Source organism: Carassius auratus, chromosome 13 (assembly GCF_003368295.1).
Source record: "Carassius auratus strain Wakin chromosome 13, ASM336829v1, whole genome shotgun sequence".
Classification (NCBI taxonomy): domain Eukaryota; kingdom Metazoa; phylum Chordata; class Actinopteri; order Cypriniformes; family Cyprinidae; genus Carassius; species Carassius auratus.
The window spans coordinates 9,702,361-9,828,860 of NC_039255.1; the positions used below are offsets into that span (position 1 = coordinate 9,702,361).

Consider the following 126,500-nt stretch of genomic DNA (forward strand, 5'->3'; position numbering starts at 1 on the left):
GCGCGTAAAACTGTATTCTCAGAGTGAATTCTCTCTTCGGTCAAGTTCTGTGAGATTGTTTTTCTATTTGTTTTTCATGTCTTGCACCGTGAAGTCTCGCCAGAGCACCGGAGAGGCGCTGCTTCACCGTACCGACCCCCGTCCACCGGCTCCACTTCCTCATTCTTCCAGTGTAAACCCCACGGATCGGTTCAACCGGGGAGACAGACGGACAAGCAGCTCCCTACTGCGTTCCTTCTGTGGACTGCATATTTCATAAGAAAAAAATGTACTCTTTATGTTTTTTTTTTTTTGCTGTAATACGGAGTGCTGCCCTTCTCTCGTGTTTCCCCTCCCTCCCCCGTGCGCAACTCTCCCTCTTGCGTGACACGGCAAGAAAAACATCCACCGATGAGTTTTCGCTCCGTCTCCCGCGACACGGCGCGCATAAACTACCTGCGCTGCGGAAAACAAACTCACCTTTTCGACTCCGGGCAGCCGTGTGCAGGTTAGGAGGCGATAGCCATGGTCACGTCTTTAAATCCAGTGGATTTGTCCACGGGTAACTGTTGTCCGTGTTTCTCTCCGCTGCTTTTTTTTTTTCTCTAGTCAGTGCCCTCTCGCGTGACGTGACGGTACTGTGTCATTTCCGCACGGCTGTGTGTTTGCTGTGGGATTTTGCCAGCCCACCCCACGTGAATACATGAGCTTCTGGGCCGTGGCAGAGAAACGCGCGCTGTGGCGTGAGACTTCTCGTGACACACTAGTCATTTCAAGAGGCCCCTCGAGTCGCGCGCCTGATTTCCACGAGGGTAAAATCACCGCGTCATAGACGCTCGTGACAATGCAAACCTACATAAGTGTACAGTTATGAAAAGAGTTTTGAAAATGGGGACATGTGTTATGTCCTCATAAGTCACCCTCTCCTTGTAATAATGTGTCATACCCATGACATTATACAGAGTTGTGTCCTGATAGGTCACAAAAACATGCCCACACACACACACTCACACATATATATATACACATATATATATATATATATATACACATATATATATATATATATATATATATATATATATATATATATATATATAGGCTATATAATGCATAAATATGAGATATTCGATTTATTATTTATTTTCATTATTTTACGTTTTATAGTGCATTGTTTTTTTATTCTAAAACTATATTGATTTGAAGGTGGTACGGTTAAATAAATGACGTTCGGTAAATTCTGAGTAATGCGATTGGAAATGTAAGCAACACCAAGAAAACCAAACGATAGGCTACCACGAATTGTTTGTTTGTACTTTGTTCTCACAGAAGGTTTTGCATTTAATAATATTTGGTTAAAAAATAGTAATTAACTAAGTCTTCTTGTATTAGACTCGAATTACAAGTAGCATATTGTTGTTGTTTTGTTTTTTTGTTTTTTAACTTTATTACGCCAAATGTCCAAAAAATGATTTATCTTTAACGTTTAAGACCAAAAATATATTTCTCATCATCAAATTGTAGATTTCAAATGCTGTTTTAACATTAAATGAAGCAAAGTAGTAGTAGGCCAAGCATTTTCCATTCTAGTCATCAAAGCATTATATTTAGCCTAATGCTTGGTTCTGTATGGTTACCCACCAGCTAAAATATTAACCTGGATTATGGTTAGCGCTTTTTTTAAGGAAAACTATGCACGTTTTGGGGTAATATAGGCTACGTTTAATTTTTAATTTATGTATAGGTCTAAATTACTTTCGGTTCTCTTTCACATATGATCATGATATATATAAAAGTCATCATAAAATTTTATCAGCACATAAATAGGCTAAACTTCATTTTCTTGTGCATGATCTAACCATCAAAATATTAACCTAACTGCAGAAGTGTCAGCGCTTTTATGTTTAATGACTGCCGTCTAGTGGACATGACAAAGTACTGCAGGGCAAAGATGCGGTACTGTATTGTGAAACGGTTTGCTGTCAAATTAATAATCTGTTATTGTATTTAAATGTTATTTTATTAACACATTTTTTATAAACAGCATTTATTATTATTATTATTATTATAATTTATTGTTGAAGGTAAATCACCCCAATAAAGTAATTTGAAATTGAAAAATAAAACTCATACATATTTATATAAAATACAAGGAGGTCTAAATGGGTCTAATTCATGATCTATTTATGAGAGACGTATATTGTCTGTTACAAACCCAAACCTCTACACCAGGGGTGTCAAACTCAATTCCATGTAGGGCTGGAGACAGACTTTTGTTCAGCCCTGCTCCAGCACACGTCATGTGGTTATCAAATAAGTCTGATGTACTTGTCTAGTTGGATCAGGTGTGTTTAATTAGGGTTGAAGTTAAACACTTCAGGGCTCCAACACTCCAGGAACTGAGTTTGACACCCCTGCTTTACACAATATAGCCTTCTGCAGCATCTGGCAGTAAAGCAGTGCTTCTCAAACTGTTAAGTAACCCCAGCCCTGTACATGTCTCCATCATCTATCACACCTGATTCAAATCATCAGCTCATTAGTGGAGACTGCAAGACCTAAAGCGAGTGTATCAGATATAGGGAGACACACAGAACGTGCACTGCTGGGGGTTTTAGAACCCTGCACTAAAGCAAATAGGTGAAATAAGTCCACTGTTGCTCTCGTTCTCAATCGCAAACGCACACCTCTAAACTATGTTCTCAGACACTCATCAGCGGCACCCGATGTGGCCAATGTCCCGTAACGCGCATTAGTAATGTCTGCATTTATTCACGGAGCACCGTGGCACTTTGAGAGGTGGGTGGGTGTGATGAAGCGCTGGTCATTATTCAGGTAATCTGGGCTGTTCGATCCATCACGCGCTCATGCCATGACGCTCGGGTCGCTGTTCTATGGGACGCGCGCGCAGTGAACGTGGGAGTCTCGCGCTGCTCGTTAAAGACTCATTTCAACATGCGCTCATCTAATTTTTTATCTCATGAGAGAAAATAATTGCATCCGTCCAATATAGTGCATAATTTATTGCATGTGTGCACAGAAAATACAATAAAATCCCCACCGAAAAAAAACATTTAAAACGCCTTCAGTACTTAAAAAGACTCTTAAATCCATTTTCATGTATTCTGTCCTCCAAGCTAACAAGAGCGCTTTATATTGGCCTAATTAGATTATACAAAAACCTAAAACACCAATCTTAAAAATGAAGACCAAATAGATGACTGATTTCAGATCAGCCTCCTCTTGTCCTAAAATAACTCCCACAGACCTACATAAAGGTGCTGGAGAGTCGCCTGTCTGAATGGAATAAATGAGTGTTGTAGGCTAATATCTTTGAGATTTACTGAAGTAGAGCTGCTACACACGGTCTCGCTTGCTCTACCTGTGCGAATCCAGCAACCATGTCATCAGACGATCGGATTGCGACGAACAGCCAAACCGCAAAATCATTTTCATGCGCAAAAACAGACAGCATCAGGTTACCAGGGTGTTTATACTGACGGCCATAAACTCACACTCGTGTTTGTGTTTATGTGTGACTTCCCATAGGCCGCTGGGGAAACCTGCTTGGAAACAGTTCTAGTTTTGTTTTTATACACAGCTTTGCCGTGGAATTGGGCTACAATGTTACAGAGGGTTAAAGGTTTTAAAGAAGATCCTTTGATTTGGACAGTCTTTGGCTGTGCTTTTTTGGGGGTGGGCATATTTTCATAATACATTTGCTTATTTGGGCTTATAAGTGGTTGCCTCTCATAGAACATATGATGACTTAATCATAATTTTGTGTGCAACAGTGTTTCTGTCTGTTCCCTCAAACTGAGTACAACTTTTATTTATCAGTCTATTTTGACATCTTTATTCATTTGATTGCAGCATCTTTATGCCATTACAAGTTGTTTTTGATGCAACAGTAAGAGTTTTCTTAAATAATACAATAATTATATAATATAAATATAATATAAAACAGTTGGCTTATGTTTTGGGCTTAGTGTTCCAGACTGGATGGCTTATTTTGGGCTTGTTTTTCAGGCATGGTCACTGAAAGACTGATACAAACTTAGCCAGCAATGAAAAACGAATTAAAATGACCAGAAAATTCAATAATATATTGATTTCTTCCAGTCTGTATAGTGTTAGCTATGACTAAAATAAAGCATACTTCCACATGGTTAATTACATTTACATTACATTTAGTCATTTAGCAGACACTTTTATGGCTGATCTTCTTGATGTTGAATAAAGCAAATCTGCAGGACCAGAAAGTCTTAATTAAACTGTGATTTTAACCATCTCAATTAGCTATAGCGACCCATAAAACAACAAAAGTTCAAAATACCTCTCATGACTTAGTATGATATTTAAATCTGTGATATAGAATTCAGATCACATTGACACTAATAGTATAGTCTGAACAAACTCTGATCAGGGCAAGACAGCACAAGAGTTTGCCTCTGACAGGAGATGTTGTGTCAATCTTCATAGGTTTTCACCGGGAGTTTTCTCAGTTCTCCTTGAGGCCAAAATGAATTTTTCATGCACGTCCAGAGGGCTGTCCCGGTCTTATTGAACAAAAATAGTGTAATATCCTGCCAACATATCTGAGGCCAGAGAGAGACATGGAAGGAACTCTGAGTTACTGTTGTTCCTGCATGCATGTTCTTCCCTTTCTGTCTTTCAAGCAATTCAAGTGTGTGTCCCGATGGCTGTCGGTGGCGACCATCACTCCCCTACGCCCCACTTCACACCATGATCGTCCCCCCCGTGGTCACCCAGGAAACCGCAGGCTGCCCAGGCTGGCGCCAGTCCTCTCGCTGAGCTGATCAATACTGCAGCATTTCCTGCCCATTCACTCAGGTCACACACTCACCTCATTAATTATTACTGCCAACACTGCTGCTGGAGCACCCCGGGCACCCACAACACACACACACACACACACACACAAAGTCATCGGTTTTCAGACAAACATTTTGATTAATGCCACCTCCTATAATACCAATGAGTTTCTCTATTGTCACAATGTTTGTTTGTCTTCTTTGATATTTCTACTGACTGAAATATCACAGGGAATCACAGAAATTTTAGAATAAAGAGAGAGATGATTTTTTTTTTTTTTTTTTAAGATAAAAGCTGATTTGGTGACTAAATGCAGAGAGTGTATGAGTCCGGTAAACTCGACTGTGTGCGACACACATCAGTCCCATATAAAAATCATCATCTATAGAGCAGGTCAGATTCAGAATCACAAACACTCCAAAGTTTGTTCAACATTAATCAAATGCATCAAACGGAACTGGATTCATAAATACACATCCATATTGAATCCACCTTCAGAACTTGGTGACCGTGCAGGCCATGTTTTCCAGTGCCGACCGAGCTTCTGATGGTGGGAAACACTTCATGGCCTCCAAGGTAACTGCACAGGTCAAGCCCCTGGCTCACGCCTCTTTTCATCTTTATCAGGCCCCGGAGCTGCAGAGCATGCAAGAATGAGGAGAACGTTTAATATCACTCCATCAAACTGACGAAACTGATATAGGAAACAATATTCTCTTAACCAAATGTAGAGGCAAGGAACTATTCGAAACAAGCAATGTCACAGGATTTGCTTGCAAAACAAATGATAGTGACACCTTATAAAACGGTAGAAATCTAAACATTAGCTAATGAGTTTGGTATCACAAAATAACAAATACTTTTTACTGCATTTGTTAATCTTGGTTAAATGGTAATGATAACGTAGTATGTATGAACAAATTAACTGAGCAATACTACATTCATAGCATTAACATTAATAAGTGGTGTAAAAATGTTGTTGAGGGTTTAGTTCATGATCCATAATGCTGACTAATGTTAACAAATCTAATATTTTATTGAAAAGAATACACTAATATTAAAAAGTTTGGGGTCAAAAATATATTTTACTGTTGCTTATTTTTTTTAAAAAATTAGAATATATATTTTTTCCAAGATTCTATTATGAATAGAAAGTTTAAAATAACATGATTTGTTATGATTTTCTTTTTGAACAATGCAAGTAATGTAACATCAACGTCACATTTGATCAATTTAATGCATCCTTACTGAGAAAAAAAGTATTCATTTCTTTCATTAAAAACTTTTGGGCAGACCTTTGAGTAGTAGTGTATATTATCAATCTATTATTAGAAGATATGATCAACAGTCATAAATAACATACCAGAATAATCAATTATTAAACATATAAATTAAATAAAAACCCAGAATGCTCCACACACTCTCACTTAAATGGTCTTGTAGTCCTCCACTGTCACATACAAACATGTTTTGCTGGAAGCCATTTTGCCGAATGAATTCTGGGATGTGTTGTGCTAAGAAGCCCTTGGGGGCTTCAAGTTAAAAACAGCGGAAGAGACCTGTTTCACTAATGTGAGCGAGAGAAAGCCAAAGAGAGGGAGACAGAGAGAGACGTGGATGTGGGAAGGTAGATGATGATTTCATTAACTGGTTCCTCTGTTTTCTCACTAATGTTTGCATAGCCACAGTTTTCTGTGACTTCAATATACAAAAAAAAAAAAAAAAAAAAAACTCCCGAGACACACCAGACAGTGAATACCGGAGAGATTAATGTCATATTTATGTGCTGATAACAGAGATATGTGATGTGGGTGTGAGGTGTCTGTCTGTGTCCCGTTGAAGGAGAATCTTGTGTGATGTGGCTGTCAAACCGTCTCTCTGTCTCCTCTTCAAATAAACCTGCCACTCTATCCCCTGATATCCTGTTTCAACGGCGACCCGAGCTGCTTGTGCCTTCCTCCTCTTCCTGCCCCCTCCCCATCACCTCTATTTGTCTCCCCTTCTTTCGTTCTGTCTTTCTTCACCTTCTGACTTTGGAAATCAAATGTCTGAACTTGCTATCAGTTACAGAACAAACACCTCCTATCGGCTCACCGAGGGCTGGAACCACCAATATTCACAGCACCGGACGATCAGTGTAGGTTTTTCGGTGACCGATTCTTAAACTTTTACTTTACTTTTTGACTTTCGTCAAGATATAATTTCGTATGTTTATTAAGTTCTTTTCTTGGGGACTGTTGGTTGTCACAACAATAGGTAGTTTTAGGTTTCACCATCTTACAAAAATATATACTGAAGCATGAATATCTTCAACTTTGATTCTTTTTTTTTTTATTAATCATATGGATTAACTTCTCTTTCTGTTTGTTTGTAAACATTCACACACATGCTGGGAGCCTGGGAATGATTTCATAAGTTACTCCTGGGGAATCGATTTGTATCATAACTATGAATGTTTCATCAGAAAGATTGTGGCTGAAATCATTGATTGGTGGTTTGAGCAGGTGGATTGATTTCTCTTGAATTCAATACACAATCTCATTTATTCATTGGCTGAGGGAAAATAATCAGTCGATTTAGTTGCTTTTACAGTGAAACCCATGAACACAAATTCTCTGAATAAGACGACACTAAAATGAGGCACACATTATTTTTATTTTCCCTCTCCGTTTATCAAAAAAAAAAAAAAACAGAAGTCACTTGCCTATGTGTAATCAATCTGTCTAGCCATATTCTGGACCTGAAATGAAGAGAGAAAAATGTGAAGACCACAGGAGCCGAGTCCAAACTAAACACAGCCAGTTCTGACCCACTCTTCACGAACAGCTGTAGATCGGAGTTTAGCTACAAAGACACACACATATATCCATGAGTTTTATGTAATGAGCTTTCTTCACAAAGAGAAAACAGCTTGTGCCTGCAACGCACATGTGTGACTGTGCGTACTCACCTTGTGTCCCAGAGCGAGGTGTTTTCCGTACTGAAAAGCCAAATTCTGAGCCTCAGTACCATGTCTGGCCAGCTTCATCACTGCCTGACAACTCTTGGCAAGCAAAGCACCATGAGACAGAAATGTTTGTTCTTCCCAGGATGCAACTGTTAGACTACCCTCCTTCAGAATACAGTAAAACTCAATCAAATAAGCATTAATCTATTAGTCAGTAACATTTCTTTCTTTGAAATATATTACATGTATAATGTAAATATAAATATAACTATATATATAAATATATATATAAATATAACTACATATATAAATAAAAATATTGTAAGAAATTAATCAATAATAAGAAATGTTTCTTCAGCAATGAAAATTCAGCTTTCCCATCATAGAAATAAATTATATAGTCAAATATATAAGCATGATTAGATTATTTTTATTTTATTATTGTTACTGTATTTGTATCAAATAAATGTGGTCTCAGTGACCATAAGAGACTACTTCCGAAAACATAGATAAATAAAAAAAAAAAAAAGCTTACCTACTTACATTTTTTTGAACAGTATTGTTTAACAAGATTTGGGGAACTAGGATAGATCATAAAACAAATCTCCAAAACAATTCTATAAGAAAACATTTAGAAACACTGAGTTAATTTCCTAAACAAGCAGAATGTTGTATGAAACTTTAAGGATGCCACATTGAACAAAAAAGAGTGAACTACAAAATGTTTGTTTGGCAGCGGTGGGTAACAGGAGGAGGGAAGGTGGTGCAAACGTCTGCTTGGAAACGTCTCCTCTAAAAAGGGTTAAAAAAAAATCTCTCTCCCTCCTTGTCGCATTTCTCTCCCATAAACATGGCCTGCTCCATCACTTTTCCTCCTCCTATTCCTCGTCTCGAACAGGGAACTTTGTCATTCATTATTTACTGTGAGCAGTTTGCAGATGTTTTAGTCAGTCTGTGTTTCGCTCTGTTTGGAGATGTTTCACTTGTCCAGTCTTAGCTCTGTTTTGAAAGCTTCGAATATGAAACATTATACAGATTCCTCTGGTACTCGATTTTAATTAATTTATGAGGAAAATCAAGCTTAATCTTAGAAATGACACATATTGCACATTTCATAGATGGCTCAGTTTATCAAAGCAATAAACCAGAGGTTGTTGCCTACAGTAATTTACATATGCCTTTGAGTGGTTGCTTCTATAAAACAGGTGACACAACAGGAATATAACAATAGACAATGTTTCATAAACAGACACAATTTTGTTCAAAAGTTTACTTTTTTATGTTTTTGAAGGAAGTCTCTTGTATGTAGCCATGTTGCATTGATTTGATTAAAATACAGTAAAATATTAAATATTATAAAATATTACAAATGTATGAAATATAACTTTTGTCTGTTTGAGTACATTTTTTAATTGTATTTATTCCTGTGATGGCAAAGCTGAATTTTCGCCAGTCTTCAGTGTCACGTGATCTTTGAGAAATCATTCTGATATGCTGATTTGGTGATCGTCATACCTCTGCAGAACTGGAGCTCTCGTGATAGATTCCTTGCACCACATCTTCGACTGCACTGGAGATCAGCTCCACCACCTATAACAAACATTATAACACTCAGACTACCAACATATTTTCCACATAAATCAGGCCTCTCCGAATAAGAGTGTTAATACCGGATCAGGCCCATCTGTACTGAAGTTAGTATTTCTTAGGACATGGGCTGTTTAGAAATATGGGAAGACATTTTTCCAGTCCACTCAGTCTAAAAGAGCATCAGAGGGACGCACAGATATAGAGTAACCAGCCCTTCAGTTATTAAACAGATGGCCAGTCAAAACAGTGCAATGTCCAGAGTATACAGACCTTAATGAGGACTCTGACATCTGCACAAGCCTTATTGAGTCTAGTCCAGATTATTACTATTGACTTAAATTTAAGTTGTACAAATTCAAAAGTTATAGGAAATAGTTTGATAGTGTTTTTGCATATTTAAAAGCTTAAAATCATTCCCGAAACATTATAATTAAAAAGAGACAGTTCTATTCAGTTCATTTCTTCAAAATGACTTCTTTTGTGTTATACTGATTTTTTTCTTTAAAGCCCTCTGGATCATGTAGTAACTATAGTGCTCCTGGGGGGAGCGCTACACCGTTACATCCACTCCACAACAGTCAGCTGACTGAGTCACTGACAGCTCCTTCTTTCATTCAATCACATGCTTTCCTATCCCTTGCATCCGTCGCCTTAGCCTAAATTCTCCACCTCTTTTTCACCCTTCGTCATTCTTTTTCCTCCTTTCCCGAAAGGCCGGCCAGTTGAATCATAAGACCACAGGCAGAATCTCCAGGGAACTAGATTAGCGGAGGCCTTTCTTCTAGACACTCAGCTATTCCTCATATTCAAGATTATGTTACTCCTCTCCATTCCCCAAACTTTCTCTCTCAAACTTTGTTTTTCTCACTCTTTCCTTCTCTCATTTTCTCTCTGCCCTCTGAGTAACCAGATATTTGAGGAAACAGTGAGGAACTTGACTCCTCTACCCAGAGCCCAGAGAAGACAGAGAGCCCCTATAGTGCGGCCAGATGTGCTGCTTCACACACTCCACATGGAGAAATTAAAGTGCACGTGTGTGTGTGTGTGTGTGTGCGCGCGCGCATGTGTATTTGAACTGTGCTTGTGAACGTTTATTTCTTTTGTGTGAGTTTGCACGTGTATGTATGTGTGTGTGTGAAATGGGGGGGGGCTTTTTTTTGGAAAGTATCAGATAAACTGCCCTCCCTCTGTCTCGTCTCATTCCCAAATCCAGCTGGAGTCGTGTTTCACCGACAGGTCTGTGAGGAGAAGAAAGAGGAGACAGCCGCTCATGGATCCCTTTACCGTTTATACAAGTGTTGAGCCAGAATCCCACTCTCTCACTCACACACACACACACACACACACACACACAGTCTACTAAGTCAGGATCCCACTCAAGGCCACGATACATAATACAGATCAATCAAGGGGAAAAAGTGCTTTGCTGCGGAGAGGGAACGTCTGATTTCCACCGCTAATGCTCTCATGCTAACTGAACTGTAATGCAATGGGGCCTCGCCCTCATTTACATAGACAGCAGCTTTAAGAGGGAGATGCGTTCGGACGGCTCTGCCTGAATGAATGTCAGTTACATCAAGGGACTATTAGAAAACCGAACGCATCAAATATATTTTTTATCTCTTTTTCTAATTGTAAATTAAAGCTGCGGTAGGGAACTTTTGACGCTCTAGCGGTTAATAAACAGAACTGCTTGCGTCTTGCGGAAGAACATTGTAGCCGGAACTACTTCTCTCTGTTTATGTCTATGAAGAATCACAAAGGTACTGGGTTACTCCGCCGCGGTACCCCCGAAGCAATCTAAAATAGTCTGAATATAAACATTTATTATAGGTGCACCCTAGTGATTCAGGACAAGCTAAAAACACGGTTTGGAAAATGGATTCATGGTGTACTCACTTATTATATACATTTTTCTACATTTTGAACACAAACAATTTTACGGCCCGCAGCTCTGATTGGTTATTTTTTACCGGGAGTGATGGAGTTTCTGCAAATGGCAATAGGACCACTGGGAGGAGCACGAGGAGCTTGATTTTTTTCACCGATTATCTGTCTCATATTCTACTGTCAGGACATAATGACAGGTTTAATAAATATGTAAAAAAATATTTTTTACAAAAGTTCCTTACAGCACCTTTAATCTGTGGAAGTTTGACTTCTAGCTAAAGAGTCTGATCTCTGATTGGCTGGACATCCTGTCAGTCAGTCACTACTTCAGTGGGTCAGAACAGAGTGTGTGTGGTTTAATCATGGTTCGCTGCACAACAGGTTCAGTTTCAGACAAAACAGGATTGTGTGTGTGTGTGTGTTCACTAAAGATGAGGGCTTAAAATGACCTTCTGTCCACAGTTGCTAATGGTGATTAAACTAAGAAAATGTATCAAGCGCAAATATTTTTAACTGACAATGAAACTACATTTTGCAGTATTATATTTTTTATCATTAGTGACATTAGCATTTTTAAGGATCTTTGTTGCATAAAAAGTTTAAAAAAACAGCATTTATTTGAAACATTATAAATACCCTTACTTCTAATCAATTTAATGCAGCCTTGCAGAATAAAAGTATTTCTTAAAAAAAATACTGATTACTTTTGAACCATGTCTTCACCTGTCTGTAAAACTGTCCATCTAAAAAAAAAAAAAAATTTACATTACAAGGTTCAAACCATCATTGTGCAATGTCAATTTTAATAAACAAATATATAACAGATATTTAAATCATTGATGTAGACAGAGACGGACAAAAAGGTAACGTTTTCAAAATAATAATTTAATAAATAGAACTTTACTTAAATCTTTAACTAGAGTTAAAGTGGACACTGAGGCATCAAAAGGCACTAAACAGGTGAGAGATTTTCTCTCTTGTCCAGCAGGAGGTGCTATAGAACACGCCAATACATTCTTCTAAACCCACTGTATTACACCACACCATATTAATCACACAGATAAAATCACGTGCAAGACCTGACTGTAAGCTGTCTGGCTGTCTGAATGCTGAGCATTCTCAGCAAATACCGATTCTGTTCTTTATATTAGTGCCTCAATCTACTGATCGCCTAAATCCCCAATCAGTCATTTCCATGTCCGCTCGCGCACGCATTAAAATGAGTGTGCGTGCGTGTGTGTGAGGCTACGCAGAAGGAAAAGAGTTTGTTTTCTTCCACAGGAAGAGTTGCATTCTACAGCCTCACTTGGTGACAGATCCTGTCAGCATACTCCTGCTTAGTGCATCTGAGTTACACACACACACATAGACATGAAATTGTAGGGTTTGTAGTGCAAATCCCTTTTTACTTAGTGTGTTAATACTATAATATAACAAGCAACTTCCTCTAAAACAGTGAATCCCAACTAGTGGCACGTGTAGGTGTACTTAAGTAGATCTTGGAAAGAGTGCCATTTTTATGATGGTGAATTGATATCTCAATTCAGTAACCTATAATGGTCTTCATTTTTAGCTAGCGAGAACAGGATGAGTTAAAGGTAACACACTTCAGGATAATTAGAGCTAAATCAATAGAAATCTAGGGGTGCATATATCAGAAAAAAAGGTTGGGAAACACTGCTCTAAAATATACTGATGTATCCCACCATTACTTTATATCTGTACTGGCTATTCATAACGCTGTAAGATATTCAAAAAGATGCTCTAGTGAGATGCTGTAACCCTGAACGGAGTGAGGCAGTGGGGCTGCTGGCCACATGCAGTTAGACGGTGCTTTGACTGCGACTCTAATTAGAGCTGGAGGAGAGCACTGACACTTAATGAGGGGTGTAGGAGACATATGCTCACACACTCGCACACACACATATAGAGCGCAAGAGAATGAGGGAGAATGCAAGTGTGGAAATTAGCACGAGAGGACACACAAAGCATTCAGCGTGGAGAACAAAGTCTTTGAGAAGGAAGTCAGGAGCTGGTGAAATGATTTTCTTCAGTGTTTTGCATAAAAACACAAATGTGATGGGAGAAAAAGTGGCTCACACCTCCAGCATGAAAATGTTTTTTTTATATAGCTACATTCTTGGTACAAAAACACCAGAAGTACGCTATATGTGACAAGACCTCTATTTAGGAATTACTGGGATGTTCTCAATTAGATCAGTTATTCAGCCTGTACTCAGCCTGTGAAAATACTAATAAATAAACAAAAATAAATAAATGTAATAACCCTTTTCTTTTAAGATTTGTATATATATATATATATATATATATATATATATATATATATATATATATATATATATATATATATATATATTTAATGTCCTTATCTTCAAATGTCTGAAGCCATTACGATTAATTAAAAAAAATTTTAATAAAAAATGCTCACTGAGGTTTCACTTGATTCATATTTTTTTTATCAAATATACAATAACAACAGCAATTCACTGAAATTTTATTACAATTCAGAAGAAATGTTTTCTATTTTAAATAATTATTTTATTATATTTTAAAATGTTGTTCTTTCTTTTGATGGCAAAGCTTAAATTTCCTGTCACACAATATTTCAGAAATCATTCTAATATGATGATTTGGTGCTCAAGAAACATTTTTTATCATCATCTATGATTTTTCAGAAAGCTTGATAAAAAAATTTGATAAAAAAAAGAACACTGCATTCATTTAGAGTAGAAATAATTTGTAACAATATAAATGTCTTCAGATGTCACTTTTCCATCAATATACAGTAATGCAATCCAGTTGAATAAAAGTATTAATTTCTTGAAAAAAAATATTACTGTTCTCAAAGCTTTGAAGGGTAGTGTGTGATAGCTAGGAAAATGTGTAGTGTATGGATTATTATTTATGCACAAATTTTACAACAGGGAACTCAGAGCAGGGTTTCTTTCATTTCATGAGTCTGGAGCAAGCAGAGAACAGGCAATGGAAAAATAGGAAATTCGCTAACAGGAAATCGCCACTCAGAACAGCCATCTTGTTCCCAAACGGCATGTCTGTGAGGGGGCCGTCAGAGTTCACCCACACCTTCAGATTAACAATCCCACGATGCACCAGAAAGGCTGTGTGAATCAGCTCTGTGATCTCAGCCAAGTTCCTCTGACTGACAAAGAGACAGAAAGGGAGAAATATTGTGATTCTGAGAGGGTATTACATCTATAAACAGTCCCAGATGCTATAGCACACTTTATACGGAAAGGGAGTGAATATAGCCCAAACATTCTTCTGCAGAACAAATAAACCAGAGAGAGTGTCCTGTTGACCATAATGCACTTCACAAAATACCAACTGCCACTGATTATCAGTCAGACAAGCCCGATTCTCGCAACGGCATCACGCGGATGTTATAATCAAATGTTCATTTTCCGGGTTCACGACCACAATCAGCTTGGACCACTGAGGTCTCAGTGATAACCCCAGACCCCAGAGAGAGATGTTAGCATTGATGACCACTTACCCCTCCTTCAGAGTGAGAGACGTGGAAAATAAAAGAGGGTAAGAGAATCAAGAAGAAAGATATCTGATGAAGGGATTCTCTTCAGTTCGGCAATGTGAGAGAATCGCTGTGGCCATTTCTGCTCACATACACACACAAGTGCTAGTCAATGCTTGGGTAATTACAAAGCACTGCAATAATTCTTGTTGTCATTTAATGCTGTTCTTTAATGGACCATCTCCTGGGCTCAGTCATCCCTATTGAGCACAGCTCCCCTGTCCATGCTGCCACCGATCCCGGGCAGTTTCACTTCAGCTGACACTGGCATGTTGGCTGAGTAAATACAGATCCGAGATGTCGATGTGGCTTACAATGGATGAGGTTTACTGGGGAAACTCAAACATACTTTAAAGAAGTGTAATTGTATGTATCTATCATCTCCGGGATCTACTTGTTTCTTATCTTGATAAATATGAAATGTCAACTTTTTGCAAGCCTAACCAATCCTGAAGGATACAGTCAAGCCCCACCGTGAATGAATATCCCGTTTCACTCAAAAATGCAACTGATTATGGAAGTAAAATGTGTGAAAGGCATTTTATTTGGACCATAAATGCAGGTCAAAAGTTATCTTCTACAAAAGATTTATGATCTCAGAGCCTGAAAAAAGTCTCTAGGGCTACGTTCACATGTGACACGGGTCTGTTATTTAAAGATATCGTGAACAACCCAAATCATCTTAAATGTGACATTTTTAATTAAAATGAAAAGAGGCCTGAATTTAGAAATAAAGAATAAAAAAATACAGTGTGATCTGGCCTAAAATGCTTTAGATGTGACATTTGTAATTTCCAATTTAAAAACTAGATTTTGAAGAAAAAAAGAAAATCAAGAATTTAAAATACAACATCAATAGCACAAAATACATAAAATATGACTTTAAGTCAGTTTTGTAAAATAATGTAAAAAATTACAAATGCAAAAATGAAATGTAATTAAAAATTAAGAAGATAAAAAAAAACAGTCTGATATGTTTTATCATTCATAATCATTCACAATCATTGGCATGCTTCATTTCCATTAGTGTGGAAGACAATGAGACATAATGTCAATAATAAAACTTCGGCTCCTTTCCGCCTCCTTGCCCTTGTTCTTAACTGATGTGTAATTTCACAGCAGCCTCCACAGAACATCAGGTTCTTAATGATTGCCTCCATTTATTTAATTCAGATTAACATGCCAAGTTTGATTATCTTAATGCCCCATTTAAAAGTTCATGTCAGTCCCGTAAAAAAAACAGGCAACATTCAGCTGCAGTGTGAATGTGACTAAGGTGTATCCTTCTCAACACCTTGTGGCTGCCAGCATTGAGTTGCTGATTTAACCACTGATTAGTAATACTGATGATATTTGAAACTAGTGTTTTTGAATGTATAGTTTTCTGTACTGAAATTATTTTTATAGTCTTTGTCTCCTTCATCTTTGAACTGGCTGCAGTGTGCAGACAGACGGAGTAGAATCAAAATCAAATTTTCCCCCAAATCTACAGCTACAGTTTGCTGTCTATGTTTTTTTTTATTTATTTTTTTGGAAGTCAGTGGGAGGGGCGGCACAGAAAGTATAAATAGCCTCAGAACTCAGTTGCATAGCAACCGATGCCATGGCGGCAGAGGGGTTCCGCCCCCTGACACGCCCCCTTTCTCTGTCTGCTCCATTTTCTCTGCCAATTTAACTCTGAATTGCAGTGGAGCGTGTGCCTTCAAGCTCACAGCAGATCACCTTAGAGGTCAAGATGTCAATTGACCAAAAGCATCACTAAACCAGTCACACAGTATCTCAGCCAGTTGATGTTTTAATGAAAGATCACAGATGTTTTTGCTTCTAAACTAGTTATGATGCGAGTTCAACTATTAACACAAGAGACACACAAAACACCACCGAATCCACCTACCCGTATAACTGCCAGCACTTAATAAGAATTTCTGTTTAGTCTGCTCTATTCAGCATACGGTATATCATGTATATTAAAAGTTAATATATACCTTTGAAAATGTTAGGCTTGGTAAGATTTGTATGTGTGTGTGTGTGTGACATATCAGGACACAACTCTGTATAATGACATTGGTATGACACAGGTATTACAAGGAGAGGGTGACTTATGAGGACATAACCCATGTCTCCATTTTTCAAAACGCTTATAAATCATACAGAATGAGTTTTTTTGAGAAAGTAAAAATGCAAGTTTCATGTGTGTGTGCGTGTGTGTGTGTGTGTGTTTTGTGTGTGTGTGTTTGAAAGAAGTCTCTTACACACACCAAGGCTACATTTATTAGAAAAAAACACAGAATTAAAAAAATTGTGAAATACTATTACAATTTAAAAACCTGTTTTCTATTTAAATATATTTTCAAATGTAATTTATCTGAATTTAGTATAATTTTTACTTTATAAATGTCTTTACTGTCACTTTCAATCAATTTAATGCATCCTTGCTTAATAAAAGAACTAATATCTCACCCAAATTGTAGACTATAAGATTTCATTAAAACATTTGCATTACTTAGTGTTTATAACAAAAATAAATAAATATAAATAAATAAACATCTATGTTTATGTCTTCTTACCTAATCAAGCAATGTAACCATCTTAAGTGAGTGTATAAATTTTTCATGCACTTTTAGAAATTTCATTCACATGTTGGTCTTTCCACCCAGTGAAATCTTAACATTTCCTTTAAAAAGGTTAACCCTTTCAAATGTGACTGGCTTCCACCAGGATGCCATAATGTCTAATAATCTAAACAAATTCAAGAGGACTTTAGGAGATAATCAAGCAAACGTTTAGTGACTACAATTCCTTTTTTTTTTTTCAGCTTTCGGATACAGCCTAAATCTGCTGAATGTCACAATCGACTATCATACATCCCTTAAAAGAACTGTCGAGCAATCATTCAAACAGACATCTCTCTCAATAAGAGCCACTCGTGCATGTATGCGATCACACACACACACACACACACACACCACCAAACCATGAGCATTTCTGTCAAAGTCAACACACACATAACCATCCACCACACATGCACACATACCATACAACACAGTGTGTGTGAGAGAGAAAGTGACTTGAAGGGACATTTTACAAATGCTGCATGTCAAGGAGGAGGAGAGCAGCACAGCAATTCATCCATCACCACCATCAAACACTCCTCGAACCAGGAACGAGAGAGAAAAAGGTGGCATCGGAGGAGGGAGGGAAGGGTGAAGTTAAAAGGAAAGAGAAAAATACAGACAGAGAGGAAGAAAAAAGCTCTGTGTGCTAGAAAGAGGTAACTAGGCTACCACAGATATGTTTAGTCTTTACTTACCCTCATGTTGTTTTAAACCATATGCTTTTTTTTCTCCTAAACACAAAAGGAGACATTTTGCTAAAAAATTATTGTCTAAAGCACAATAATAGTATCATAAAAGGGGTCCAGACAATGTGTGAATCATAGAAGAATGTTAATGGGATCACCGAGTTAAACAATTCAGTCCAACTGTAATAATTCATTGTGAATCAGATCAACTGATTCACAGAAGAAGAAAAAAGATTCAGAAGAATATCTGATTTGTTAATGAATCTTCAAAACTTCTCTCTTCTCTCCTATATATTGATATTATTATCAGCAAACCAAACGGTTAAATCCAAATGTAAATGAATCACAGAATCAATGATTGTAAACAGATTAACTGATTCATGGAAAAGATCCACATTTCTTAATTCAGAAATATGTCTGACATCATTCTCTTCTATCTTAAATTAGGGTCTATTTGTCAAACAAGACAAGCATGCAACTTTAGAACATTTGGAATATAGTGCATTATATTGAAAAGATTGGACAGGATATTTTTCATTAATTCACTTTTTGTGTTCCACAGAAGAATTAAGTTTGAACAGGGTAATTTTTATAAACTCCGTTATTATTTTGTCTTGTAGGGTACATATAAACATCTGTCATTTGAAATATCTTATTCAAGACAGTACTAAATAAAAAATAACATGCAATTTTCATGATCGCTTTTATTTTGTTAAAACTATGAACATTTAGCATATTCTGCAAGGGGTATGTAAATTTATGTGCACAAATGTATATATTCAATTGAATTGCATTTTTTGGGGGGTTGTGCATTTAAATAAATTTGGGGTAAACTGTCCCTTTAAATGGGTGTAATTGTTTGTTTGTGTTTATGTGTGTTTCACCCTCACTCACCTCACCCTTTTTTTAACACACACACACACACAATGGGACAATCTTGAGTCTAACAAGGCTCAGGGCAACTACATCATCATCTTGTTTCCATGACACCCACCTTCCAGCTGTGGAACTATGAGGTCACTTCCTCTTTAGAGGGAAATGTGGGGTTGTAGAAGTAAGAAAATGAGGGGGAAAACAGAGGAGTGTAGCGATGAGTGCTGGTCCCTCCTCTCACATGCTTTGACACTCTCTTTCCCAACTCGGCAAGAGAGAAAGAGTTCATTCAGACATCACACACACACACACACACACACATACGCACACACACTCACTGCCAAGTACAACAGCCGCTTCTGGTAACTCCCTGGCACTGCAGCCAAAGGACTTCTTTCAAACACACACACACACACACACACACACAACAGCCTGTTTAGAGCAAGAGTCCTTCTGAAGCGCAGCAGTGGAAGTGGTTGCACAAGAGTGTGTGTGCTGCATGTGTCAATTTCTTGTCCTTAACTGGACATAATTTACCCTACACACTTTCATATCCTGTATCCGATGATCTGTCTAATACACACACACACACATACATGCAACACAGTTACCATAGATCTTGTTTTCCAATAAACCTTGTTCTCTCCAAATTCAATGCTACATTTTAAAAACAAATGGCATGCTCTTTTTTTCACTTTCGCTTATGGAAAGAGAAACGGCTACATTTCTAATTGGCCTCAGGTGAAATGGGAACCTCATCGTCTCCGTAATACAATCTTCAACGGCCTGTAGCTTTCATGGTGTCCAAATGAAAAAATTCTGTAAAGCTGATGCCCGGATACTGGCCAAGTATATGTTTTTTTCTTTTTAAAATGTATATTAATCTCTCTCCACCTCTAAACACACACAAGCAAGCACTTGTCATATGCTGACATTGAATACTTTTGGGAATCTGACATCTCCTGCGGTGTGATATGCTATACTCCTAAAACTGACATGCTATACTAGATCTAAAACTGCTGATGGCGGTCTGTAAAACAAAATAATTGGGATATGATATCAAACCGGCTATATGAAAATACAGCTACAACTATGAAAACCACATCTGACACATTGCGACTTGAAGTTTCTTCATCAGGGTGTGAATGTCAGCGGGTAAACTTTATTTAAAGGGTGAAAACAACTTAAACAAACAGTGTCTGCTGTAATACAATACCTCACAAGTGTATTAGATTTATTTCATAGACTACAAAGGCTTCTTCACAGAGCAGCAGAGAAGGTAACTGTATATTTTTTGATTGCTTAAATAATATTTCGCCCATTCTTTTGTAATTACCATGACTTTCCATAACCTTGAGAGTCCGCATGGAATATTTGTGCTTTTAAAAAATGCATTTGTCACCAGACCAGACCATTTAAAATGACCTACCGAGGGCAAAATGTGTCCTGTAAAGCCTGAAAGAGTTTACTGAATCTTATCTTTTTTTTAAAAAAAAGTGTGCATTTGTGTTTTATATCATACTTGAGACATCAGGATTTTATGCTCCATATATTATGATATATTGAGAATGTGGAGCTGATACTCAAAAAGGGGAAAAACTCTCAAACTAAGCCAAAAAATGCAATTGGGTTAAATGTGTTATTTATAAATCTTAAAAGTAATATGAAAGTCTTAAGATTTTACAGCAAAAAGAAACGTTTACTACATGGACATGTTTAGACTCAAAGGCCCTTTACTTACTAAACAAGTATTAATTGTTAATCAGAGGGGCTAGGATCCAAATGTGTGCAAGAGGTGTTTCAGCAAAGTTTTGATCATTTAGATCATTCAGAGATCTAAAAAAATCACGTATTAAATATGATATAGTTGGCTTTACAAGGTTGCAAATGAGATTTAGTCTATGGACATGTTATGCATATACTAGCAATGTCCATAGATTACACAGACAGTCCTCCCCCTCTCCATATTCTATTCTCTTGCTGTCCTTCAAACATCTTTCGGTCTGGTCTCCCTCCCTCCCTCTCTCACTCACTTTTACTAAGCCTTTGTGTGGCAGCAATCATTTCTCACTAATGGTCAAAGCTACAAGCTGTTAGAGCACCATGACCCTTAGAAAAAGAAAGAAAGCTATCCACACCTGGGGTAGATCCCGCTGACCATACTGTCACAAATCAGGTCACTGTTACTGGGACATGGACTGGCTGCTTTTGACATTAGCAGCGCGATGAAACCTCGCATTTGTAGATTATTCTGGCTGTTGTACACAAATCCTTTATTTTAAAAAATAAAATAATAAAAATATACTTATCACTTAACATATTTTTCTTATTAGCTGAATTAAATTTAAAATAAATTCTGAATGTTTAAAAAGAAATCAGTGTTACACGATCATTTAGAAGTATTTCTAATATGGTCATTTTGTTCTTAGAAAACATTTCTTATTATCAGTGTTGAAAACAGCTGCACTGCTCAATTCTTTTTTGGAAACCGTGATGCATTCTTTTTTTTCAGGATTCTTTGATGAATATGAATATTTATGATGAATATTTAATAAATCCTGGCTGAATAATAAGTATTAATTTATTATTATTTTTTTAATTATTGATTCAAGGCAAGAGCATCAACTGCACATACATATTTGAGATCCTTTAATGAGTCAGGCTAACTATTGGTCAGTACTCTGTGCTGACAGCCATGACTCCCCATCAAACCCTTCAGAATGAGAAATAATGGTGATATGAAGAGAAGAAATGTGATTCATCAACTAATTAAAGAACCATAATGATCAAAAGCAGCTAGAGATTGTAGAGTTTCTCCAGGATCTGCTTCAGAGCGGTGTTCAGCTCACTGCTGAATCACATTGAATTATAATTTAACACTTGCACTTAATGCACATAAGAACAGCCATAAAAAAGTAACTTTTTATTTATATGTTGTTCTATAAATCAAGGCCATATAAATATATACAACTTCAAGAAGTTCAACATGGGTCCGGATCTGAACCTCTTGAACGATAAAGATAGACATAAAAATAGACTAAAAATTAAATAGACTTGAATTGAAGGAGAGACCCAACATTTTTCTAAGGACCAGAGAATATTCACAGTGTTTGGAACAGACAAAAGCATTTACTAGCAGGTGTGGCTCTCAAAATATCCTGTTTCTACAACAGCAGCCAGGAACAGTTTGAATACTGTCTGTGTGAATGAGTCAATAAAGTGTATCCCCACTTCTATTCTCATGGTAGCCATTAATACCACCTGTATCCATAGTGACAGTGATAAAATACATTTTCATGGCCAAATTTTGACAGAATTCATCACTTCAGTTAACATATGAAAAGTGTGAACAGAATCATTACCCGGATTAACAGCTGTATTATGCCATTATCTAAATGCAGCTACAGAGGGTAACATGGACTGCTGAGCAACTACCCAGAACACCCAAGCACTTGCAAAACTTTAGCATTATAGTAGTGACTTCTGCACATGCAAGAACCACAAACCACTTGCTTATTTCATAACAAAATGTAAAAAAACTAGTTCAATAACAGGTCATTCTCGCATTTTTGCAGGTAGTGAAATTAAAAAACTCAAGGACTCTAGATGTTTTTTTTTTAAGATGAACTCTTTACTTGCATGTTGTTGTTGTTTTTAAATGCAATGTCATGCACAAGACGGGAACCCAACATTTATAGACACCCATCTAGAGCATGTTTACATAGAAAACAATGGAAAAAGCAACAAAGTGAAATGCAATGTTCTGTGTGAATGGACCCCTAAGGAATTATTTACATAAAACACCTTATGTTTAAAAACATAAGACCCTGGGTAGTGGAATGTGTTGCAGTTTTTTGTTTGCATGCGCAACAAAAAGATGCAATGTGCACAAGCGCAACGATTAAACACATTTGTATAGTGAATGGAAAAATGCTGCAGTGGAACGCCCCATATAGTTCCATGATAACCTACTGTTCAGTCAGTGAACTATTCATCTGAGTAAGTAAGTAAACTGTCTGAGTGGCAGAGTCATTAAAATGCACCAATTGAAAATTCCATCGGAAAATTGGTTCTTGTGCTGTGTGTTTGTTTTGGTGTGCTCTTAGTGAGGACGAAGTAATAGAACGTTTAAATCCAGACTGAAATCAATCTGATTTTGTGTGCAGGTCATGCATATCACAAGCGTTCCGGGGATACAATCATCTCTGGTTGCCGGGCAATGAGGCACAATGCAGTTCCCGTGACGACAGGGGCTGTAATCCCGTCTCCAGGCAGAGAGTTACTTGTCATGAATCAGAACTGTGGTATTTGAGATGAGATGACTCCCAGACACGCCCACTACCAAACAGCCCAGAGAGAGAGAGAGAGAGAGAGAGAGGGGTGGGCAAGACATATTATGATGACAGAATGAAAGAATAAAGGAGAGACAGGAAACATTTAAGGTATAAACGAGGAATATATCCAAGAGAGAGAGATGGAAACACATAAAAGTGGCTGATAACAGGACAATCAATGAGTAGGGTTACATAGATTATCTTACACAGAATTTGCTTAATAATAACCCAATACTGTGTAGGTCATATAAATGCCTTAAACTCTATTCTTATCAGGTAAAGATCCTAAATGGTTTAAGTGAAACTTGATCAGCACACCCAATTCCTTAATTTCAGTCTCCTGGTGCCCAGTATTATTTATATACTATTACAGTATTTATTAAGAAGTATGTTTTGTTTGCCTGCTTGCTTGTGTGCACTGAGTGTATATATTACAGAAATAATAAAACTCATGACGTTACAGTAACGTTTTGAATGATGAAACATGAAGACAAACACACAACTGGGACAATATATGGTTTATCTGTGTTTTTCAAGCCATCAATGGTATTTTTATAATAATTAAGTTTATTTATTATCCACTGCTAATCGACATGCACATTATAAGTGGGGGGCACTTCACAGGTGCACAAACTGCCAATTCAGAGAGAAAGAAAACATGCTAATTATTTAAATGCACAACCCCCAAAAAAATGCAATTCAATTGAATATATACATTTGTGCACATACATTTACATACCCCTTGCAGAATATGCTAAATGTTCATAGTTTTAACAAAATAAAAGCGATCATGAAAATTGCATGTTATTTTTCATTTAGTACTGTCTTGAATAAGATATTTCAAATGACAGATGTTTATATGTACCCTGCAAGACAAAATAATAACGGAGTTTATAAAAATTACCCTGTTCAAACATTTACATACTCTTAAATCGTAATATTGTGTGTCATTTCCTGGATGATTCATGACTGTTTTTATTTTTTGTGATAGTTGTTCATAAGTTCCTTGTTTGTGCCAGCAGTTCTCCAGAAAAATCCTCCAGTTCCTGGACATTCTTTGGTTGTCCAGCATCTTCTGCAAAACTGAACCCTTACCAACAGTGACTATTATTTTGAGAACCATCTTTTCAAACTGAGGACAACTGAGGGACTCATACATAACAATTATAAAAGGTCAAAACATTTACTGATGCTCAAGAAGGCAACACAATGCATTAAGAGCTGAGGGGTGTAAACTTGAAATCTTTGAACTGAATGATCAGGGTAAATTGCCCTTATTTTGTCTTCTGGGAAACATGCATGGATTTATGTAGCTTCTGAGGTGCAGTACTAAATGAAAAAAATCTTAGATTTTAATCAAAATAAGAAAAATGTACACCTCTTCATCCTGTTCAAAAGTTTGCACCCCCGGCTCTTAATTCATCGCATTGCCTTCTTGAGCATCAGTAAATGTTTTGACCTTTTTGTAATTGTTATGTACTGTATGAGTCCCTCAATTGATGGATCTCAAAATCATATAGTCACTGCTGGAAAGTGGTCAAAAATGCAGAAGATGCTGGAGAACCAAAGTATGTGCAGGAGCTGAAGGATTTTTCAGAAGAACAGCGGGCAGTTTAACTGTTCAGGATAAACAAGGGACCCATGAATCATCCAGGAAATGACACACAGTATTAATATTCAAGGGTATGTAAACTTTTGAACGATGTCATCTTTATAAATTGAGTTATTATTTTGTCTTGTGGAGTATTTGTAAACATCCGTTATATGAAATGGCTCATGACAGTACTAAATGAAACAATAACATGCGATTTTCATTTATCGAGTTGATACCTCTTATTTTGCGAAAATTATTAACACTTTGCATATATTCTTCAAGAGGTATGTAAACTTATGAGTAACAACTGTATATTTGTTGGTTTATTTGTTTCATTTTTGTTATGTGCTTTTGTCTTTTGCTAATTAAATGTATAATTTTTTATATTTCCAATTAGCTTTATTTTTATCATACATTTATTTAATTTTAATTAGTTGCTCACTCTACTGCAAAGGGAGGAGCAGGGAGTCATTAAAACAAGACAAGTGTTGATAAGAAATTATTGGAAAGAGGGAATGAAAGAGTGATGCAATGTTATAGACCAGCTGCAAAGTCTTAATGACCCTCACAAACAAAAAGTACACAGCGAAGTACACTTTATATATGTGGAACATTCAAAGGAAATGTTCACACTTCACACACAACACTGTTTTTTGATTAGCCAATGAAAACATTCACTAGATGGACTTCTGTCACCTATAGTGTGTATCTCTTTTTTTTCATATATATATTTTTTTTTCACATTGGATACAGTGGATAAATGCATGTGCATAAATGTCAATGGGCCAATCAGATAAATCTAGGGGTGGGATAGGCATCTCATATATTTATAAGCATATGTACACATTTATAGACAAGCATATTAAATACTGATATTCGCAATAGTGTGTAGGATATAATAAACATGTCTTTTTTAAAAGTACATTGAACTCCATCTGCTTTAACTGCATTAACGCATCCTGAACAGCCCCTAACAACTAAGAAAAAAATGCTGTAAACATCAATCCAAATATCACAGCGAATGATGTCAGTGGGAAAATGTGACATTACATCACTGCACTCTGTTCGACTGGAATATCATGTGTGTGTGCAGCTGGATCGCCACTTTACATGTGGACTGGGACAAAAAAAATGTATGGGTGGCCCCAATAAGTACCAAGGGACAGGGGTTTTCAAAGTGAGGGTCCAAAGACAAATTGTAAAAAAAAAAAGAAAAAAAAATGAGTAAATAAATAAATAAAATTTCAATTAAAAAATGAAAAGTGCATTAAAACTATTTAAAATAATTAAATAAAAAAATAATACTTCTAACAGTACAGTACTACGAGTAGGGGAAAATAATTGGAAACTACATCTTTTCTGAATAATGTTTTACACATATTTATAATAATATATTTTTATAATTTAGAATATATAATATATTATAATTTATAAAAATATATAATTATTATATAATAATTTGATAATATATATAATTTTGAGTCTGTATTTCAAAATTCTGACTGTTTTCCTGTAATTCTGAGATTATATTAAAATAGGTAAATGTTATAGGTTTAAATAGTATTTCATGCTGTAACTGCAGGGCTAATACAATACGTCCCCTATAAATTGCATATGTGATTACATAAACCTATTGTTTAAATAAAATATATGCTTTAAAAGTAGGGTAATCATAGCAGGTTTCATCTATAGTGTGTCCGTCTAAACGTCTCCGTTTAGCTTCAAATGGCGTCTTTGACAACAGTATCCTATAAAAATTATTTCCATGACATCCAAAAGCACAATACCTTTTTCCTCTTATTTCATGGATTTTACCCGTTTCCCTCCACTTGTTCCCAGTGTTTTTCTGGGTCTGTCTATGTCCTTTCTAGGTCTGCTTATGGTTCGTTATACAATAAACTATATAGATGTCTTTTAAATTTAGGATGGGGGTCTCTCGCATTAGAATGATCATATTTAGGGGCTGTGGTATATTAAAGATTTAAAACCCCTGCCATAAAGGACCTCAGTGAGACCATTCTGTATGAGTGTGGACCTGTGAAGGTCTTCCCCTGACGTGTCACAGACGTCGCCACAAGCTCTTACCGCAACCACAGACTGCTCTGAACATCGCTGAGGTCTGTGTTTTTTTTTTTTAAGAATGAACAGAAAGGTGAAGCGGAAGGTAAGCTGGCACTGCACGACTAGCCAGCCTGCAATTATACGTATAAATATCTTTGGCGCGTCTTAGGAGACAGCTGAATCTGCACTGACGCTGAGGGGAGAAGACAGGGTCTCCTCCCAAATGGACAGGGAGGTCATATCAGATTTAGGTGTATAGGTTATTACACCCTTGGACTACTGTTTCCAGCACTGTCGTCTGGATGGGCCGGATTGGGTTCCCGAACTCTCTCTCTCTCTCTCTAAAACCAAATGCACACACACACAAACACTCTGTTTGTCATTCAGTTGAACAGTACTCGGGTGGAAAAAAAAGTTCAAGGCTTAGTTCACCCAGAAATCAAAATTCCACCATTACACCCTCATGACGTCACGACCTGTATGACCTTGTTTTTTCTTTGGAGCATAAAACAAGATGTTGGAAGCCAGTGGTCAACAAAACTGTTTGGTTACCAACTTCAAAATGTCTTGTGTTCCACAGAAGAAATGAAGTCATACAGGTACGATAAGTGTGAGTAAATGACAGAATTTTCTTCTTTTTTGGGGGGCAAACAATAAGTTTCAGCATGCTCAGTTCTTGTTTTTATTTTGAAAAACCTATTTTGTGTTTGTAGCATAAAATTACATTTACATCCACTGATTTCGGACTGTTAAAAAATATTGTCAATAAAAAATTATCAGAATATGACTTTACTCAGCCAATTTATTACACAAAAACATCTAAAGCAACTACCACAGACATCATAGGCTAAATGTATGGAGTTTGTGTATACAAATAAAAAATAAAAAATAAAAAAATGAAGCTCACAGCAGTGTAAAAAAAGCAAAGAAACAAATTTGATCTACAGTATCACAGAGTGGGATGTCTGTCTCAAAGGTGCACAAAATCAGACTGGAACTGCAAATGGCAGCCACTGGGGGGAGACAGCTTTAATTTGGCTACTTGAAACTGACTTTGAAGTACTCTGACTCCAGGGTCAATCTCTTTGGAGTAACCCAGGGGTCAGGTGGATTCAATAACTCTCCCATATCTAAATCACCCCTAACCGGGGTTTGTACAAAATCCCATTTATTAACTCTTGCAAGATCAATGAACATGATTTTACTGGGATATCCTGAAAATTACAATTTGTACGACCTGTCATTTGAATTTAATTATTTCCCTATTCATTAACCTACTTAAAAAAAAAAAAAAAAAAGACCATGCATTGGGGGTGTCTCCAAAATGTTCTGACTTGCAGTAAAGACACTTTTGCTCCATTAAAACAGCTTTACATGTAGGACTATAATGAGAGATTACCCAACAAACATCAACCACCCTTTTGATTTATAGAAATGACTCGACTTGCATTGCTTCTCAATTAACAAACTGAACAGGTCGGTACTGCAGATTACCCAGAGGTTCCTGCAGGGTGTAAACACTAATGAAGCCAATCAAATATTTTAATTTTCCTCTGAGGTGTTTGTCAATATTAAACATGAATCGTGAATATTAATCAGTTTATAATTGGCTGAAGTGTGCTCGAGAAGTTAATGTCAGTCACAGTCAATGCCAACAATATTACTACAAAATTTGATTACACTCACAGCCTTTGATAACAAAAATAAAAATCATGGGGTTTCATCCCCCTTTTAATGGTTGATAAGACATCAAAAATGTGTGATTATATGGCTGGTTGTACGTTATTTTTTTGCATTTACCATTGTTTCTAGTCTGTCATGCATGACCCTAGAACAGACCTGCAACCCATTTTTTGGGTTGTGACCATAGACAATAGGTTGTGACCCACCGGTTGAGAAACTTTGCTCTGTATTGCATGCTGTAGTGGGATTATTCTGGATTTGTGATAATCCCCATACTGAGCTCACACCAGTCAAATTAATCCCATTGGATAACAATGTTGGCTTCAGCTGTATCAACTCTTAAAAGCCAGGAGGGAATTTTACTTAAGCACAAGAACCTTCGTGATGTCAAAAGTTACTTTTTATACTTAACTTGTATTCTGTAATTGATGGATAATGTTTTGTTTTTGTTTTTTTACTTTTATTTGGGGGGGGGGGGGGGTCAAATTTTCATTCAAACCTATCACAGATGGGAACACTCTTGTATGGCCACAATGTTACCACTCAGACAGAAGTTACTTCTCAGGGTTACTGTTTTTCTATTACACATTTACTGTAATGTCGAAAACGTTTTTACGATTTTTGACTCTATTACAGTGCATCTTTCATTACTTTTCTCGAAGCTGATCAAGATTCTGGAAACACGTATACACTGTAAAAAAATAAAAATATTAATACACTCAGGGCCATTGCTAGTGGGGTGAAAGGTGGTGACGATTATAGGGGCCCACAGCTGTGGAGGGCCCCCACGGCGATTTCAACCGACTGCTTGAGACCAGCCTAAAAAGAAGCTCTGAGCTCAAGAGATTTTAAAGCATTCAAGCACAAGACACAAGAATTCAAAGAGTACTCATGCGCTGTGTTTGGTGATCACACAAAAGGCAGATGTCGAACACCGAACTGAGTTCTCCTTCGCATCCTCCTGCGCCTGAACAAACAAATACACCTCACCAATTTAAACATGCAAATACAAAAAGAAGTGAAAGAGCTTAATTCAGGACCCGTGCCCTGTGTTCTGAGCCGCGTCTCACAGACCTTAAACACAGAATTGAGTTTTGCCTCTTCTTGCTCTTGAACCAACATTAATATTTATACACATAAGTTATATACATATATACATAAACTATGCTGAAATACCCTTCTTGGTGAGTATCCTCGAAATACTGTTGGTTAAGTGAAGGTAAACAGTTGAGAAAGAAATCTGATTTGTATCATTATATTGGATGCATTTTCTCTTAAAGTGACCACTCCTTACCAGCTGCTGTTGGGGTTCTTATTGTTAATATAAAAAATTAAAACAGAGAAAATCACTCGCTGCTCATTACTGACTTACTTTGAAATTTTAACAAGAATTAATCTATATTTCATTTATTTTTTGAAGACTATGCAATGACATTTTACATTTTATTATTCGATTTCTGTATACTCTAAAACATGGTGTGTTTTTTCAACCCAGCTTTGGGTCAAATATGGACTAACCCAACTATTGAGTTACATTTTTTACTTTAAATTTTAACCCAAAAGATGGGTTAGACAATATTTGACCCAAAGTTGGGTTGCAACAAGCCAACATTTTTTAGAGTGTACCTGGACATACAAACATGAAAAAATTAAACATTGCTTAATTTGTATCTTTGTTCTATTTATTTATTTGTGCTATCTACACAATTTCTAACAGAGCACACAGGGTACAACCTGCACTGGGGCCCCATAAACCCCAGACATGGCCGTGAATACAGTTAATAATTTTAAAGGAAAACTAAGGTAAAAACATGTTAATTGGTTCAGTTTTCTTATATACAGTGAAAAACTGTAAAAATGACCTTTCATGTAATTTTACAAATTAAAAAAAAAAAAAAAAAAAAAAATCATCTTATTTTTAACAGCGAAAAAACGTAAATTGAATTTTTTTCAAAAATCCCTCTGTGACACTTCACATTTGTTGATTTTTATGTTGAATCTTGTCAAATGAATGTTTATTGCTTTATTTTAGTGCCATGAGTGTTACCATAATATAGTTTTGTAATTGTCCAAATGAAATATATTAACGGTCTCTATTATACAGCTAATCTGACAGATGCCCTCATCATCATATATAAAGGTACTTCCAACAACTCTTCATTTCAGGATCGATGAAACTCTCCTTCTTCTGTTAGGTCTTCCAGAGAATTTCCAGATCATACCACACCCACTTCATGCTGTGTCTGGGTTTTTGATATCAGACTAGGCTGAAGCTGCTTATCCAGTGCATAAACCAGGAACCAAACCAGCCTTGGAAATTGTTTCTTGAGTAGTATTATATCTCTGATATGCCAGCCGCTCCTCTACCTTATTCTGTTCAAAACCTTCATGTGTAGCATAAAGTTCTGGTCATTTGTCAACAAACATCTCCACAGGTTAAATAAAAAAGGATTTTAACCACATCTACAAATCCTCCACTCAGTCTTTCTAATCACTCAATAAAATTATACCAATGCCTAAATAATCAACCATCTACAATATGATTCCTGCTGCTCTACTTGTTGGGTATCCACGTTCAATTCACCTATGCTTCTTTATTTGCTGCAGTACAGTGTTTGCTCACTGCTTCATTTGTCTTTTTTATCTAATCTTTGTCATTCTTAGAAATGTTGTCACTTATGATTAATTAACCAATTAAAGCTGTAATTATCACATAATTAAGAGGTCTGTTTTGCTCCATAAAATATACTTTAATCCAACCAAAACTTCACAAGCAACATGTGTCTTTCTATAGAGTATAGGATAACATAACCAAGACTAAGCTACTGTGGTATAGAAAGTTCCTGTTCAACCATTGTATCTAGTTTGTGGTATAATGGTAAACCTCAGTGCATAAAGAAACTGTAAGCTGTGGTACATATGTAAAATAAAGAGATGATGCTATGGCGGATGTACTGAGCATTTCAGAGAAAATATTGAATTTTTAAAGCACTATCTCCACCTGTGATTGTAAAACGAATGTTTATTTTTCATGAACCAGTGACGGATTCGGCATCCAGCTGTTTTACATCTACTTTTAATTCCTTTTGTAATACTTCTCTCTCATAGAAATCCCATAAGTATCTTTTTGAAATGGAGACACACTAACACACGCATTCACTCTCTCACACACACTTCAGCGGATACAATACACACACAAAATAAACAACCAGGGATTACAATGAGAACAGAAAAGGCTGATGTTGTCTCATGACCACACTTTTTCCACCAGGCATTTCCCAAGAGATGTAAATTCCATCCTCTAATCTTATTTGTCATTGCATATTAGAGCCTTACTTGTGTTTACAAACCATATTCCTCCGCACTTGATACACAAGGCTAAGAGCTATGGAATCAAATCGGAGTGAAAGCCAATCCACGCTGGAGAAAACACAGTTTGGCTTGTTAGAGAAACAGGCTGAAGCACCTCCTCTAGTATCAAGAGGGGTAACAGTATCCCTGCTAGAATGTAACTGTTTATCATGGACTAATGTTCGGCAGGGGCTGCCAGAGCTGTGTGTGCTAAACAATGCACTCATTCAGGCTGTCGTGCATCTGCTAGTGATCTGGGATGGGACGTCGATACACTCTCAAGGACGACGGCCTCTGGTCCGATCCAGAGGAGAGAGGATTTCTTGTGCCATCCTACCCTACAAGTGCCATGTTTGAGAGCCAATTCAACAGTGGGTTGGAGATGGAGAAAACAAGAAGGATGCAAACAGAGATTGATTTATTGAGGGTTAAAAATACAAATAATTCTTTCTTACAACAACAACACACACACACAAACAACTACAAAAAAACTGTCTTATGTGACTTTCATCTCCATCTTTACACTGCATTAACTCTTTCTGTGCAGACTTTTAAGCTCCATCTTCCTCACAGAACCCCAGGTGCACCTCTGTGCACTCCAAGATGTCCCCAAAGTCGTTCTGAAATACAGTATTTCATAGTTCGTTCTGAAATACAGTATATACAGGTTGGGACTCCAAAAATGGGTTGCAGGATAGTTGGTAAAAAAATTATGTTAAATGCACGTAATAAAATTAAATGAAACTCATGACAGCAAAATAAAAAGAAAATATGTTTTGTTGTTGGTGCCAAATGTCATGTGTCTTTAAAAATAATAATAATGAAATTATGAGAGTAGTAACAGTTAAAAAAAAAATACCCCATACAATCTAAATTTTGGGGACACCGTTTTAGTGGGACACCCATTAATTTTTGTATGACGGCATAAATCTCTTTCTCTTACATGTAACACATTTGTTTTGCCCCTGTAAATTCTTTGTCTGTCACTCACTCACTTACTCACTCACACACACACACACACACCTTCAGAGTGGGTTTTAATTACCTGCAGATATTTTTCTCATAAACACTAACACCTATTACGATAATCCCACCCATTCACAGATGTTTAATTAAAAAGAAATGATTAGGACCCCTTGACTGTTTTATTTTCATTAATTTTCTCGTATGACAATATCAAGCACCCCCTGCGGAGTGCTGATAACGCGCGCGGGGTAAACTATAACACAGCAGACAACGGCGTCCTATTCACTCCTGTCGCGCGACAACCTCCGCCACGCGTGGAGTGCTGAGTGAAAACCGATCTGTGGAAAATTGGGGAGGAAATAGCCTTCCCGGGATCAGCGTGGCCGTATAGAGTTACGGTGGAGGCCCCTCCCCCTGTCTGGCTCGCTCTTTTTTCTCAACCTCTCGGTTGGCTTTCGGAGAGGGCTCGATCCTGCTCACACTCAGACCGCTGAGGAATAGCAGGCAGAAGATGGCTGACTCGACCGGGCACGGTGAGCCCGCGACAGCAGCAGCATCAACTTCACTGGGGCTTCTCGCGCGCCTGCCATTCGCTGCCACTCCGCAACTCTGAAACGGCCCCGCCTCGCTCCGTGCCGTGCGCCCGCGGGGTTAGACCCCCAAATATTGACAGAGATTAAAGACAACATGGCTGAGATGGAGAAAGAGGGCAGACCTCCGGAAAACAAGAGGAGCAGAAAGCCAGCTCACCCTGTGAAGAGGGAAATTAATGCAGAGATGAAGGTAGGTTGTGCGCGCTCTCTCTCTCACTGGCGCCCATAAAGGCTTGTCATTTTTGGATGCGTTCAGCGCACCGCCGCTCCGCCCTCGGACTGAATATAGAGAACTGATTCATTCAAGCGCTGTGTGTTTAGGGTTAATCAACTAACTTAGATTTTTTTCTTTCTTTCTGGGTTGCAGAACAGGTCGGCATTATTTTCCTCCAGTTTCTTTTTTGAGCTTAATTCACACACCTTCCAAACAACTCTAGTCTTGCTTTCCAGTGCTGAGATGATATGTTTTGTTAACACTGCGCCATGGATTTTATATAAACATATTTATATGTGTTTCTATGTCATATGTACGTAAAGTATAAAATGTCCACAGTGACACCACGAGATGGTTTAGAGTGAAATCCTCTTGTTGGCTCCACTGTAGTTGATGGAAAATCCATTGCGTCAGTCTCCGCGTCAAACGGCTGCGTTACTACTACTACTACTAGCGCGTTACTATCACTCTGCTAAACAACACAGCAGCACCAGAACAGAGTAAAATTCAATAATGAAACGGAAAGCAAGTTGGAAGGGTACAGCTGTCCAGCTGTTCTCTGATGGGAAGCGCTGGTACCTCCAGATGTTCATCTGTTCAGCACTGACTGAGCGCTGTCTGCTCGTGACAAATGCACATTTAAAAAGCCTTTTCGGGGTAGCCTATTAGGTATATGCAGTCATAGTTTCGTTTATTCGAGAACTAGGAGATTATTTGACTTTTTGGTTCTGTTTGAGGAAAGCATGCGTTAGTATATTTTGAATGCGCACACAGGCGCTTTGTCTCCTGGTTTTATGAAGCTCATTGTCTGAAGCGTTTGCATCAGCTGCCATGCAGCCTAATGTTTTGGAAACGTCAGAATTGATCTGTGCTCTTTATCAGATCAAGGTACATTTATTCTGATAGCAAAATCGTGGTATACAGGGACGCATTTCATTGATCTGATAACGTGTTTAGGTCAGTTTAATCGCCTGTGTGGCTTTGGTGAATTTGCTCCGTTCGCTTTTTTTCTTGTCAGTGATTATTTTGACGGAACCTGCACGAGGCTCACCGGTCCGCCGGGGCTCTAAATTTGACAGATATTGATCGACCTGTAGCGGAGATACACGCGTGCGTCTCCCCTAACGGCACCGATCTTTCAGTTTGACGTAACTCACACACACAAGAGAGGGATGCAATGCTGCCCTTGCAGAAACTGACTTAATCTGAGGTGTGAATTATTGGGGGTTGGGGGGGGGGGCTGAACCCTCTTAATTATTCAGTCATTATTTAAAAATAGTGTGTATATTGTAGTCATGTTAAGTGTTTAATTTACAATGATCATACTTCAGGTTATTCTATTTGACTTCACATAACCTTGCATTTTCATTTTTAAACTAGACATCAGGGTCTACAGAGGTCCTCACTGTGATGTCAAAATGACAACAAAACCGTTGCAAAACTGATTTTGATGTTGGTTACGTCCCTGATTTTGATTTGGCTGACAAATGTTTTAAAAATATAACTTAATAAAACAAAACCACTTCTTTCTTTGATGGAAATGATAATAAAAAAGAACGAAAATTTAGTTTCAAGAATTTCAACTTTTTCATAACACCTTTTTTTCAGCCTCCTGACAATCACATCACGTAGATGTTTTTGAACATCAAAATAAATGTTCATTTAGAAATGGTAAAATATTCATCATCATCATCATCATCAAACAAAAGTTTATTATCTGTGTGAATATTACTTGCAATTGTAGTGAATTCAGAAAAATTGAATAGATCTGGGGGGAAAAAAATCTTTGATCCGTGAGTTTTGAGGACGATTTTTTAATCAATGAATTGACGTGAAAATACATTGCTGCCTAAGTTTACATTGTCTTTCACACTGCTGACCTTTCCTTTAATAAGGAATCAATTTTTGTATAGTCAGTTCATGACAGAAAGAGAATGGAATAAATACCTTGCTTCTCGAATGGTGTGAGACTTCCATTTACTGAAAACATTTTTAGCTTGTATTCCATTAGATCCTTTCTCTTCTCTTACTAAAATTAGAATAAAAGCCTGGATACAGTACATATACAGTATACAGTATATATATACAGTACATTATAAATTAAAAGATTTGGCATTCTGTCAGTTTGGAGAGCTTGAGAAAGAAACTCATCTCAAGTTGTTATATACCCTTTTAGGTTACTAAATAGGAGATTAAAATGTGGCAAGAATAAATGTGGATTTGGGCAGTTGAAGGATGCTGGAAGAACTGTCACCTGAGTGAAGTAGATGAGAGACGTATACAACGCATGATAAACACTGCTTATAACAGCTTGTGCACTGCTCGTCTTTAATCTGAGTTCAGTGACAAATTCAGCGATTTCTCAGAATACTTTAAGTCTGTCACACACTGTTTAGTCTTTATTTTCCTCTGTAATTTACTATGCTCATCTCCAAAGGTCTGTGGTGAGTGTTGGCCTTGTAAAGGTGTTGTGTGTATACCCTTCAGGCAAAAGTCTGTCATTTTATCCGTAGAGCAGTCATTTTTCCACAGGTCTGTGGATAAAGTTGACCTGCCCTACCACAATTTATCCCACCCAAACTCTCCAGTCAGCAGACAGCATCCAGCTTGGGATTATTTTTGTGTGTGTGTGTGTGTGTGTATATATATATATATATATATATATATATATATATATATATATATATATATATATATATATATATCTTACAGACCGCCTATAATATGCATGAAAAATAAAATTACACCTATATAACAGATTTGTTTTTTTTTTACATATATACATATTAATATTTCACATCATTGACTGTAACAAAAAAAGACAACATACAAAATACACCATAATAAAGCATTGCAGCTGATCAGGCTTAACTTCTTTGGTAACAACAGCAAATTAGCTGAGCATGTAAATGGGTGGTGCTACGGTTTATACACAGTTTTATATTGTTTTGGGATTTATATTGTACTAGCCCACTAGTCCACCCTTAATCCAGCAGTGTATTTATAGTGGACTTAGGCAGAGCACTTCACTTGGATATGCTTCATCATGGGAACTTTTCAAATAATTGACAGATGATGATTAGAATTGCCTCAGCTATCCTGAAATGCACAGGTGTTTTTCACAGACCACCCACATCAATTTTTTTCACCCTGCAATCTCTCTGATAGGATTCCACAAATTAAATTGGCTCTTTCCACAAAAATGAAGTGTATTTTAAAGCAGTTGATGTGATGAAGTGTGAGACTGTGATCTTATATGTACACTAATACTTGTCATATGTCAAGCCAACCAAATAATTTTAATGTTCTGTTTTTAAACGTTCAGAGTGTAGCTAAAACATTTACATATTTTTGCATGAAAGATAATTGAATAGATCACCCTAGAAAAATATTATTAAAAAAAAATCCCTATACAAGCAAAGCTATATATCGTCTGAGAAATTAAGTATTCCAAAAGGGCTTTTTTGCAGCATTTTCATTAAATGAGCGAACAGTTCTTAAAAGAACCATTTAGCATGCAGAACATTTTGAATAACCTGAAGAATCTTTTGTGTAATGGGTTTCCATGGATATAAAAGGTTCTTCAGGAACCACAAATACCAATAATGAACCTTTATTTTTAAGAGTGCATAATTCAAAATAGTGGTCCATTAATATTGGTCTTTCAAAGATTCTTAAATTATTCATTTTAGTTTCCCTTATCCTGGATATGCAGTTGCATCCATACAACAACATCCCATACATCTTCACCAGACACATGCAGGTGCCCTAGATACCCCATACAGTTACCACAGATAGACCACAGAGACGCTGGCACAGCTGAGGGCGGTGGTCTCATGCATATGCAAATGGCGCAGATGAACAATGTGCGTGTGTCACGGCCACATGTAACATGAACAACAGGAAACAGCAAAGCCATGGAGACAAGACAAAACTTTTCCCCCAACATTTGCGTCAACAAACACAGATCAGGTTCTGTGGAATCAAAGCTAAATTTGATATGTGGTGTAAAGTAACAAGAGGAGGGTTTTGAGCAAGGGTCTGTTTGAGGGTCTGAGATACATATGCGAACAGGTGTGGGTAAAAGGGGAGGGGGTGATTACAGCAAGGTTGAATACTTCCATCCCAGCTGTATTATCAAAAGTGTCTGCATGGCTTTCACTCATTTTTTTCATGAGTTCATGCTTTCTACTGTGAGCTCTACACTCTCAGAATATTTTTTTTATGTTTTTATTTTTTACAAAGTTGTCACTGGTACCCTTATAAAAGGTACTAATATGTACCATTAAGGAGTTAATAAAGTATCTTTTGTACCTTAGGATAACACCCCAGTGACAGCTTTTTCCTGAAAGTATATGTGTATATATATATTTATTTACTAAATTGTGTGTGTGTGTGTGTGTGTAAATAACTCCCAAAATGCACAAACATCAAAGAAAGCATACTGTAACACATAAAGAGCGTGTGTGTACAAATATAATCTGCGTTTTACTCTGCACTTCTCTCTTATTGCCTCAGTTAGAACTTGAGACCTGAGCATTATGAATTTCTCCCTCTCACGTATCAGATTTCCACCAACACACACAGACACAGACACACACACACACAAACACACACACACACACACACACACACACACACACCCTGCCTATGAGGAGTCCCTCGCTTTTGGTGCTGTTTAAAACAATTCTTTGTTTAATTTTTCTCTTACTTACAAGAAATGAGACCATTGGAAAATGGCAAAAGGAAAGAACCAGAGAGATACGGTAGATTGTGCACAGTGTGGCCTTATTATACCACTGAGAGAGATACACAGAAGAGATGTCTGACAGTGTGGCCTTCATCTCTGTCTGCTTTCATGTGTAGCATGGTAAAATAAGCCCCATGTTGGTGATTGCCCAGACGGAGAGGGGGATGAGAGAGAGGGAGAGGAGAAAGGAATGTATATAGCAATAGACAGCCTAAGCTGTAAAAACTGAAAGCTGAGAATACAGGGCGGATCGGATATCAAGGAAGGTAGATGGAAATGAAAGCAGAGCATAGTGGTGGTGGTGGGAGAAAGAAAGAGAGAGAGAAAAAGAAAGTGATATTCAGTATGAGAGAGGGAGAAGAGAAAAAAGCAAGAAGGGAATGGAAAAGTGGGTTGGGAGGAGAGGAAAGAAAAAAAGAAAGAAAGAAAGAGAGAGAGAGAGAGTATTTGGGGGGGGGGGTCAGGAGGAAAGTTGGTGAAAGGAGGAGGGAATTTTATCATGGTGTACAGTGACCTACTCTTGTTACTGCGCGCAGGGTGTCCGATTCCCCCCGCCGTCACAATCACGGCAAACAGAGAGGGAAGGCGGCAGAGAGGGAATGAGATTTGCTGCCTCGTATCTTGTAACTTTTCTCATTTATGTTTCAGTCTACCATGAAAATCATTCTCTCCAAACCTTTTCCGATTTCATTTAGCCTCTATAAGACAGGAAGCATAGTATTTTTCTCTATCAACATTTTTTTCATAGTGATTTTTTGGTTTTATCAGAGCTTGTGTAATTATGGGGCAGCCTTGAGAGGGGAGGAGTGCAGGGAATTTCAGATTGCAATTATGTGTATGGAGTAACATTTAGTGCAGAACTCAAGCTGATCGGCAGCACTTATTGAAGACTAATACACAGCAGTGATGCACATGATGTTTTAAATTGTCGGTTTTCCTCTGCGCTTTGTAACTATGTTTTCTAAACTTGTTTTGCAATGGTTACATGTGCATACATTTGTATAAAATAAGGAAAACACTAAGTTTTAATGTCTGGATTAGCTTTAGTTTATTTTGCTTTAAAAACTTGGCTCCATTTTTAATAGTGTTTAAATTAGAGATGCACAAACTAGGGCCTGCGGGCTAAAGTTGGCCCATGATGATGAGCTTTGAATTGGCCCACCATTCACACTGTAAATTTTTGGGACTGACAACCATATTTTCTTTACAGGTGTGAGTCTCGAAGTGTCCCATTCACACAGCAGCTTACAGTTGCGTTTGGAACACGGTCTGTATGAATGTGCAAAGGGAGTCAAGCCCGTATACGTTCCATAGCAACAGTGACCAAAGTAAAATCAAAGATGGCGACGTCACGTCCATAATACGGAAAGTTGTATCACTTCTGACATGACAAGATTTCAATCGAGCTGCGAGTTCTTTCGTCATATTTTCATAAACTGACAGCAGCTTTTATATTTGGATAGAGCGGAGCATTTGAATCGCGAGCAGAACACAAAATTGACGGGATCTAAATCTTACAGATGACACAGCTCATTTCTCTGTCACTGTTCGTTAGCGAAAACACACATGAAAACATGTAACACACGGTGTGAGTTTGATTACAGACTGCGGTTGTCAATATAAACAAATAAATAACCAAACTGTGTGTGAACATAATTGTATTAAGGACTCAAATACAGGACTGGCAACCTTATTCTGCTGGTGTGTGAACGTGGCATATGACTAGAGGAAGGGAAAAAATAAATATAGAATTCAAATGTATTTGAAATAGTAAACAAATTGTAAAAAAAAAAGTTTTTTTCTTCTTCTTCAATTTAATACATTTTAATATACTATAGTAAAAATATTGGAAAATTTACATTTACCTCAATCAATTGTTTAAAACTTGTTTGTATAAATCTGTCTATTTTAATAATAAAGAATCACTGTGCCCCAGCCAAATGTGACCTCACCTTTCACCCTCTGATGAACACGTGTGACCCCTTGTTAACACTGTGAGACAGGTGAGCCCTCTTGAACTTTTGGTCCCCTCTAAACTCTGCTCAGCTGGTGTCCCCAGACAATCAGAACTCTAGAAGTGCCCAAAAACACTTTAGAGCACAGCTCAGGTGATTCTAGATTGATCCATGCTGTGCTGATACAGTCTAGTAGGGTTTCCTGTGGACAGAGTGTGATTACTGCATTGTGACTGACCTTGTGAACTCAATCCTGAAACAGAATCCTCACCTTACAGACCAGAGGCTGGACAGACACCTGGTGGCAGTACAGCAGAAGTGCAGGGAAGGAGTGGAGAAAAGGGCTGGAAATGTGCATGAGTGCTTTTGAATATGCTGTACAAGGATCCAGTAGTTATGAAGCATTATAACATGCAACATTGCATTAAAGTGAATCCCTCATTTAGCCTTTTTTAATTATATGTCTGTTTATTAATGTAGTGCCATATTGTACAATGGAGAGTAAAGTTTTTAGAAAGTAAAGTTGAACGTTTACTGTGTTAAGTGTTAAGGCCTATACAAACCACATTAACCAAGCATGTATATATCCGAAAACACTAAATAATAGTATGCTGCTTGACTGTTACAGCTTTTCTCAATTGCTTTGGCACATTTTTCGAAACAGTCTTAACATTCTCTAAACTGTGAGTGCAAATGTCACAACTGTTTGCAGGAACTTCAAAACTTTATAGCATGTCTGCAAAATGTAGTTACTCACCCAAAACATTTAATTCATGCTTCAAAACCTAGTTATTGTGTCAATAATTTGGCCAAGGCCACCAAAATCAAAATTATTTTTGTCATTGTGTGACCCACACTGGTCAAAATGTTTAGTTGTTTTTTCACCACCACAGTCAACTGTGAAAATTAAGGGTTTACAGTTTTTCTCAGTCGCTTTGGTACATTTCTTGAATCAAACTCACAATTTGCAAAACATAAAGTGCATTTCTCAAAACAACCCGTACAAATAGCAAATCACCATGAATTACCTGCAAAAGCCAGTCTCCTGCTCAAAATCCTTAGTTCATCTCTCAAAAGTAAATAGCTGTGTCAATGAACATATCAGTGCCATCAGAATGGCAAGTCCTTGTGTCATAGTGTACGGATAAGACAGTCAAATTGCTTAGTCATGTTGTCAATATAACAGTTTACTCTGGAGGGATGATCTGATGTAAACCTCTGTATTGAACAATATGCCATATGCTTATGTATGCCATATCCATTTCAAACGTACACATTTACACATTACTGTATGTGGGATATTGACTGAAAGAGACCTTGATAGAATTCCCAGTTACACTTTTACAAAGTCTGACCAAAAAAAAAAAACCTTTACAATGTCATTGTGATATAGAAAAGGAAAAACAAATATGGACACAAATATGAAAATAAGTCCATTTTCAGAATGTGTAACTCTTGTGTTGTCCTCTGTCTATACAGTATAAGCTTTTCAACTGAAGATTCATGAGATGAACCTTTGAGCTATTTCAGAGAAAGGGTTTATCATTGGTTTATCATCTACATTCTCTTCATAAGTCAAGATTCACTTGGACAATTCATGCCAAATGTACAAAAAGTCTAATAATAATGTGTAAAAATAAATATAAAAAGTGTGCTGGGCAGTTTTTGACAACTAGATTAACCATTTTGCATTTAATGACTTATATGATGAACTAAAGACTAGATGTTTTGAAGGGTAAGACTGTTGCACAGAAAACTATGCAATACGTTTTGAGCAACATGACATGAGCAACTGATAGTGTAGGAAACTGCCGATAAACATGCATAATCAATTGCATGAATGTACAAAAGCAATCGCAACTTGTTCAAAAGAATGAGAAACTGGTTTTATGATGTGTATAAATGACTAGATGATGTGGAGGTTGTACAAGTAGTTTTGAGAATTTCATTTCTGTTTTGAAAAATGCACCAAAGTGACTGAGAAAAACTGTAAACAAAAATCTCATATTTTTTGAGAAAATTCAGTAGCATGTAGAAAAAAAAAAGAAGTCTATGAACATTTGTATTTTTACAGTGTTTATTTTTGTACTTCATGTGTATATACACAATACAAGTGTATTTACTGTACATGTAAAGTAACTGACAAGAGTAACAAGATTTCACTTTACATTTCATATTTGTGTATTACAACGAATAAACAAACAACAAATAACATTCATGGGAAAAAATAACTCTGACTCTTCTATTTCCACCTCTTCCTCGATTATTTCTTCCTCTACCACCACCGCGTATTCTTACACGCCTTCCAATTGCTCTTCCATGAGAATGTTGCTGCAGTTCAGGGTTGTGAATGTCCTCCATTCTCAAAAACTTCTACAGCAGTGATTGTGCTGTGGGCAACCTACATATATATATATATATATAGATATATATAGATATATATATATATATATACACTCCCAAAGTTGACTGGTTACGTAAATGGTTAAATGGTTGATTCATATTAGAGGTAATTTGCTATTAGATTGCGAATGCAATTAGAGGTCATGTGCCAATTTAGCAGACATTACAAATAATGTCAATGTCAGATATATTTTAGAATATACATTCATGTATACTAATTATGATAATTGAATAGATCGTTTTGAATGTGATGGCTTACACAATAAAAAATGTCAGAGAAGTTCTGAAGTGTTTGACAGTGTAAGTGAGAATCGAGTCATCAGTTTTGATCAACAAGCCATATGCAATTATTTGTTGTCCAAACTGCAGACAGTTGTATGTACTCTTTGCACACATGTGCCAAAGCATTTGCGGTTTGCTCAAATCAATAAGAAATTCCAATCTGATGTGAAAAAGAAGCGAATTGTTCAGAGATCTGAACTTAATGTTTTGGGAAATAAAAAAATCATTTGAGAACTGAGCCAAAGCAATTGAGAAAAACTGTAATGTGATTGACTGACAGTTTCTATGTTTGATTGACAGTGTTGACTCATGTCTCATCAGGTCCCGTCCAGTCGGCCCCTACCAGGGGTGGGACAGGCAGGCAATCTCCATGGCAACTCGCCCTACTTGATGGTGAGAGCCTCCTTCAGACTGACTAAAGCAGAAAAAGTGTCAAAAATAAATACATATATAGAAAGAAATATCAGAATGTTCAGGTGCTCCCTTATATATTAGAGATAAATACATTGAGATTTTAAAACGTGGGAAAAATAATACATTATAATTAAATGTTTGTTTTTATATATATTATATTTTTTTCCTTTAATATATCTTTTATTTGAATTTATATATCAAAAATGTACAAAGATTCACACGTATAACTGCTCTATTTAGGTAATGTTTAAAAATGTGTCCGCAGAGCAAATGGGTATTAAAATCTCATAAGATCAAAGTATGACCCACACTTTTTTTGTCTAGTAGTTTGAAGTTGCATGGATTCTGCTCTGATCCAGTCAGTTCTGATTTGTTAATAATGCTCTTCCTCTTCTGTTCTCCGGTTAAGTTTTGTTTGTGAAATGTTTGTTTGATGCCCTGGTCAGTCTATGGCCTCTCCAGATTTCATTCTTAACAGGGTATGGAGCTGAAACTTTTGAAGCTATTTTCAGTCAGATTTGGTCTATCGATGAGCTAGTGGATTTCTTGGATGAAACTACTTTTGGCCTTGGTTCACAGTAGCCATGCAAACATAAGATTCCCTGTGGAGATTTTGTTTATCCGCATTGCAAAATCTGCCAGCCAGAGGTTTTTACATTGATTGTTTCAGCACCTCTCAAACAGACTGCAATTATTCACTCTTTCAGATTCCCTCTGTGTGTGTGAAGGCATTTTCAGTGAGAATTAATTATGAAATGAGTAGTAGAATCTTTTGTAGAAGTTTTGTTTTATTGAGTTTTTAGTAGAATTAACCTATGATACGTGAGCATTGTCTGCAGTAACATAAATTAGTTGATTCTTAAAAAAAAAAAAAAAGAAATTCAACAAAATAAAATTGCATTCTAAATTGTTCTCTCTTTGTCTCTCTCTGTAGAGTTTTGCTGAAAACACCATGAATGAGTTGCTTGGATGGTACGGATATGACAAAGTGGAGTTACGAAACTCAGATGACATAGAGATCCGCAACTACCCTGATGGAGAAATGCGGCAACACATCTCTGTCCTGAAAGGTGAGATCGGACACATACACAGAGCTTTATCTTTGGAAGGAAGGTAAAATAAGATTGACGCATTGCATATAGATGGTCTCAAAACCTATCAAAGATGGATGAGAAACAAAAAAAGTACACTACCTGTAGGGGTCAATACTTTATTCACCAGGAACACATTAAATCGATTAAAAGTGACAGTAAAGACATTTATAATGCAACAGTTAAAATTTCAGATTTCAAGTAAATGCTGATTTTGTTCACTTTCTAATATCAAGAGTTTTCAACATTGATATTAATAAGAAATATTTATTGGGCACCAAAGGATCAAGTGGCACTGCCCACTGCAGTGTACCAACTTCAATAATATTTAGTAGTATTTCTATAAATTCTGTTTTTACTGAATTTACGATCAAATAAATGCAGCTTGGTTGAGCATATGAGACAATGTTCAAAAACATTTAAAAAATCTGACCAACCCCAACTTTTGAATGAGAATTTAATTTTGGTTAGTTGCCGAGACAAGATTATTTGGGCACCATAGGTGACTGAACTCTCTTTTTGGTCTGCAACCCAAGATTTAAATTCAGACAACGTTTCAGTATCTAAATTATTCCTTCTGGACCCTATGAGCACCTGACACTAATATGCAGAACTTGCATTAATTTATCATATCATCCTCCCTTAATTCCCCATAGGTTCTTTGTAGCAGGTTAATTTAACAAACCTGTTTGTCATCAGAAATAGTCTAGAGGGAATTCTAGAGCGGTAATAAGACACAAAATCCTGACATGGACAGGAAAGAAAACAAGGACTGTCAGATTTTAAATGTTGTTAAAAAAGAAAATGCACTATTAAATTCCTTAACTTCCTCTGTCGCTCCCCCAAAACACTCTGTTAAACTCACTTCTCATGTTCATGTCTCCTGGCTGGCCTCAGTGCCAGAGCATTAGAGTCTTAAACTGTCAGCCATTTTTTCTGCAGAAAAAGAGATGGCAACACAATAAGCTGTCTAATTCCTTGCTAAGTCCATACTCCAGCCTCCATTAAAGAAAATGGTGATTTAGGCATTAGATGGCTCCCAGCTAGCGCCACATTTCTCCAACCTACCACGCCTGCCATGTGACACTCTCCTTAATTACTTTCTGCCGTCAGACAAATCCATAGTCACAGATTACGATATTTCACTATTGTTAGTTGACGTTGCTGGAAGTGGAGAGATTAGGCAAAGGACAATCAGACTTAATTAACTCATTTAGCCATGATCGTCTCTAAACGAGCAGGCATTAGAGTTATAAATGGGCTTTTCTGCTATCTACCAGTAATCTGTTTGGGTGCCGTTGTTGAATCTTGTCTTATTTGCTGCAGGTGGATGTGTGTATGTTCCTTTGGCTCAGTGGTAGAGTATTGCGTTTGCAACGCAAAAGGTTGTGGGTTCAATTCCCAAATTATAGCTTGAAATGCACTGTAAGTTGCTTTGGATAAAAGCATCTGGCAAATGTAGTATGGAAATGTCTTCTCTGGACTCTAGAGCTATTTTAATCAGTTTTCTGCCATGTAACAAGTCAAAACAGTAATGAGAAGTGTGAATTTGAGAGATTTCTAGAGTCCCAGGGCCCCAGAGTTGTGAATGACTCTGTCAAATTCTGTTCAGTTGTGGTTCAACATCTCAATACGCAAACACATGCCAAGTCTTAAATCAGTGTGAAACCCTGTTCACAGCCTATTTTACTTCCGTAATATGGTATTTCCCAGTAAAACACTACATTAATCAGGAAAATGTAAATGATAATAATATCAGTACTATCATCCATCAAAAACATATTGGATGGTGTTTAGTGGATGTTGCATTATGAATAGAGCCAGACCTGAATGTGATATTGTTAAAACAATGATCAAATGACTATCCATCAGTCCCTGAGGCCTAAGTGTAAATGGGGTCAGCTATGATTTTATATTGACTACAGTAAACTGATTATGGCCATTTGTATTCCATGACAGTTAAACCCGCGATGACATTTCACACAACAAATATAGATCCTCTAACCTTATGTATTTCACTTTGTGACTGGTTTGTGAGACATAAATGACTCACCATTACTTCTCTCTCCTCTTTAGAGAACTCTTTGCCAAAAGCATCCACAGTAGAGAACAGCAGTGGTTCTCCTCCACACGCCAACAGCTCTGGCTCTACTCCGACATCACGGAATGGAGTAACAGCCGAGGCGTCTGTAAACCCCTCCTCCTCTAAGGAGCATGGAGGCATGCCTATCATAGTGCCCTTAATCCCGCCCCCTCTGATCAAAGCACCAGCAGGTAAGAAACACAAGCGGCACAGGGGGGATTTGAGTATATAACTTACTTGCGCACATTCAACTGAACAAAATGTATGTGTACCGTATTTACTCCTGTATTTAAAGGGGGGGTGAAATGCTCGTTTTCACTCAATATCCTGTTAATCTTGAGTACCTATAAAGTAGTACTGCATCCTTCATAACTCCAAAAAGTCTTTAGTTTTATTATATTCATAAGAGAAAGATAGTCTGTACCGATTTTTCCCGGAAAAACACGACCGGCTGGGGGCGTGACGTGTGGGTGGAGCTAAAGAATCACGAACGCGAATAGGCTTTTGCGTTGAGAGCTGGAAGCTGTGACATTACCGTGAGGAAAAAAACATCCAAAACAAACCATGGCTAACAGTCAGATTCAGCGTATATTTATGATCCAGAATCAGATCCAGAGGCTGAAATTTAACAAGAGCAATTAAATGGATTACAGTTACATTTATATTGTAACTGAATTAGGTAACAGTGTTACATGTAGCCAGTCACTCCTCAACACTATGTATGTATGTGTGCTTGTATTTATGTGTGTTAATGTGTGTGATGTGGTGAGAAACAGATGGTGTAGACTCGCTAACTACCACAGCAACAGAAGCCAACTCTCCCCTCCCCATCCCCGCCCCTAGCCCGTGGCCCTCTTGAATAATTCATGAGCATGCACATAGTGACAGAGGGCTTTTGAAGTGCAGGTATGTACTGCTCGACCACCGGATGTTCCGCAAACACACACACATTTTCACAATCTCTCTTAAATTCAGGATTGGGATGGAGCAGCGAGGCTGTGCTGAGGAAAAACAAACAGGATTTCCATGGCTACCATTTATATTCGAATGTTTGTATTTTGAGGGTTGTAGAGGAACACATTTGTTGCTCTGTATGATGCAGTTTGTTAGACAAGCTCTTTTTAGATCTTTATATACTTAATCCTTTTATATACATTTCCAGGCTGCTGAATCTAAAGGCATATTTTAAAGGCTGCTCTATCCCTGCTCAAAATTCAGTGTAAAGGCCCAATATTACATAAAAAAAGACAAAATTATGCCTGCCCGGATCCACCTCAGCCCCTAGTATACAGTTGTAATTTAAGTGCAAATGCAAAATGCAATTGACTTTCTTTTTGTGGAACACAAAAGGAGATATTTTGTAAAATGTCCTGGCAGCTCCTTTGCTACAAACATGTCAAAAATGCACTTAAAAAAATAGCTATTTGTGTATTTGGTGGAAGCAAATACGAGTCTGGAACGGCACATGGTAAATTGGTACAAAATGTTCATTTTTGAGTGTGTTTAAATCATAAATGACTTCTTGTACATTTCATACAGGACGTTTGCTGAAATCTCAAAAAGGTATCCTTGTCCGCAGTTCATGCCATTGGTAAAGCCAAAGTTGTATTTTTGGCCTAATTGAGAATCCTAACCAGATTGGATTTATTTTTTATTTTATTTTATTTATTGCTAGAAGTGCAAAAATTATTAAGAAAAACTATGCTTGATTTGGGGTTCTTTCCTCTGATCTCATCTCCTTGAGCTGATTCGTTTTTTTTGGCCGTTCAAAAGTGGATTTGATTAATGAAGTATGTTGTATGTTTAGCCTATGGAGACATGTTTAACATAATTCTAAATTGATTTCTATCTAATTCTATTCTTAAATTATAACTTGCTCTACACACTCATTACACAAGACAGAAGAAACAGAGAGAGGGGTGAGAAGAAAGGTTAAGTCTAATGGGCAGACATTTTCTCTCCACACACTCCAGATTTATCTGATCATTAAGCAGCTGCTAGAGGGTGAGAATGTAAAAGTTCTCTGAGGAGAAGTCGTTTGACACGGGGCAGACGCATTAAAGTGATCACATACAATATCTGAGGTCACATCTCACAAAATTCAACCTTATTAAAACACCAAAGAAGTGAACAGTTTTCTGTTGTGGGATGTCCGTTGCATTTGAATCAGTTGGCTTGGTGTGTGTCTTTGTGGCCACAGAAGCTCGCTCACCCCCATTCCCAAATGCACTCACATATGCTCACACTTCAAACATCCAAACCCGAACACTTGTGCCTGCAAGCTTTTAGTTGTAAGTGGAGCATGATGGGATGGATCTAACATCATGTGGCATGCCCTGTGATGTAGGCAGATTGACTAATGCACACACACAAGAAATATACAAACAGTCTTGATGTGTGTGGGGTGATGCATGATGACAGATTTCTCTTAACCCCTTGTGGGTTGGTGAGGGAAGATTGCCTGTGGTGTTTAAACACCCAGAGTATATGTGTTTCTGTATTATATACTGTTTGTCTATCATATGTTTAAATGGTGATGGATGAATCAATGAATTAATGTCTGCATGTGTAAGGAAAAATACTTAAAAATTTGGTATATTTAGTCTAATAGAAATAGCAATATGAAGAAAAACAACAATGGTTTATGTTGTATCCGAAATTTCACTATTTTTCAAAAGGTTGTCTGAATAGATCCTTATATATCCTTGCTCTTTTTCTCTCTTTCTCAGAGGAGGACACCGCTAATGTTCAGATAATGTGTGCGTGGTGTCAGAAGGTGGGAGTGAAGCGTTATTCTCTCAGTATGGGCTCTGAACTGAAGAGTTTCTGTAGTGAGAAATGCTTCGCTGCCTGTCGACGTGCCTACTTCAAACGCAACAAGGTAAATCCCCAGTCTCTGTCTCTTCCTGTCCCCTCAGCCAATCAGGCTCCTTCTGTCTGATGTCACTTCTTCTGTTGTCCCTTAACCTTCATTGTCCATTGTCAACCTTCAATTCACTAAATTCTCTGGCTCCAAACTTTTAATGACTCTTACTCTGTAGATAAGACTTTTTACGTTTTCTGATTTTAAACACATATTAGACAGAGAAACCGGTGTGAAAGAAGCAGGTATTTATATGGTGATTCACAGTTCAAGTAATTTCACCATAAACAGCTATCTATTTCTAGAGTCTTTATTACGTTATTATTCTGATCTGCTGAAACAATTAGAAATTTGTTATTTTCATCAATGGTTGGTCCACAGAGACAAGCTGATGGCATCAATCATTCCTACTTTTCAGTACATTTTAATGACAAACAAACATAACAGGATACAATTTAAAACTGACAATTTTTAAAGACGGAGATCATATTGGCATTAATTTTTTTTTTTTTTAAATCATGTATCACTTTTCATTTTCAGTTTAAATAATATTTACAAATTATTTTATTTTTAACTAAGAAAATGTGACTCGTTTTGGGTGGTAAAACAACACCACAAATCATTATTCAGTATTAGCAATGAACTGGATGATCTCTGTGATCTCATTGCCGTAATAACTGGTTTGTCTCTGTTTGATGAAATTGCAGAAATTATAAGCTATTTTATTACAGAGCTCAAAAGGTACAGCAATATACAGCATAACAGCAATGAGCCTCATTTAGATTTAGACCTCATGCCATCAGAGTGAGACAGATATTGATTGTGTGTTTTCTCTTCTATCTAAGCTTGGATATGTGAGGAATTGCAGTGTAAGTATTCTGTGTTTGGATTTCTCCTCTCCTCGTGTGTGTTAGAGACTCTGTTGTACACCTATTCACACACTGATGGAACTCATAGTATCATGGACGCATGCCAACACACTCTCAGGCATACATAAATTATCCACATACACATGCATACAAAAGCACAAACACTCGCATACACAAAAATACACTATCACACCTGCATACATACACACACAAGAGTCTCAAATGCATGCATACACACTCCCAGATGCATGCATGTTTGTTCACAGCCACCCCTTGCATAGTGTGTGGTGTGTTTGAGGACAGCATGAAGAGACCAACAAACATGCAAACATGAGCTTTACTGGCGCTACCACACACACACACACATATATAAACCTAAATGCGTAGTCTGTGTCGGACACACAAAAAAATGTGGATACACAAAACATACACAAACAATTGTATAAATCTCAAGAATTGTTGAGCAGGGACAGAGAGCTCATAGACCTCCATAAGATGTGTAAAACACAAAAAACAAACAAAAAATATATATTTTTTTCTCTGCTGTAGAAATCATTGACCTAATCTATGAAGTCATAGATACAGGTCATTCATATTATTCACACAGCTGAATGTAAAACATAATTTTTATAGAACTAGCATAAAATTGAGCATATAGATAGTACATGCACATTTCAAAAGAATGAATTTCAAGAAAAAGAAATCGGTCAGTGACAACGACCAATTCCATGACAGTGAATTCACAACAATTTTTAAGAACTGGCCATATTCATATTTTTGGTTTATATTTCACCCCAAATTCAATAAATAAATAAATAAAGGAAATTATTAAAAGGCAAATATATTTTGGTGAAAATGGTCCTAAAAATGGAGCCAATTTTATTTAATCATTAATTTTGTATTGAGTCATTTCATGACACTTGAACATTAATTAAGCACACCTAATTTTGATTACCATGGTGAAAAATTCTCATTACTGTTTAAAAAAAAACAAGGATGCATTATTTAAAGAATTTACACATAATTGTAATACTTATTATATATGCAGATTTATGCTGAAAAATGAATGCTGATAAAACAACAACAACAACAACATTTGCAAATAATGACAATCTAATGAAAAGTCAGAAAAACATCCCTGAATATATTATGGAAATTAGATTTTTTGGGGGGGAAATGTGCTAATATATAATACAAAAAAAAAAACTAAACAAAGCAAATATTTTATATAAATAATATATAACATATATAATAATATATAAACACATTAGTTTTCATTTCTTTTTGCATATCTTTTGATTTTGGGGTGGAATGTGGCCTGGACAGATTCACACTTTTTTACATTTTGCAAAGTCTTTCTGTGCAATGTTTGTTTGTGCAAAAACTGTTGAATTCTGTAGATTAAGTCATTGGAGGAATATGGCCTGGACATGTTTTTGTGAGATTTATATGAACATTTATTTAACCTTGTGAAGTTCACATCAGAGCATAAGGGGCTGATGCGCATCTGCAGTTTAATTTTCATTGTCCATGACTTTATTATAAAACTGTTATTAGTTTTCTGCTCAAAGTTCAGATTTTCATTATTTATTTACACACGTATAATAAAGAGAACATTGTGTGCTGAGTGACATCACCTGATATGAGGTCAGTGTAGTCTGTGATTATCATAGTGTAAACTGTGAGGTTGTTTTGGCACGTCTGTAGACGTTTGGATGCTGGATCTGGTTCTCCGAGGAGACACGTCTGTGGAATGCCAAACAAACGTCTGGCAGGGATATGTTCATTTAATCCCACCAATCTTAGAGCTGTTTACTTCACTCCTATAACGATTCTGCTGGCGTTCTGCCGCCGCTGCGACTCCGCCTCTATTTCTATAATTTATTAAGAGAGGAAAACTTAATATAAGATTATATGAACATTTTCTCTTTCTATTTTGTCATGTACACTATACGGTCAGCTGCAAAGACAAGCAGTATTGTATGTGTGTGTGTGTGTGTGAAATAAGACACTGGGAGGGGTTGTTGGGCGGTGGGTCTGGTTGCAGTCGGGTGTTAATGCAGTAAAAACCTGCAGCTGCTACATCTGCAAAACTCAAAACGGAAAAAAGAGAAAGCATAAACATGTATACTTATATCTATCATCCCACCGTCCCACCTCGGGTAGTAAAATATCCTCACTCCAGCTGTTTCAGGTGATATTTCCTCCCTATTAAAAGTGTGTGTGTGTGTGGGTGTGCTCTTGTTTTTGTGTCATATCAGGACACAACTCTGTATAATGACATGGGTATGACACAGGTAGTACAAGGAGAGGGTGACTTATGAGGACATAAGCCATGTCCCCATTTTTCAAAACGCTTATAAATCATACAGAATTAGTTTTTCTGAGAATGTAAAAATGCACAAAGCTTCCTGTGAGGGTTAGGTTTAGGTGAAGGGTTGGTGTAGGGCAATAGAATATACAGTTTGTACAGTATAAAAACCATTACGCCTATGGGATGAACCCACTTTTCACAAAAAAACTAATGTGTGTGTGTGTGTGTGTTTGTTTGTGTGAATAAGGAGTGTCCTCCTCAGAGGAAATGTGGTAAACCACTGTCAGACATGCACACACACATTATTGCTATTGTATTGTGTTTATTGTGTCAAACGATGGGCTCGTTTTACAGTGTCCAAATCCTCAGATTTGCATGTAAGTGTGTGTGTGTGTGTGTGTGTGTGTAGGTGCTGAGCTAATGAATTTAGACAAGGTATTTTTAGTCTCATGAAACCTTAGAGTAAATGAATATTTGGAATACAGAGAAGTGTGCCTATATATGGTGATTTGTTCTGGATTGAGGTGAATTGGACTGAAATTTATTTGTGATGAACAAGGCTGAATAAGTTCAATGAACTTGGGTCCCTTTAACTCAGTGACAGTGAATGGCAAATTGTAAAAAGAAAACAGTTAGCAAAGATCATATCCAAGACTATAACAATAGCAAGTTTTAATGTTAGACATCACTATCAAAAAATTTGTTACGTAAAATAAAAGTTCAATATTGTGTTCTTTTGACATACACTTTTGGGCATGGGATTTCTTATTACTATAAATGTTAGTGTGAAACAGAGAGAAAGAGACATTGAAGAAAATATGTGTAGTCTTGGACACCTGGGCAAAGCAACCCTTTTTAAACAGCCAAGCAGATGGACACACAGACAGAGCTTCAGACCAGTTTGTGCTTCTTGCCATAAAATCAGAATGAAACAGAATTAAATGCAGCTCTGCCAGTAAGTGCAAGAAAAAGATGAGTGTAGACTGAATGGGAATATGCTATTTGTGTGAATGTTTTTCAGTATTTTGGTGTGAGTCAGCATACAGAGCGATGTTCAGCTCAGATGAAGAGAGAACAAAACATTGGAAACATGAAAGACAGAAAGATAGCACAAGCTGAAGAAGCATAGTAAAGCCTGAAATCACCTACAGTTGATCTGTGTGGAAAGCAACTTACTAAACATACTAAATAATGTCTTTGTGCCAGGTACAGTCTCCCATACTCAAAATTTATGCTTTGCATTTAACCCATCCAAGTACACACACATAGCCGTGAGTAGTGAACACACACATACACAACATGAACACACACCCGGAGCAGTTGGCAGCCATTTTTGCTGTGGCCCCCAGGGAGCAGTTGGGGGTGGGTGCCCCCGTTCGAACCCGTTACCTTTGGATTACAATTCCGACACTCTAAACATTAGGCCACGACTGAGGGGACAGAAATGACCAGGTCATTGGAAATGTGTGCGTTGGATCTTAACCAGTTCATTACTTCTAAATCCACAACCTCTCTTTCTTGACACATTTTCCATTAATTTCTTCATCTGCAGATTCATTCATGTTTCATTCTGCCTGCGTTTTTCTTTTGCGCTGTGTGCCTGTGTGTGTCAGGAGAAATAGTAACTCTCTTAAATGTTAAATTTGATTACAGTGTTAAAATCTGACAGAGCTTAAATTATCAGCCGGTAAATGGTGATGTTGATTTATATACATTAATATAACAACAAATGAGAATATCAATGCATTACTGCAGGGTTACAAATGTACAACTTATTTATTCATTTCTATTTTGAACGTTGGAGTACAATTTCTCTGTCTCAGAAACAAACTCTTTAAACTGTGTGTGTGTGTGTGTGTGTGTGTGTGTGTGTGTGTGTGTGTGTGCAAGTGCTGAAGCTTTTGGGCCTCTGCTTCTTCAGGTCTTGTTGCCATGGCGTTGTGACTCATGGTGCAGGGTGATTATTTCATAGCTTCTAGCCAGGAGAACAAACATACACACTCTCAAATCACTGTCTCACACACACTCTAGCCATTCACATATTAGCGGATGCACCTTGGGCAACATGTCTGCTTATATAGAGTTAATGGTTTAATGTCAATCAACAAATGTATTGCTTTATGACATAGTAAAACAAACCTCTTCCTTTTTGTATATGCTATGGATGGATTTTTAGGCACTTTACACATTAGGGATAGATAGATAGATGTGGGTGTGTGTGTGCATCATATGTGTTCCCATCTATGTCATTGGAGAAGAACATTTCACCTGGCAATATGCACACACACACTCACACACACACACACACCTGGGTTGGGTTGGGTGATGTCCAGATGGTGGCTGGCAGAGATGTGGTTGAAATGTTGAAGCCCAGGTGGCATAACACACACACACACACACACACACACTGCAGCAATTTAGGGCATGTTTTACAATATGGAGGCACAGAGTTGTCTTCACATAAACACATACACTATCCAGCTCTGCATTTTTGGTTACTTGATAAGCCGTCAGGTTCACTAACTTTTGTGTGCCTGCATGTGGCTTCATCTATGTGACTGTGTGTATGAAAGAGGTTTCATAGTGTAAATTAATGGTGTGTGTGGTTATTTCTTAGAGCAGTCATGCCTCAAGTCATTAAGACTGTGGATATGCCATTTGTGTGTGTGTTAGAGAGTATGCAGCCTCATTAGTGCTATATGTAAATGAGTTGGCTCAAGTCCAGAGGGGTCACAGACACTAGACAAAATAAAGAGAGGAGATGGCACAAGTGTTTATGTGCGCAGACTGATGTTCTTCATTGTTTTTGTGAGTGAGGTGACTGTCATCAGTGGCACTCAGGCACACAGGAAGAGCTCAGAGACAAACACACAGTTTTCTTTTAATGGTTTTGCTGTTATTTTATGATATTTCATTAATTTTAGCTTTGCTTCTTTTTGTCTCTTGAGTGTTTCAGCACTGGTTTCTCCCCTAATTGTCTAGAATATTTCAGAATTGTTTTTTTTTTTTTTTACAGCTTTTAATTGTGATATGTCAAGTATTCATCTAATATAATTGAACACTGTTCTTCCAATACCAATATATGACCTTGGATTACAGAATTTTAATGTAGGCAGACACGCTCACTCACACAGAATGTCTCTATTCTCTCTATATGTCTATTCGGCACAGCATGTTGTTTTTTTATTCTCTCACTCCATTTCTTCATTCACATCATTCCTTCTTTCTTTTCTACATCTGTTATGTGTGTGTTTATTTTCAGTTTTTTGTTCATGCATAAAAAGGGACATTATGTTTTTCCTTTAGGCCAGAGAGGAGGAGGGCGTTCCACACCACAGCTTGTCCAAAGACACGCCCAGACTTGTCCTCAAGACAAACAGCGATGTCCTTGTAAGATATAAACCATTTTAACACCCCAAAATTAGAGATGTAGAAACAGCATATGCATATTGATTAAAATGATTTAAATTTTAGAAAGATGGTGTGATCGTGGCCATGTCTCAAAGTCTTAAGTCTTAATTCTGAAATATGGTATTGACAAAAAAATTATTATCTTTGTTCTAAAATTAGTTTTGGCATTCATTTGTATTTTTTTATTGTGACATTATTATTATCAGGGACACACTAATATTAAAATCCTGGCGAATACCAATAAACCAATAATTACTTTCATGTTATGACTGATAAATGATTAGTGGTTGATCTTTTTTTTTCTATCATAGATTTTAAAGTAAAATCATTAAAACTAAAATCTGACTAATATATTTGACGATCACAAAATAATATATATAATATACCATTACAGTGTGAAAATTTGACATTCATTTTAAGCTTTATATGTAGAAGTGTTATGTAATTAATCATGTTTTTAAAGATTAACTTCGATATATGTCTAATATTGTCCATTAGTTGATGTTCTACCTATAAATATATATATATGTGTGTGTGTGTGTGTGTGTGTGTGTGTGTGTGTGTATGCACATATATGTGTGTGTGTGTGTGTGTGTGCGCATGTGTATATATACACCGTATTTTTCGGACTATAAGTTGCACCTGAGTATAAGTCGCATCAGTCCAAAAATATGTCATGATGAGGAAAAAAACATATATAAGATGCACTGGACTATAAGTCACATTTATTTAGAACCAAAACCAAGAGAAAACATTACCGTCTACAGCCGCGAGAGGGCGCTCTATGTCTTCAGTGTAGACTACAGGAGCACTGAGCAGCATAGAGCGCCCTCCCGCGGCTGTAGACGGTAATGTTTTCTCTTGGTTCATTTCTCTCAGTTCATGTCAAATTAATTTTGATAAATAAGTCGCACCTGACTGTAAGTCGCAGGACCAGCCAAACTATGAAAAAAAGTGTGACTTATAGTCCGGACAATACGGTATATACCATTATTGGCAGTATACCCCTAATGATTATGACAGTTAATAAAAACAAATTATCAATATTTTCAATTATTTTGTTTTTATTTTTTTATTATTATTATTTATTTTAAAAAAATGCATTACAGTGATGAGTATAATGTCACAATTAGAAAATATATGACTTTAAATTAACTTCTTATTGTGTTTGTTTAATTTTGGGGAGAACTATAACCCATGACCCATAAATTCATTCCTAAATTCCTAAAGACTTAGGACTTGACACAAGACTGGTCAAATCACACACCTGCACTGTTAACTCAAGACTTGATCATGAGGTGTTCTGCTTATCTACTTTATTAGCTATAGAAAGTTTATGTCTTTCTGACAATCCACATTTCATGTTTTTGTTTAAGCATTGTCATTCTGCACTTAATGTTACTGTTTTCCACATGAATGGACAGGTGGGGTATGTGCATATGTGTGTGTGTGTGTGTGTATAAAATCAGCATATGGCTGGTCAAGAACAGACACATCCTGGGGTTAGAGGGTGTGCGTGATGGGAAAAGAAAAGCATTAGCACAGAAGCTCCCTCTCTACAGTTAATTTGGCAGCCGTATGTTAGCAGGTAATTACAGTAAAAGAGTGTACAGCTACTCGCAGCATGGTCACGGACATCGGCTTAACGGCCACAGCAGAAGTAAATGACAGTAATTACCTCTCAACCATGTTAGAGAGAGAGAGAGAGAGAGAGAGAGAGAAAAGAAGACCATTAGGGTAATGTGCAGTAAAATTTCTCTTAAAGAGCCATGACTCGTTAAGTGGTCTCCATTTGTCTCGCTTTTTAAACTCAGGAAATATGAAAATCATTTATAATGGAGAATATCCAGGCACGCCTCAAGCTGGTTTGTGCATGTTAACTGGCATGGTCACAGCTCCCACATTTAAAACAGAGCGAAGGCTTCATTAGAAAATGATGTTCTCTGAAAAAAAGTCTTTTTTTAAACATTTAAATCATTTTATCTTGTTTTAGGTATGCTTACTTTTACTGGAAAATACGTTTACAAAAACTGACTAATGAAATGTCTTGGAAGTAGACTTAAAATTAAATTAAAATTAAAAAATTTTACTTAAAAAAAAAGAAATAAAATTAAAATTAAAACATGAGTTGTGTAAATATGTATGCAAGCATATATATTTCTATGTGTTTATTTCTAGCGCTCTCTCTCTCTCTCTCTCTCTCTCTTCATCCGTGTGATGAATGTCCATCATTGACAGTAGTGGCATATGATAAATGCCTTTATTATCTTCAGTGGAACTCTGGCTTTAGCAGTCAATTCACTAGTCTTAAGAGAAATGTCTGTCTCTGCAGTCTGCTCAGGCAGGCCTGAGGCAAATCATATTTAGATTCTGATTCAAAAGCAGTATTTTAATCAAAGTTTTAAATTGCTAATGCATTAGTAAACACACTTATCACTAAAACACATATCAACAGAAGCATGCATAGGGCTTTGTGGCTATTGGTTTTCCACTGTGTTCAGCTTGTTTGTAGCATTATGATGTGTAGTTTTGTTTCTGCTTCGTTTTGTGTCAAATTCACGAGTGTTGCACATTACCATGCAGTATTTTAGCGTAAAACCTGCCTCCTTTCTGTTAATTGGGCTTATTAGAGATAATATTTATACCAGCACATTCGCAAGATGGAGAATTTCAAGTATTTTTTAAGTATTTGGGTGGGTTTGTAGTGTACCATTACTGAATTTGCATAAATGTGTTAATATTATTTAATATGATATATTAATATTAGTTAATACGAGTTAAACAACCTAAAACAACTCAAACCATTCATCGTTTATTCTTGTGCAGTACAGTTAGTTGTGTTGCCAGGTCTGTCTTTGTCTACCTGTCTGTCTTTATGATAAGCCAGCGTTTGCAAACCACTTTCTATGTACTCGCCAGGCCTGAGGCCAATTTTCTGCACTCAACTACTTTGACTGACCTCCACTCTGGAGAGCGACAGCCTTATCAACTCCAAGACAGTTTTGTTGAGTGACTGGAAAGATTAAACTATCCTGGCAGAAAGAGTGTCAGAGAAAAAGAGCGAAACAGAGGCAGCGTTCAATTATTTAGTAGTATTTCTTTCTCGTACGATGGTTATGTCGATGTTCATCTTTCTATAGTTTGGCCTGTCTATCACCCCATTAAATTATTCTTTGTGTTAGCAGTACACATCAATATCCTTTAATTACCCAGAGTTCCCTCTTCATGTCTAACCTTTATTAATCGTATATGCAAACCCAAACCACATTTTCTGTCTCACAGGTTTAAGCCCCACGTTCCTGTCTGTCTCAGTCTGTTGTCACTGTCTTTCTCAATTAGTGTCACCTGATACAACAACAGATACACACTCACATACACACACTCAAAATCCACATGCATAATTGCCCCTTGAAGGGAAAACCTTTTAGTCGTGGCTGTCAGAGTTTGACCCTGCAGCTTGCCTTGGGCAGCTGACTCCTGACATCTTGTAATGAGTGTGTCTGTGTGTGTGAGGATGTATGTGTCAAAAATACAGAAAGCCAATGTGTTAGGATGAGTTAAAGAACAAAACTTCATTATACATTTTTTATATAGATTTTTATATTATTGTATTTTTAATGATCATCTGAGAGCTTGATTTGATTTTAATATTTCATGACATAAACCTCATTTTTCTTCAGACTTGGGTTGTTATATTTAATGCCTATTCTGTAATTCCCTAAACCCTAATCTTACATAGATCTGACACTTCACAAAACACACACAAACACACACACACTTTGCTGGCATCAGGCTGTCTAAGTCCTACAAAATGACAGTCATAATCTTTTAATAATGATTAATTTGTATGCCTTGATATAGACATTAAGAAGTATTAATCTATAGTTTTTGTTGTTCACTTTGGGTTGTTCATGTTACAGGTCTGTGATTGGTGCAAACACATCCGCCACACTAAGGAATACCTGGATTTTGGAGCGGGTGAAAGACGGCTTCAGTTCTGCAGTGCAAAGTGTCTGAACCAGTATAAGATGGACATATTCTATAAAGAGACTCAGGCTGCACTGCCAGGGGGTTTATGTAACCCTCCTCTCTCAAGTGATATGAAATCAGAGAGCGCAGCGGGTGTACAGCTCCTCACACCTGAGTCCTGGAGCGCACCTATAAATGAGCTCCGCAGTCACAAGGCACCTTCACCAGGGGGTGCCACCACTGTAGCCCGACCTTCTGGATCCACCTCGGGGTCACCATCTGAAACTGGAAATGTGTGTTCCTCCTCATCTTCATCATCCTCGTCATCATCATCTACAAAAATCCCCACACCACGGCCACACGAAAGCCCTGCATTACTGCCACCTCCTCCACCACATATAGCAGGTTTACATCCAGCTCTGGGTGTGCCACCTGGCAGCCCACCGATGGTGATGACACCCCGTGGCCCAGTTCCTCTCCCTTTCTTTATGGAGCACCAGATGATGCAGCAGATTCGCCCTCCGTTCTTACGCCCCCCAGGCCCCAATAGCCCTCATTCCAATCCCATGATTCCTGGCATTGGGCCACCACCTCCTCGGACTTTGGGTCCTCCATCAAGCCCTATGCACCGCCCACTCCTTTCCCCCCACATACACCCATCCTCCACCCCAACCCTTCCTGTGAACCCTCCGGGTATGATGCCCCCTCATCCCGGTGGCCACATGCCATCCTTGCCTTTCCACCCAGTTAACATGATGCCAGGTGGACCCATCCCAGTTCCGCCCTATATGAATATTGGCATACCTTCTCTGGCCCCCTTGGTGCCACCACCAACATTATTAGTGCCCTATCCAGTGATTGTGCCATTACCAGTCCCCATACCCATTCCGGTGCCCATACCATTCAATCCCCGGGCTTCTGGTGACCGACCAGGAAATGACGGAACGCTTCTGAACGCTGTGAGTGAGCGGAGTGATTCAAAAGCATCACCACCATTTTCTCAAAGCACCTCCAGAGGGGAGGGGATGGACTTTCAACAAGCCCCTTCTACCTCAGATACACTTTCACCAGGATTTTCCAAACAGACAGAGCAGGGCAGGACAAAAGTGGCGGAGCTCATAGTTAAAATGGAAAACTCTGGTAACGGAAACTCTGGACACTCCCACAAAGACACACCAGCAGATGGGGTCATTGATTTAACAACCAGTCGTCGCTCCCGGCAACAGCTAGTTATCCAGAGGACTGTAACCTGTGTGCAGGTAAAAGCAGAGCCTGGGTTAAGCCCACCACCAGCAGTTTTGGGTGAAACCGAGGTGGATGGGTCGTGCAGTACTAGCACAGGTACAATAGAAGATAACCACAGAGAGAGTAATGCTAAAAGCCCTTTGGCTAGTGTGGCTCTGCCTTGTGTCGACCCGTCCTACTGCAGTGGCACTCCGCCACTTTCTCAGCCAGTCACATGCAGCTCCTCCACTGGTCCTACCAACACCATCACAGCTACAACTGAGCCTGCCTCTGCTACGCCCTGCAATGTGATTGTTAATGGGAGCTGTAATGTGCCTCCAACAGAGAGTTTGATCAGAACACCTCCGTTAGAGCAGCACCCTCTAGTGGACTCCTGCCGCAGGACTGCCGCTGTGTGCGATTTAGATGGAGAGGACCTCAAAGAGAACAGCTGCTTGGCAACAGAAAGAGACTTGGCAGGTAAGAAAATCTCAATTGACCAGTCTGCCATTACTGCAAAAACAGGGGAGGACAAGCCTCAGAACCCTGAAGATGCCCCATCTGGTGAGGACCATGCCTACGCTCTTCCCCTAATGCCTAAACCTGGCTGTGTCATTCAGCCTGTTCCCAAACCTGCTGACAAATCCGCTGCCGTTTTGCCCTGTGGCTTGACAGATCCATTAACAGGAACCATTCCAATGGAAATGGAGCCTCCGCTGAAGAGAAGGTGTCTGCGAATCCGCAATCAGAACAAGTGAAATAGAGGACAGGTGAGAATCAGATTTTGTCCACTTCCTTAGTAGTTTACTTAGTAGTAACTGTGTGTCTGCCTTCAAGATTGTTGTAAGCACAATAATTCTGTAAATCTCCGTGCTTGGTTGCAGATTTCTATTGAAGTAATAGTTAAAATAAAAAAATTAACAATTATTTTCATTTACACACCCCCGGGTTGCACCAAACCTGTATGAAATTCTGTCTCCTGTGAAACACAAAAATAATTTCTTGAAGTGTACTTTGTCTCTCCAATCTGTGTGGAACTACAGCTTTCTAACTTAAGATTTGATATATATATATATATATATATATATATATATATGTATAATGTATAATGTATATAATGTATTCCTGTAATGGCAATGCTGAATTTTCACTGCTACAGTCTTTTTCTCCAAAAACTCCAAAAACTTTCTATAATTAGAAATCTTAACAGATGTGCTGCTTAATATTTTTGTGGAAACCCTGAAAAAATTTAATTTCAGGATAATTTGATGAATAGAAAGTTCAGAAAAACAGCATTGAATTGAAATAAAAATATTTTGTACTATTATAAATTACATTTGGAATGACATTTTAGGGTGAACTTTCCCTTTAACACTCTTAATTTTATCCCTGAATCGATCTCATGATGAATCATTCAAACTGATAAAAAAACAACAACAAGGCTGCATGCAATGATCTACTCATTACTCCTTTTTTCTTTTATTTTCCCCACCTCTCTTAAATAGAAACAACACCTCACCAAAGGGATAGAGAGGACTGCACTGCAGCAGAGACCATCAGCTGTCCACAGACTTCATTCACAATCCAGCCAATCAAGATGTCAACCTTGCTTGCTCCACTTTTTCAATCCAGGACATACACGTTGTGACATAAAATGCATACAAATTATCCAGATTGGGCAGCAGTCTGCTCCGTCTCCACCCCTTTCGGCTAAACAAAGACTGACACAAAGTGTTAATCTGAGAAGTAGATCAGACGTGATGTTTGACCTTCAACTGCGATGTCTTCAGGCAGTCTGTTTTCAGTCTACTTGTTGATGAAAAAGATATTTCTCATCCTTGATAAGAGGACTTTCCACCTGCCGGTTGGAGGCGGCACTGCAGTGCAGGATTAAAGTGTACATAAACAGATTTCCGAGAAGGCGGATCTTAAGCCAAACACAATAGGTCTGCCAGGCTGCCAATCAGACATGCCCATGAATAACTATAATTTGGAACAGGGCCAGTCAAATCCTGCCACAGATGGATGGACCAGTTTTCTGCTTTGTGTGTGCATTCAAAGAGGCTCAGTTTAATCTGCCTGAACATTTGGAGTCTGATGCTTCTGATTCAATAGCTTCAGTAAGACAGACTAATACAGATGCAGAGCGGCTCTAAAAGATGGACAGAAAACTCTCTCTTCTCAAATCTTTATTTCGCTCTCCCCCCTCACTTCCTCTGACTATGTATCAGTATCTGCAGCACAAGCGAAACACTCTGTACTCTTTCTTAACCTCTTTCCCCACTCTTCTTTCTGAGGGAGAGTAGTTCCGGAACCAGACACCCCAAAAAATACAGGAAGAGAGAAGTACAAATCCAGAAGGATGAAGTGAACTTTCATCTCATCTCTGGGAAGAAGCTGGAAACTCATCCATCCTTGGAGAAGAAAGCTAGAAGATAAGTAGTCTGCACTACTGGAGAACAGTGTTTGTGGATTGTTTGCTGGTTTATTGTGCAATGACAATTCATTTACTCACTGATTTGATTGAGGATTACAGGGTACAGACTTCACCAAGCATTTCGGCAAACACATACACAAAATGGCTGCTAGCTTTGTGTCCATTGGCTTGGAGACTGTCCCACCCAGTCTGTTCAATCACAAGCGCTCACGGCTCAGCAAAGAGTTGGTCTAACACTGCTGGGGGGTTGTGTACACACTGTCCTGATGTATCAGTTGGCTTAGATGGAAAGCAATGTACACGGGGGCATTTGGGTTGGATTTTTCATTATTTATAACAGTTACTATCTTATTGCGGTGCTCTTATTTAAGAAAAATCCCTCCTGGGTTTTCTATCAAGAGTACAATCAAAACCAGTGGAGAGGTCAGTAAATGTCTCGGCCAGCTGTGAGTTTATGTCAATTGTGCATTCTTGAGGTTCATTTAGATTTTTTTTTTATGCTTTACTTTTTGCCAAATCCCAATCAGTGCTAAATTATGTACATCACTTCCTTTCCAGCTATGGTTACAGGAACAGTTTCTGTTAGTTCCAAGGTGCCTCAGTGTAGATGCCAAGAACATTTTTCCTAAAGGTAGACTGGGTTGGTTAGGATTAGGTTAGGTTAGAGCCAAAATGATTTACGTTGCACAGAGTAAGAGCTGAGTGCATGGTTAGCACCTGTGTGCATAGGTTATTTGTTTTGACTAAAGTGGAGGAATGAACCTTAAAGCCAAGTGTGTGTGTGGGGGGGGGAGGTGTATCAGATTTCTTGCCAAAATGGAGTTCTGTTTGACAAAACATTCATTTTGCCAATTTATTTTGGGAAAAGTTCTAATGTTCAAGTCCAAAAATTGTCAAGCAATATGTTGGAAATCACAAGGTGGAAGAAAAAAAAAGTCACCCAGATCAGAAATACACACTCTGATGATTTGACTGTATTGATGAGTGTTCTCCAAATAGCTATATTTTCAGTCAAAAATGAAAAGAGGAACTAAATATAAACATTTCCACGAATTTCATGTACAGAATTTCAGACCAGATATTTTTTTGTTTGTTTGTTTTATTGTAATTTTTTTATTATTTTGTTTGTTTTCTTTACTTAATTTACTTTGATCTACTTTTCTTACTTTTAATTTACTTTTTTTTTACTGATCAGCACTGACCCAAATCTACCCTTCAACCTTTAGCACTTCTCTCTCTCCTTCTTTTCCCCTCTGTGTTTTTTCTCTCCACTTCTGGACGGCGTACAAACAAGAGTGCAATCCTATCCTATCCCTCTGTACTTTTTGCTGCAGGATTCAGTTTCACAGTGGTATATTTTTTAAGAGTAGGCTCAGAGGTCTAATTGTGACTGGCTAGAGTAAGGACTAAATTTCTCTCTGGGGTTCGTATGTGGCGGAGCCTCATTCCAGTGTCAGATTTAAACACACACACACACACACACATTCTTGTGTCAGATTTATTTTGTCAGTACTGATACAGCTGGCTGACCCTCCGTCTGGATGGAAGTGTTACAGAAAGCAGATTGATGAAAAGGGCAAAATATCAGAGAAGCATAAACACACACACCCAATGTACTGTACACTCTGAGTCCCCACAAAGATCGTAAACTAGACATGAGTGTGTGTGTGTGGAACAAACAGTGTTGCTCTGAGAATCTTTATAATGTGTGTGCTGCACAACCAAACATACATTACATGTCTGGATTTGTCATGAGGAGCCAGCCACAGCATCATATAGCGCTCTCTTTATTGACTCAAATTTCCTCTATTTTTCCTTCTCTCCTCCTCCCCCTCTTTCATACTAAGCCCTTTTATTGCTCCTTGATATTTTTAATTCGTAAGTAATTATTTACTTAGTATTTCAAATATACCATAGTGAACTATGGAAGCCTTTTTCCACCTCAGAGTAGAAAGTAAGAAATGTAATTTTGAGATACATTTAAAATAAGAACATGAACTGTGAGATATAAAGTTACAATTACAGGAAATAAAAGTTGCAATTACGAGAAGTATTTGCAAGTGCAAGTTATAAAAAAGTCTCCATGCAAGACAAAGTTGCAATTATGAAAAATGTCTCAAATGCAAGAAATAAAGTCTTCTTTGTAAGACATACAGTAGCAATTTAGCAAAATCAAAGCTGAAATGGTGAAATATTGTCACAGTAGGAGATTTAAAATTACAACTGGGAAACATAAGAATCGTAATTACACTTTTAGTTTTTTTTACTCTGAAATCCAGATGTCTAGAAAAAAATATAACTCTGATTCTCTCTGATCTATACAAATGTATTCCCATTTTCAAACTTACTTTCTCTATAATGACGTGCTCTTAAAAGAAGCAGTTACAGCTGTTTATGTTTATTAATAGGGAGTATGGAGGACAATTTAAGGTCATGTCTTACTGAAATCACTCTTCATATAGCTGCAAAAACCACCCAAACACCCATTACTGCTTATCTCGCAGACATGAAATATGTTTTGTTTTTTGTTTTTTTACTTTCCTGTGTGTATGAGTGTATTTGCGTGTGTGACCTTGCTTTTGTAACTGGAGCAGCACAGACTGGGCTGGGACAGATATAACCCTGAAACCGAACACTGTTGTAGTGTCTGCGGTCCCACGCAGACAAGACAATGACACCAGCAAAAACGTATGCGTGTGTGTGTGTGTATGTTAATTATTAGAAATGGCCACAAGACAGTATAATTTCTCTGATAAAGTTCGCGTAAACTGTTGAAATTTGTTAAAGGGTATATTTGATTTGCTGTCCAGGGCTTTCTAAATAGCATGATTGTTATCCTGCGTTTCTAAAGTGAAAAAAAGATCTACTGTAGCGTGTCAATTAGAGGGTTGCCAGATCTTTCTAAAAAAGAAAACACCTTTCCCCAAACAAGCCCAAAATAAGTGATTTGTCTTACCAAAATACAAAACCATTCCAAAGGTTTGGGGTCAGTAAAACACAGTAAAAATAATGTTAAAAACAGTAATGTTGTGAAGTATGATTAAAATTCTTGTGAAAAGGCCATGAATTGACAAAGCTGAATTTTGAGCAACTATTACTCCAGTCTTCAGTGTGACATAATCCTTCAGAAATCGTTCTAATATTTTGATTTGGTGCTCAAGGACGATTCCTTACTGTAAATGTTGAAAACAGTTTCTGCTAATATTTTTGTAGATTTTTTTTTCAGGATCCTTTGATGAAAGGAAAATCCAAAAGAACAGATTTTATTTGAAATTCAGATCTTTTGTAATGTTTTAATTGTTGTTACTTACACTTATGACCAATTTAATGCATCCTTGTTGAATAAAATATATATTTTTTAAAAACTTACTGACCTCAAACTTTTGAAAGTATAGTGTAAGTCTAAAAATAAGCTATTTTTATATGAAAAACAAAAGCCGAGGCAAACAGAGTAAAAAAAAATTGGGGATATTTAATTTCTGAAATAATCCCAAAACAATGAGACCCGTGTTTATAAGCAACTTTATTAAAAAAGACCAAAACTGCTTATGATTAAACATGGCAACATTGATCCACTAGAGGGAAGTGAAGTGTGTTCTGTCAGCAAGCTCAAAGAAGGACAGATGAGAAACACAAGCAGTTAAAAAAAAATAACCATAGTGCTTGAGTGCAATACTGTAATCCAAGAGCATTTCAAAGGATCTACTAGAGAGGCGCCTGTTTTAGAGACCAAACTGTCTTTAAGCCCTGAAGCTGGGTACAAAAAGAGCACTTGGCTTTTCCGTTCACCACAATTAGTCAGTCTGAATGTTTGGAGGGCCTCTGTTTAATCAGATGGGGGGAACATGAGCTCTGCTGTGGCCAAAGATCAGCCACACGCACAGAAACAAGATGGAGACGCTGAAACCCATACACCCCAACTCAAATACCAGCAAAACCAATCAATCAGTGCATCCCTCATCGAGCAGTGTTATACAACTCAAACCAAACAACAATCACAGACACGTCAGCTCTACTGTAATGATGCTAAATCAAGAGAACTGGAGAAGCAAGAGGCAGCTCAGATGTGAGTTTTCAACATCTATAGTATGTGACAAAGGGCTCGGTAATATCCTGTAGCCATGTGAGAAATGTTTTTTTCCCATCATTCCCGTGGGTGGTATTAAGAGGATGGCTTTGTCAACATCCGGAATTATGCAACAATAAATTCTTATTTGCACTCTGTGTGAGAGGCACTATGTCTGTAAAATAACAAGAGCAAACTGCAGTTTTTAAGAATCTAATTTTAAAAGGTTTTTGAGGCGAACATTTGAGCTGCCTTAATTCTTTGTGCTCTGTAATTAACAATGCCTGCTTGATTAAGAAAAGCAAAACCCACTTTGTAAAAAATAAAATAAAAAAATGGATGTATAGATGCTTTGTCTGTCCTGTATGAATCTGAGATTTTGCTACATTTGCCCACTCTCACCCATCTCACCCCTTTTAACCCGAAACCTTGTACATTTACCCTTGTTGTTGTTTTTTCAATCTTTTTTGTGTACTTACAGAACATTTTATAGTATTATTTATTACTGGCAAGCCTTTGAATTCATAAAAAGCATGAGAGGTGGTTCTTTGAACAGGGTAGCAAGAGGCAGAAAAGCTTCTCAAAGAAAAGTATGTTTTTTGTTTTGTTTTGTTTTTAATTAAAGAAGGAAATGGCAAGAATAAAAGAAAAAGATAAACTTGTCTTTTTATTATGAAGTTGTTATAAAACTTGTTGCTTTGAAATGTACAATTTTTGTGTTGTAACAGTATTTGTTTAACCCAGTGAATTGCTTATTACAACTTAATAAATAGAGGCACACTCCAATTCTCAATTCTCCAAGAGTGTTTTTTTTTTTCTTTTCTTGAATGCTTATTTAATTGATTTATAGTTGGGTCATTTTCAAAAAATGTTGACTTTCTAACTTAATTAAAAAATTGCTAGACGTATTAATTGGTGCAACAATAGCATCTCAAAACATATACAGGAGATCTTAAATCAATAAATTATACCAATAATTTTGTTTTGACCCAATAATATTTTATGCAAGTATGAACTGAAACAACTAATTTTGGATTAAACCCTTTTGGATTAAAGGTCCCGTTTTTCGCGCTTTTTTGAAGCTTTGATTGTGTTTACAGTGTGCAATATAACATGTGTTCATGTTTCGCGTGTAAAAAACACAGTATTTTTCACACAATTCACCTATCTGTATACCACTGTTTTCACTGTCATAAAAACGGGCTAAATAGTATCAAGTTCTGATTGTGCCAGCGGTTTATGGAGTGAGTTTTGGTTCTTTATTACATGCGAGAAAATAAAAGATCTGAGAGAAAAAAAAAGTTTGAGAGAAAAAGTTATCACACTGATAGCAAAAAAACATTTCATGAGAGAAAAAAGAATATTTGAGAGAAAAAGTTTTCATGCCAATAGCAAAAAATAATAATATTTGAGACTAAAGAAAGTTTTGAGAGAAAGTATTTTCTCATAGAACATAAAAAAATATACATTTGAAATTTTTAAAATTATTTCTGAGAAAAAAAATCTCTCTCAAAATACTTAGAAAAAAACTCTCAAATATATATGTTTTGCTATCAGTGTGAAAATGTTTTCTCTCTAAAAAAAAAGTGTTTCTCTCGAAACGCTTTTCTTTGCTCTTGATGCAATTTCTTGCTCTCGTGTCAGGATTTTGCTTTCACTGTGAGAATTGTGTCATGGGCGGGGCCACGTTCCTATTGGCCAGTCGGGTGAGCATCGTCTTGTCTTGGGAGTCGAACTGATTCATAACACCATTGTTCGGTTCACCTGCATAGATGCCGCCTCTGCCTTATGGCTAGTTAAGTTGAGCAGTGAGCACGGACACTCCAATGTTTGGGTAAGAAGATGACACACAGCTGGCTGAGCAAGTTCAGTATCACTGAAGATTAAACATTAAAAAATATCACTCATATTCATGAATGAACGTGTATTATATTATTTGCTTGCTAATCGCTAGTAAAGCTAACCAGCCATCATGCTAGGTAAACTTGCAAACTCACCTGGTTTATACTATGTTTAAATCAAATGCCAAATTAATGTTTTGATTTAGATAGTTTCACGCCTTATTTAGTGAGTAGTGAGCTAGTTTCTACCTTTGCACTTGCTAGCCTCAAAGCACCTGAAGAGTAACTGCTTGTTCTTACAACCTCCCGCACAACTTTCAACTAACGTTAGTATGCATGGAAGGTGGCAACCCTACAACTAGCTAACGTTAGACAATGATTGACATACCGTTTGAAAGATTTAAAAGAAAAAATAATTACCATGACAGTACAGGCACAAACATATTTGTGGGTTGCTAATGTAAGAGTTAGTCCTAGACCTGCAATTTACCTTGTCAGCTCTAGACCTCGGCTAGATGGTAAAAAATATTTAGAATAAGCCCCGTGTAGCTGAGTTTGCGAGCTATACATGCAGTGTAGCTAAACATGTGCAACAACCATACAAAGACTATTTTAAACAAAACTAGGTGGGACACTTTCAAACGGTATATCAATCACTGCTCACTACTCACTAAATAAGGCGTGAAACTATCTAAATCAAAACATTAATTTGGCATTTGATTTAAACATAGTATAAACCAGGTGAGTTTGCAAGTTTACCTAGCATGATGGCTGGTTAGCTTTACTAGCAATTAGCAAGCACATAATATAATACACATTCATTCATGAAAATTAGTGCTATTTTTTAATGTTTAATCTTCAGTGATACTGAACTTGCTCAGCCAGCTGTGTGTCATCATCTTACCCAAACATTGGAGTGTCCGTGCTCACTGCTCAACTTAACTAGCCATAAGGCAGAGGCGGCATCTATGCAGGTGAACCGAACAATGGTGTTATGAATCAGTTCGACTCCCAAGACAAGACGATGCTCACCCGACTGGCCAATAGGAACGTGGCCCCGCCCATGACACAATTCTCACAGTGAAAGCAAAATCCTGACACAAGAGCAAGAAATTGCATCAAGAGCAAAGAAAAGCGTTTCGAGAGAAACACTTTTTTTTTTTGAGAAAATATTTTCACACTGATAGCAAAAAATATATATTTGAGAGTTTTTTTCAAAGTATTTTGAGAGAGATTTTTTTTCTCAGAAATAATTTTAAAAATTTCAAATGTATATTTTTTTATGTTCTATGAGAAAATACTTTCTCTCAAAACTTTCTTTAGTCTCAAATATTATTATTTTTTGCTATTGGCATGAAAACTTTTTCTCTCAAATATTCTTTTTTCTCTCATGAAATGTTTTTTTGCTATCAGTGTGATAACTTTTTCTCTCAAACTTTTTTTTTTCTCTCAGATCTTTTATTTTCTCGCATGTAATAAAGACACATTTCTAACTCCATAGCGGTTCCTGTGTTGTGTTTCGACAGCAGCTCAGCGCACGAGGCCCTCCTGCAAACGCGATTGGACTAGTTGTGGAGTAGTTTTGAGAAGCAAGTGGGCAGGAGCATGTGCTGGAGATGTACTTACAATCACAGGAGCGTTTATACTAACGAGATGCGCATGAAAATCGCATTCGTTTTTTTGCACACAGCCCTAAAATCTAATTAACAAAGCTAAAGCGTTGCCCTTTGTTAAATAAGTTACAGAAACTGTTAAACGCACCAACTTAAATAATAAAATACACTTACCGGTTGTGGGTCCGTAAACAACGCCTTCTCCAGACAAAGAGGGAACTGCTCCATCTTTCAAGAATAATCCTTTTGCGAATCCGGCATTAAATTGATTGAGGAAGTTGTCCTCAGCAAGCTGTCCTCAGCAAAATGTGCTGCACATAGTTTTACATGTGGATTATAACTTTCGAGAAACGAGTTAAACATAAATTGTAACCATTAATCTCCAAGTTCAGCGTTCCTGGGAAGCCCAAACAAAGATGACTGAAAATATCAGCGTTTCAAAGACATGGCAAACACAAACGCAGCTCTTCCTTCTTCTCCGTTGGAGCGCAACAAGACCACGCCCCCTTTTTTGTGAATTCATGTGGGCGGAGATTAGTCAAAAAAACTGTTTTAGTGACGTCATTGCTGCAGGAAAGAGGGCTGTAGTCCAAACAGGTCGTACGAAAATTTGAATAGTAAAGAACAATATATTATACAATTGTTTATTTTGTTAGGAAAATTCCATATACATAAGAAAAAGTGGGCTCAATGTAAACCAAATTTTGTACATTTTATAAATGACTTTAAATTATATCTAAATCTCTTGGAACAAACTGAAAACAAAAAAGCACTGAAAACATGTAATGCTCTGAAATCATTGAAATGTATGTAACTTTTTCTCTCTCTCTTTTTCTCTCTCGCTCTCTTTTCTCTGGCAGCTAATGTTTATTTGATTATTTGAATATGTAATACCTCATGTTCTTGTGGCATTGAATTAATAAAGCATTAAAAAAAAAAAAAAAAAAAAAAAAAAAGTCCAAACAGGTCGTTTTTTTGTTGGCGAATTCTGTTAAATAAAATATCTCACTTGGCATTGAACTTTGAGCTTTGGAATTTTACAGATTTTATTTATAATCTAACAACAGCATTACACACTAACTAACGTTTAAAACATGGAATCACGAAGAAGGGGACCTTTAAGTAAAAAAAAAACAAAAAAAACACAAGAAACACAAGAATAAACTGATTTGTGAAATGTATATTAATAACTTTCTCAATATAATGAGGTAGTGTTCAGATTTGTACCCAATAATTACAAATGATATTTTTTTTACAAATGATATTTTTAAAGACTGATAACAAATATTAATTAAAACAAATATATCTTTATATTAGCCTGTCTTTATTTATTTGAACAGGTTACATATTCCAACTAAACTTGAGGAAACAGAGTGAGGATAGATTATTTCAAATAGATTATAGATTAAAATAGACATATTTTATATTTTTCATTATTGAATATCTTTTCATTGCTGAATATCTGTCACCATATTTATCATTTAGCTGAATTGAAGGTAACAATAACATTAATGACATTCCGTTCTCTGATGATCTGTTGGCACCAATGAAAGAGGAGACGCATTGTGAGCTACGGGCGCTGGGGAGGGTCAAATCTCGCGCGCTGACGTGATGTGTGCGGAAGTACCGCTGATTCAGCTACTAACAGCTGGAGCTGCTTCGTGCCAGGATCACACTAGCGGATCGTAGAGGGCGGATTAACAGAGATGGACGGCAATTTGACGCTGCATTTAGCGAACTTCAGCACTCTGTTCGTGTGTATGGTGCTGAAGTTCCCGCAGATATTCGTGATGATGCGGGCCAGAGCGAGCACTGGAGTCAGTCTGAACAGTCTGCTGCTCGAGCTGCTCGGGTAAGAACTGAAAGCATGCATCCAGCTGTCACTGATACTAATATATGGATGTTCTAGTAATGAAAACAGTACGTGCATACAGGTGTTCTTTGATATGGTCTGATGTTGCTTTAAGTATATTTGAGAATAATTTTCACTAAATTTAAAACCAAAAACCAAAGTTTATCACATATACATAACGTGAGTGTAATATAGGCATTAGTGTCAACAATGGCTGTATTATATTAGTAGTTGAGGGTCTTCAACTTTTGCTTGCTGGGACCCCCTAATGTACAGAGGGACCCTCTGTCATATAAAGCAGGGTTTACCACACTGTGACTTTTACAGCTGTGACCACTGGATAAAAAAAAAGAACTCCAAAATCAATAAAAAAAAATAAAAAAACATTTTAGAATGGTGATAAATGTAAATGTGCTGACCACTGCACTGTGATTTTGTGTGTGAGCATTAAATTCATTAGCATATAAATATGTGTCTACACATTTCTGCATATAGTTATCCACACACAATAATTGTTAAAGCTTTAAGTATATTGGTGTTTTTGTCACTTTTATTAGTTAAAAAAAAACTTTTTTTTAATACATTTCAATAACCTTATTTGATTAACATTTGTATGCATTTCCATGATTTTATGGCTTAATTTTTAACATTTATATTCATTTTCATGACATTTCCAGACATTCAAAGCACAACGACACAACAATGAAAGAGGGTTATTATCAGAAATTTTCTTTGAAACTAACATCTGAAATAAAATATAAAAAACCTAAGCTTATTTAGCTTTAATTATATTTTGTTTATCTTTAAGTACTAAAATAGTCCAAACTAATAAATAAAAATGATTAAAGAGACATATACATATTTTAATAGACTTAAAAATTAATAAAATATTATAGTGAGAACAAAATATAAAAATAAAATCAAATAGAAAATATTAACAAAAACTATAGATGTATATATATATATATGTATATATCACTTATACTAAAATAACAATGGCCTGAAGACTGATGTATTGCCTTAGTGCCATATGAAAAGATTTATTATTAGATTTTAGAGATCAAATAATGATTGGCAGACCCGGGGATAAATGTCAAATGTATATGTGTTTATGCATGGCCAAAAGGTTTCCAGCTTAGTTCTTCTCTTCTCTCTTTCTCTATGTGTGTGTGTGTGTGTGTGTGTGTGTGTGCAGGTTCATAGTATTCATGTCCTATCAGATGTATTATGACTACCCACCGCTCACATACCTGGAGTATCCCATCCTCATTGCTCAAGGTGAGCACTGCTGACAGATCAGATTCTGATGCTTCAACACTCCAAATCCACTCTCATTTCTCATTTTAATCTTGTGTGTCCACAGATGTCATAGTGCTCCTGTTAATCCTGCACTATAACAGGAACCTGAAACACAGCCTCATATACGCAGCACTGTATCCTTCAAACCCATGTTGTGAAGTTATGCTATTCATCTGGGCACCGAGTCAGAAATAATAAACCAATAATAATTAAAACCTACCTCATTTAAGATAAAACGAGGTATTTAATGAATACAAATATTGAATTTCTTTTACTGTAAGAATCAGGTTTGTGGGTGGATGGCAGCTGCTTACAGTACAGAAGTGGGTGATTGATCTGGCCATGGTGAGAGCATGCCACTACTGATCCAAATGCATTTGCATTAATTTCATATTTACACTTAGGTCATCTTATTTTGAATTTAATAGATTCAGTTTAAAGGTATAGCATTTTTGCCGTTTCAAAAAAAAAAATCTTATTGACCTCAAACTGAATGGTAATAAGAGTTTTCTCTCATTTTTGCCGTTGTCTCTCAGAGTTTGTGCACTTTCATTAGTGCCAGCAGTAAACTGGCACAGCTTCAGTGTTTGTGGCAGTCAAAGGACTCCCGGCAGGTCAGCACTCTCACCTGGGCTCTGGCCACATATACATGCCTGGGTAAGTGACACAGAAGGAAAACTGAGCACTTCTCCAGTCTGTCATACTGATAATGAGTGTGTTCTGTTTGGCAGCGAGGATCTTCACCACCGTCATCACCACAGGAGATACACAAGGTCCGTAAGAGCTTCCTGGTGGGATGTGTCCATTGTTTGGTTGAGATGGCATCTTTATCTTTGTTTTCTTTTTTCTCCAGTTCTCATTCGGTTTGTCGTCATGACCATTCTGAACATGTGGGTCACGGTTACAGTCATCTACTACAAACCTCATGCAGTGAAGCAGGATTAAGAGGATGTCACGCAGTGGATCTCAGTGTATTCTCAATGTATTCTCTGTCTGCTGGTGGAGGTTTTTTTTTCTTCTAGATTCAGGTCAGGTGCTAATTGCGATTAATCACATCCAAAATGAAAGTGTGTAATTTCATAACACTATATTCAAAAAAAGTCACACACACACATATATATATATATCTGTAGGGGATAATGCTCAGCTAGCATTGCATTAAATTATTTTATGATTTCACAATGTGGAGGCCCATAACTACCAGAGGCGAAGGGATGGTGGTTGCCTCAGTGGAGTGCATTGAAATCATTTAATACACATCTAGCTGTGCATTATTCTGCTTATACCATGATCATTTGTCAGCATTGACAACTTAAAATGATGTTTGCAGCACAATATTTCACTGGAAGGATAAAAATGGTTATTTTAGTCAGTTACACCTGTAGACATAGCATTTTGTCTACTCTAAAATTAGACACAGCGATTAAAGTAGTTTGGTGAGATCACATTTATTTGAATTAATTATAGCACTTATTTAAATTGATTACCGAGAAAGAGATAAAAGTTGCATTTGTGAATGATCTGCATCTCAATGAAGTTGTGAGTTTAGTTACTCCAGAAAAAGCAGTTTTAACTTTTGTTACTGAGAAATATAATGTAGCAATTATTTTGTCAATATTGTATTAATAAAAGTCACAGGACAACAGTTTCTGTGCTCCCGAATGCTTTAAAAGCAGACACTGTTGAACGTAAGATTGCATTATATTTGAATGAATAATTAGCCTGCAATATATATAGCCTACCTCAGTTCTCCACAGAAATAGTGCTAACAACACATTTAATGTATTACATTGAATTAAATAAAAACTTTTGAAAATTTTTATAATTAGGAAGTTTAGGCTGCTGTTTGTTTTTGGTATTTTATTAGACTACTTAAATTAGCCTGAGGCTAATGGATGTTGATCTTCACATTTCCATTGATCGTTAAATTCATGTTTAAGCTTGGAGGAGGATGGATGTTTGAGAATAGTCTGTTTTTCTTTGCTTGTTGAGGCTCGTGCATCAGATGGACACTTTGACAGGTATTTTTTTTTTATCATCCTGCTGGAGAACTAAAGACTCTTTTGATAGGTATTGGGTATTTTTATTTTAGGTGCAATTAATCGATTTGACAGCCCTAAGTTTTATACTGAATTGCAGTAGGTCTCGTCTTCCTTGCATCTATCAGACTATTTTAGACACTTTTACACTTAATTCTTGTGTTCAGCTTAAAAGTTTTCACTCTATTTTGCTGCCTTGCAAGCACTGGTATTTTCTTCATAACATGCAAATATATTATGTATTGGGGTGTGGTACAGTGTGTACACACACACACACACACATATATATATATATATATTTTTTTTTTTTTTTTTTTTTTTCATTATAATTGTTCTAAATCTCATACTCCCATGAAGGAAAGCAGATATGAATGATGTGAACTCACAAATGATGAATTGTATTTGACATAAGAAGGACATCAGAAGTCTGACCAAATAGTGTTTTGAAACCATACAAACATTCCTATCCTTCACTGATTCTCACACTGGTCATTTCTTGCCTGCTGCATTTATACATGTTCAGATATAAATGTATATGTTTTTCAAAGTTGTTATACTGTAAGAAGTTTAGTAACTGTCTTTTTCTTCTCAGAACGGAAAATATTTTTTGACAAATTTCACCTAAAGAACTTTTAAAACTGATTAATGATCAGGTTGCTATGCAGACTGTTTACTGTATTAAGATTTAATATGAACTATTAAGTCTAAAGCACATCTATTGTCTATTCTGGAAGTACTTTACTAGATCTGTTCATTTGTATTTTATAAATCAATAAACATTCCTTTTATGTGAAAATATGTCTGGATTAGTTTTTGTGTTACATAATTAAATAGTATAAAAAAGAACTATTATGTTCTACAAATGTAGTTTTCTGAATCGTTCTTCTCTGGTAATCCCAGATAATAAAAGCTTGATGTATTTTGAACGCATTAACAATCAATACAGATATCATATGTGTATTAAAAATGTATAACTTCTGTGATAGAAGCAGACAAAGTAATGACCACATTGTTTATATTAAAACTTTACTTCCTTTTTACTACATTCACAGCTATATACCCATTTAACCAACTACTTGTGTTTACAAAAATAAGCAAAAGTTATACAGGGTTTCCAAACAACAAAGCTACATATGCTTTTCATTTTATTGTCAAACAGTACATCAATATAAAACATGCAAATCTGGAGGCAGAGCTTTAAAAATAAAATAAAAAAAGTGCCCAGACCTGTATAAATAGCAAACCAACTGGTAAGACGGCAGGTCAAATATACGCTGTATATTCATATATTTATATATATAACGTGTAAAAGAACACTGATATGCAGTCACAGCACACCCAGAGATACACACTGTTTGCTATGGTGAAGAAACAAACAAAAAACTGACTTCAAATCACAAAAAAAAAAGAAACTCCTGCTCACATCTAGATGTTGATCTGTTAATCATACCATCATTACATTCGATTCATACTGAGGAGTGAGCAGTGCAGGTGTCCAGGAGAGCATTATGGGATGCATTCATGACCAGAGAAGGTTTAATCAAGCTTTGATCACACAGTGGGGTAAACAAAAGTAAAAACACTACAAGAAGAAACACTACAGTTTCATTGCATTTATGTAAGTAATGAGAAACATATGTAGTGGTGTTTTCTAGCCGTTTACTCTATGTGGTGTGTTGCACTACTGTCTATATTCAGCCATTAAAAAAAAAAAAAAAAACACTATGGTCAGACCCAGTTGTCGTCCACATTCTCTGGCCGGTCCAGCGGGGTTCAGTCTTAGCGTTCAGGTCAACTCTGGCCTTGAATGAAGTAGTTTGGTATGACGCTGACCCTTTAGTTTTGTGTAGAACTGTTGTGCTGTTGAAGTCGAAGCAACCGTATGCCCAGAGAATAAAAGCCATATCACGACAGCAAAGCCTTCTTCAACATTTGTACATCTCTCACTTTTTTGGGATTTGCCAAAATGTGCGAAAAGTTATAAAGGTCTTTTGTTGATGTGATAGGAAGAACCCCAAATCACCATGTAGCAGCACCAGAATCCCAATACAAGGTTAACTAGAGAATGAGGGAGAAATCGAGAAAGACAAAGAGAAAGTTAGTTTCACCACATTTTAACCCAAGAGGAAAGAAAAATCCTTCGTTCATATAAAAAAAAAGAAGCACCACAGCGTGCCATCATGCTCAAGAGAAGCAGATCAACACACCTGCAAACACACACAAGTGGCAAACTTTCATAGCAAAAGGGAACAAATAAAAAAGACCTAGAAATAAAAATAGTGTCTTCTTCTTAAAGAGTTTGTAAACATGGTAATCAAACGGACTCATTTGTTCAGAAGGCTGTTGGTGGAGTCTTCTCGCCTCATCTTTGGCATGTCCAGTCGAGGGGGACTAGGGCAAGAGGGTCAAAGGTCAAATAAGAAACACAGGCAGGCCAAATGCCAATTCTCTGAACAAACCTCCTCTCCTTCAATAGTAAATGAGAAATGATTGGAGAAACTGTTCAGCTTTGCAATTGAAGAGTGCCTGCTGTGGGCTTGGAGGGCAGAGAGGGTGTTCATGAGAATTGGTAAAGAAACTTCTGCTGGGTCATGGCAAGTTCTCCATATCCCATCTTGACCAAATCTTTCAAACAAACAGTTAACACTCACACATGCTTCAATTTGTTGCAAAGGCAAACAAATCCAACTGCACACACAAAAAAGTCACTCCACGACTCTGTTCCAAAACCAAGTGAGCAGCCTAGAGCAGTGGTCTCAAACTCAATTCCTGGAGGGCCACAGCTCTGCAGAGTTTAGCTCCAACCAGCTCTAAACCTCACCTGCTTGGAAGTCTCTAGTAATCCTGAAGACCTTGATTAGCTGGACCAGGTGTGTTTGATTAGGGTTGGAGCAAAACTGTGCAGTTTTGGAACAGAGCCCCTATGTTAAGCAGTTACCCTGTTTCCACCCTACACATGCTCCTCAGAAATGAAACGTATGGTCATAATCTACATCATCCACATCATCCAGAGCCCAGTGCCAGTCCTGAAGCTCCGGATCCAGAAGCCTGCAGGTGGAGGAGAAAGCATTCAGCCAAGCTTTCACCAACCTCGTCTCAGTAAGGTCTGGAGGTAGTTTGCTAAGATGAAGCTAAGAGGTAATTACTATGACAGAGCTACACCTTAAAAATAAGATCTGCCACTGTTCACTGCTGAAGCTTTAAAGGCTGTATATCTGTATGCATCCTGATTTTAATCTTAAATGTGCAATCAATTTGAAGATACAGAGCTCTTGTGAGAAGTTTTAAGTCTTCTTCTGACACATACTTTTAGTATTTAGACTTTAAATTCAGTGTTCTTAGTCATAATTAAAAACCTGATTTGATACAAAAGAGAAAAAGTGCTTTGTTAATGTCTAAGCTGTCATCTTGCATCCCAAGTTACAAAAGGTAGCCCAGTGTAACACTGTTTAAGCTTTCTATCCGGCAAGCCACCATTAGCAAAGACCGTAAATGTTATTCTGTTAGTTTAGACACCGTGATTTAAACATTGAAAGCTCCTGAATGATGTCTCTGAAGCATCCTAACAAATAAACATTCGATACATCCTCCATCCAACTTCCAGGCCGGCAGTCTCCTCCTCTCACCCAGTGTTGAACTGGTCTGGAGTACAGGGTCCAAGACTTTCCTCTCTCTTGTCCATGTGCTCCTTGTGGCATTTGATCTGACATCTCTGGCATTCCAGAGCCAGAGGAGGTTTGAACATGTTCCACAGGGGTTTGGTACAGGCCTCGCAGTTGGCAGGAAAGTGGTAGAATAAAGGAATAAACTCATGTCCCTTGTGGTAGATGAAGCCGGATTTCTCTGCACATGCTGTTGGGTCCATTATGTTGTGCACAGACCTGTGTGTCATATAGAGTACCACTCTAGTGTGTAACCGATGCCAAACACGTGCTTAGCGCTTCTGCACAGATTTTATGAACAGCCATCTTAGAATCAGACTTCACAGAATCAGACTTTACAGAACAAGATGGTAAAAGGACAGTTCCCACAAAAATGAAAAACCCAATCAAATTGTCATCATTCACTCACTCTAATGACTTTAAACTCTACACAACATAAAATATATTTTACAACGCCTAAAAAATGAAGGAAGACGGTGACCAAGAACTGGCAAAGTAACATTTTACAAGAAAATACTATTCAAGTCTTTCTACGTTATATGAAAAAGAAAAAAGTGTTATTTGTTTCTTGGTGAAAATTTGTGATTAAAAAAAATAAATAAAAATTATACATTTTCTGAGTGGAAATAGTTTAAAGTTAAATCCTACACTGTTTTTCAGTGCACCAAAAATGTTATCTTGACACATTAACACAATACATAATTTAAGATGTGGTGGAAATAACACTGTGGTTAAAAAAATCATTGCTTTCAGGGAAAAAAAAAAAACCTAGGGACGTGCATCCCCATGCCTGAGGCCAATCTGATTTCGATTCAATTCAACACAATGTGATTCAATGCAATAGAAACAAATACGATGCTATGCAATTCAATATGATACAGATACTGTATCACTATGATACAGTTCACTGCTATTATTTGATGGAAGATGCCGCTCTACCTCTGCCATGTTAATCTATAATCTAAGTGACTCTCAGGAGACAGGCCTCAGTCTCCATAGTGTTGTGATGCGTCATATACACGTAGCAGTTGTGGTGATGAGAGAACGAGCTTGAGAAACAGTTAAGAGAGGAGAAATCCATCTACATATAAAATACTGTTCAAATTATAGGTCACTTTCTAAATGGTAAAAGTATAGCGCATCAACTGTACTGATGATTAAATATAAATTTAAACAATTTTTACCAGTGGAAATATGTTGGAAACCATGCATTGCGATACAAATGTCAACTTGTAGCCAAAACACTTAAATCAATGTAACGCTTCGTTAACTTTTATGCCAATGCATCAATGTAATTCGGTTTGCAATACACTAATGGACATGTAATGGCAAAAATACTTCAAAAGTGCTCTTTTCTGTTTTTAAACATTCTACAGAATTTATTTTGTATTGTATAAAAAAAGAGTGGTTTGGGCATTCTGCTAATCTAATTTTGAATGACATGAGAATGAGTAAATGATGAGAGTTTTCATTTTTGAACAAACTGGTCTGAAAGGATCTGTGAATGAAACCCAGGCCTTTCTGTAATCCTCTTACTCTAGAGACTGACACTGATTAGCACAATTTCTTTGGGCTCCCACAGTGTAAATCTTCATTTGCCACATGAACACAAGACAGAACTGGACACAGCCTTTGACTGACAGAATTTTGCATATAAATGGGGATGTCAAGGCTTAATACTCACCTGGGTTTGCCGGGGGGTATTGGTCGGCTGGATCTCTTTAAGGACTGACTGTTTTGTACTTTAACAGGAGCTCTGGGAGAAGAGCGGTGAGTGGCATCTGGTGCTGGAGGTTTTTTGGGGATCTTCTTCATGAGCCGACTAACCCACTTCTGCTGTTCCTCCTGAGACAATGCTAACAGCAGCAGATTTTTAGCCGTAGACACGTCATAGTTCACTAGGGATAGAAACGCAGAAAGGAAAAAGGGGTTATGAGAAAGGAGAAAACAAGTGAATTTACTTGCTCTGATATGGCTGATATATTGCTTCTGCAGAATAGACAAGAAGTTGATCATTAAAAAAAAAAAAGGAATCCAAACATTTATAAAAAAAACCCCTAAAATGTCTTTTTTATTATTAAAAAAAAAAATTAACCATTTCATGTTTCCTTTGTTTTCTCAAAAGTTAATTCCTAATTGAATAAATACTTTAGAACTGAAAATATGACTACATTCCCAGGTCTTCCAGGACCCAGGGAACCTTTTTATTTTGTCCCCATTAAGAGAGAAAGAAGAGAGCCCCTTCTCACCTTTACACGGAGCAATGATTTCCTCTTTCTTGTCCATGTGGTCTTTGTGGCACTTGATGTGACATCGTCTGCACTCGAGAGCTGGAGGTGGTTTAAACATGTTCCACAGGGGTTTGGTACAGGCTTCACAGTTCGTTGGGAAGTGGTACAGGGTGGGAATGAACTCATGACCCTTATGGCAAATGTAGCTGGACTTGTCCCCAGGAAGAGGTTCCAGTTCTTGCTCTTTCTTGCTTTCACCCTCATTAGCGTACAAGATCTGGAGGAAGCAATGATAAGCAATGAGTTCTTTGTTTACAGACTTTATTCTTAGGATTCAAATCCCATCTTATAAAACTTAAGCAATTTTCAAGTTTAAAATTTCCCTAATACTCCGCCTGTAGTAACTGTGGTCTACCAATATACCTGGAATATTCTGGGGATCTCTTTGGCGTCAGCACGGTAGACGTCCGTCTGGGTCACCGAACGCACATGAAAAAGTTTACTGTCAAGAGAACACCAGAGAAATCAAGATAATGACAAGATGACAGAGACGATTCAAGTCAGTCAAAAGGAAAAATGACAACTTTTTTTGACTGGGACAAAATGAATGAGCTTGGCATCCCTTTAATGAAATGGATTTAAAGAGTAAAAAGTCTCACTCTATGTCCAACACCATGTAAGGATTGGAAAGCTCTTTGTCCTGCTCACTGTTGTAGAAGAGAATCTTCTTGCTGCTCACCACAACATACTAGAGAAGAGAAAAGAAACAAAAGACTGACTGAAACCCTGGGTGAGGCTTCTGATGCAGGAGTATCAGTGTCTAGCACTGCAACTCTAGAGGTTTAGCTCTTGTTTACAAAGTCACCCGAGGTTTAGTCCTGATAATTAGTGGTAATTAACAAATTAATAATTCTAATGGAACTTAAAGTTTATTAAATAGGAAAATGGTTTATTCACTCACTATAACCTCACACAAAGTGTCATTTTAGTATTAATTATATATACCGTAATTCCTCAAATAAAGACCGGTGATTGGTGATTGATTCGGAACTGATTCTGTGCTAATGTTATGACACTTGTCTAAAAACATACCTTCCTTTCCCACCCAAATCGTTTGGTGTTGTTCCTCACTGGTAAAGATAGCCAACCCTCCAGTCTTGTCTCTGTACAACACGCAGAGAAAGAGATGTATAATAAAACAGAGCAGTTTTATAAAACTACACCAGAGAAACAGAACAGAAAACATGAGGTCCAGGCAAGTCTTAAAAGGTCAAAAGGCCATGCACTGAACACCATGCAGGTCACCTGTAGGGTCAGGCTCTGCAGTGAGGTGAAGGGTGAAAGATCAATAGTTGAACTGAGGACTAGACCAAAACTGAGCAGAAAGAAAGGAGGGTGACATGGGACGATGTGGAAAAAAACATGAGGAAAGTGAATTAAAAATGAAAAGTTACAAAAGAGGACAGAGGATAACAGAATGAAAAGAAATTTAGAAAATAACTTAACAATACCTGCTAGTGATTCATCAGTGTCCATTTCTGGGCCGCTGCTCATACTGGCAGAGTCCAGCGACTGGACGTTTAGAGAGTTCAGCAGACAGCGCAGCTGCTCGATATCGCTGTCTTTACTGTCCAGAGCCATCTGCAGCTCGACACGCACCTGAGACTCTTCTGCCAGTTGCTGCAGGAAATAATAAGAGTAAGAAACAAGCAATCTGACTCTATGTCAAGAAGTGTGGCATTCTCCAGACACCAATTAACGGTCATACCGCTTGCATGTCATTGATTTCTCTCTGGTATTTGATGATAGAGCTGTTGAGCTTCTCCCTCTCAGAACGCAGCTCCAGCTGCAACTTCCTGTTTTCTTTCTCCTTCCTCCTCACGTCTGTATCATTTCCACGGCGACTTCCACCACCTCTGACCTCCTTTCTATTCATGATCTCTGCCAGCTTGTTCACCGCCTAAAATGCAGGTAAAATAAAAAAAGTAGTAATTGAGGCAGTAAAAATAAATAAAAATCAATCAAACTTCATTTGATTCAGATTTTTGTTCGAGGACTATGTTATGATGTACTTGTGTTTTGAGAGTTCTCTCTGACTGAAGCTGTTTCTCAAGGGCTAGCTTCACTTGAATGATGGACTGCTCTTCATTCTTGAGATTCTGCAGGTCTGAAAATCAAAAATACTCTGTCATCACAAACTCAACCACTAAAAATGAAAATATTATACTTTTTTTTTTTATTACATATCAAGTTATGTAAGAAACATGCATATAATATAATAAAGTGCATATGTATGTACGGTATATGTATATAAACTGTTAGAAAATGAAATATAATAATAATTTAAACTAATATCAGGTTCATTTTACACATAAGAAAATATCCTATAGAATACATTATTGTGAATTCTTTTGCACACAAGAATAAACACCTAAATTAATCAGCAAGAACAAAATGAGTTGGTCATCAACTTACAGTCTTGTGTTTCCTTTACTTTGTTGTTCAGTTCTTCTTTCTCATTGGCCAAGTTTGCCACATCATTCGTCAATGTGCGATTAGCTTCCTCTAACTGTAGAAGGATGGGAAAATGAAAACCGACACCATCCAATATCCTCAAGACTGCTGCAAATCTAAATGTGTAGATTTCTGTAACTCCAGCTAACAGCTGTAGTGTGGTGTAACTCACTGAGGTGATGGTGGTGTCTTTTTCAGCGAGCTCCTGTCTGTGTCTGGCCATCATCTCTTTGATCTCCAGCTCCTTCATGATCTTCTCCTTCTCCAGGTCGGAATACTGCTCCTCTGCAATGGAGCGCGCCAGCTGCTCCGAGTCAGCCTTCGTTAGTGTGATCTCTAACTGGGCCGCAAGAGAATCCCTGAGAATGAGACAAGAGAAAAAGGCACATCGAATTTAAACCAACATATATTCTTTCAATTTACAGTGTGATTAAAACAAAAAAGTCTTGTCTGGTATTTTGACCACAAATCAAAAAAATTATTGGATTTTCTGCTTGTTATTGGACATAAATCTCACCTTTCCTCCTGTAGCTCCTGTAGACTCTGCTGCATGTCTTTATAAAGTTTATTTTTCTCCTCGCACTCTTCCTTCAGCTCCCGCACCTGTGTCTTATACAGCGTCTACACACAAACGCACAGGCACACACACATATCCACACAGAGTCTTGTTAGACTTTTGAGTGTTCAGTTTGTTTCTGGAGAGAAAGAGAATTTAGACTTCTTACAGAGAAATACTGCTCTGCCTCCAACTGATCCTGTAGTTCCTTCATCTGTCCATCAGAATCCTGACGCTCCCTAGGATCACATACACAGAAAATGATCTACTATATGAACAACTTCAATATTTTTGCAAAAAACCACAACCTTATTAAATTGTGTGTAAGGTAATGAATATTCAAATTAATTATTATGCATGCATTGCATACTTGCGCAGTTCCATATTTTGCTTCTCTAGGCTGCGTTTGATTTCCAACAGGTGGTTTATCTCCTGTTTGAGTTGTTTCTCTGAAGTTCGCAGGGTGTTGAGCTGCTGGTTCTGAACCTTTAGGTCATTCTGAGTCAAAGCGCGTTTCTGAATCTCTTGCTCAATCTTCAGACTCAGATTATTCACCTAGACAGAGAGAGAGAGAGAGAGAGACCGAGAGAGAGCAAGAAAACATTTTGGAACTGTGTGAGTGTAATGGGAAATTTTTTTTTGTTATATATGATAAACATAATGCTTCAAATGACAAAAAAAACACAAGTTATGATAACTTTCCACTGCTATATAAAGGAATGTGTATATTTAAATAAAAATATCCCAAAATAAAGTAATACAGTAACATTTAAATGTTTGGGATCAGAATGGTTTTTAATGGAAAGAAGTCACTTTTTGTTCAAGGCTGCATTAATTTGATTAAAACTACAGTAAAATAGTGAATTATTATTTCAATTTAAAGTAAACGTTTTTATTGAAAACACATTCTGCTTAATATTATTGTGAAATCCATGATTTTTTTTTCTGGATTCTTTAATGAATAGGACAACAGCATATTTCAAAACAACAGCATTTACTTGAAAAATGTTTTTGTAGAATGTCTTCACTGTCACTGACCCCAAACTTCTGAATAGTAATGTAAATAAATAAATGCAATATATAGTTTCATGGCCAGTACGAGACATTTACAGGCAGTAAATTCTCAATTTACCAGCCATCTGTAGTTCCGGCAAAAACAGATTTCTACCCTCCACAAACCTCTTCTGTGAGTCTCTCTTTGCGTCGTCGCAATTCCTCTAGTTTCTGCAGTGACTGTTTATAGTCGCAGTCAAGCATGGAGTTCTTCTTCTCCAGTTCTAACACCCTGTTCTCCACACGCAGTTTAGAGGAACGTTCCTCCTGCAGCTTCTGTTCCAGCTCTAGGTAACACACACAGACAATCAAATTAACAAGCCATAAAATACTGTTAGGTTTTAGAAAAACAGCAATTCCTCAATCAAATCCCTTCGGTGTATTTCTCGACTAAACCACCAACTCCAAATCTAAACCATCATATTCTCCACTGCACCCTTCAAAGTAAACTTAACTGTTAAGCTTCCCTTTTTAGTAGGAAAAATGAAAACACATTTTAAAAAAAGCTTTCAAACGTGCTTTAATCCCATTAAACTCTCATACCCTTCACAGCCTCAGATTTGGCTCCTTCGATGGACTCGCTGATCTTGTTCTTATCAGCAAGTCGAGCTTTTGTGGCCTTGTGTGCCGCCTCCTCCTGCTCCAAACCCTGCTGCAAAATCTTCAGCTTATAGGTCATGTCAATCTGGTTATTGCTCTTCTCCTATTGGGTGCATAAACAGAGGGAGATATAAGAAGAGTGGTTGCAAGTAAATCAAGTCTGTAGCTTTCTCATAACCATTTATGAACAACATTCCTTCAGCAGGGAATGATCAACATAATGTGAGCAAGGCACTAACGATGTATGAATCCACAACCATAGCCAATAATGATGTCACAAGTGTCTCAACAAGGAAGAAGGAAATTAGAATGAGAAAGATCTGTCTACCTTTTCCAGGTCTGTAAGCTTCTCCTGGAGTTGCCTTTTGTCCGTCTCAGCTTTAGACAGGGCCTGTCTCACCTGTTTCACTTCCTCCTCCAAACCAGAGATGCGTGCTACCGAACAAGAGATGGAATGTGGATGAATATTTTTGATTGTGAAATGCACACACACTTCCAAAACAGAGGATATGCACTTACCCTGTAGATCAGAGATGGTCTCAGAGCCCTGGGTGTGCTCTCGTTTCTCTGCGTCCAGCGCGGCCTGCAGGCTGATGTTGTCTCTCTCTAGTGTGAGCTTGCTGTTCTCCAGCATGCAGCATTTGTCCTGCAGTTCTCTCGCGTGAGCCTCCAGCTGCTGCAGCTGTTTTGAGCTCTCTGTCTGAGCTTTACGCAGCCTCGCAGCAGCATCAGATTCCGCCCGCAGTGACGCGTTTGCCTCATCCAGCTGCCGGTGAGAGTTTATAATGGGAACACAACGTTATGTTACCAGGATCAGTTTGTTACTTGATCACACATGAGAAAAACACATAGCCATGTGCTGATCCCAGAAGACTGAAATTCTGGGAACTCTGCTTTTAAGTAGCTAAATGATGCTTTTAACAGACACTGTATTATTCTGACTTAAGAGTATGCAACAAATCAACATATAAGTACAAAATAATCACATAAATGTTTAGTTTTGCCTTCCAAATATATATATAGCTTTTGAAACTATTTTCTTTCTCTAACCCACTCTCACCTGTTTCTGCAGGTGGATGTTCTTCTCATTGGAGATGTGAGAGTTCTGGTTTTTCTTCTTCATTTCATCCAGCTGATCCCTCAGACTGTTCACTTCATTCTCTAAGCAGCGTTTGCGGTCGGCTTCACTCTCTGCCCTGCGGTGACTCTCTACGCTCTTGTGCTGCAGGAGAGCCTTCTCTCTCTCCAGCTGTCTCAGAGTCGTCTCCAACCCTTTTCTGCTATTCATCTATAAACACATGTGCAAAATGGTAAGATTATTGCATATTCCTACACACAATTAACTGAGATCCCAGAGATGAAACACCCACTCACTTCTTCATCAAGCTCTTTGGTGATCTTCTCTAGGCGGCTACAGTTGCTTCTGTATTTTTGCTCCAACTCCTCTTTGGTCTGCATTTCATTGTTGAGCTGCTCTTCTAAAGAGTTAATTTTCTTCTGGAGCTGAGTGGAAAATCAAGCAATTTATGTCATCAATCTCTTAAATGTATTATTACCTAACAAGATTTATATTAAGCAGAAAGTGTGTGAACACTTACAGCTAAACTGTCCTGTGGGTAAAAAAAAAAAAAAGAGAGAAAGAAAGAAAAAAATGTTACAACCAATGTTGTGAGAAGCACTTTAAACCAGTTTAAGTCCAAGTCTCTAACCAGGTACTACTGTATGATGTAAGTGCAGTCTCTAAAGAGCATAACGCAGTTAAATTACATGTATAAGCTGACAAAGGTGGGAGTATATCTATGTCATACCTCTGTCTTGGATACTTGATCTTTTTTCATTGCTGAACTGTTAACAGCATTCAACAACCTACACAAAAACATATCAGATCATCTGTGACGGTAGTTATTCAGCTAGTTTTGCTTGAGGACATTATATGCAGAAGCAACACTGTTCCAAGAAATAGATTATTGTACAAAAGTGACAAAAGAGAGATGTCTCACTGGTCTTCTTTAAAGTAAGTGAACCCCACAAAGGGCAGCTGATTTCCAACGAAGGCTTTAGGTGTGGGAAAGGTCTCTACTTCTCCTTTATCTTCCTCTATCTCATCAAAATTACTGGTGTCTATGTCACTGATCAGCTCTGGAACCACAGGTGCTGCAGCTGGAGAGAGAATGGGCAAAAACCTATTTTCAGGGTAAAGGGCACTGAGATTGTAGAGATGAAGATAACATTGCTCTGAAATGTTTACATCCATCTAACAGGCTTACTTTACTTTTTCTTAGGTAACACTGAAATACGAATGCGTATTGGGCAAAATTATTATAGTTTTAGAACTTTTTCATTTGGTTTTCTATTGTTGATACATTTTAGGGCTTTTCTGACCGACTTAAACTAATTTTTACATTTAATAAATACTTCTATTTTCTTAAATATAGTTTAAATGTACTGCTGAATTTACTAAAAAGCATTAAGGTTTACTGAAACTTGTACATCATTAATTAAATATATATTTGTAAATACACATTTAAAATGATCGAACTGCAATTCAGCACATTAAATATATATATTTAGTTTACATGTACTTTAGTATGTTAGTTGAGACATTAAAATAAGTGAACTTCAAACCATGGCAAAAGATTATTAAAAAGGTGCAAGACTAATTTAAATGTAATTATTTTAATTTGACATTTAAAAAATAATTATTTTTAAAAGAAGCAGGCAAGAAACATGAACAAGTACTCTTTAAATAGACTTAAGAGGCCTTTTAGTTCATTAATATTACATTACCTTCAAGTACAGGTTTTATTTTAAATATCCACACATCCACACATTTTTTTTTTTAGGTGGGGAGGTGTTTTACTTACTCTCTCTGATGGTGTTGAATGTCCACTGGTCGTTTTTGAAGAAAGGATGTTTTTTAATTTCTTCTACACCATTTCGTCCCAGTCGAATCTCCCTACCAGATGCAAGCATTCACAAACACAAAAATTGTCAATTAGAGAATTTCTAAAATGTAATTATTTCAGAATTGTTTTTGTATTATTTTAAATAATTTATTTAGATTTTGTGTTCAAGTTGAAGTGAACTGAGGGGCTGTTTCAATGCATGATTTCTGGAAGTCTTGTCCTATTTTTAGCACACAAACATATACTGATACAAATTCAAACATTTTTCTTAGAGAGTAGCTCTGCTTCTCTACTCTAGATGGCACTCTAACATCACCAAGCTGTACGTCCAGCCTAGTTTCTGTGGCTGGATTTGGCACTAAAAGGCAGGGTCAGAATTTAACCTGGACTTGTGGGAAATAACTGACAATAAAAGTGACAAAAATGCCCCAGATATGTAAAATGTGGGACAAAAAATAGTGTCCCTGTAGTGAATTTCATATATTATTATCGGTTACACAACATTTGATGTATTCCATAACCTATTACAGTCCTATCTAGTCCTGAGTTCTGTGCCCCTGCAGACACAGTATTTGCTGTTTTGAGTTTTAGATTGTTGTTCACCTTAGTTTTTTTTATGGTTATGATCTACGACATTTCAGCCCAGGCTAACCTCCCTACCAAATGCAAGCATTCACAAACACAAGAACATATTGTCAAACAGGTGTGAACATTGGCAGTTAAACAATACGAAACACAGAGGACTACGTGTATATCTATCTGTGCATGTAAAAGCTCACCTCTCTGTTAGGAAGGCACAGATGATGTTTTTGGCTTCTTGAGAGATCTCAATGTCATCGGGGAAGTTAAGGGAGTTCTTATGGTCCATAATCTTACTGTAGGTCCCGACCAGAGAATCTGCATAAAACGGTGTATCACCTGCACACACAAGCATTCATCTCATTTAATAAAAAAATGCTACAAATGCAGTTTTAGACAAATGCACACATTCAAATTCCTGACTCACCAACCAGCATCTCGTAGATAAATACTCCAACTGACCACCAGTCACACTCGCGTCCGTAGTATCCATCCCCTCCCTGAGACTTAAGAACCTCCGGCGAGATGTAATCAGGGGTCCCGACCGCAGTGTCACAATGAACCATCCCCGTCTACAAACAATCAGCCAATCAATGAGTCAACTGATAGGATCTTAGTCGACCTAGAGACTCTACATAGCAATACAATTTACATCAAGGAATAACATATCACATTACAATTGTTTACCCTGAATCTGAGTGAATTTCTAAGATTTATTTCAGAACTATTTTTGTATTATTTTAAATAATTTATTTGGGTTTTGTGTTCTAGTTGAAGTGAACTGAGTGGCTGTTTCAATGCATGATTTCTGGAAGTATCAACCCGTTTTTAGCACACAAACTGAAAGGAATTCAAAAAAATATTTTTAAGAGAGTAGTTCTGCTTCTCTGCTCCAGATGGCACTATAACATCACCAAGCTGTACATCCAGCCTAGTTTCTGTGGCTGGATTGTGGCACTAAAGGGCAGGGTTGGAACTTAACCAGGACTTGGGGGAAATAACTGGCAATAAAAGTGACTAAAATACCCCAGATATGTAAAATATGGGGCAAAAAAAATGTGTCCCAGTAATAAATGTCATATATTAGTGTCTGGTATGGGGCAAAAAAAATGTGTCCCAGTAATAAATGTCATATATTAGTGTCTGGTATGTAAGATGTGATGTATTTTATAACCTACTATTATAGGCCTATCTAGTCTTGAGTTCAGTGTCCCTGCAAACACAGAGGTTACTGTTGTTGAATAAACAGAAATGTATTGATATATTTGCTGTTTTAAGTTTTAGATTGTTGTTCACCTTTAGTGTTCTTATGGCTATGATTTTTTTGCTTCACTCCACCAAGCCCGTGACATTCAAGCATCCCAGACCCGTAGAGTCAATATTTTACAGCTATTGTTCTATAATTATCACATATGATAGCGACAAAGCAGAAAACATACAGGACAGGATCACACTGTTACCTTCAGTCAGTGTTAATTTCGTTGACTAAATATTTTCGTCATTATTTTCGTCACAAATATATTTTTGCGGACGAAAACTAAAATAGAAGGCACTGATGGAGACTAAAACTATGACTAAATTGATTGACATTATCGTCAACGAATAAAGGACGAGACGAAAATAGACTGTGACGAAAATCAAATCAGCAGACGGGAGAGATGCGAGGAATGAGCAAAAGAACCGGCAAAACAGAACAGACTGCATGAGAGAAGAGAACCAATCAGAGCCTGACTTATTGAGACGTGAAGCGAAGGTTTTCAGTTTTTAAATGAGCTCCCGGGAAGACGGCATTCGAAGAGGTGATGTCTAAAAGAGCGACAAAATGTCCACAGCTCACTTCACGTTTGACGACGAACAAAACAAAACAAAGTGTAAAGCACGCGGAGCGCTCATTCGTGGCAAGAACGCAACCAATTTGAAAAGACATTTACAGACAAGCCACCCGGAAATTTTCTCAAATGTAATTTCACAACGATGTTCTTTTGTTTATTGAGCTAAGCAAAATTGGAAGACTGCAGTGCGTAGATGTTGTAGCATTAAATATTACGAACTGAAAAGTACTGTAAAATAGCCCCTTCTTCAAGTTAGATGAGAGCACAATACTAATACGTAATATCATGATAAATACATTTGATTAATACTAATGTTTAGTATATTTTATAATGTTCTACTTGTTGACAATATCACAAATATTTCTATATTAGTCATGTGAAACATGAATGTTCACATCCTATCATTATACATACAAATCTAGCAATATTGTAGTATTTAAAACATACAATATTGCTAGACAAATTAATACCTTATAAAATCTTGTTACTTTTTTTATCCACCTAGCTGCCAACTTATTAAATATTTACTTTAAATGTATGCACTTATTGTTCAGCTCAGCTGTAAGCTTTAAGGTCCTGGACCTAACGTTATTTTTCTTTTATTGATGGTCAATTGGCAGCTAGTTATTGTTTACATAATCATGACAGTGTTTGTTGCTGCATAAAAGCTTTTGAATCGAAATAAAGACACAGGTGTGTTGAAATAAAGTTGAATTTGTGTTTTATATATTTTGGTTAAGTTTGTTTACTATACCAGCTGTAAAAAATTGTCTAGTAAATCTGTTATTGATTTTAGTCTTATTTTAGTCGACTAAAATACCAAGCAATTTTAGTCGACTAAAATACCAAGCAATTTTAGTCGACTAAAATAAGACTAAAATTAAAACAAATCAGATGACTAAAACTTGACTAAAACTAAAAATAATTATAGTCAAAAGACTAAGACTAAAACTAAATTAAAATTTCGTGTCAAAATTAACACTGCCTTCAGTTTATCACAACTGAGCTATTTTTGCTCATGTCTTCAAAAACAAAAACTGATGGGGAAAAAGTTGATCTGGCCACATTTAATCTTCAGTCGACATAAACTGAGCATTTTTAAAATTCAACCGTTTTTTAGCCTCAGTATGACCCTATGACCTCTGAACCCACCTGAGGTCTTCCTCACTCAGACATTAAGGAATGAGAGCAAGGCTGAGTTTTTCTTTGGTCCTTTGAGTTTGGACAAGAACTGGCATGTGTTCAAGGTTTTTGTAATGCAATTACACCCCACCCCCCACCCCCCACCCCAAAAAAATCCCGAGCAAGCCTGAAGTTTTGATGGGAGCCTGTGAACTACTGATATCTTGTATTGCAATAACCCGTTATCCCCTTACCCCATCCATTTTCATGCAGGTCCCAAAGTCGGCAAGTTTGAGGTGTCCGTAGCGGTCCAGCAGCATGTTGTCTGGTTTGATGTCTCGGTGAACAAAGCCCATAGAGTGAATGGCGTCCAGAGCCAACACAACCTCAGCAGTGTAAAACTTTGCCCACTTCTCTGGGACATCATATGTACTGGTGAGATTGACAAGATCTCCTCCTGGCATGTATTCCATTACCATGTAAAGAGAACGGTCATCCTGGAACGCACAGCACAGCTAAGGGAAAGACAAGAAAGAATTAAGATTTTTTTTCCCCCTCTGTAGACTGAGAGATTGTGTATGTGCTCAAACTAGATACACTGATGTATTCATGGTCCAATTAACATTACACTTTTTTTTTGTATTTTAAGTGGGGCAGCTTGCTAATTAGGTAAAATAAAAATTAAAAAAACACTCAATTTATACAAACAAGTTGTCATTTATGCTTGAAATATGGAATTTTAAATGCAGCCAGTTGATCTGACAGAAAAAAATACTTTTTGGTTGCCAAATTAAAAGTGTCCCATTTCATTTTTTTTAATGAAATATCACTGTAATAATCATAAAAGGAACCAGTAAAAACATACACTATAATTTGGGGTCAGTGTGATTTTTTTCTGCTTACTAAGGGTGCATTTATGTGATTACAAAACGCAGTAAAAACTGTAATACTGTTAAATATAACTACAATTTAAAAAAACTTTCTATTTTAATTGTAGTTCAAAACGTGATTTATTTCTGTAATGGCAAAAATGAAATTTTTGTAGCCATTACCGTAATCCAGTCTTCAGTGTCACACGATCCTTCAGAAATCATTCTAATAAAAGCTTATTTGGTGCTCAAAAAACATTTATTATTATAAATGTTGAAATCTACATGATATACTGAATGATATTTTCAGTTCTTTGTAATAATGATTCTTTTGATCAATTTATTGCATCCTTGCTGAATTAATGTATTCATTTAAAAAAAAAAAAAAAACTTGCTGACTCCAAACTTTTGAATTATAGTGTGCATATGTGATATTTAATGCTTGGAAACAGCACATTTGTTATATTCATAGATCAAACCATAGTGAGTTAATGTATATTAAAAAAAAACTCATTGCACTTTTAAGCGGTAATTTAAAAAAAAGGGACAACATTTTGGCTTCAAAAAAAGGTATCAGCACATCTTACCTGTACGACCCATGGGCTGTCAGCAAACGCCATGATGTCACGCTCCTCCCAGAAGAAGGCAGAATCTGAGCGTTTGATCATTTCAAACTTGCTGAGCACCTTCATTGCATACACCTTCTGAGAGGCCTTATGCCTAACCTACACAAACACACAACCAGATCATAACAAATCTACATCACATAACTACTGCGAGAATAATATTAAGAGGTTCACTAATACATTACTAACTAACAACATTTTCAATTTCTAACAGGCCTTACTCCCAAAAAGATTTAAAACCAATAAACACTCTGTGAGATGCTGTTTTGACTAACACAGACAAGCCACATTTTAAAGCCCCCTCTGTTGTGCTTTAGGCATAACGTACCCACAAAGCCCCTGTCAGACAAATGACCGAGGACAATACTGGGTAATCATGTTCTTTGTGTCTGCAGGCTTGTCCAGACGCATCCTACTGCATCTCTCTCCTGACTATTACAAACACACAACCAGAGAGCAATACAAAACTACACATGCTCTTTCTTCCTTTTATATACCTGACATTTAAATACACAATTACATGAAGAACTGCTCGCAGCATTTAGTACAAGCACACTTAACACATCCATACAGACACTTACGCATTACATTTAGTTTAATTGTGGTTATTAATAGATTTAATTAATTGCAATTAAACTCATTCTCATGGAGTAAGCATAGTGCTTTCAAAACGTGACGCATTAAGGAACATTTAATGTTCTATTGATGCCGCAGATTGATTTAACAGTGCATGTGTGACTTATATGGGCTATTATACAAATAAATGGCCTTTGCACTAAATGTACTCATAAACTAGCTACAGGGTTATCACATCAGACACAATGAAAAAAAAAGAACTGTAAGTTTTTTTAGCAGAGTCAACACATTTCAATGCATCCTGAAATTCCTTACCAGCCGGACTTCTCCAAACGCTCCTCTACCGATCACCTTCACTCGGTCAAAATCATCCGGCTTCATCTGGAGCTCCCTCATTTGGCCCATAACCTTCTCATCTGTACACATAAAACATCAAAATCCTTAGTCATGCCATGAAGAACTAGAATTTGTTTTCTAGTGACCTGTCAGGTCTGTCAATAGTAATGACTAATATAACATTTCCATTTATTAACTGGCCAGTATTTATCCATAACAGACATTAATCAGTGTAGCACCAAATATATTTTTTGACAGAAATGAAAAAGAGGCTGTGAGAGTTAGAAGTACATGCCTTTAATGGATTGTACTGTTGTTTAACTACATTACTATTTTTCAGCTGACAAAACATATTTTCAACAAACTTTTCAGATTTCAGACTCCATAAAACAGACTCCATTTTGAAAGTTGTGAGCTTTGAAAAAACTGTCTAAATTATTTATTTATATATATAAATTTCACACACATGCATTATAATTGGCCTATGAAAAATGTTCACAAATCCACCTACAAATTCTTTAGTAGTTATCCATCAAAGAAATGAGCATGTTTAGTGCAACATCAACATCAGGAATGGTATCTCTAAAAGGCCAGTACAGAGAGTTCACAGTCTGGATGAGAGGACTGAGTCACACTCTCTCTTCCAAACCAAACATTATAGAGCCCTACTGGTCTCCATGACAACAGGCAGAAACGGGAACAAAATTGGGACAGAATGTGATAATTAGTCAAAAGTTTAATAGCGCATGAACAAAACACAGACACACATGCTTTCACACAGACATGGTACTGGCTACTGAATTTAAACAAATATCGATGAGAACAAAAACAAACTGAACACTACATTTTTGGGCACAAATGTCAAATTAGATGAACTTCCATCCATCCACCCATCTTTAAAACTACTTGTCCAATGTTACGGGAACAGGGAAGCTGAAGCCTATCCCAAGGTATTGTGCCATAGGCAAGAAGACTGGATGACCACACCATCACAGAGCTAATATTACACATATATAATATTACTATAGTGTTGTCAAAAGACCCAGTACTTCGGTACCAAGTTGGTACAAAAATAAATGAAAATGTGACGGTACCAGGTTTCTTTAAGTACTTTGGTATCGAGTACCTGCTCAACACGGTTCTTCCGCGAAGCAGAAAACGCAGACGGAATCTCAAATCAAATCTCCATATGGACCAGTATCTGTAAATGTTAAGCCGCAAAAGTGGGTTGAAATATGAATCCTGCATGTTCTACGCATCTCTGTGTGAATGAATGAATGAAAGGAAGAGACGTGCAGGTTTGTTTACTACATAGACTGAAGCGCGTGACGCTTGCAGTAATTTCAGCATCTGCCGTCTCAATGAGGACATTAATACATAAACATATTATTTAGTAGAATGTATGTGATACTGCTACTCCTTTATTTTTTTAAAGAAATAAATCACACAATATTTTTTCCATGTTTTAATTTTAATAGCAAATCTCCTTTATTTACCAAAAAATAAAATGTTTAAATTTCATTAATTAAAAGACAAATTAAATTTGGGTGAAACTTGTTTACTTGTTTTTCATAATTATATTACTTGTAGAAAAACTTTAAACACAATTGTAAATTAGTATAAAGAATGACATTGGTTTTATTTTTAGTGATAAAAAGTTTTTTTTTTTTTTATTAGCATATTTTTGTGTTTTGCTTTGGTACTGAAATTGGTACTGAGAACCGTGGATTTTCACTGGTATTGGTACCGAATACTGAAATTTTGGTATCGTGAACACTACATTACTATATGGCTTCTGATACCAATCAAGCCAAAACATCTTTAGCTTATGAGAATGTGCATGCCCACAATAGTACAGTTAGCTCAATGTCAGCAGATAATCATAAATGACATAATTTGTTTAAATATCACATAATTAATACACCAATGATGCATTTATATATATCACATTTAAAACTTTGCTAAATTTCCAAGACTTAGAAATGAAAGCCAGAAGTGTCCTGCAATGAACTGCATGGAAAGTGCATTAAAATCCTCTATGACATCAACTGTAAAACATTTCTTCATTCCAAACACACACAAAAATAGAGTTTTCACAGTTTGTGTTGACGGTCCATTATTTATGTGATAAGATTCAGTGTTGTAAAGTGAAGGCCCAAATTAGGAAGAGCCACTCAAAAACAATTCAATTCAATGCTGTTGATGTTGTAGCAGGAAGCAGTCTCATTGTAAAACTTGATGCCACCATTAAGTATTTTCCCTACATAACACAGAACAAAAATTTAGAGAAAACCATGACCTGATAAAGCAGATACTTACATCTGTTCAAGAAGGTCTCAATGTTCTTATTTTTACGCAAGGCTGGAAAATCCAAATCTAAAACCATGGCATTCATGGAGTCCTGAAACAGAAAGACAAACACTTTGAGTAAAACATTCAAATAACAGTCTCAATGCAAACGGTGTGCCAGGTTTCTGGGTAACAAGTGCTGCTGGTATCCCATTCAAGGTGTAAAAATAGAAAGGGTTTTTTTTTTTTTTTATCAATGCAGGTCCAATCACATAAACTGCTTAGAAAAGCCACTGTAGAAGCACAGATTTTAGAAGTATGATCTTTAAATTCTCATTAATTCTAAACATGTTACCATAGTATAAATCACATGTGCTCTGGATACATACAAATAAACTTGTCATGCCCACATCCAGACCATTAAAAAATATATAATAAAATACAGAGATTTAGAATCAGTACATAAATAAGATTCATTTTATGTAAATAAATGTAGCTAGACAACTTAATTTCGAAAACTAATGCCACCTTGTTACGGTTTAGGAAATGTTTATTCATCTGGGGGAATAAAACTAATGCTGAGCAGTATCTCTTTTACTTAGACCCTGAGTGGAATGAACAACAGGCATATTTCAAGGACAGGGTGTTAAATGACAAGGCATAATTTCCAGCCTGAAAGAATTAAGATTGATATGTTAGCAAGGCTTTACAGCCACTAGATAATAAAGGAACATCCACTTCTGTTGATGAAGCCTGATCATTCATCCTTTTTTGTTTTTTATTACAGCCTTTTTCACCTGGAGCACACTTCACCTTTTTTGGGCAACTGGATGATGTCCTTTCCTCAGGGAATGTAGTGTATAATGAACGGAAATGCATTTAAAACAATTAAGCAGACATTGAGACCACCAGGCCCATGGATTAGTTCCTGCACATGCAGACTGAGGTGATGGATGGAGGTTACAACACTGCTGCGCTTGTAAAGCACTTTGAAGCAACACCAGGTCTGTTGTGACCGGAATACCAGGCATGGTCTCACTGGAAACCTTTACCGGAAAAGCATTGGGAATGTCCAGCAACCACACCTCTTCTTCTCCTCCTCCTCTCCCTTTTTCACTCTCTCTCCTGTCCTGCCTTGACAACTTCCGAAAGTTCTCTACCCTTTACTGCACAATGTGAAATCTTTATGGACACAACCTTTCTTTATAAGTGCATCTGTTCAATCTCTCTTATATTGAAAAGAACCATCAGTTAACATAGTGAATATTTTTATGCACTATTTATTTGCCTATTAAGTAGTCTTAAGACTGCCATCGGCACAAGACCACGGGAACCAGATGAGTCCTTTGCACAATCTGACCTGTGTTGCAGCCAGAAATTAAACCACACCATGCTGCTTTTGTCTGGCCAGAGGAGAACTGGGCCCCTGACTGAGCCTGGTTTCTCCCAAGGTTTTGTTTTTCTCAGTTTCTGCCACCGATGGAGTTTTCGTTCCTCGCCACCGTCACCATTGGCTTGCTTAGTAGGGGATGCTTAATTTCTGGCAATATTGTCGGCTTGATTGCACAGACACTATTGGAAGAGAGTTGAACAGGATGATGGCATCACTGAATCATCAACGAACTGACTTTAACAAAAAAATAGTGTTTGTTACTGTCCTCTTGCATTACTGTCAAACCATTTTCCCATTTGACACTGTAGAGCTGCTTTGACACAGTATGTATTGTAAAAAAAACTGGGGGGGGGAGGGGGGGGGGGTCCGACAGGTATGGTGCAGCCCACTTATGGAAGTAAAAAAATATTTGTAGTATGTGTCCCTATTGCTTTGTTAGGAATCACTTGATATGCCCTGATTGTGTGTGCATCTAACCAAAGCCACAGAAGGCTCCAACTATGAAGGATGTAGCTTGTCAAACAGACACACAGAAAGTTATTTTACTATGCAAAACTACCACCCAATCATAGCAATGGGCATTTATTTCCAAGTCTGCAATACATCACGCCCATAAAAACCAAGTGTTCTCGAGCCGGCCTCAAAACCAGGGTAGAAAATAACCTATTATTTATGGATTTTGATGTTTTTGAAATTAAAAACCATGCAGAATGTCATAATTGGACCTCAGACAACAGTATAAAATAATAAAAAAGCCAGTTCATGACCTCTTTAAACATAACCTTCACTGTATCCCACCTTAATAGCAGCACAATTGATTTGCAATACAACATTAACACAAGTATTCTTTTTAACCTAAAATGTTTTGTTGCAAGTAAAAACACCAAATATAAAATTGAAACAATGATGTATTTGTAAAAAAATTAAAATAAATTAATTAATTAAAAGGTTACCTTTTGCAAAAGAAAACATAAAGCCAGACTGAGTCACTTATTCAAATGAATCAGCCTAAAGACTCAAACTATCAGTTTAAATCAGTTAAAGTTGTTTATTCAGTAACTGCTTACATATTCAGCATCTGACTACGCTGTTGAAAAGTAGGAAACACAGCATAGCATCATGGGACTAGAGCTGACATTAGCTTGAATTCTTGTGTGAGTCCGTTACATTTCCCCATATCAACAGCTCATTACCCATTACAGAGCACTTCAAATATAAATCTTCTATTTAAGGAAAAATGAACTGTCTATCTCAAAGCACACATAGGCAGGAAATGACACCTTCCACCAGAGGCTCCAGTGAAACTGCTGTAGTGTCACGGTGCAGTTTAGAGATGACATCATTTGTTCCTGTGGCCCCTTCTCCGTACAGCCATCAGAGACATGAAACAGAACATACCAAAACACACCAAAGTAAACATTTAATACATGAGGATGGTGTAAGGGGGGCTGAAAAGCCCAGAAATATAAGGGGCCACCGTTACACCTGTACAAACACCCTCATAGGACAAGCACACTGGACCCTCAGCTGAAAACTGCAGCTCTATTTTAAACCCAACACATGCACACAGTTGCAACTGCTTTTGCCTCTGCTTTGCTTAATTTTTAACATGAAAGCATCATATTTTTGCAGCACTATTAAGTGCCATTTTGCACATTAACCTGAGACAAGTATTTTAACACTTAACCTATAACTGCATGTTCTTACAGAACTGAACAAACCTCTGTTGATGTGCAAAAGTTTAGACTTGACCTTCTGCCTCCACAGGCCAGGCTGAACAAAGGAGAAATTAAAAACAAATAAATAAATACAATTAAAATTCTGAAAGCATTGTAGGCTGCGAATACCATTTCTTTAAAGACGTTAATCAATTCTGATTTTATTATACACTTAGTCACTACACAACACAACCAAAGGTCAATGAGTGCATGCAGCTCTGGCCAAATAAAAGAAAAAAGTAAAAAATTCATTATAAAATGCTTTAGTTATTATTTATAATATTGTGTCTGCAGGTGTAATCACCATTAAAGTATCCGAGAGTTGCCCAGCAAACATGGTGGGGAAAAAACCTTTCTGTGTTATTCAAACATAAATTATTTTTCCTCTATGAATGAAGTGTTTGAATCACTTAAAAGTCCTCTAATTTTTCTCATTACAGTGGAAAACATAATATAAAAACTGTAAATCCACAAAAACCTAACTACAAAGTGACTAAACAAAAGAAAAGATTTCTAGAAGTGACTTATACCACTGTAATCACGTTTAATGTTATGATTGATAATTTTCAGTCACGGACTTGCACATTAATGACAAAAACAACAACATCGTTATGAAACATCCATGAAATTCATGTGAATGCAAAAAGGCGAATGAAAACACTGAAACATGAGTGGGAGTTAAAAATACTGCATCTCTGCACTTTATATTACCTCACACACACACACACACACACACAGTGAGTCACTCCCACCTACACACACACAACCTCCAACACTAACTGCAATAATGACGAATGATTATCCACGCTTCAGTTAAACCCGCAGACATCCTCTCGTTCTTCTCACACTCCTCATTCTCACAGTTTCACCCTGACAACATTTTCAGTTTATTAGCTCTCCTGTGTGCAACAATTAGCTGTACGCTGATATAACATGCTGATTAGTGGACTGATATCTGGAAATTTGAAATATGCATCAGTCAGTAATACAATAATCTGAAGTCTGAACAACTGAGATCAGAAATAAAAATAGGAGGAAAAAATAAACACAGTTAAGAGCTGAAGAACAACTAAACTGATGCTGATGCCAGTATCTAGAGAGATGGGTGGCAGATGGCTGATATAACATCAATGTTAATGCGTAATAAACTTTTATGACGGCAAATGAGACAAATTAATTGTTGAAAAAATGCCAAATGTTGCACAATATTTACTTAACATTAACTACAAACCTTGGTTCAGAAAATGTTTATTATCCATTGACAAAGCTGTTGTCAGGTTTGGGAACAGACAAAAAGGGAACTACCACTTCTGTAAATCCACCATGCAGTTTTCAGTCAATGCAGATAATTCCAAAATAAAACCTTCTGTCGTTTAATTGGTCTGGCTGATACATTGGTGTCACTCACTAGCATCAGGATGTTACAGTTGTTCACACTTGCTTAGAGTCATTTCCTGAAATCTATAACACATTTCTTGAAACCATTGAGACAAAAATCAAAACATCAACGATCTAAAATCAAAGTCAGTTTAGGGGTTAAACGATTGTAGTCGATCCGTGAACCATATGGACCAGGCACAACATTGTAGCCTGCATGTGATTTGTGGATTAAATGCAAAATTTAGACATCATAGAGTGAAAGTTCATAATTTGTATGTGTTTTGTCTAGCCAATTTACACATTCAAACAATTTTAAACTATTCCAGTGCAAGAAGAGGCGAAAGAGATCTCGATTCGGTACTCGGTTGTCTGTGTGCACAGAGAGTCACATTTACACATTTCTCATTGATATATTCTTGCATTTGAACAGACACATGCACACAAAATTCGAAATACCTGTAAACACAGTTGGTCTTAAGTGAATGAAAGCAATGGAGAAAGAAATTGGATGTGACACATTATATTGTACATGTATTTTTGTGCATTAGGTCTTAAAGCTACAGCGGCCTATAATACCTGCTTCTGTCAATAATGTTAAATCAACAAAAATATACACAGCTTTGACAAAGATTCATCTATATTTAATTTAGTGTTATTTTACATGTAATTATTACATAATGTATTTATCTATGATTGTTATCTGTGTATTAGATTTGTTTTTACTCACTTGCTTTTAGTTGAACTTTCTTAGTAAAGTAGATAAATATTAGTTAGTTTACTGTGGTATTTAAAAAGTAATAAGTAAATAAGTTATAAAAAAGATAAAGATATAAAAAAAAATGTATTGCTGTTTACAAATTCTTTTTATCTTTGACTCAACAAATGCAATATCAAAACCGTGAGTTTGTGATTCGTTGAACAACTAGTTTATTATTATTATTATAACATAACATATATAATACCATTCAAAAGTTTGTGCGTATTAAAAAAAAGAAAAAAGAAAGGTTTCTTTCAATGCTGCTCTTCTGAAATTTCTATTCAGCAAAGAATCATGTTCGCATAAAAATGTCAAACAGCTCAACTGTTGATACGGCTCAACAAGAAATTGATATTCTTGAGAACCAAATCATCACAGAATGATTTTTGACTGGAGCAATGATCCTGAAAACTCAGCTTTGCTATCAAAGGGGAAAAAATACATTTGAATATTTATTAAAGAAAATATTTAATTGTAGTAATATTTCACAATATTAGTGTTTTAACTGTATTTTTGATTTGATCATTTTGAAAAAACTTCTACCTGCGCATTACAGAGATTTCACCATGCTGAGATGATTTCACAGTCAACAATAATCAGGCAGAGAAAGTGTCACAGGGGGCAGGATTTCTGTAACTCTTAGAAAGTACTGAGAAAAGGTTTCCTGGTTGTTTTGACTGAGGGGTGAGAGAAGCAGCTGCTGTTCCCAAGTAAAAATGGACAAGCCCACTATCACACCACCTTATATGGCAGTGTTTCTCCTATCTGCCCACAGAGAGAGAGAGAGAGAGAGAGAGAGAGAGAGAGAGAGAGAGAGAGAGAGAGAGAGAGAGCGCATACTCAAATGAAAGGAGGGAGGGGCCTGAAAAGCTCTGGAAGTCAAACTTTACGAGATATTTTACATATTACTCATTCAAGACACAAACATGACATCAAACACAGAGTGAAGAGGGCTTCCCTATTAGAATCTGTCAAAACCGATATCAAAGCTTCTTCAGTGGTTTATTCCTGAACAGAGAATTGTGAAGCAGCCGCCTCTGGTAGTCAACAAATCTCAGAGAGGCAGTCATGTGCTTTTAACCCAAAAGTAAGCAAATTCAGAGAAATACTAATATCTTTATTCATGTATATTTGATATTTCTTTACACAGAATCATAATTTCTATTCATTTTCCACTGCTTTCCACGATATGATAAGCATTAGCTGCTCTGAACACTGCCTGTTTTCTCTTCCACTATTTGCTGTTGACTCAGATGAAGCTCATTCGCTGCTCATTTGTCAATCATATTACGCATTCATAACTTGCCCTGACCTTCCGCATTCTGCTCTGTTCATAAACATTCATGAAGTTAATTAACACACATATATGATAGTATATGGTTTGTATGTGATTTTCATGAAATTAGGGGTATTTTCATAAAGAATGTTTACATGAGAAATACTAAGCTTGTGTAGCGATTAGCTGCATTAAAAAGGCTATGATTAACATTTCAACAACATTATATAAACACTCAACGGTGGTTTAAAGTTAAATTTGAGCATAGAATTAATTGTATAAATAATCATATATAGCTTGATGCTACTGTCAGTATCCGTATTGCCACCGATCCTGCTATTTTCTGCCTGAACAGGTATCGATCAGATGAGACCGATCCAAATCCAATAAACATATACTGTTCTGTGTTATTATTAAGCCCCAGAAAAGGCACAAAAACATTTTGAAGCACCATAAAAAATTTTGTGCTTTCCCTAGTTTAATGTGAGGTACAGATGTCGCGTTCGGTTATAACTAGTGCTGGGCGATATAAAAATTTGTTGTAAACATTTTACCAGATTTAGTCCAAGACTTATTTATTTTTATTTGTTCTCCACTAAATGTTTTTTCACTTAATGTTTATATCTGATCAAAATACTGTGCACTCATTTTTAAAGAGCAACTTTTGCTGCTGAATTATCTACTAAATCTAGTTTATAATAGTGTTTTTGTCATAGATTATGATTACATATGTTCATTTGTTATTTCTCTGTGTAATGAAGCAGTCTATATTTAGTAGATTTTGTTTAACACACAAAACCGTGTCAATAAGGTCAACACACAGAGGTTTAGACTGATTTTAAAAAAAAAAACGGATACAAATTATCGGATTGGTATTGGACAATACTTAAGACAAATTTTTGGTATTGGACTGGATCAGTCCTGAAACAAATAAAAAATGGTCATGCACCTGTTATCCTACTGCAATTAAATTTCATGATGTAATCTATCAGAAGAATTCACGTAGGTTTGTGAGAAAATGTTTTGTTTTCTAGAAAGACACTTTATAATAAGTGGGTAAATATATGCTGGATCAAAGCAACATGCATGGACAAAGAAACTTGAATAAAGAATGAATAAAGGTTTTCAATTTCATGAAGTGTTTAACAACCTAATGTTAAGTTCTTTCTTTCTTCTTTCTTCCTTTTCTTTTAAACGCCATAGCAGCTTCTAAAGCTATGTTCATGGCGAGAATAAAGTGCAATCAATCAAATGTTTAAGTTCACCTATAATAAAGGGCACATTTTAGCTATTATGTTGTATTTCATATTTCAACAGGTTTGTTTTTGCTAAATTTAACTTGATAATTGTCATTTTATTCAATCTTCTAATTAATAGAACACCTTATATATGTATCATGTAAAAAGTGTTTGTTTCAGCCAGCTGAAGGGTGGGTACAATGTGTGCACATGAGCAGGATGGAATCACCTCCACCTTATTTTTAACCATGATAAACCCTGATATACAGACATCTTGTCATGTATGTTTGCATTTGTGTGCTTATAAACCACTATTAGAACATGTATTAGTTAACTACCTTTGAATTTCCTCTAACCAATATGAGAATTTCATAAACTGCATTCCCACTTGATTTCAACCAGACCTGTCAAAACAGACTGGACACATTCCTATCGTCAAAGTCAGAGTCATTATCGAAGCACCATCAGGACAAGAACTGCAAATGGTTTGGGAGTGTAATTTGATACTTGTCCAACAAACCACTTTTACTTGGGGTGGGATCTCTCAAAGTAAAAGACTAATTGTGCTGAGTAACTGAAATAAAGTGTTCCGCTCATCTGTCAATCAATCTTCCATGTAGTAGCTAATCAGTGGATTCAAATGTATAAAGATTAAATGAACGCAGCATTCCTGCTCTTTATTTTGGCAAATGAATGTGCACAGACTCAAGTCAATGACGTGAAGTATATCCACCTGCGGCAAACAATGAATAACACTGGCTCTGTTCCAAAACACAATGAGCTACCTATGTAGCCAGCAATTTAAAGACCCTAATATACTTTAAAGGGTTAGTTGAACCAAAAATGAAAATTATGTCATTAATGACTCATCCTCATGTCGTTCCAAACTTGTAAGACCTCCGTTCATCTTTGGAACACAGTTTAAGATATTTTAAATTTAGTCCGAGAGCTTTCAGTCCCTCATTTGAAAATGTATGTACGGTATAACAAAAATTCCGACTTTATTCAACATTGTCTTCTCTTCCAGGTCTGTTGTGAGTGCGACTGCTGTGCCAGTTGACGTACACACTGCTGACGATTTTTCTGGTGCGCCCAATAACAAAGATAACACGTCAGCAGCATTGTACGTCAACAGCGTCACTGCAGTGTTGTGAACTCACTCACAACAGACCCGGAAGAGAAGACAATGCTGAATAAAGTCGTAATTTTTGTTCTTTTTGGACCAAAATGTAGCAATATATACTAATGCGAATATTGTCTTAAAAAATTATCCCATGTTTTCTGAACACATTGTCTCACACGCATACTGTAGATTGCGTGGCATAAAAAAAAAGACTTGCGTAGCTCAAGTTTGTTATTTCCAATGTAGGCGCGCGGTATGCGCACACATAAGGGAAGCGACGCGGTCATGATGCGCACGCGGTGCGACGCACCCGTTTTTTCCAGGCACGTCCGAACCGCATCGAGTTAAAAACATCTCAACTTTTCAGAATGCTGCAAGCGCGCTGCAGGTCAAGAACTAAACATTCAGCTTCATCCTTTCCCGTAACAACGTTGAAAGCTCAACCAAGATGAAGGAACAGTAGCAGAGCTACTGAAAGCAATTTTTTTGTGCTGCAAATCCATTTATCCTTTGCTGAAATTTCCGCATCTTCATGGAGAGAGCACGTCATTGTTGCTTAGCAACGGCAGACACCTCAGGAGCGCTTCTGCCAGAGCGCTTTGGAAAGAAGGAGAGCGTTTTTAGGCATATGTGAACAGCCCCTTATTCATATCATTGAATATATTATGAATATATCATTCATTAATTATTTTTTGCTTGCATACAATTTCAAATATGCCATGGAGAATCACAGAAAGTGACCAAATTAGGTTTTATTGTGAACTTTATTATTTTTATTTTTTGTGTGTGAAATTCGAATATCATTTTTATTTATCGATTAGAGCAGAACGAATATTCCAATGTTCGACTATCTGTGCACACCCCTAGATATAACTGCGACAAAAGATATTGAAGAATATTTTTCCTCCAATCTCGTATTGGAGGAAATTCCATTTTTTTGTAAAATGTCCTAGACTTATGAACAGTTGATTTATGCTAAACGACGGATTGTTATGTTAATAAGTGTTATCATTTGGTTATGTTTATTATATAAATATGTTTCAGCACGTTTAATCATTATATGGCTTATAGTTAAGGTAGCCTATGTTCTGAATTAAACCGTTTATCATACAGATTGAGTGAAGAGTGAATCCCATCTCTCTCCTTCTCTCTCTGTTTATAAGTGTTTGTGCATGCTTGCAGGTGAAAGTTGCGATTTTCAAATAATAATCGATTAATACCCAGCAATTTTTGAATATTATTTTTGCTTGCAATGCTCATCACTAATTACTTATCTTATTTTTCTTAATTACTCTATCAATCCATTTATCCTGCAGTGATATCCAATAGTAATTTCCTATTTTAAGATTTGTATTTAGTAATAATAGTAATTATTATTATTATTATTACAATGATTATTAAAAATAATTTTAATAACTAAATATTACAATTATTATTTTATCATAATTCTTAAAAGTGAAACAACAAACATAGTTAAAAAATAAATAAAAAAATAGGCTAAATGAAGTTTTTTTTTTTAAATCACACTTTTTATCAGGTAAAAAAAAAAAGTGGATAAAGATTTTCCCCAAAATCATGCAGCCCTAAACAATCCATCCAAAAATGGAGTTATTAAAGTAATTGAAAGGTTGATTATGAATTTAATAAACAACATGAACATTTACAAACTGACTATTTTCCCCAATGTTTGTGTTAGAGGAGCTTTATTAAAATCAGTTGTGAGTAAAGTCCCCTCACTAAAAATCACTATTTGTTTGTTATAGGGTACCAGTTAAGATGTTTCGTTTCAGTTACAATGCCGCCTTAGAAGAAAACGGTCAATGCATGCAGTAGACAACAAGGTGCCTCACTAGGTCTTGGAACAGAGCCACTATACAAGGGGATGCCACAATTCAGTTTCAATGCATAGAGATCCTATCCTGTAACTCCTAAAAAAATTATACATTAATTATGAAAAGTGACTAGAGTAACCATTAAACAGCTGCTCGTCAACAATTTAATGCTGATTAACAACAGTCAGCAGAATCACCGCCCCTAAGAATCAGAGATCAGAAAGCAAAGTACATACACACGAACCAACTCAAACCTGATAGCTTGACTTGTCAGCTAGACATATCACTGAAGAATGTAGAGCAGTGGTTTACCAATCATGAATCATATCTGATTTGAATGAAACTCTGTAAAATCAACATCATGAACCTGGTCAGCATCACAAACCACCCCCGACAGATCTCCATCCTCCATTAGGTAGTCAGACATTTTAATTAGCCTAATTTGCTAATGCCACTAGTCCAGTTAAAATGTGTCTCATCCTTCAATGCACACAGAAAAAAGCACAATATTTTTTACTGTACATTACTGCCATATGAACATCAACTTGAGATAGTCAGTACTGATAAGCTATTGCTAAATATAATACAGAAACTTACATTTTCTGCAAAGCTGCTTTGCAACGATTTGCATTGTGAAAAACTCTACAAATAAACTTGAATTTATTTTTTTTTTTCCAGTGGAAATTGAGACACGGAAAAAGGAACATTCAAAACATCTGTTCAATAATTACACCGACAACCATCAAAAATGGACAACAACTTATCAAGGTTAATAAACAATTTAACACTGGTTCAGACAACAACTACCTGAAATATTTACAAAGTACATATACATTAGTTTTATTTTTTTTAAAGAAACTAATACATTTATTCAGCCAGGACACATCACAATGATTAAAAGTAACAGAGAAGACATCATAATGTATAACAAAGCTGTTCTTTTTAACTTTCTATCTATCAAAGAATTCTGGAAAAAAAAAATTATAAGTTTCCACATAAATATTTAGCAACACAACTGTTTTCGATATTAATAAATAAATGTTTTCTTGAGAACAAAATCAGCTTATTAGAAGGATTTCTGAGGGATCATGTGAGTAATGCTGCTTAAAATTCAGCTTTGCCATCAAAGCATTAAATTACAATTTAAAATATAAATATATACATTATTTGTTATGTATTCGTTGTAATATTTCACAATATATTTTTTTTTCACTGTATTTTTTACCAAATTAATGCAATAAATAAAGTGGGTTTTCATTTAACTGTACACAGAGGTCTTCAAAACACACATCTCCTGAAGATGACGCATCTCACGTCCACCATGACAATCAGATCAAACTTAATGACAAAGCACAACAAGGGTGTGGAACTTCTCAGCAGCACAATACAATACCATAAAACAACATAAATAATGCTGGGAACATTAGACTGAACAGTTTTGGCAACCACAGCTGCCGGAATTATTTTGTAAAAACTACATATTTTATTTACAGTGTACAGTGTACATCCTGTGGTGTGGTTACGAAGCTCTACATTAAATAAACCTTGCTGTGAAGCTCCATTTGCACTCAAATCACTTCTAAAACCACTGTTGGGCAGTTTTCAATGTGGCTGATGCATTCTGGTATTTTACACAAAGAGGTCTGGTATAAAGAAACCACACAGGCCAAACCTTTCATTTCAGTCACCATTTCTTTTCTAGGAAGGAGGTGTCCAGGGAGATCATTTTGACAACCCAAGATTTTCACAGAAACCACATTTCAGAAACGCAGAACAAGTTATATTTCATTGAAAGATTAGTTCACCCAAAAATAAAAATGCTGTCGTCATTTACTCATCATCATGTCATTCCAAACCGACAGACTTTCTCAGTGAGACACTAAAGGTGGATTTCTCCGGACCAGTTTAAATGAAAATGAACAAAGACTAGGGAGTAGTACATAAGTTGTTTTATTCAACCTTGAGTCAGTGAGTCAAACTCCAAAAAGTGGATCAGTTGATTCAAAAACCAAATCTTCCAGCCTAGTATTATGATTGTGAATGGGATCAAAAGACTATTTGAAAAGATTTAACTCAAAAAAATGATTTGTTAACAAATACTTTTTCTACAGTGTTTTTTTTTTTTAAATGTCCATTTCTCTTGTGAACTAGCAGGAATATTTCATAGCTTTTTTTACAGCATTGTATTGGAAAGCGTGATAAGGATCTTTTTCAACATTTAGATTTTTGTGTTCCACACAACAAAGAATGTTTGGAGCAAATGACAAATGTTTCCTGTCTATAAAGAGAAACTTGTCCCTCTTCCGGAGACATATAACTATCTACCTCATGCCTCACACACACACACACACACACACACACACACATACACACACACACACACACACAACAAAAGCAGAACTTATTGGATTCTCCAGCAAATCCTGCTCCTGCTAATGGTGTTGACATTAACAATAAATAAAAAAATAAAAATTTAATTTATGCATTTAGCAGATGCTTTTATCCAAAGCCACTTACAGTGCATTCAGTCTATCAATTTTTACCAATCATGTGTTCCTGGGGAATCGAACCCCCAACCTTCTGCTTGATAGCGCAATGCTCTGCCAGTTGAGCTACAGGAACACTAAAGACAAAGGATGTTTTTATAGGGATGCACCGAAATGCGGAGAAGCGCCAAGCGCTGGAGACAGATCAGAGCGCAAAAAAAGACTGGTCTCTGCACCAGATGAGTGGCATGCACCATTGTTGTCTGATATGTTCAGTGGAATTCTTCAAGAAAGTGCCTCAAATAATAATAATACGTTGGCTATTTTGTTCTTAGGCTATTATATATATATATATATATATATATATATATATATATATATATATATATATATATATATATATATATATATATATATATATATATATATATATATATATATATATATACACACACACATACACACACACACACAAACATATATACATACATAATATCAGATTGTAGCCATATTTATGCTAGATTTTCTGCTAGATTTCTGCTTTAATTTGATAAAAATGTTTATTTATGCCCTGGCCCTATTTAAATACACTCTCTCAAATATTTCTCAAATGTCAGGCAGATGACAAGCTCAACTGCTCAACAGCTAGATGGTTATCTGTCTGAAGTCTCCATCCCCAGAAGTGATAACAGCCTTGCCAACTGGAGAAGTAATGCACTTTCTAGTCCTACATAGAACAATTTCAAATGCACTTCACCTAAATGCACTTTGTTTTTATGAGAGAACTGTTCATTTTAAAACCTTTCTGCAGGCCAGTAGGCCTGTACATTATTATTAAATATACACATGAGTGGGATAAATTTTTAGTTAGAATTTTATTTTATACTGTGCATTGTTGCAATGTGCTTAATAAATATTTGCATCATTTGTAATTATGTATTTTTATGTGTTTTTTTAAAATAAGTTATGTAATTGTAATTATCTTTGAAACTTTAATATTAATTTATGCAATTGCAATGTCTTAATTTTAGTAAAGTTAGTACACTGTCATAGCAATAAATGCAATGGTACTAATAATTGGCATAATTTCTATCGGTGTTTCGGTTTCTGTTTTCGGCCTTGGTTTTCTCTTTTTCGGTTTTCGGTTTCGGCCAAGAATTTTCATTTCGGTGCATCCCTAGATGTTTACAAGAGTATGGGGAGGCCTCATCAGCATAGCATCCAATGCAATTCCATATCCAACATAAAGTGAAGAATACAGGACCAGTATGGGTGTTAGCGGCATGAAATCGCATCTTCTCTCCTGCTGCAGAACAGATCGTCTCCAGATGAGACTGAACCTGCTGCAGGCTGATAAGATCCAACAATGACAGCAAACAATAACAGTATCAGGATCCAGCTGGATTCCTGCTTATCCCAGATGTTCCTGGATAAACCTTACAAACACAATGTTTGTGTGCTCATGTTATTGCTTCAGTGTGGAAGACGTGTCAGTTGTAACACTACTGCAAGGTAAAGGAGCTGAGATCAGTTAGACAACAGCACACAGATACAGTTACAGTAAGAGTGAAGATCTAGGGACTTCATATGTATTTGCGTTTCAGAAGGAAGATGCCTGGTCTGCTTTTATAAAGGATGTTGCTCCGAACCTAGACTATGTCGATAAAATGTTTTAATATTCATGAAATAAGTCTCCAATACTCACCAAGGCTGCAGTTTTTTATCAAAATACAGTAAAAAACATTATTACAATTTAAAATATATTTTAAAATGTACCTATGATGCAAAGCTAAATTTCAGGAGCTATTACTTCAGACCTCAGTGTCACATGATCTTTTAGAAATCATTCTAAAATGCTGATGTAGTGCCTAAGAAACACTTCTTCATATTAGCAATGTTGAAAACAGTTGTGCCACTTAATATGTTTCTGGAAACCATGATACATTTCTTCAGGATTCTTTGATGAGTAGAAAGTTCAAATGAACAGCAATTACTTAAAATAGACAGATGAAATTTAAAACAATCGGTCAAAACTTACGAATAAAAAATTCTGTTTTTACTTTTCATTTATTATTTTTTTCCTGTGATAGCAGAATTATTTTAACATGTTGATTTGGTGCTCAAAAATATTTCTTATTATCAAATAAGCTGAAAACTGCTTTATATTTTTGTGGAAACTGCAGAGATGTATAGTAACGAAGTAGAACTACTTCACTACTGTACTTAAGTACTAAAAGGCGGTATCTGTACTTTACTAGAGTATTATTTTTTTCTCCTACTTCCACTTTTACTTCGGTACATATTTTCGCTGAGTTTAATACTTTTACTCCGATATTTTTTTTATGTGCTGCATCGTTACTCGTTACAATTATAATAATGTTACGAATCATTCCATTACAAACCACTGCCAGAACTGTAGATGGCAGGTTTGATGAAGCTGGCACATCATTGAGCGAATCAAGCGATTAAGAAGACTGCGCGTAACTGAACTGCTGTGAAGAGATAAATGAACACCGAGCCAGATAATGACTCGTTCACGAGTCAAGAACCGGTTGCGTCGGATCTCGGATGACCAGTAACGTTAGTTATTTCTGACAGTTCGATTCAATAAACCAGTTGAAGAAAACAGTTCACCGATTCTTTTGCGCTCGATGCAATGGCGTCATTGGCGTTGACTGCACCTGGGCTCATAGCATTAACACAGAATCAGTTCAGAATCAATCACCAAAAGAATCAGTTCGGTTCAGACACTCGGTGTTTCGGTTTGCTTCACGCTAAATCACACATGCGCAGTATCATCAGCTCCTCGGTTCACGAATCGGACGCGTCTGACAGAAACGGTTCTTGAGTCGTGAACGAGTCATTATCTGGCTCGGCTCGGTGTTCATCTTCAGTTCTCTCTTCACAGCAGTTCAGTCAGTGTACTGTTTGAGTAAATGAATTACTCCGGGATATTGGTTTGTTTGAACTCAGAGGGAGTGTCAGACACATTAAACAAGTTAACAGCTTAATTCATCTGTGGATTAATGCGTATTGGAGATGCGGACCGTTTAAAACGATTCAGTTCGATTTGGTGGACTGTTTCAAAAAGATCCGGTTACATCGAATGATTCGTTCGCGAACCGGATATCACAAACTGCTTTGTTTTTAACTGTCTTACAACAGACATGGAAGAGAATACAATGCTGAAAGTCATAGTTTTTGCTATTTTTGGACCAAAATGTATTTTCGATGCTTCAAAAAATTCTAAATGACCCTCTGATGTCTTACGGGTTTGAAACAACATGAGGGTAAATTATTAATGACATCATTTTGCAAATTGGGCTAACTAACCCTAGTAACCGTTTTTTGTTTACAAGAAGTTACAGTCAAAGGAATTGTGATTGTCCTTTAGGTTAATCATTTGAAATAGTAAAAACAATATGTTCAAACTTTTGACTACTTTCTTTAATAGCTACATAACACAATACTTCTACTTTTACTTTCAGTACTTGAGTAGTAAATTTTAAAATAGACTACTTGCAATACTTAAGTGCAAAAAATGTTGAATACTTTAGTACTTCTACTTAAGTGTGGTGCTTAAAGAGCACTTCTACTTCTACTCAAGTCACTTTTTTGATAGAGCACTTGTACTTTTACTCAAGTATGGGTCTCTAGTACTTTATACATCTCTGGGAAACTGTGACACATATTTTAAGATTGCTCAATTAATAGAAAACTGGATAGAACTGCATATAATGCATCCTTGCTGAATAAACGTATGAATTAATATATATATATATATATATATATATATATATATATATATATATATATATATATATATATCATGAAGAAGAGCATGAATAGAAAAAAGACACAGGTGAATATTTGTCAAATGTTTTTTTTTTGTTAGTTTTTTTTTTTGGGACAGGAATCATGGTTATTTTTTTTCACCTATGAAACTTTTGGTTCTGTCAACACAGAAACTCTACAAAAAACAATAACACCCTTTAAATGCTCTAGTTTATTTAGTTTGTCTATAACCAGTGTATTTTGTCTATGACCAGTGTATTTTTTATGCATGTATCAAAAAAAAAAACACCCTTTAAATGCTCTAGTTTATTTAGTTTGTCTATGACCAGTGTATTTTGTATGCATGTATCACAGGAAAATGTCTGTCTGTCATGCATATTCAGAAAACAATGTCATTTCTAATCAACTGAAAAAAAAAAAAAAAATTTGCATCATTTGGCACTGCCATGATATATATTTGATTCACAAGTTATATTCCCCTTGATGTTTCTTTATTCCCTCCCAAGCTCTTCATTGGCACTGTCATCTCTTTTGTAAACAAGGACACTCATTTTTAATAAAACTACATTAGGATTAAAGTGTGAAAGATTAAAATTCTGAGATAAAAAAAAACCGCTATGCAAAAAATGGTTTCAAGGGATTTAAAAAGCTTACATCATAAAGGCATGATAAAAAAAAAAGTTTTAATGCGATGATTCTAAAATTTCTAAATCTCAAATTAAACAAAAAGGAACAAGTATAGGATAATCGATCCTTTGGGACACATTCTAAGCTAAAGAAATACCTCAATACATGTTTAAAATGACCAGAGAATTTTTTATTAAAAGGGAAAATGCACAAAAAAAGTAGCTTATTTGCTAAGTTTTATGTTACAAAACACAGGTCTAATGTGAATGTGCAGAACAAGGGTGGAATTTGAACACTGTGGTCAGCATCTCTTACCCACTGCAACCACACAAACTATACAAGCAGACGCTATCCACACACCTCAAGGGAAGAAGGGAACAGAGATAAGGCCCATCAACATTCCAGGCTACAGCGTGACCGCCAGTTATCTTAGCCAGACTTATTCAGGGTTGCAAAGTGTCTAAAAAACACCCGCAACTGAAACATTCCACTTTGACCCAATCCAGAGCAACACGAGACCTGATTTCCAGGAATAAATAATAGCAGTCCGGTTTTACCGTTAGCCTGGGATTGTGCCCTACAATTATCTGTGTACGCGTTGCCTTTCTGACAGCCACTAAATAAATGACAGACGGGTTATTCATTAACCTTCCCTCCTGAGCCTGACCTTTGCCCTTTTCTCTCAGACCACACTTCCACCTGGCCATTTTAAAGGACCAATTTTAACTGTTCAATGGTACCAACATGCTGATCATGAAAGATCATTTGTTAAAGATGAAAGAATTTGTGTTTAAGTGAGTATTATGTAGTTACTGTTATACACAGGTTTTGTTCGTTTTTTTTTTTTTGCTGTTTGATGACTTCATTTAAACATTTTTTGTTGTTGTTGTTGCTTATTTGTCATTTTTTTATGTTATATGTTATGTTGTGATGTTAAGAGTTGAGGTCTATAGCAGTGTAGAACTATATCTTACATTTATTTGTTTTGAAAGGATGATTGTTATCCTCTTTACAAACATAGCATGGTTCACTTAACATATTAAGTGTCCATATAGTACATTTGACTATCATATCAAGAAATGAATTTACTGAGGCAAATAAAAGAAAGTTTACTGAACAAGAAATCTTTTGTTGGCTTCATGAATATATTGGATGAACGAGACATTTTGCATTTAGTGAACAAACTAATTCAAATTGACAAAACGCATTACTATTACTTAGTACAATTATTAAAAAAATAGCTGAGAGAACTTAGAAGTTGCCTAGGAATTGTACATTTTATTAATTTATTTTTTACAGTGTGTTTTTTTTTTTTTTACATCTCCACTTGCTGCTCTTTAGCAGGAATATTAAATCATCTTCAGGTGATGTGGAGAAATCCGCTAATCTGGAATGTTGGAGATGTTGCCATTTATGAATTTGCAGTTCAACAGTTTTTTATAATGCAACTATCCAACCTTCTAGTGAAACAACACTAGACTTCTAGACTTCTCTTGGCTGGTGTATGCTGGACTTCTCCAATCAATTTGTCATCTGAACCCAGCCCCTTTCGTACAATAGACTGAAAGCTTGCATTCAGATCTGCCTTCACTCTATTAAACAACCAATGGATAGAACAAAGTGTATTGATCTGTCGCTACATCCGTAACATTTAAACACTTCAGTCTAAACTGAAATCATACCAGTCTGTTTTTAAGGATGGACTAGACCTAAATGCAGCATGTAGGTTGGATTTGTACAGCATCTATACACATTTACTGGACTACAATGGGCCACAGTGTTGTGCACCTGCTCTAAAAGACAGAGGTAATGCACAACAATACGTAATCTTTCTGTAAGGTTAAAAGTGGCCAGAGCTAGTGGCAATATGACAGCGTAGTAATCACAATAAAAAAGGATTACATTACTTCGTAAATAGGGAAAATTGCCTTTGGAAACATACCTGGAAAATTCCAAAAGTTCCTGATGAATCCACTTGGCATCACTCTCCCAAACACACAGACTGGTCAAAGCAGGTATAATCTCAGGCTGAAATACTTGATTTAAAGGCTTGAAATCAATCATATTATACTGGATAACTGACAGTAATCAGCTTAAGCTATAATTAATGACAATTTAAAGAGATCACGAGGGGGTGAAAGCAAAGAGATTATTTATATTTGCATTTTTGGGGATAAGAAATGTTTGCATTCTTAACTTCTTATTGGAAGTAAGTTCATATATGCCTCTAACGGAATGGAAATATCACTTTGATGTGTTTTCTAGAAGCATCTCGTTACAGCTAAACACTCTCACACAGAGCTATCTCCTGCCCTGAGCTAAACCAGAGAGGAACTTGAGCTATAAATGGCAGAGAGAAAGAAAGAAAGAGAGTGAAGCCTGTTCACTCCCACTCACTGCTTCCTACTTCTCCTCTTCTCATCTCCTCCTCAGGAAACACACACATTCTTCAGTGGTGGAGAAACTCTGTCACCAGCACTCTCATAATGGACAGCACACACCTCCTTGATAAACATACGCACTGATTCTCTCAGAAAGGATGAACTATATCTTTCTCTCAGATATCTGCTCAGAATTTAGGCCCAGACAGAGTTAGTCAAATCATGCTTCAAGTGTCTGCTGAGTTTTGTTTGATTCTTGACCAGATTAACTCTAATCAGTCACATAGATCTGTCATGCCATTTTACATACAGTTTATGCATCCAGGAACATTCAGTACCAAAAGAACTGCCCCCTCGACTACCTCAAATGAATCACTCCACTTACTATAAGCAATACGTTTCACATCTACTTCATACATCTGCTATGAAGTTCAAACATGCATGCTTTAAAACATTGTTTTGGCAAGCAAATGGTTTCTTATCCAAAATCATTAGTAAGCCATTAATAAGGTAGTTTCCCTGAACAGTGAACACTGTTGTTCTGTCAAATCGTGGATGTTAGTTTATGCATCACAACCTGCCCAACAGAACAACACTGACTCAACCAATGGGAAGAGTTTGGGGTGGGACAAGGGCTATGTTTACACTAGTTTGTTTTTGTTTTAAAATGCCTAACTACTCCGTCGTTTTCGATCCTCCAAAACTGAGACTTTCGAAAATGCTCCAGACCCTTTTAGTTTGAAAACTCAGGGGTTGCATTTCAGTGTAAATGCTGCCCAGATTCGCTCTGCGTATTCTTGACGACCGTGTAAACAAAAACATCATGCTCACTTTGGTACCTGCATGAATGGTGACATGCGTTTTCGGTTGTGTTCACCAAGGCTGCATTAATTTTATCATAAAAACTATGGTACAAATATGGTAAAACATTGAGAAATATGGATAAATAATATTAGAATTTAAAAAGAATGCTATTTTAATACATTTTAAATGTAATTTATTCATGTGATGGCGAATCTGAATTTTCAACAGCCATAAATCCAGACTTCCTTGTCACATTCTAATGTGCTTGATTTAGTCCATAATTAAATTTCTTATTACTATCAATATCTATCAATATAAACCCCAAACTTTTACACATTAAACACTGCATAGAGCATACAAAAATTTTACATTTTAGCTCAAATTTCATTTGCTATAATTAATTTTATTCCGCTATATCACATAAATATCACCATTATAAGGACTATCCGGCTCTCTAATAGTTTCAGTCATTGAAAAAGCATGTGAAGAATTACAATTAATTTATACTGCTTTCAGACTAAATTATTCATAATCATAGACCTCTAAAAGAAACTTTTTAAATATTTTTTTATTTGTTTTTGCACTTCTCTGTTTGATAGTTGTCAGATTTATCTAACTTCTGGCATTCTGCATATCTCCTGTTTTCGTCAATAGCTAGGTCAGACATAAACCGATTGACAAACTCGCCAAATATGATTACTTGGAACTAACTGAACTGAACATGTTCCCACACACACAAAAAAGGATGGGCACGAAACTTTCATCTATAAATACACAAAAGGAAAAAAAAAAAAAGAGGAAAAAAAATCGCACTTTGAAGAGATTAGATCCATCTGTAAATATTCCTGCTCTTGGAAATGTGTCCCATACCTTCACCTGCAGGCCAGTTAATAGCAGTCTACTTCCAGAACAAAAACTAGCCATCAACAGCAGGAAGGGGGAATTACGAAATTGTCATGTTGCAGGCCAACAATATTACTATATTTGGAGCGAGGCAACATATGAACTCAGAACTTGACGTAGCAGAGTTATTCAAATATGGCAAGTGTACGTGAGAACAGTTTTATACGCGGAGACTGGGACTTGAGATCATCCACAAGTTACCGACAAGGAAAGAAGGAAGAGGGGCGATGTTTATGTACAAATACCGAGGATATTAAAAGAGACATCAACGTGCACACTGAACTTCCTCACAGTCGACTGTAACGTTCACTAGACACTCGTTTCTGCAATGCAACATCGCGGTTAAGCTGTTGCTGTTTCTTTTTTCCCTGTCACTAGGCAACGGATCTTCGAGGCGTATTAAACATTCATGAAAAAGGACGGGGAACTTAACTTACCAGCAAACTTTCCAAGTTGATCGCAGACCGCGGCTCTTTGAGCATGGCTTCCAGTTTTCTCAACCGGGTTTCCATCCTTCTCTCCGCTCCTAGCGACATTTTTGCTTTGTCCTGGCGCCAGTCTGAGCAATGACGAGCGATCTGCCCAACTTTTCTGGTTCACATTAAAGATACAAGATCTTATTTCAAGTTGTCGAGCAGCGGGCCTAGACAGCCTCCTACTCGCCGCCCTCCAAAAAGTACCCCGTGCTTGTCCAGAATAAAGCGGACAAAAAAAAAAATAATCCAATGGGAACAATTGAGGTTTTCCAAACTTTCCCCCTCACAACAATCTATGAAGTGGCTACTTTAAACAATTGAGCCGAATCAAACTTCTCATCCTTCAGTGCGAGCGTACCGTTAATGGCGCGATAAAGTTTTAATTTTGAGAGGATTCAGCAGCAGGGCGTTTTCTGGGCGCCCCTCTCCTCCCCGCCTCTCTCCTCTCTCCTCCCTCCCCTCGTCTCCTCTCTCCCCCTCTCTCTCGGGTGCTCCGGACTGGCTGAGCCTGGCTTCAAATCTTCCCCAATTCATAAACAACGTCGCTGTTGTTCAAAGACGAGCATCTGTTGGAGTCGAACAGAGCACAAACTCCAACGCATTCCTGCAACACACTAAACTGCGACCTGAAACGGAACCGGCGCGTTTTATATGTATTATAAAAAAAATTCCTGATAAAGTTAGTTATTTTAAGTTACTCGCAAGCGCTTTCCTCAAGTGTCTCCACATGTCGTTGGTGGATTAGGTCTCTCGCGCCAGTCCCGCGGATCAGTTCTTCGGTGTCCCTGCAGGTAGCTCGAGCTCGTTTCTCTGACATCCACTAGCGATGTCCGATTCGTGAGCGAATCGGTCTTTTGACTCGGACAATTGTAAATGAATCAGTTGATCTGAATCACAAAAACGATTGGTCCAAACGATTCGCCTTGAGCGGTTCTCGAGTTTTCAACTAATACATTTACATTTAGTTATTTATCAGACACTTTTATTAAAAGCGACTTACAAATTAGGACAATATAAGCAATCGAAACCAACAAAAGGGCAATAATATGTAAGTGCTAAGTCTCGGTTAGCCTAATGCACATAGCAAAATTGTTTTTATAATAAATAAAAAGAAAACAGGAAGAAAATAATAATTAAAAAATCTGATGTTAGAGTTTTTTTTATAAAACAAGTAGTAATTATATAAATAGAACAGAAAAAGCAAGTGTTTAGAGGGTCGAGTGTTTTTTTTTTTTTTTTTTTTTTTTTTTAGAATAGATGGTGCTAGAGTTCAAATGCTAGAGGGTAAAATGATTCCATAGAATAGATAACAATTGATTCAGTCAGAACACTGATTTTAAGTTCTGATTACTACATTTAAATCGAATGGAAACTCATGAAACTGCAATATAAGCCAAAAAAACGTGCCTAAATATTGCTCATCTGAAGATTTTACAGTGGGCAGTATTTTTTTTTTTTTTTTTTTTTTTTTTTTTTTTTTTTTTTAGTTTTTTTTTTTTTTTTTTTTTTTTATTGTGAATGCAAACAATACAAAGATGACATCAATTATATACAACTTTGTGTAGAGTACACAATATGTATCAACAATATGTCATCTGAATATACAAAACAAACATACAATTTAACAATTGCTAACATGAAAAATAAAAAAAAGAACATGAGGGTAAGATATTGATTTATATTTCAAGTAGAGTATACAAATTAAAGTCATTACAAATTGAAGTTGTTTTTCTAGCTTTCTTATTTACAGAGGATGAAATAGTATTAAGATACATTTTAAATTCTTTCTGAAAAACAAGAAAAATTGGTTTGTTGTTGGTGAATTTACATTTATGGATATAGAATTTGCCAAGAAAATAAATTAAATTTATAACAAAACAAGATTTGTTGTTATTTGAATCAGAATCAAAGTGTCCAAAAATAATATCTTTAAAAGTAACAGATATGTCTTTTTGGATATTATTTTTAATAAATGTTTCCACATCTTTCCATAGATGTTCAGCATAGGAACATGTCCAAAATAAGTGAAAAACAGTTTCTGTGTGAACTTGGCAGAATGAGCATCTTGTCTCAATATTGTTTTTATATTTAATCATAAAATAATTAACAGGGTAAAATTTATTTAGTATTTTAAATGATACTTCTTTCACTTTATTGGTGAGAAAATATTTTTGTTGTAAAGACCAAATCTTTTTCCACTTTAAATTTTTAAATAAATTATTCCAGTAAGAGATTGCAGGAGATATTGAGATAATATCTTCAGTAAAAAGGGATCTAACTTTTTTATTTCTATCTTTTTTTCCTGAAAAACATATTTGACCTATTGCAGTGTCTACTGGCTCAGGGAAAGCAATGTTTATTGTAGTAGATTGTTTGTAGTTTTTAAAAAGCATACAAATTCCTGATGGTATTGCTCCCATAACTATTGCAAACTCTTTGGGAGTAACTGGCATGTTGTATTCTGAAAGAAATTCTGCATAATTCATTAGTAATCCTTTGTCATTAAATAACTGACAAACTAAAAGTAATCCATTATTAAACCACCGATCAAAAAATAAAGTTCTATTTTTGTATAAAATATTCTGATTGTTCCAAATAAAGAATTTATGGGGAGTGAAATTATGTTTATATATTAAAGCCCATGCCAAAAGAACCTGTTGGTGGAAATTTGAAAGTTTGATAGGAATTTTTGATAAGTTATAGTTGCACATCAATAAAAATTTTATACCTCCAATATATGAAAAAGTTTGTTGAGGGAAAATATTCCAGATGGAGCCTTGATTTTTCAAAAATCGATGAAGCCAATTTATTTTGAAAGTATAATTTAAGGAACTAAAATCAATAAAGTTTAAACCACCTTTGTCGTAAGAATTTAAAATTACAGATTTCTTCATATAATGGCATTTATTTTTCCAGACAAAATCTGTTAGAGCTCTATCAATCAATTTACATGTAGGCTTATCTACATATAGAGATTGTGCGGCATAAGAGAGGCGTGAAAGTCCCTCAGCCTTAGTGAGCAAAACTCTTCCTTTAATAGATAGATCCCTTTGAAGCCAGCAGTTAAGTTTTTTCTTAGTTTTTTCAATAATCGGATTAAAGTTTGTTGTACATCTATTTTTTTCTTTAGTTATTTCTATACCAAGATATTTAACAGTGCTTTTAACAGCTATGCCACATATTAAAGAGAGATTACAATTTTTAATGGGAAATAATACGCATTTATCAATATTGAGATTTAAACCAGAAACTTTAGAAAATGACTGAAGGATATTTAAGGCTACTGGGATTTGAGAGGAATCTTCCAAAAACAATGCTGTGTCGTCAGCCAACTGACTAATGATTAATTCTGCATTTCCAACAGTGATTCCTTTCAGGTTACTGTTTTTAATATGTAAATTGAGAAATTGCACTGCAATTAAAAACAGATAAGGAGACACTGGGCATCCTTGACGAACACCACGATTTAGAGAAAACCTGGGAGAGGTGCCGTTTTTCAGTTTAATTGAACTATTTCCATTTACATATAACATTTTTACCATCTTACAAAAATAATCACCAAAACCAATTTTTTGAAGTGCTTGAAATAAAAAACCATGTTCCAAAGTATCAAATGCTTTATAATAATCTAAAAAAAAGATAAAGCTGTCATTAGAAATTAAATCAGAATAATCTAGAATATCTAATATTAATCTTATATTATTAGATATATGTCTATTTGGCATAAAGCCAGATTGTGTTTCATCAATAATAGAAGGTAACACTCCCTTTAATCTTTTAGCCAGTACTAAAGCAATTATTTTATAATCATTGTTTAACAATGTTATTGGACGCCAATTATCTAATAAAGTAATATTTTTACTTGGCTTGGGAATTAAAGTGATCAGCCCTTGGCATAATGTGGGTGGAAGAAACGATTTATTTATGCTTTCCTTAAATACGTTTAACAAAAAAGGGGCTATGTTTTTACTGAACATATGATAGAATTCTGATGTTAGACCGTCTGTACCAGGGGACTTGTTCATTTTTAAAGATTTAATTGCTTCCTCGATTTCTTTTAAGTTAATGGGAGAATCACAAATGGTTTGATCAGTGTTACTTAATTGATTAATGGAAAATAATGACTCAAAAAAATCATGAGCATGTTGTTTGTTAAATTTAGAGGTGTACAAATCGTGATAGAATTTAGCACAAAAATTTGCAATGGCCTTTTGGTCTTCACAGAGAGATCCATTGATTAGTAGCTTTCCAATCAAATTTGTTTTCATTTGTTGTTTTTCTAGTCTAAAAAAATATGAAGAGTTTTGCTCACCTTCCTCGATCCATCTTTTTCGTGATCTTACAAATGCTCCCTGAGCCTTTTCTTTATAAAACTCATCTAGAACATTTTGATGCTGAACAAGCTCAACTTTTTCAGCATTAGACAGAACCATTTTAGATAGAAGATTTGAGATTTTAAATATTATAATGTTCTCTTCATTTTTTTTCTTTTTAGCCAATTTGCTACTAAAAGTACGCAAGTATTTACCAATTTCATGTTTCATCAATTCCCAATTACTACAAAAGTTGTTTTCCTCATTAGCTTTTTCAAAATATTTAGTGATTATGAAATTAATTTTATCCTTTACTTCATTATACTTAAGCAATGAAATATTCAACTTCCAATATGAGGTAGTTCTATGTAAATTAGCAGAATTTGATAGAGGAATGCGTATAGAGATGCATTTGTGATCAGAAAGTGGTGATGGAATAATATCAGAAGATACATTGTTTAAATCTCTAGAGATAAGCCACATATCGATACGTGATTGGTTTGAGAAGGAATTATTGTTCCACGTAAATAGTTTTTGAGAAGGATGAGTTTCTCTCCAACTGTCAAGTAAAGAAAATCGCTGCATAAACCTCTTTAAGTACAAACTAGAATTATCAGGAGACTTTGGAGGCCATCTGTCTAAGACGTTATCCAAAGCTACATTAAAATCCCCTCCAAAAACTAAATAAGAATTTGGATATTTGGTTAGCAAATTTAACACATGTTCTTCCACTTGATCAATAAGTTTTTCATTATTTTTTTGTTGATTAAACCCATAAATATTAACAATAATAATGGTTACATTCGAAATTTCCAATACAAGACAAATATAATGTCCACCAGGATCACAATTAGAACATACAATCTTCCCATCAAAACGGTTTTTAAGAATACAGACACCAGCTGAGTTACTTGTTCCATGAGCCATCCATAAATCAGATCCCCACTGAGATCTCCAGAAATTACAATCCTCTTTGGTTGAGTGGCATTCTTGCAAAAAACAAAAGTCAGACTTAAATTGTTTAAGAAACAAAAAAATTGCTTTCCTTTTTGTAATGTTTCTTAACCCTCTAGTGTTGAAAGAAATTATAGATAGAGACATAAAGGAAAAAAGAAAGGTCTACAATAGAAGTAGAGTATATTAGTCTCTGAAAATGTGTTAACACACGTAAAATGATGAGAACAGCAAACTCTATATTAATACAAATAAAGTAGTGTAATTCAGAATTTAGACATCAACATCTATAGAACTTGAGTAGTCCTTTGTCTTATAATTTCAGATTTCTTATTTATGTAGTGTAAATACAGCCAATATAATAATAAAACCATCAATGTTGTTGGCTTAGTTTTTTTTTTTTTTTTTTTTTTCTCTCCTCCACAAGGAGAAATATAAAACATATTCCTGAGATTAGATTGCCTTCTAAGTTATAAAAGAAAAAAAAACACAAAAACAAAACAGATCTCCAGAGTATCTTTTTCTCAAAATTATATAAGTAATTATAACTTAGAATGGTAGTAATTATAATAAATACCTTCAAAATACCAACTAAAAATAAATATATATATTTGGACTTTGCCTTCTTTTAAGGGAAAAAATAAATTAAACCTAAGGGCAAAAATCTCTAAATTAAATAGCCTCTCATTAACCCACGGTTTCGGCACAAAGTGAAACAAGTTTCATGTATATCAG

The 126,500-nt window shown here is 36.5% G+C and overlaps 3 protein-coding genes and 2 pseudogenes across 8 annotated transcripts; 2 read left to right on the top strand and 3 right to left on the bottom strand.

Moving 5' to 3' along the window:
• LOC113112579 (BEN domain-containing protein 3-like) overlaps nucleotides 1-817 on the bottom strand; it is a 4,379-nt pseudogene extending 3,562 nt beyond the window's left edge.
• A 3,137-nt stretch (nucleotides 818-3,954) lies between these two features.
• Nucleotides 3,955-15,084, bottom strand: LOC113113236 (decaprenyl-diphosphate synthase subunit 2-like; annotated as a pseudogene).
• Nucleotides 15,085-32,878: 17,794 nt separating this feature from the next.
• LOC113112581 (sine oculis-binding protein homolog) lies at nucleotides 32,879-68,700 on the top strand. 4 transcript variants are annotated; one of them, XM_026278277.1, is made up of 9 exons: nucleotides 32,879-33,759; nucleotides 43,495-43,566; nucleotides 44,522-44,657; nucleotides 46,755-46,952; nucleotides 49,491-49,642; nucleotides 50,470-50,493; nucleotides 56,114-56,197; nucleotides 60,139-62,181; nucleotides 62,917-68,700. In XM_026278277.1, exons 1-8 carry the CDS (start codon nucleotides 33,664-33,666, stop codon nucleotides 62,167-62,169), a joined length of 2,793 nt encoding a protein of 930 aa, XP_026134062.1. In that variant the 5' UTR covers nucleotides 32,879-33,663; the 3' UTR covers nucleotides 62,170-62,181; nucleotides 62,917-68,700. The 4 variants fall into 4 exon arrangements, with proteins under 4 accessions (XP_026134062.1, XP_026134064.1, XP_026134063.1 ...); XM_026278279.1 differs by lacking the exon at nucleotides 56,114-56,197; XM_026278278.1 differs by lacking the exon at nucleotides 50,470-50,493.
• A 4,246-nt stretch (nucleotides 68,701-72,946) lies between these two features.
• Nucleotides 72,947-77,966, top strand: slc66a3 (solute carrier family 66 member 3). The gene is made up of 7 exons (XM_026278284.1): nucleotides 72,947-73,220; nucleotides 74,416-74,498; nucleotides 74,584-74,653; nucleotides 74,807-74,864; nucleotides 75,056-75,176; nucleotides 75,251-75,292; nucleotides 75,373-77,966. The coding sequence occupies exons 1-7, from the start codon at nucleotides 73,075-73,077 to the stop codon at nucleotides 75,462-75,464; spliced, it is 612 nt and encodes a 203-aa protein (XP_026134069.1). The 5' UTR covers nucleotides 72,947-73,074; the 3' UTR covers nucleotides 75,465-77,966.
• Nucleotides 77,967-78,251: 285 nt separating this feature from the next.
• On the bottom strand, nucleotides 78,252-121,341 carry LOC113112582 (rho-associated protein kinase 2-like). Of its 3 annotated transcripts, none has more exons than XM_026278281.1 (31): nucleotides 120,460-121,341; nucleotides 98,340-98,421; nucleotides 96,000-96,100; nucleotides 95,070-95,207; nucleotides 93,868-94,128; nucleotides 91,087-91,231; nucleotides 90,860-90,998; nucleotides 90,039-90,130; nucleotides 89,175-89,334; nucleotides 88,983-89,040; nucleotides 88,773-88,784; nucleotides 88,549-88,677; nucleotides 88,235-88,462; nucleotides 87,694-87,940; nucleotides 87,503-87,609; nucleotides 87,118-87,277; nucleotides 86,701-86,861; nucleotides 85,892-86,076; nucleotides 85,691-85,760; nucleotides 85,483-85,586; nucleotides 85,138-85,324; nucleotides 84,927-85,020; nucleotides 84,524-84,618; nucleotides 84,220-84,411; nucleotides 83,963-84,131; nucleotides 83,544-83,614; nucleotides 83,111-83,199; nucleotides 82,875-82,953; nucleotides 82,470-82,728; nucleotides 81,905-82,118; nucleotides 78,252-80,439 (listed from the first exon to the last, which is right to left on the bottom strand). In XM_026278281.1, the coding sequence occupies exons 1-31, from the start codon at nucleotides 120,556-120,558 to the stop codon at nucleotides 80,181-80,183; spliced, it is 4,386 nt and encodes a 1,461-aa protein (XP_026134066.1). In that variant the 5' UTR covers nucleotides 120,559-121,341; the 3' UTR covers nucleotides 78,252-80,180. The 3 variants fall into 3 exon arrangements, with proteins under 3 accessions (XP_026134066.1, XP_026134068.1, XP_026134067.1); XM_026278283.1 differs by having other exon boundaries at nucleotides 78,252-78,616; nucleotides 120,460-120,558; XM_026278282.1 differs by having other exon boundaries at nucleotides 78,252-78,949; nucleotides 120,460-120,558.
• Between the last annotated feature and the right edge of the window lie 5,159 nt (nucleotides 121,342-126,500).

Coding starts and splice junctions, on each gene's coding strand:
- slc66a3 (XM_026278284.1), top strand. CDS start 73,075: ATGGACGGCAATTTGACGCTGCATTTAGCGAACTTCAGCACTCTGTTC. Junction 73,221..74,415: donor CTGCTGCTCGAGCTGCTCGG/GTAAGAACTGAA, acceptor GTGTGTGTGCAG/GTTCATAGTATTCATGTCCT. Junction 75,177..75,250: donor GGCCACATATACATGCCTGG/GTAAGTGACACA, acceptor TCTGTTTGGCAG/CGAGGATCTTCACCACCGTC.
- LOC113112581 (XM_026278277.1), top strand. CDS start 33,664: ATGGCTGAGATGGAGAAAGAGGGCAGACCTCCGGAAAACAAGAGGAGC. Junction 33,760..43,494: donor AAATTAATGCAGAGATGAAG/GTAGGTTGTGCG, acceptor ATGTCTCATCAG/GTCCCGTCCAGTCGGCCCCT. Junction 49,643..50,469: donor CCTACTTCAAACGCAACAAG/GTAAATCCCCAG, acceptor CTTCTATCTAAG/CTTGGATATGTGAGGAATTG.
- LOC113112582 (XM_026278281.1), bottom strand. CDS start 120,558: ATGTCGCTAGGAGCGGAGAGAAGGATGGAAACCCGGTTGAGAAAACTG. Junction 89,041..89,174: donor ACTTACTTTAAAGAAGACCA/GTGAGACATCTC, acceptor GTTTTTGTGTAG/GTTGTTGAATGCTGTTAACA. Junction 82,729..82,874: donor AGATCCCCAGAATATTCCAG/GTATATTGGTAG, acceptor TGCTTCCTCCAG/ATCTTGTACGCTAATGAGGG.